Genomic DNA, 111,733 nt, shown 5'->3' on the forward strand with positions numbered 1-111,733 from the left:
GTAGAGTGTCAAACCTGACAAGTTCATAATTTTTTGTTTATATCCTCCAGTTTTAATCAGCTAATACTTGGGAATAATTTAAAAGGTTGAATCATCTGCAGTGCACATGTAGATCATAATCATTGGTCAAAATTGCTGGTTTCCATAAAGTTTACAAAATCAGGAAGTAAAGGACAATTTTTTCATAAAATACTGACATATCATGATTTTCCAAAGTGTTTTGTTTATTTTATCATAATTCTTGAAGATTTGAGGGGTCTACACAGTACATTGGCACAGGCATCACAAATTTGAAAAAAAATTAATGTGTTTTTACATATATCAAAGTTATTTTAATTTACAATAATTGAGTTTTTACTTCATTTGACTTCATATTACTCAACAAGAACTAAAATTCCCTAATGATCATTTGATTTTACTAAATCAGGCAAATCAGTAAATTCTATTACTTTAAATTCAGTCTAATACTGTGAAAGTACTTTAATTTGTGAATACCAATTTTCGTGGTTTAGGGAAGAAACACAAGTTCGTGCATTCTTGAATATGTGGTTTTGAAGTTTTCAGTATACACATCAATGGAAATCTCCTTTTTGTTGGGAACCAAATTTCGTAGTATGGCCTACTCACGAAAACCACGAAAATTGGTACCCCACAAACAATAGTTCTTTCACAGTAAGTGTACCATGACCTTTGTTGCATGGCCTCAACCTATCAACTTCCTGATGTCAGCTTATATTTCTTTGATCTTGAAGACTAAGCTTGTGCATTGAATGGATCCATAAGTTTCTCCTTGTTTGATATTAGTTCAACAGGTAAAGGGACAGTGTATTGAGTGTAATGATTACTATTGGAACTGAAAATGTGTATTGAGCCATATAAATTAAATCAATGATTTAACTGATGCCATAATCTTACCATCTGTAAGACATTTCAGAGTAGTCCAGGACTTTAAAAAAACCCGTAGTAGTAACTGATGACGTTTACAGCTAGTTAAAACAGACCAGTTCTAATTTCAATACAAATTTAGGTATGCTAGTGAGTAATTTTAATAGCTCTCTAGTTAGAAATCTGCCTTACATTATACCAATTTGTCCTACTGAACTACCACAGAGCACCTGTGTGATCTTTTGGACACTTTTTTTATTTTGAATAGCTGTCAATTGTGATTGTGGATGAAAATTTATAGGTTAAGGTCATATTGACAGCTATTCAAAATTAAAAGACACGATTTCAACTAGCTGTAATAATAAAATAGTTGAAGGTCATAGACATGAACAAATTCAAATGGTTTTTTCAATGTGTGTGTGGCCTATCTTCCTTGCTTTTCCAAAATGTATTAGTTATGAAACTCTTTGGAAGATACATAAGTCATAAGGTGTAGCATTGGTTTATTAACTCGCTATACATGTCAGTACCAATATTCAAAGTCACCTAAGAGTCATCCCAAAAGGAGAAAAAAGCCCTTTCTCTAAAGTTCTAAACATCTATACAATGTTTCTATTCGATGAGATATGGATCGATCAGATACAAATATACAGAGTATTTCTTCTTGTTTTGTTAAAACATTAAATTCTGAATAGAACTTCTAAATACGCCGACGAATGTCATTTTATCGACGAAATATTTGTTAACATGCTGCGGACAGTTGATATGCCAATGGGAACAGATTGTGTCCCTCTGTCTGTCGATCTTTATACGACAGAATCCATAACTGGTTCAAAATATAGTTTCCGGTACTTAGATGCCATTCTATCAAATAATAATTCAAGTTTTTGTGGTCTTTTCATTTACATCACTTCAACCAAAAATACTTGTGCTACACTGGGAGGTCAGCCTCATATTTTGATCTACCATTAGAGATCGATGTCTGAGGACGATATACTATAAACGGTACCTCCTTTTTCCATTTGTATGCGCGTGACTACTTTCCTTTAGTATTTTATACTACAGTTTATAAATATTGTAGAAACCTGCAGAAGTTTCACTGATAATATACAAATGTTTTTTTTTCTACTGCATAAGACACGAGGAGGTGCGCAACTTCAACTTAATTGCACGTCCTTCATCACCGTTCTTTGGTGGCTTCTGCAGATTAATCACTGTCAGGGGACGCAGCTGCCTATCCGCAAATACGCAGTTGCGTACTTTCGGAAAAAGTAACAAAAATAAAAACACACATTTTAATGATGAAATAAAGGTTTTATGCAATGACAAATCCTTTTTAATACTTAATGATACTCCAATATACACCATAAAGTAATTCGCGATATCAAAACCATCAATTCCTGAAATTTTGTACTTTTCCGCGACCCCCCCCCCCCCGACCCCTTGCCGTAATTTTGCGTACAACTAAAACAGGCCTACCTACGCCCCTGACTGTATGTTATTCAAATAATTCAAAAATGGACTATCCAGTAGTGTCATTTTTTGTCGAATTACTGTAGGTCGATTGCGTACTTGTTAATTTCGTTTAATTTTGTTTTTCTGCATCAGGCAATAGGAGAGGTAATTGTACTTCATCAAGCTCCGTCCCTTAGTGCCTCTGCAAATAAACAACTAAATAGTATCAAAAGAATGAATTACAATATGGATTATTTCATAAGGTCCTCCAGTGCAGGAAAACAATGCAGCCGGTCTCACTGTCTGATAAAGTACACTGTCATGCGACTGATTATTTGTTATTGTTTTAATGATAAGATTGTACAAAAAACTTGAATCGTGTATCTTTATACGTGTATCTTTGCATTTAATCATAACTATTGTTTTTTTTTTTATTGTCCCTGTGGGTCCATGATTTGTAATATAAAAAAAAATACTTTGGAACTTTGAACTCCGATTTTTGTTGTGGTGAGTGTGCTAACCTTATAGAAAATAAGCTTATATTTAATGGTACAAAACAATTTTATTCATAAAGATTTATCGTTGACATCGTGAAGTCATATGTACACTCACCATATCCATTTTCCTTATATGTATATATAGCGTAATCATCGTCGCCATGAGAACAGATTTCTTAGTTTAGTATGTTCTTTCGTTCATGTAATATATGAGTAAAGGGAGAGTAGACAGGAGACGGAGATACGGGGTTTCGTGAGAGGGTGGGGAATCCGTGGTTTAAGGGGTGGAGACAGGGAAAATGTGCTTGAAGGGACGGTGAGTGGATAGTGAAAAATACTAGGAGGGATTATAGCAGGAAGCAATAACCGAGGGTAAAATGAAAAGGATCGTGAAGGCCGGCGTTAGTCAGGTGGGGGGCGGTGGTCTAGGGGGAAGCGAGTAGGGAAGTGCGGGAATGAAGTACCCCCTTCTGTCCACCCCTTCAGTAACGTCAACTCAATGGATGTTTCTAGAAGGATGCTTGACCCAATGCATCTATTCTACTCCCAGTTTTCGGCTGAGCCTTTGTTTAGTCTTTACACATACCTGTAATTAATTACAAGTCTGTGGTCTCAGTGTATATTCACTTAGTAATTGTGTGTTATTTATGGTAGTTTATCTGTTTTCTTGGTGTATACTACATTCGTTGTTCTTAGATTATGGTTATCCTGTTCCCCGAACTAGATTAATTTGCTTTCAATATTTAAGACTTTTTAATCCACAGTTTTAAATTTCATATGTATGTCTACATGGGCATATCCTACTAACAATTATGCAGCCAGGTTTGTGTTTATCATAGACCTGTAATTAGTTTGACCTCCGTCTGTGGGAAAATTTTGATAATTTCGTGCAAAACTGGACAAAAATACCGGAGCCATTAATAGTCCAAAGAGCAATTGGTAACATAAAGCCCCCTCCGGAACCTTCCCATTATCAAACTAATCTGAATCCATCACTGGATCCACTAAATTCATTTACCTTTTATTTGAAAATGTATAGGCCAATAGCGGATTCGGGGAGGGTTCAAGGGGTTGGACCCACAGATCAAGAACTTTTAAATAACCTAGTTTAAGTCTGGTGCTACCCCATTTGGGATTTTTTAAAATGAATTTGCAAACTTTGGCAAGAATGGGCAAATGATATAGCCTTAAAGCCCCTCTATATAAAAATATGGATACGCTTCGGCAGTGCTATTTCAGTCAGGTACATTTGTATCTGATATTCCTTCACATGTAACTACACTTACGTACCATGGTAATAGAATTTTAAAAAATATTCATAAGAAATCTCCACTGTATCTCCACGATGTTATTTCATTAAAAAAATTCTAATTATTCTTTTAGAAAAGACAATATAGCAGAAGTCCCAAGGGTAAGAACAACCAGTTATGGATTGTATTCAGTAAGGTATGCTGGAATGAGTTGCCTAACGAGAATTGTGCGCAGTCCGGCATAAGCCAGTTCAAAAGTCTAACTGAAATGGTAACTCATGCAGATAGGGCTCCTGCAGATCTCAAACTTTTTTTCTTTAATTTTCTTTATTTATTTACTTCGATCAGTTCAGTTATGGTCAATTAAGCTCTTATTATTATTGGTATTTTTTGTTTGGCTTATTTAACATTTTGGCTAATGCGTTTGTTAATTTAGTACTTAGTGTTTGAATGTGTCTTGATCCAATTTTGATGTAAGTATGCTAGCTTAGGGCTATATTTACTGTCTTATTTGCGTTTTTGTTTTTGTGTGTGTGTGTCCTATTGCATGCACATACATGTAGTGAATCTTATGTTTTATGTGTATAATATGTGTTGTTTTATTTCATTTATGTCGGTTAAAAGCACTACACAGCTTATTTTTGAATTTACTAAAATCCGACATGAAATAAAGTTTCTTAATCTTAGTCTTAGCAGGGACTTTATACACACTCCCTGGTCTTAGCATGATTTGCGACGTTTTCACTTCGAATTTTGGCGGGGGAAAACTTTTCCGCCACTCTGCCTTCCGGGTTTCGTTAGGAGAAAATGGCGTCTTTCCGTGTTGTGACACGACTTGCTGAAATAGTCATTCAATGTTTTATGTGAACATCTTACAGCTTTCTGTAGTGTTTCATCGAAAACCATAAATATATGATGATAATCTTACATTTTGTGGAAATTGTAAGCGAATAATTACAGTATTTATTTCATATAACCTTCGATAATTTCAGTTGCTTTGCGAGAAAATTCTCCCAAACAAAAATATATATTACATCAGCATCATATTTCTTCAAATGAAATTTATTATCTGACTTCTTTATCCTGAAATTCTTTTTTAAACTTACTAAGTTAAGCAGTATTGGTCAAATTGCATTTCCGCCCTCATTTTATCACTACATGGCAATTCTCTCCCTACTGAATGGGCAATATGAGTGGTTCCTGTTTCACAAAAATCTGTGATAGTAGGTAGATATTTTTCATTAACATCTATATTAGAACAGTGACCTTTGACCTACATTTTGTACTGAACACTTAAATTCTTTTTCATCGAAGCTTGCATCAATGCAAGTTTAATTGAAATCTATGAGGACAAACTTAAGTTGAGTGGCCGAAAGGTAAAATGATTTTTTTACTAAAAAAGACATTGAGACCGTGACCTCAACCTTGACCTGATATCCTCTTATGATAGGTGTCCATGTCAAAATCTGCATGATAAACCAACACTTTAATTTTTAAAGCAATTGATAAATAAATCTTATTTTGATGCGATAAATATTGTTTTAACATGTTAAACGTATCTTTAATGCAATGATTGATATAACTTTTTACTTTATTTGCATTTTAAGGCAAAGTGAAATGTGTCATATACATCTATTTCAATTAAAGTTAAAACTTTTAAGGAGCATTCAATACTTTGTTGAAATTGTATTTAATGTTCAAATCATTATTGAATGTTTGCATGGCAGTTATTATGTAAAAGTAGCAGTTTAATTTTATTATATTTAATGCGTTAAAGTTGCATTAATTGCATGAAAATTATTTAAATGTTTGCATACATTTAACACATTGAAATTTCAGTTATCACATTAAAGAAACATTTAATGCATTTAAGTTGCATTTTATGTGCTAAATGCATTTTTATGACACATTTGGTCAATGAATACCCTTATTTTAAAACAAAACTGCTTTCATTTTACCTATGGTTTCGAGGTTTTACTTATTTTGATGCAGTTTAAATGCATTCAAAATTCTTTTTTTCATAGTCATTAAATATCCATATCTTTAGAAGTTGTTAAGATTTGATCAAGGTAGTTTACAATTTCAAAGTTTATTATATGACATGTATCCAAATGCACAACTTACATGAGAATGGGTGATCTACATTTATGTACATACACGTATATAGCAAAGTCTTGTATATTAACAAAAATATACTATTTAACTACAACAGTTATCTGTCTTGTGTTTATTGTAATATTTATTTAAAATTATCTGTTGTAATAGGCCATAACCATGCACTCTGTTTGAGTTTGTGCTAAGAAAGTTTTGTATGTATAATAAGAATTTATATTTCAAATGCAAATAACCTGATATTAAAATCTTATCTCATTTTGTAGATCAACCAACAATAGCCAAAATGAGCAAGAGTAGAAATGCCAAGAAAATGGATGTTACCCCTTCTCAATCTAATCCTGAACCAGTGAGTTGATATGTTGTTTGTCAAACTTTGTTTTTATTTTCTGTCACCAAATTGAGTCCCGATCTTTAAGAATACCAAGGAAAAACTTGCTTCATTTAATGAAATACTGGTATTTCAAAATGCGGTTGTAAATATAACAGCTTTAACCAAGTTACTTTTTGATCAGCAGTAATTTATATTATGCCATTATAATTCATGTAATTTAGGTATCAGAGCAAGTAGCTGAGACTGGTAATACTACTGGTCACCAAGTGGAAAATGAAACTAAAAGTAGACGTACAAAGAGGCCTCGAAAAGTTTTTTCACCTGATGATATTGAGGAAGAGGCGAGGTCAAGAAGAAAACAGAAAAAACCTAAGCGTTTCCCTTTTTCCTCATCAGCACCAAACAGACCACATGATATCCTGCCTAATGGTATATTAAAATCAAGTCCAGCGCTGTTCATTATCAGTTCATATTTCTTGCACATATACTGTTGGAGAAAAAGTTAAGCATAATAAACCAGGGCTTTATTGATGATGCTGCGAAACCGTAACTAACTTCAGTTTGTGTGCTTAGGTCTCCTAAAAAATTGCATAAGGAGTAATAGAGTGAAAATGCATTATTATACCTTCATAGAGACTGAGACTAGCTGGTTTGTTTTTTGGGGGGGGAGGGCTACTTAAAAGAAAAAAAAATTATTGGCCTTTCCAGCCTGTTCCACCTTGTTATCTTTTTTTGGGGGGTGTGCATAAAATATAGCAATAAAAATTAAGTTGGCCTTTAAAGTAGATTTATAGCAGAGCTTGTCAACAACAAAGAATGACAAGATAGTATAAATAAAGACTCCTTATAAAGTCTAGAGTTAGTAAAGATGTTGTATGAAAGTTTTGTATTACGACACTGATTTATTATTTACTTTTGTTATGTTTTTTTTTTTTATTTTAAGGGGAGCCATTCAGCTGTGAATTATGTAAATCCAGATATGTAGTCAACACTAACATGAAGAAAACTCTGAAAAACAAGCGCTCTAAGAACACACCAGTGCCGAAACAGGTGTTTGATCAGAACAGTGGGAAATATCTAGTATTATGCAATGCTTGTGGTAGGTGTATGAAATGATGTTTATAGATCATAGATTATTATACCCTCTGCACACACAATAAGAGTGCAGTGACTTTACATATATCTGATTAATGGATGAAGCTTAGAAGTGAAGAGATATACGAGACTACCCCAAGCACTTTCGTTACTCAAGTCAAATTTTTATATCAAAATTTTGTCAGGGCAGTACACTGATAGACATGTTTTTTGTTCCTTTCGTTATAATCACAACATTAGATATTACATAGAAGTTTTTTTTTAAAGTCATATTGTTAACTTTTTTTGTTGTCTTCTAATTTTCTATATTTTCACGGTGAACAAATAAGCACTGGTTTTTAACGCTATGAGAAACTTAGTCAATCTCAAAAGCGGTAAAATTTTTACCTGCTACTGTGAAAATATTGTTTGTTGGGTACCAATTTTAATGGGTTTGGTTAACAACGAAAAATTTGTTCCGAACGAAAAGGAAGTTTCTCATTCGTTTATTTGATAAAGTTTCAAATCCACAAATTCAAGAATCCTGAACTGATCATTTTTCCCATAACCACGAAAATTGGTACGCATGATTAACAGTACCTTCACAGTAATATATTTATTTGACGAATTGACAAAATCTGTGAATAAGCAAACATGAAAAATAAACATATTTTCAGAATAGATATTGAGAAATTATATTTTCATGAACTGTTATGACAATCTGGGGAGAAAATAAAAGTTAACAAATACTTGCTACAGTAGTAATTTTTCCAACATCAAGAACTAATGTATTTTATAATGATTAAAATATTAAACAGCACAAGCTATGACAAAGCAGTACAGACCTAAAGCAGATAAACCAGGACCATCTGATGAGGAAAAAGAAAAACACATTCAGGAAGCTGCCAAATGGGCCAAGAATATCGCTGAGAAATTTGACTTACCCAATGGTAGGAAATCTTTTAACTCTAATATGTGATAGTTACAGTAAAACCTGTCTAAATTCAACCCTCAATGAACCAAAAACCTTTTCAAAATCAAACTTGAATGGCAATTTTTTTGCTTTTAAGTAGAAGTGTTTGTAAGAATCATGCATGCAAATTCTGTATTATGTGATACACCACCCCCCCCAAAATGGCTTCATATTTTTGTTTTTGTTATTAAGTTGCATTATGGGTGTATATTATGAAATGCATATATACAATATAGGTACATTGTCGAAAATTATTGAAGATATGTGATGAGGCGACGGAACGGGTAGGAAATGCGAGGCTCTGCCGAGCTATTTCCCCCGTTCCAAGCCGAATACACATATCTTCAATAATTTTCGAGAATGTACCTATATTATTTTTATCCTGTTATATTAATAGTTTTGTGCGTGTGTACATTTTTAAAATAAAATTTTAAAATGCATATCCCCTGAGGAGCCCCGATCATTAAACCCAAAGAAAAAAATTAATACGCATGGCGCATGACTCAGTAAACATTCAAATTCAATCCGCACCATCCGTCAAAGCTGTTTGAAGAAAATAAGCAATGTATCAAAATTTATTTAATTCCAAGAGACAAATAAGTAAAATGAACAATAAATACAAATATTTTGGATGTTGTAAAGTCGATTATAAGAACATTAAAGTTTTGAATTTCGCGAGGAAGGTGGAAGCTGACTTGTTTCTGTTTGGTATATGGCAGTAGAGTTCAGGGGTGAAATTTGTGCACTAGTTTCTTTGGGATTTGAAATATTTGTTTGAGATTTTTGAAGAAGAGGAGGCAGTTGTATGGGCAGATCTATAATGTAGTGTTCCTCTGATTCATTATCTTGGGGTTTAGGCAGTATTAAATCCAAGACCATAACAGTTTCCTGGTCATTTGTCTGTTCAAGAGTTTTATCATATTGTAATGCTTCAATTTCTTGAAGTGGGGACCAGTTTATGTTAAATTGTGACGGACTCTCTGGCTCGGAGTCCGACATGACTGAAATGACAGGGGAAGTCGTCTGCAAACTGATAATGAATCAAATCTGAATGAGATTTGGGATTTGCCATATATATGACGGTGAAAAAAATACAAAATACAGAAACTCTTTTATTTCATTCAGATGAAAAGGAAACAAAACAGCAAAAAAAGATTAACCAGATAAGCAATTGCAATTTGTTTATATCGTATCTATGGTGGTGGCCATGATTAATTTACGTATACCAGAAAAAAGTAGTTCCGCCCATCACGTGAGTGGGAGGAGCCAGAAAGTCGATAACCTGCTAATGTACGGATACAGCAAAAAAATAACCGTATACCTTTATTCGTTTAACAAATAACCTCACTGCAGGATAAAATTATTTATTCCAATCTATATTATTTAGGAAATAATTCAATTTTAAAATCCAATAGTTTCTATTTTATTTCAGTCATTTACAGAGTTATCTCCCATAATTTTGAATTCTACAATACATTATATATAATTTTCATCTCCTTAGACCTTAGGTGATATGAAAAGCCACTTGTTACTTTCTGTTTACTGTAACAGTTTAAACAAAATATCAAAAATTAAAATATGCAGGCTTTCCAACCATGCATCACATTTTGCATGATTTTTATCTGGAGTGCTACACAAATACATATACTAAACCAAACACCTGTCTAAACCATACCAATTTTAAAGTCCAAAAGGGGTTCAGTTTAGACAGGTTTCACTGTTTATTGATGGCATATAGAAAATCACAGAAGTAGTTTACTTGAAAAATGATTAATAATTTTCTACGATTAAAATTACAATATGAGATACTGTAAACATTTAAATATAATATACATGTAAATATTAGATAGATTATTTTTTTTATTGATAAATGTCTTTTTCATGATAATATGTATGTATACTGTAAAAGTGTATAGAAACAGGGGTAGATCCAGAAGGGGGCAAGGGAGCACATGCCCCCTGGCTGTTGTCACAAAAAAAACTATTTTGTAGTAAAAGTTTAACTATTAGAGTGACTCTTAATCTATTGATTTTGTCTATTGTCAACTATATCTTTTGACACCTCTAGACTAATTATGACGGCCATTTATGTAGTATAGACTACAATTTGTTTTACGAGACACCCCCTTCAGGTAAAAATGAATCAAATTTTGTGAATGGAATCAAATATATAATATACAAATATGAAATACTACATCTAGTGATCAATCAAAGATCTTTATCTTCAGGTCTACTGCTTCCTCTCCTGAAAATTCACCTGCAAAATGTAGAAAATCACAAGATTGGCCTGATGAAGAAAAAATTTCTAGATACTGCTTTGATATTGGACAATTCATAGCCAAGAAAATTGATCTGCTAACACATGTTTACCAACTAGATGCTTCATTTACATTTCCTTCTTCCAAGTTTAGTGATTGCAACAGGTCCTTTCAATATAGCTGGTTTAGCCCATTATATCTCATATTTATTTAGTATTTAGATATCTCATATTATTTACTGGTATCGAATATCTTAAATAAATCAACATACATGATATCTTTATTCATAGATTTTACATGTATATAAGATATCTGATGTTATTTAAAATATCTTATATATTAAATAAGGTTTCTGATATATTATATGATATATAAAATATGGAATAAATATGAAAAGAGCTTGCTATAGATAATTGATGTTCTTACTATAAATTTGATAAAGAACAACAATAGTTTTATTACTTTCAGCTGTACATTTGTACTGTCCAGTATTTAAGAGAACTATGTGTGGTTGTTTACAGAACTATATTGAAGAAAGCGGTAAGTACATGTACTGGCATTTATCCCCTAAGGCAAAGTGTTACTAACAGTAATGATCATTATTTGAACATTTGTATCAGATTCATTATAATGGTGACTTCTATGTGATGATCTGTCAGTTTTTTTTTTAATTTTATAGGGTATGTTGTCCCATATGTACTTGTTTGTATCACCTTAACTTTTTTATTTGTCAAATTTCCTGGAGTTATGGAACTTAGTTTTTTTCTTGAGTATAACTTGAAAATCTTGTAAGATTAAAAAGGAATCATTTACTTTTGTGGATACTTTGGGTAAATCTTGTCTACATTTAGTACATGTATCACAATTGATTTTTTTATTTATTTGCATGACTTTAATTTATAAAGTAAATAAATGCATGTCTAAAGGGTTATAAAACTAACAGAATATGACTGTGTAATGAAAAAAATAGGTAACACATGAGTTTGGTTTGTCCTATCTCTTCCAATAAATTTTGAACAGATCAGCTCTTAAGGCTTAAACAAATACATGGTACAGGGCCTGGAGCACATTCTAACCAAAATAAATTTCAGTAAGCACAGTGCTAAAATAAAGAATGCTACATGTATATTGGGAGAACACTGTCTAATGTCAGGAATAATGAGGAATGCAATATAAACTATTTATGCATTTTTTATCTCATAGGTGGTGAAGTTGAGAAACAGAAAAGAGTTTCACAATTGAGTGCAATGGCTGCTGAGGCAAGAAGACTAAGTGCACTGAAATGTTACGACTTAAATGATGCAAGTCGAAGTCTGGAGAAAATTAACCAGGACAGTGCTGAAGAAACCCAGGATAGTTCTAATAACTCAGAAGATCAAAGCCCTTCCAAGAAAAAGGTCAAGCAAAGGTAATTGATTTTATTCAAGAAATGTTCCTTCATTTACCTGTTGATGGGATCTATGTACATGAAACATTTAGAATAAATAGATTTATCAGCAATTTTATCTTTGTCCATTTTTCTTTTTGCATTTTCTCAGGCTACTGTCATGATATTGAAAAATATGGACAATTTCCTTTGACATTGACAACGTGGCCTCAAATTGACTGTGAAAGTGCTGATAAACAGAATAATTACAGTTTTGAAACATCTCAACAGAACATCATATCTCATCCTATCTGACTCACTTGTGATAATTATATCTCATCATATCTGACTCACTGGTGATAATTATAAAATTACATCCTATCTGGCTCACTGGTAATAATTAAGATATCTCATCCTATCTGACTCACTGGTGATAATTATAATATCTCATCCTATCTGACTCAATGGGGATAATTATAATATCACATCCTATCTGGCTCACTGTTAATAATTAAGATATCTCATCCTATCTGGCTCACTGGTGATAATTATAATATCACATCCTATCTGACTCACTTGGGATAATTATCATATCACATCCTATCTGGCTCTCTGGTGATAATTTCTGTCCCCTTTGTATTAGTTAAGACACTGTACTCATCAATGTATGATGATACTTTATTGAATTGAATGATTCCACCCTAGTGTGAATAGTTTTTGACAGGACATCTTTGTGATTTGTGCATTGGAACTGCATTATTGTTGCTAGACTATTACCAGATCATACTCAACTGCAATATGATTGGTGCATCTGATGTCACTCCCTATTCATATGGGAGTTCATATAGGGTATGTAAGTCTCGTCACGTGACCCCATTGTTTCACGAGACTAGGTCCTAGTCTACCATTCAAATGCATGGAGATTGGCTATTTGTAAAGCATTGAGTTCATTATCAAAAGCAAAACATCAGTCTGTATGAAAATACTGCTTAAAAATTACACATCATAAAAATGTAAAGAAAAACATAAAATAGGAGATTTTGCATTGTAATACAGCGTTTTGAGAACCTCAAAGTAAACAATAAGATGCAGATCGGTCGTCGGATAACAATAGTTCTACAACGGAAATTACGGAAAGGAAAATGAAACTAGAACGACACGTACAAACCTATTGCTAGTGCTTTAGTTTTTTGTACATTGTGTATGTAGTTCAGTTTTATCTCCTGTGTTTGTGTTCAGGCCATGTTTTAGGATTTTGACGTACAAAATTTATTCAAATTATCCCACTGCTAAAGCTTTGGTATTTTTTTTTTGCTGATATGTGTCTTCTCTAGACACCTTTTTTGGGGATTAAATTTTACCAAATATAAATTTTTTTTTTACAAATTCCATGAAAACTGATCATTTAAATATTAATGAATATTGATTCTCCATCAAATTATGACTACAGGCAATTCATTTATGCCTGTGCAATCATCTTTCCATGTGTATAAAATATCTAACACAAAAAAAACATGTTCTAAAATGTTTTTTTTCTGTTTTAGCAAAGGTGCTGTCATAGGACTTGGTAATGGTCACAAAAAGTCAGAGAAGTTTGCCATGTTTGTTTTAGGGAAAAGGGAATACCTGAAAAAGCAACTAAAGCTGTGTGAGAGAGCAGTGCAGAAAATTCTCTTCTACTCAAATAACTTCTTGCATAAACGCCTTGTGACTGAAGAGGTATGATTAACTTAATTTTATCCATAATTAGTAGAAAAAATGGGGTTCCGTTGTACGGGACATCTTGGAATTACCAGATGAAGATCCAGTAAAGATGAGTGCATGTGAGCTTGTACAATGATTGTCTTAACTTGAAAATGCCTGTTTATAGGAGAATATATTCTCCATTATATAGATGAAGTAGAAAGTTTCCATTTTTTATAGACAATTACATTGTTTTTATACAATAAACATTGTTTTTAAAACACTCTTTAGACAATTGCTTGTGTTAAGGTAGCAAGTTTTAGGAGAGTTATTCTTAAATTGAAAATGGGAAATGTTAGTAGTTCATGTATAAACAACCATTTAATGATATGAATATATTTTTCTTTACCCTCCTAGATCTTTTTATACCGACTTTTCTGACATGTATTTAATGCATGTTTTCTGTTAGTATATTTCTGAGTTTTTGGTACCTGATTTTTAAATGGATCAGTAATTTATGTGCTATCTTTATTACAGAAGCGCTGCCGCGTTAGACCAGTGAAAGGAAAAGCTCGTCTTGGGTTACTTCAGTCATTTAATGACATTGCTAAGAAGAGATGTTGTGTTGACAACTGTGTTATGGTAAATACTCGCCACTATATAGATAAGTATGAGAATTGTTATACCTGCAGGATTTTTTTCATTGAAAGGTTTATTTTGGGCTGTTTCAGTAAAATGTGAGGGACAGGGGAAAGGCTCTTTTATTCTTTGTATTTAGGTGGGTGTTCAGGTCTCCATACAAAATATAAAGTTTAATACAAAACATCAATAGAACTTCTATAGGTGCTTCCTTGGTGAAAAGGTGCCTTCTCCGGATACTTCATATCTTTTAATGGTACAGCCATTATTAAGGACCTTTCTTTTATATCTATAAAAATTCAAAAGACCTCTGATTTGTTTTGACAAATATTAATTGATCTTTTTTTATGTTTCGATTAAAAGGAATATTATATAAAGTTAGTTAGATTTCATGTGACTATTGTTGACATTTCAGATGGCCCTTACCCATAGATCACTGTTAGAGGAGTGGAGGAGAAGGTCACAGGAAGGACAAGCAGAAGCAAGAAAGGTCATCGCTGAAATGTTGACACCCTCAGGTAAACTTCTATGCTCCAGAAGAAAGTTAAACAAAAGAGAATTCTGAAAATGGTGAATGAAGATCAGGGATCTGATATACTATGGGTAAAACAATTAGCAAGATGATGGAAGTGGGATTTGTGGCAAGCAAACTTCCACAATATCATGATACATTGTATTACAACGTAACATGTGAAAGGTCAAACTAAGATTTCATAGTAAAAGTCAAACTAAGATTTCATAGTAAAAGTCATACTAAGATTTGATACCAGACAGCAACAAGACTTAAAAAAGTCAAACTAAGATTTCATAGTAAAAGTCAAACTAAGATTTCATAGTAAAAGTCATACTAAGATTTGATACCAGACAGCAACAAGACTTAAAAAAGTCAAACTAAGATTTCATAGTAAAAGTCAAACTAAGATTTCATAGTAAAAGTCAAACTAAGATTTGATACCAGACAGCAACAAGACTTAAAAAAGTCAAACTAAGATTTCATAGTAAAAGTCAAACTAAGATTTCATAGTAAAAGTCATACTAAGATTTGATACCAGACAGCAACAAGACTTAAAAAAGTCAAACTAAGATTTCATAGTAAAAGTCAAACTAAGATTTGATTGTACCAAGTAGCAAAAAGACTTATTAGAAATGAATTTTTGTTTATTTGGGAGCCATTCAGGTTTCAACTGTCTGATATTATACAAGGTTATTTTCTCCTGTCATAAAAAGAATAGTTTTCTCAGAAATGTTGATATTTGTCAGCTAAATGTTATATTTCTACAGATATAGAAAATTATAATCATGTATCATGCCTGTCTTAACTGTACACAAGGATTATATATACATTTACAGATATTGAAATCCATGGTAAATTGATATCAAAAGTTGTGGTCACAACATTTACATGGAAACATGAATTAAATACCTATAGATTCCTCAGACTTTGTTTTCAATGGCTTTATGACCAAGATTGACCCTATCAAACTTGGACGTACTGGCTAGGTACACTATTTACATTTCCTCGCTAAATGAAGTTTTTTTTTACAGCTAATGCCAGAAAGAACTGTTACACATTTGTGACTGCTGTTACGGGATGTTCACGGACCACAGTGGTTCAGGTTAATCAACAAATGGTCCAATCAGGAGGTTGGATTGAACCTCCAATTCATGGTCTTAAAATGTTACATGCCAAAAAGAAAGTGAAGGAAAAGGATACTTTCCTTAAAGGTATGATGTCCCAGTCATAACTTTGCAATATTGTACATCTGATTGTCTCAGAGTATTTTGAGATCATATAAAACAGATATCCAATCAACCTTTTATTTTAAAAGAGAAATGAAGTTTTAATTTAAATGACCACTTACATGTAAATCAACTTCCATTGTTATACATCTTTTTATTAAGTAGATGATGTTGTACTACATTCAGTTATGATAATACTTTAGATTCTTTCAAATATGAGTGTTCCAACTTTTGGCAGGGGGCTTCTTATACCCCATCATCACTATCTTTTACTGTAAAAACCATTAAAATACACTAAATCTGATAGCATGATCGCTTAATAAGTACTGTTTCATGAGTCCATAAAACACTTCTCTGGCCCATGAAATACCTCATGCCTACAGTATACTTCTCAGCTACTTGTATTGATTAGTGTGTATTGCCAATTTTTTTTATATATTTCTAAAAATGTAATTAAAATAAACAAACCATGTTGAAGTTAGTGCAAATGAGTATGTGCAGCTATAGGAATTTTACAGATACATGTAAATTAAAATCTGAGAAACCTGTCATGTATTTGTAAGAATCTGATGTTTTATTAAAAGAGTTGACAGGACACACATTTATGACATGATGCACTTCATTGAAAATATGATTCAGTTACTACTTTTACTCACCAATAAATCATCTAAAATGAAACAATTCATTCATAAGAAAGTAGACTTGGGGTAAGGGACAAGTCATTGGAACGTTTGTATTCACCATTTACATCTATCTCTTGCAAGCAATGGATGGATTTCATTCTGTTTCAAGGGAAAGCTTGAAAAGCTTTGGTGAAATTGAATATGATACAAACATATCACTGATTTCAAGAGTTATGTCCCTTACCCTAGGTCTTCCTCCTTAAATTCTTATTTATTAAAGTTATATTATATTGTTTTTGATTCTCTGAAAGACCATCAACAAAAGAAGACCAAGAGAAAAGCAACTAAGAGTAGTTCTTCACAAAGTTCCACTACTGATATGGACCCCTCTGAGACTGTGGTAATAAATGATGGAAATAGCTCTTGTACCATTGTGATAACTGATGAAGATAACTCAACTGTAAGTTGAATCTTTCAAGTAGGTCAGACACCTCTATTATAAATAATGGAAACAGAAAATTATCTAAGATTAAGGCTTATTAAATAGGTTTACTAAAAATGTCAGATAAATATTGATTCTTGAACATCATGACTATATACATGTACTTATGCGTTGTATTGAGGTTCACCTGTTGAAGGCAAATAGTAGTCAGTTACTGTCACAATTTAGTTTTTATGCTCCTCCCTTTGTGGAGTTGGGTCAATGGTGATTTTTGTGTCCATCTGACATTAATTTCATTGGTAACAGTTTTCTCTGTAACTAACTTCTTCATCCACACAGTTTTGACGGAAGCTTTATGTAGGTATGCCATATTGTAGGCTGTAATTTCAGGCTGAAGCAACATCAACTTTCTGTTTGATGACTTGTATACATATTTACCATATAATTACTTTGGTGGGGAGTTAAAGAGGTTATACTTTTGTGAGCTTTGCTTACAGTTTACCTCTCTTTTGATGGAACTTTATATTGTATACTGCTATTTATCTTTTTATCTGTCTGCCTGCCTGTCTGTCAGTCTGTACACACATATAACTTATCTTGAAAAAGGCTTGAGGGATTTAAATAAATTGTTCTTGATTTTGCAAGACATTGTTCACTGAAACCTGAAAATTGTTGGATGGTAAACAATACACCTGTATGCATTTTTTTCAGGTGAATAGTCAGAAGAGTAAATTACAAATATTGCAAGAACAACTAAGTCAACAACAGGAACAACTTCATCAACAACAACAATTACAACAACAGTTATTACAGCAAACATTATCCTCCAATAGCCAAACAGATGTTAGTATAATTTAAATTATCATTTTGTTAACTTATTGAGCAATGACTTGGTACACTTTGGGAATTTTGTTATTTTTTGTCATAGAATATTTGTTATAATTAAACAAGACTTCTTTTCATTTTTTACCGAATTCAACTCACCCAAATCAGTTTATATAATGATGAATGTCAGTCAGCCAGGGAGAGTATTTTTGTTATATTTTGGTGGGCAACTTCAGTATGGGATCCCATATCGTGGGATGTGATTTTAGGTCAGTCATATTTCTACTTCTTGTTCACTTACTGTTTTTTTGTTTTTGTTTTTTGTTTTGGTTCTATTTTTAGCTCACCTAGCTTAAGGCTATGTGAGCTATTGCCATCACTTGGCGTCTGTTGTCATTAACAATTTTTCAAAACTCTTCTTCTCTGACACTGCTTGACCTATTGGAATCACACATGGTATAAATGTTTTTTGGGGTATAGAACTGATGTGGGGATTTTTGATCCGTTGAAAAACATGGCCGCCGTTACTAAAAATAGAACATAGGTATCAGACAGTAGTTTCCTTATTATTAGAAATACAAAAGTCTCCAGGGGTAAAAGTTGTCAAGCAACTCCTTGTAATGCCCTGCAAAGGGCAAAAATGACAGGGTTTTTTTTGTTTTTTTTGTACAGTTTTCAGCCAGTATATAGAAAACTTTGATAGATAGAAAGAAACTTTCAATTGCTGAAATGATTCTTATGATAAGTCCTGCCAAAGTCTTCATGAGTCAAAATTGTTAAGTTTTATTTATTACCTTTGAAAGGCAAAACTCAACCAGATGAGTGATTCAGGCTCCTGGGAGCCTCTTGTTTATTTTATAGCTTTCAGTAGTAAAGTGTACTTGATTAGGAACACTGATGAGCATTTTATTCTTCATTTGTAATAAGACGAATTCCTCATGAAAAGGCATTCCATCACTTTTGTCCCCAAAATTCTTATTTAGGTTAAATTATTGTTTTGGTTTTCATTATGTTAATCATTTTTATCAACAAAATAAACAAAAAATATCCTCTTGGTCTATATACATGTACATACATGGTAAAAATATCCTCTTGGTCAGTGTTTATTTTGTAAAAATATTTGTTTGGTCATTTGATGTATGTGTATTGTCTGGAACATAACCACTGTTTTTAATTTCCTATTACCTGTAAAGTATATTTGATTTTAGTGCAGCTGAAGTCTTAAATACTTTTATATTTTCAGAACATTTCTCTTCTACAACAAGTCAACAACCAACTGAACATACAAATTCAGAACACCCAAAGAGGATTACAACAGACACTGCATAGTATGGGCTTGCTAGTGTCTTCAGATACTTCTTCAAATCAAGATAAAACAGCAGGGTCTTCTTCCATTGGAGGAACTAAGAACATACCCCAGGCCAAAACTTTTCCAATTAAAACTTATTTTCAACCTGAAAGTACCATCAGTGGAACAACTTTCCCTGTATCATCTGTAAATGTTTCTAGTTCAATTAATGTTTCACAAGGAAATCAAATGATGGTTAATTCTTCAAATTATCCATGGGAAATAATACAGCAGGTTCCTGTGGTTCAGAATTCATCCCAAATCATTCAACTTCCTCAGCAAGTGTTCACTAGCCAGCAACAGACAGTACAGCCAACTCAGCAAGTTTTTCAGATACCAGCAGGCCAGGTTGTAGGATCACAGCCTTTAGTTCGACCTCAAATTGTTCAGACTCCTCAACAAATAGTTGTAATGCAACAACCAAATTATGGTATTAACTCCACACGGTCAAACTCAAATATTATTCAGCTACAACAAGGTGTTTCTACGACAACACCAAAAGTAGTTGCAGTTGGAAAAGAGGGTGAAAATGTAGTATACACTGTGACTATACCAAATTCACAACCAGAACAGCAAATTGTTCAGTTGCCATTTGTAGGGGAAAACAGAACAGTTGTTTTACCTGAATCACAAAACCAGAATGTTCAAGTCAGTAATCTGCCATCAGGTCAACATGGTAATAGAATGGCAGAAGCTTTGTCTAGAATGGAAGTTGTTGAAATGTGCTTGACTCAAGTTGAACCAAAAAGAAAAAATGCAGACAACCAAATGATGTTACAGAAAGTTCCATTTGTTACGTCTACAACTACTGAAACCCAAAGCATTGTTTCTGACCCAGCAGCAATAGAAAATTTTAACCTGGAACCTGTTACATTGTCAAAGATTGTTCAAGGAAATATAAAGCAGAAGAATAAACAGAAAAGTACTACAAAATCTCAAACCAAAAGACAAACCACTAAAAATAAACAAAATGCAATGACTGTTAAAAGTGTACATCCTTCAAATATGGCAGTCACCAATGATAGAGCAAGTTTTAACAATAAATCATCTATTATTTCTCTTCCTAAGTCAAATTCATTAGAAAACATACAATTTACTGCTGTGGATATTAATAAACCCCAAACAGAATTAAGTTCTGTACCTGTTTCTACACAGCATAGGATAGGTGAGAGAAATGATACTTTAACAAATGGACCAAAGGACAAACAATCTAACAGCTTAGACCAATCTAGTTTGCAAGTAGATTCAACCTTGACCGCAGAACACATGAGGTTTTCTCTACCTCTCAGTGAAGTCATAACAATGTACTCCTCCCAAGGGGATAAAATTTCCTCAGAGGATAACAGCCAGCATCTACAGCTTAGTCTACAAATCAACAAAGTCCCAGGGTCTTCTGGAGATGCTGTGCATGTAAACACTGTTGACCTAGGTTCAATTGTTATCATGGATAATGAACAAAACACTCCTCAAAATATTCCAAAGACTGTCCTTGACCAGTTTGAAAGCTTTACCAAAGGTCAAAGGTCAAGGCGAGAAAGTTTTTCTACAGAACAACAACTTGTCATTGATGAGGATACAATGTCATTGTCAGGTGATGGTCATGTGACTGACACTGATGAGGAAGTACAGGATATTTTACAATCAGGAGATGGACTTAAAAAAAGACCAAGGTCTAGTAAAAATCAGGCTTCTCTTCTGATGAAAAAATCAGACACTCGCCCTTTTCTTCCAAATGTTGAAAGAAGTGACACTGTAATAATTGATGACTCAAGGTTACATGTCTCAACTGAACAAATGCAAATTTCTCATGATATGGAAAGGTCAGACACTATCAGACTACCAGAGGAAAAAGAGCCATCAATGACAATTTCACTTCCAATTAAAAAACAAAAAGTGAGGAATAAAGGAAAGGATAAAAAGCAAACACAACAAACTGTTACAACTGATTCTGGTAACCATTCAGGAAATATGGAAGGAACCAGTCAAAACATGGGAAATCAGATTATTTTGGGTGGAAACATGCCTTCTGTTGATAAAGCATGGCTACATAAGTTAATGAATAGTAATAATTTAAAACTTTCATAAGTTGGATTTTCAGTAAAGGGTAATTACAGAAAACATCAGAAAAATGTAAGAAATTTTAAGGTATTAACTTATAGACAAGTAATAATTTTGTGTATTGGGCAATTTTAGGATCAGCGTTTGATTAAGTCTACATAGTGCCTTTTTACTTAATGTCAACACAAAATTATAGCAAATTAAAATCACAATTTCATAAGGGAGAGCCCTGGTCACTCTGTGGGTCTCACTGGATTTGCCTGTTATATAGTTTACTACTTTTCAATTGCAAAAGTACAATATTTTAGATGTATTGGTTTTTAATTTGTGGTTATAAAGTTTCATTATTTATCGCAAATAATAAGTTTGTGGTGTTTTAGATTTTATCAATTTTGTGAAAACACTCTAATGAAAAACTTGATATCGAAGGCAAAATAATGAAAAACTTGATATCGAAGGCAAAATGATGAAAAACTTGATATCGAAGGCAAAATAATGAAAAACTTGATATCGAAGTTGCCTTAACTGCTGAGGAACTGAGGAACACTATAACTTTACCAGTATAATACAATTAATTGTTTTGTTGAGATTTGTTATCTTGTTTTATTTCTGTTTAATAAAAAATATGAATATCTGTTTTTCATGTTAATTTTACCTATATCTTTTCTGAGATATATGAAGAGAAAAAAATACAATAAGACATTACAAAGACAGTACATTAACAACATCTGTCCTCCAATACTCCGTAGTATTTTAAACAGCTTGGGGTAGCTTAACTAGTTTCTCTTCTGACAGATTTTTTGTTTCTATCATTTGTATTCCTCTGTTATACATACAGATAAGTAAGTGCCTATCAAAGATATTTTCATCAGGTGAATGAATCATTCATAAGAATGATCTCAATTTGGTATGCTGCATCACTATTTGTTTGCAATGACTTTAAACAAATGCAATTGTAAATCACTTCTGATACAGGGCTCAGTGAATTTTGCTGAGTAATAAAATCCACCAGTACAAGGAGATGTTGCCCATATATTTAGGTTGTCATTCTAGAAGTTCTACAGTTGTTGCCATAATGTTCTCAACCAATATGGAGTGTTCATTTCAAATATGAACCAAAAAAGCCATAAATGTTCTACCTCTCTCATTAGACTCAACATTCAATCAGCATCATGATGGGTCACTCATGAGAAGCAGAAAATGCATACCCTTCTGTGGCACCCAAGTTTATATTGGGATTAGTGCTGCTTGTTCAATCTTCTGTGTGTACTTGTTAGATCTCTTGTGAAGTATAATTTGGTTTCTTTATTGTCCTTTAGGAGTTTCTAATGTTTTGTTCAAAAGATCAGAGTTTAGAAAACAGATCTTTATTTTTGTTACTATAATATCAAAACAAAACATGAATTTTAAGCAACAAATTAACAAAGTAAGGGGATGATCACTTGATTTTGAGGGGAAAAGGGAAGGAGGTTTTGAAAAACTTTTTAAATAAATATTTTTGCTCAGACTTTTTTGAAAATACATGTGATTATTTTTATCTAGATGATACGGGAAAAATATTTTGATCTAAACAGCTTTTTACATATATATGAAAATAAATATTTTAATCCTAAGAAATCTCCCAAGCCCTCCCCTCAATATTAATTGGTCATCCCCAAAACCATTTACATTTTCATAACATGCAGTCACATTACTTGTTAACCAAGTCATTCTCACAAGCCATTTTATACAAAATGATGAATAAATCTTGAACGATACATTTATTATTAAGTGGCATTCTTTTTAAGAATCATGCAATGTCTGTAAAACGTGATACACCTAAAAAAAAAAGGCTACATTTTTTTTATTTTTGATATTAATTTGCTTTATAGGTCTATATGATGAAGTGTATAATGAGTCATTCCAATCTGTCTGCTCTGAGGAGATAATCCACATGGAAAATCCAATAGTATCTACTGTATTTTAGTGTCATTCACAGAGATATCTCCCTTAATTTTGAATTCTATAGTACATTCTATATAGTTCTATATAATATGGAGGCTATTCAAACATGAATCACATTTTGCATGATTCTTATGTGGAGTGCTACTTAATATTTTACTGAAGAAGCATGCTGAATCATGTAGTAATCCAGTTGACTTGTATCATTGATAATTTCAGTAATTTTTAATTCATATTTTTTCATATTTGTCTGTCTGCAGTCTGTTTCAACAAAATACAAAAGTGTATCTCCCATTGAGCTATAAAAATTTACAATCATTAGCTTACAGCTTGTTAAATACCACTCTGTAAGAATCCGGCAAGGAGTGAAAATCCATCATTTTGAAAGTTTAATTTGAATATTTGCAACATCAGATTTAAGAAAAAAGACAAGATTTTTCATATCATTTTGTTGATTAAGTTATAGTTTCATTGAAATGCACCGAAAATGAACATTCCAAGGACAGAAAACCCTGTCAAAAACCTCATTTTTCCAACATTCCATTGAAAAATTTCTGAACAAAGCCAATAATGCAGAGATCAAATAATGGTCTTCTCATATAAAGAAATCACCCTTAAGTGAAATCATATTATCAGGTCAGTTTACAGCAAGCTACACAAAAATTTACTGGTACATAAATTACCGGTATATCTTATTCCTCTTACAACAATCTTTTTATTTAAGTAGTACCGATAATACATTTTTCTCCCATTCTAAGCTAGTGATAAAAAATGCATGTGACTTTTTAACCACCAGACAGTGATTAAATTTCTGGGACAGTTTTCCTACCATTTCATATTTCAGAGTTTTCTACAGATTTCATGGGAGAAACAGATTCTCCCTCAATGTTCTCGTGGATTACAAGATTTCACAAGAAAAAAAATTTGTTACAGACCATAGAAATATAAATAGAATAGATGCCAAATCATTGTAAGGAAGATGTAACATCACAAAAATTACACTCCCTGAGGTCTTACAATGACACCAGTAACTATTTAAACATATCTGCAGATCAAACTTCATATTTTTTTCCATTTGAAAGAATTTCACACAGGATACTTTTGGATGAATTAGGAAGTATGTCCACATCACCATCATGAATTATGTATGTTGTACATGAAAGTAATTTTCTTCTAAAATGACTGCAAAAAATATGTTAACAATAGTCTACAACCATGTCTTTTCTGCATTATGAAATGGTTCTTCAATTATCTCCCTTATTCATCTGGTTCCCCATCATTTGAATAAGTTCTTTCACAGTCATGTTGCTGTCTTTGGGAACAGATATTAACATTGGAGTATTACCTTGACCAGGAACACTCCCAACAAAAACATGAGATGTATCATCTTCAGTATTGTTACATGATTTGATTGGTGATACTGAAGAGTTATCTTCTCCTGAAACACAGACAATATCTGGTGAATCGTCACTTTCCTGAATATCAGAGTCTTCAACTAACACTGTGGAGGAAATTTGAACTTGTTCATGAATTTGACTAGGTACACTTGTAGAAGTTCTGACAACTTTCTCATCTTGTGAAGGCAATGTCTCAGTTGATGAAGCTGAAAGAGCAGGTGTGCCATCTTGATTCATGGTTAAGAATGGCATCAGCGACAGGTTTTCTGTAGAGGATGCATGTGCTACAGGCGAAACACCAGGATTACCAAAGGTTGTTGGGGTAATATATGTTGCAGCTGTACTTGCTGGGGATTTCTTTATTTTTCCTAATAATGATGTAATTGAAGCAGTAACAGGTGATTTTGGTGAAATCTTCATTTTGGCAGGAGTTGATGGTTTTGGTGAAAGCTTGTCTGGTATTTTAGTGTAATTTGTGGCAAATGAAACTGAAGATCCAACAGTTGCAGTAATTGAAGCCTCTGATGGAGCTGTAGAAACCATACTAGCAACTGGAGGTGGAATAATTGATACCAATGGTGTTCTGCTTCCTCCAGGTGATGAGAGCAAGGATACTAATGGTGCAGTAGTAGACACAGAACTATTAGTCACAGGTAATTGCGACCCAGAACTGCTGAGGGAGAAAACTGGTAAGAGATTAGAACCCTCTCCTTTCGCTAACATTAATACAGGATATGGCTGGGTAGGTTCTGGGGTTGATGATGTTCCAGGAGAAGCCTGTGGCATTAACATGAGACTCTGTAGAAACTCAGGGGGCAAAGCTTTTGATGGTGATGCACCTGTGGTACTACTGGGTATATTTACTCCAGGAGGTATCACTACAGGGACCATGACATACCCTGGTGGGCATCCTGGAGCCTGGAGCTGTGAAGTAACTGGATCAGTAACACCAGTCACAGTTGCTGATTTCATTCGCTTTAATGTTGAAAATGGTTTCATGTCTGTAAAGTCCTCATTATCAATACATTTATTCATATCTGTCAATTCAGTGTCATCAAGATCAAGCTTCATCTTTTTTTTCTTCATTGAAGCCCTAGCCACAGCCTGTCTGATGTTTGAGCCCTTTTTCTTGTACTGAATGACTCTATCTATCAAATTCAAGCTTTTTACTTTAAGGCTACTCTTAGCAATACCACCAACTGTTTCTTCTTCCCTCTCTGCCTCTACTTTGTCAAATATTCTCTCACTGGAACGACTTCCTACCAGACTACCCCATTTCTGAATTTGTTTACATTTGATTTCCTCAGCTTTGGCTCTTCTTTCTGCTCTTATCCTTTCTGTTATAATGAGAAAATATAGAGACAATTACTTTCAGTACTTAAGCATTTAAAGGATATGTACACTGTTAAACTTTGTAAATCAACATACACGTACTTTAATCAATTTGGAATGCACAATGTGTATGATTCTGCTTACTTAAAAATGTGTAAAAAATGAAATATCATTGCTATTTGTTATCCAAAAAATAAAAAAAAATTAGCTTTTTGAATTTTTCTACAGAAGATAATGTATCTTAATGGATATACACATTCAGTTCTAGAAATAAAAATTTTGAGCACTTATTACATAAACTTTATCAAAATTAGACCTATCAATTGTTCATTACATGAAGGATCTAACAACACTTTATTCAACTGTCTGTTCAGATGACTTTCCTGATAAGCCAATTATGATTTCAACTGTCATGATTGTAAAAGCGTTATTTAAAGAGAAAACCGAGGATTCTTTATATAAAAGAGAAAAACCTTTTTTAAATAAAGAAAAACCTAAGGATTTTGAATAGGTCAAATGAACAAAAAGTAGAAAGGAGTGCTGTTAGATCCTACATGTAGGGACCGAATAGAATAATTAATAGGTCTACTTTTTATTGCCAATGTACACAGATAACAGCCCATGATATTAATTATTAATTTCTTATCTATTGTTTGTTTACGATTTGTCTTCATTCTGTTTCTTAAAACTTGGCCTGAACTGGCAAACAAGATGATAAAATACTTCTCTACTACATGTATTATCTTTCTTGTTAAATGATTTACCTGCTTTATTAATATACATGTACATGTATTACCTCTGCCTTTCTCTTGTATAGCTTTTATCTGCATTTGCTTAGCAATCCGTCTCTTTTCAGATATTATTCTTTTCTTCTGAAAATGTCTCATTCTGTATTGACTTGTTCTTTTTTCTTTCCTGAATAAAATAATTATCCTTCCATTTTTTACTTCAGAAGAAAACGCTTGAATGAAATTTGAAAAAAAAAACTGGAAAGTTGCTGGTATTGAAGCAAACAACTATGTCATTTGAAGTAATACAATTCAGTTGGGCTGCTGCTCAATTTTCACTGATGATACAAAGGTCTATTGATACTGATAGAGCATTTCAATACTGCAAATGTATTAATTTTCACTTTTTACTAATTTCCACTATTTTCACCATAGACAAATATTCATCAAAATAGATACTGCAAAAAAGGTTTTTACCAATATAAAATGCCTAACATTTTAAAAACCACAAAAAGCTGATACCAGCAAATATGTTAACTTGACAGAATCTGTGAAAATAAAATGTTTACATTACCTAAATTTGCCCTTCAGGCAACATTTTATATTTACATTATGCTATTGGTATACTCTTACGAGCCACTCACTGGCTCTTGTGTAGAGAGATAATTGAAACATGGCCAGGCAATGGTAATCCCCTTTTTCTAGTGGGATTTCCTTTGCCAATCAACCTTCCAAATATATTTTCAAATGAGTCTGTGATTTGCTAATATACATTTTCATGGTTTGTTGAAGTTTCATTGGCCAGTAGAGTTTTGAATTTATGGACTTCATGCATAAAAATAACAACAAAAGTTTTATGAAATTTAATGCGGTATTTCCTGAGGAGTTGCACGAACAAAAGAGTTAAGAACAGATGGATGGAAGGATAGGGCAAAAATTAGGGAACATAATTATCAGCATTTTGATAATCAATAGTACTCACTTCTCTTTCTGCTTTTTCTGTTGGTTTGTTTTTTTCTTTGGCATGATAATATCATTATCTGAATCAACCATGAACTCATCAAATGTGACCAATTTCTCTTGTTCAGCCTGTTTGTCAAAAAAGTTCTCACTATCAGGCCGTAATAGAGCCAAGAAGGCTGGCCACAAAAACAATGCATCAAATCGCTTCTTTAACTTGACAAATTCTTCTGTATCCCTGAAATCCTTCAATAAATCTTTACGTGGGTGAGTTGGGGTAACAAATGGACCATAATTACGAGGATGTTTTGCATCTAGGAAGGAATTTATTCTCTTAGCATCAACCTCTTCAAGTCTGTCAAGTTTGGTGTCCAAGTTCAGTCTTGATGTTATATTCCTTGCCTGTATAACAGGCTTCACACGTTTACTAAGAACAGCATCTTTCTCACAATAGAAATATGGATTGTAAAGCTCAGCAGCACGAGATTTGAGCATGTTTTTCTGTATTAGAAGCTCTTCATATCCACGCATAGTTGTAACACATGGGGGCAAGATGGGAAACTTATTTGGTGCTGCTGCTCTTGGCGTCTGTTTCAATACAATCACCTTTGGATTTTTCTGCTGTAATTCCTGACCAGGTTTCAGCACGTTTGCACCAGTCAAGTTAGATTTGACTACTTGTACAATTTGTTGACCTGGTTTTAACTTAACAGTACCAGCATTCACAACTAAGGCTGTAGGAACCGGGCCACCTGGCAAATTCTTTGTGCTTAATGGGACTATTGTCGGTAAGTTTTTGTCTGGTGGTGATATAGGTAATGATAATGGTTGTTTATCTGTAGACTCTAATGTTTTCTGTATTTTGGCAGGAGTTGGTCCTTCAGCATTTCTTATAGTTTGTAAAGTAGATCCTGTATTATTGCTATCAGCAGAGTTTCGTTTTGCAGCAATACTTTTGACTAGTTTTGCCTTGGCTATTTCTGCAGCTTCAGTTTCTGAAAGTGTAAAAGACTTTTTTCTATGTTTTTGAGATGACTCCCTCCTTTCTGAAGAGTACAAATCTGACATAGCAGCTTGTTCTTCATTTCTTGTTACTTCTGTTATGGAAGTTAATACTGTATTATCAACAATGTTATGACCTAGCACAGCCCTATGTTGTCTGCCCTTATCAACAGGATTTTCATTATGACATTTATCTTCATCACCTGATTTGCCATCTGAAGTAGAGAGTTTTGACACTTTCTCAGTGACAACCTCAGTCTGAAAAGGTTCACTTGCCTTCCGTTTTTGTTTTGAAGGAGTCTCATCTTTCTCACTCCCTGCTGAATTTTTCCTGATTCCCAACTCAGCTCCATTAACTCCTGTTAAAGATGTTGTTGAAAGTGGTTCTCCAGAAGTACCAATCACTGTTAAATCTTTAACATGACTGGCTGGATGTGATTTTGACGACCAGGTCTTTCCCTGACCAGAAACTTGTCTTCTTGTTTTCTGTATAATAGTATTGACAATTTCACTCATTTCGTTGTCAGGCCTTTTAGTCTTTGTTTCCTCTAATAGTTCTGCCTTAGTTAATCTTCCCCTTTTCTTTCTTGGCTGTCCCACTGGAATCATCCAGCTTTTTCTTCCCTCCTCATTTTCAACAGAGGTGGAAGCAGATGAAGCATTTAAAGACCTAGAAGAAGAACCAGCTGTAATCATAGGTACAGATTGAGAGCTTGAAGCCCCAACAGAGGGCTCACTTATGACCACAGGGATGGAAGCTAAATGAGGGAAGCATCTGCACAATAGATCATAGAGAGATTTAAGTTGCATTCTACTTTTCTTTGGCAGTTTATTGTAGGCTTCTATCACTTTCTTTCCATCAACTTCCAGTGCCTAAAAAAAACCTCTGAACTTGTAATGCTTGTAATACAAAGTAGAGTGAAGTATCTAGTAGTATTCCAATAGATATAGTTTTACTAAGAGCACTAAATATGCTTAAATCATTGAAAAAAATGTTAAAATTTTCAAAAGTAGACATTTGGACTTTTCTTGACTTTTTTATTACATGTAGCAGTTAACTCTTTTTAATCATTTTGTTGTTAAATTATCACACACCTGACTTACTAGTACTCCATACCAGAACAACTTGCAAAAAAATACAATTTTCTTGCACCTGATCCAAAAGCAGAGTATGCTTACCCTACCAGTGCACCTGGCCGTGCTCACAGTTTTTGGTGCTTTTGCTACTTTGTATGTCTTATTTTGGTCATTTTATGTTCTCTGTTGTGTATGTCTGTTTTACATGACTGGTCTTTGCCCCTGGATTACACTCTTTTGATTTTCACTAAAATCTTGGTTCCCTTGATTACTCCTTTTAGAGAGTTTATTTCCATTTTTTATTGTGATGTTAAGGCTTTATATAAATGCTCCAATCAAAATCACAATCAAAGTGAACACTTTAAAAACATAATAAAATTTATACTCAGTGGATACACCAATTAACATTTATACTCAGTGGATACACCAATTAACATTTATACTCAGTGGATACACCAAATAACATTTATACTCAGTGGATACACCAATTAACATTTAAAGTCACTTTACCATACAGCAGGAAATGGTTGCAAGGTTCTAACTTTCGTTATATTTGTGAGGTTCAAGGAAACACGAAAAAATAACAAGTGGCTCCCAGGAGCCTGAAAAGCTCACCTGGTTGAAATTGTTCAAGGGCAGTAAATTTAACAAGAAGTTGTCCAACAATTTCGACTCAAGAAGACTTTGGTAGGATTATCATAAGGATCATTTCAGCAATTGAAAATTTCTTTCTATCTATCATAGATTTCAAGATATTGGCTGAAAACTGTAAAAAAAAAAAACATCATTTTTCCCCTTTCAAGGGCAGTAACTCTTATAAGGAGTTGTCTGACACCTATGTTCTATTTTTAGTAATGGCAGTTGTGTTTCTTGACGAATCAAAAATTCCCACATCAGTTCTATGCAAGATACCCCTAAGAATATTTGTACCAAGTTTGGTTTTAATTGGTAAAGTAGTGTCAGAGGAGAAGACTTTTGAAAGAAATAACATTAAAAATAGTAAAATACGTTGAAAAGGGCAATAACTCCAACATGGCTTAATGGATTAAAATGAAAATTTGACCACAGCTAGATGTCATCATGCTGAACACTTTTATCCCCATCAGAATTTAGCTAAACCTAACGGTTTTGGAGATATATGCGAAAAACTACTGTCTGACCCTGTGTTCTATTTTTAGTAACGGCGGCCATCTTTTTCGACAATTAAAAAATCCCCATATCAGTTCTATGCAGGCTACCCAAAGGAACATTCATATCAATTTTGGTTCCAACTAGTCAAGTAGTTTCAGAGGAGAAGAGTTTTGTATAATTGTTAACGACGACGACAATAAACTATGACGACGGACGCCAAGTGATGGCAATAGCTCACTTGGCCTTTGGCCAGGTGAACTAAAAACTGGCCAAATTTGGGTCTAGATATTTCACAGTAATCTTCCATAAAACATATCATTGGATGTGAAAATAAAAAAACAGTGAACATTTATTACTATAATTCAAAGGGCAAATGGCAAATTGGGCACCCAGAAAAATTTACATTATTTCATAAAATTACAAACTTATATAATAATATACATTTGTACTTACATTGAAAAGTAAAGTAGATGTTACTGTGCTTAGTTGGACAGGGTTTTCAGCATCAAAATATTTTGGCTTTCTTCCATTGGGATAAACTGAAAAAAATCATACAACATTTAAAGTTATATCAATTTAATTTGCATGATTTGGTTTAGGAAGAAAAATATAATTTGAGGATCAATAAAAGAAAGAATTCAAGACCCTGGTCTAATATTTACAGGATACCTTGAAGAGATTATACTAGACAGAGATAACAACAGGAAAGCAAAAATCGACAAAATCAGTAGTAAATAAACAGTAAAATAACAAAATTGAAACAGCAAAATAAGAATTTATATACATGTAAAACTGCAAATCCAAGGATAAATCACATCTATGACTACAGTAAGCCAGTGGATAATTTTTGTCCTACACAAATTAGCTGTGTTTCCAAATTATAAAATAAGAACCTTTAAAACGACATCAAATTCTTCAAAACTACTCTCATTTTCAACAACCATTCACAATTGATATAAAAGTCCATTAAATAAAGCAACTTTTAGACACTGCATTGAAATAAAAGTGTTAAATAACAGTAAATGGGCAAAGATTAAAATTAATATTAATTCTGACACACTACTTGAGGTTAAGTTCAGGAAATTCCATTCCCAACCTCTATAATAAAATGGTTGCTTCTCTCGCATTAAACACGGATGTCTCCTAGAAAACACAAGTGACTGTCTAGGTAAGTCAGAATGAAGGATATGTCCAGTATTATTTGGCTTGGTCTTATATTTATTTTTTGCAGTTTAGCATGGCATACACCACTAACGCCAGTCAAGTATCAAGTTGGAGCAAATTGTACCTTAGATTTCAAGTTTTTCAAGATTTTATTTCTCAAGACCCTTAACCAAGGTATTTGAACTAATTACAACAGGATATAACTAGGAAAACAAAATAAATTAATGCAATGAACAGAATAGAAACACTGAGATACTATGTTGACATCTGAATACTGTACACTGAAATTTTCGTGACAGTTTTATTTTTGATATTTCAGTGGTAATACCGGTAAAGTGAAAATAAAATTTTCTTGAATATTTGTTTTGAAAAATATCATACTGTAATTTGAGGTAAGATCGCAAAAAATCTAAAGGATATGATGATATATTTGTGTGGGACTTAGTTCAGTTTATACACCAACTCTCAAAAGGTGTTAAATCCTTGTAACATTGCTAAGTTGAGATAAAGTCTCAATTTCACAAAATGTTTTTACTGTTAAAATAGTTGTAAGTAATGATGTTGTAAGAGGAATTAGTATTGTGACGTCATACACTTACAACCAATTTCACACTTATGATTTTTTTGTGTGAAATCAAGACATTAAGTAAGTACCATTCTGTGTAAGAATCAGGCAACGGGTGGCACATCATTTTCCCCCATCTAGTCATTTTTGCCTAAAATATATTCAGTACATCTAGAAAACAACCAAAAGCTATTCAAGTTTATCCTGAAGCAGATCTGTGCAGTAGATATTTTTTGACAGCTTATATAGAGAAAGAGTGCAGGAAAATTTTCACACCATTTTTCCGCAAAGCATTTCAACTAAATTTGACCTATCAATATCTTAAAAAGGCAAATTTTACAAACACTTTGATAGTCATTTCTGGTGGTTATTAGGTATAATTAATTGGTTAATGCAATAAAATCTCTGTGTTTTTTTTTTCTTCATGTGCCACACCTTATATAAATTTTGCCTGATTCTTAGTGGGAGAAGCACTTAACTTTTCATAACCTCTTTCATATATTAATGGTATATTTGTGTCATGCTATATCCTCTCCATCTTGTTTACATTGGTTATGAAGGTAGAAATGTCAATATTGATTATTAATAAAATGAAACACTTCAAGAACAACAGAACACCATATAAACCAATCCTATGAATTGTGGTTTTGGTGGGTAGGCCAAACCACAAAATCTGGTTACTAACGAAAAGGAGATTTCATTGAAGTGTATTCTGCAAACCTCAAAACCACAAATTCAAGAATCCATGAACTCATCCCTTATCCATGAAAATTGGTATCCACGCACAGTAACATTTAACAAACTCACAAATATAGAATTTTTTAGGTCTTCCAGAAGGTTTTCTGAACTTTGTTATGTAGCAATATTTAAACAGCAGTATTTCTTTAATTTTCCCTTCAATTTCTGCAACAACTCTCTTCCTTTTATCTTCCTTAACTTTGACTGTTGTGTAAGTTCTTCTGCTTTTAGTCACATCTATCATATCTCTAACAGAGATTTCTGAAGGTAGTTTGTATTGTAACATTTGTTCAACCTTTGCCATTTGCTTAGGATTCTGAAAGTAAAATAAAATATTTTAAATCTGATTGGTTATTTCACTTCCGGACAAGATACGTGATTTTCCAGCGATTAACTTGGTTCTGGGATGATAATAATGTTAATTAGTTCAGAGTCCAACTAAATAAGACTTTGGTGAAGGACCAAACCTTCAATTTGACTGGAATCAATTACAAATTGAATTATAAGGAATGTTTTTTTATTTTTATTTTTGACCAAGTTATGCTTGCATAACCAACTTTGGGTTCATGAAACGTAAACTGCCCCAAAGTTTTCTTTCTTTCTAATACTTGTCAAAAATTAAAAACAACCTGTAAATAGTTATAAGGCAACTGTAAAATTTCATTTGAGTCCAGGAGCTGCTCTGGCTTCTAAAATTCTTCAATTCTAAGATTAAAAGAAGATGCTTTGTAGGGCAAAACTTGAAATTGCAATTTTTCCTGTGTAGACAACTCACCAAAATAGAGAAAGGACTAAATTGCTCAGCAGTTTTCTCTGGAATAAGTACTCTATCTTCAGCATTGGTTATATTTAACTGAGAGAGATGTTTCTCAAGCAAGGTTTTCAGGTGTTTTTTCCTCGCCCAAATATCAAAAGGAGCCTTTCTTGTAGTTCGATACATCAAAGGAGGTCGAGGTACAACTCTTTTTCCTATAAATCAAGAATAGCATCACAATTATCATAAATATTTTTTTTCTTTGTGTAACAATTTTCCACAGGAAACAAAAACAAATGACAAAGACCTGCTCAAACATCATTTCTCGAAAATTAATACATCTCATTATTATACTGCAATATTGATACTCATTAATATATTTCAGTATGTTCATTAAACATATAGAGACAAAAATACGTAAACAAATCCAAGTTGTTTAACATCCTCTACGGTACAGATTTTTAGCCTTATACCCTCCCTCTTGTCCCTCCATTGTTTAACATCCTCTACAGTACTGATTTTTTAGCCATATATCCACCCTCCCTCTTGTCCCTCAGTTGTTTGACATGCTCTACAGTACAGATTTTTAGCCATATACCTACCCTCTCTCTTGACCCTCAGTTGTTTGACATCCTCTACAGTACAGATTTTAGCCATATACCTACCCTCCCTCTTGTCCCTCAGTTTGACATCCTCTACAGTACAGATTTTTAGCCTTATACCTACCCTCCCTCTTGTCCCTCAGTTGTTTAACATCTTCTACAGTACAGATTTTTTAGCCATATAAACCACCCTCCCTCTTGTCCCTCAGTTGTTTGACATCCTCTACAGTACAGATTTTTAGCCATATACCTACCCTCTCTCTTGACCCTCAGTTGTTTGACATCCTCTACAGTAAAGATTTTTAGCCTTATACCTACCCTCCCTCTTGTCCCTCAGTTGTTTAACATAGTCAAATCTATATTCACACAAAGGTAACTTTCTCAGCTCTTTCTTCAATCTGGCATAATCCTCTTCATTTTTCCTCTGTCTAGCCGACAGATGACTAACCTACAGATAAATAAAGACTTGATTAGTCACATAAACACAAATGTCATTATCCTCAAGTTACAAGATGAGTTATACAATAAAAACTGTTTAATCTAAACTATGATCAAACAGGTAACCAGCCTAAACTAGAAGTCTTCTGAGATACCTTTAGATCAATTTCAAAGCATATTTTTAATCTGTCTACACTAGAAATCTTCTGAGGTACCTTTAGATCAGTTTCAATGCATTTTGAACCATTCTGAACCAACACCTGTCTTAACTTCAAATAAAAAGTGTCGCAGAGAGCAACATGACATGTCTGCCATGGTTGAACCCTGAACAGTTGGAGCAAGTGTTGATACCATATTAAAATTAAGTTTTTGACACACTTAAGCATAGGGACTTACAATTCATTATGGACATAACAACTGGTTTGTACACTATTTTGAATAAAATTTGAAATTCATATAAAAATTACCTGCATAATTCTTACACAAATCTGTATTCAATGCTCATGCATATTTTTCTATTAATAGCTGTCTAATTTTAACAGAAGGTTAATCTAATACAGGTTACAGACCACCAATTCAACCAATGAGCATTTGGAACGTACGCAAAAATAGTCCTACACAGAAATTACCCCTGTTCCTCATAGTGCTGTGAAAAAAGTTCTCATCTTATTTAAAAAAATTAAACAGTTTCTGAAAGGAAAAACATTTCTGTACATTTTATAGGTGCATTTTGCTTCTTGTGATGTGAAGCCTAATCTCCATAATGATTTTTAAATATACCCCTATCTTGTGAAAACACTGGGATTTCCCATGCTATTTATAGACCCTTCACTTCCGGTGACCAGTACTGCACTGCAAGTCTGCTAACCCCACATGTCATTCTGAGGATTGTGAGCTGACATATGTAGAATCATGCTGATATATAGTCCTCTGCAGGTTAAAGTTAAGGTAAAGTCCAGAGAAGCCATTGAATATTGTGAAATTAGCATAGAAGCCTATGGAAAGTGGAATTAGTGGTTTTTAGCCTACACTATAATTATTTGTCTACCAACCTCGTCACCAAGATCGACATTCATCCTTTTGATATTCTTTCTTTTAGATTCAGTAGCTAACTTCTCTATATTTAGGTATCCAAGCTCCTCTTTGGACCTGGTCTATTAAAAAAGATCAACTAATCTTTAAAAAGAATAGGAACCCTTTCTCAACACATGGGGTATATTGATAGTCTTTACACAATACAAGATGAATCTAAAGTTCATTTTCCTATACTGTACTTAAGCCTTTTATAAAAATCAGGCAGAAGGTGATTCATGCATGTCAAAAACCCACCGAACTCAGTTTTATTTCTCGTTCAGAAACCGTTCTAGATCACATAACCAGTCTTCGTTTTTCATTTGGAGTTTGTGCTTTTGAGGTAAAATTTATATAGATTGTACATGAAATTAGCACACAGCAAGTTATCGTTTTTGATTTGGTTTCAATTTGGTTGATTTTAGTGGGAGGTTAAAGTGTAATTTACTGAAAGTACAGATGTAAATACAGAAAGGACTATTGTCACATAAAAATATAGCATATGTAGACCAACAAAAGCATTGTTGGTTCCGCGGGTTATTCTACACCATGAATCACCTTACAATAGCCAGTCTCTAAATTTTATGTGGTACTTTATCTGATGTAGTATTAAATAAACAACCCTAAAACTGTGAAGAGTGTATAGTTTGTCACAAATGAAAAAAGATGAAAGTGGTTGTGAAAATCTATTTTACATGCAAGTTAAGTTTACATTTCTGTTAAATGAAATATACACAAGATAATAGTCGGACAAAAAGGCATATACTTATGTCATTGACAGTGCTAATGTAATGTAATTTGGTCTACACATTACTCATTAAATACTCAATCATATGTTTGTATAAATTTTAAAGACCATTCAATTGAATCAAAAACAAAACAAAAAACATCTGTTTTTGCCATAAGCAAGCTATAAAAGTGTAGTATAATTTAAACTCAGGTATCAGACTAATTAGTGAGGCTTTGAAATTAATGACACAGATTTTTATGCATGTTTACATAGATAGTATTAAATTAGAATAAAACTCTTTTGGGGTTCCTATTCCCTTTAAAAAAAAACTGTTATGGTTTATTTTTTATCAGGACCTATTAATAAAACCTACATAGTACAAATATACTAAAAAAAACTTATGATTTGTAGATTCAAAAGTGCAATTTTATTTTAATTATGAGATTATATTTATATAAATACAAATGTACCATATATGTACTGGTACATGTGCATTCAAGTTTGTAAATGTGAAAAGAAAACCATCACCTAAACTCATGTCTCCTCTTTATTACCCACTGTCACAAAAAGACAGTCAAAAACAAAAAAACAAGACTTGTTTTTAACACATTGGTCTAACATTTTTTAAAGTGATGCAATCTTCTGAGTTTAAGTAATACAATGCAATTCTGTTCAGGCCCAAAACTATTTTCCAAGCCACTTTCATTTGCCAACATAAATAGATTCAGGGTTGTTGAAGGCACTGCATATTGGATTACTGCAACTGAATGTCTTTAAAAAAAAACAAAAAAAAAGAGGCTCCCAGGAGCCTGAATCACTCAACTGGTTAAATGTTTGCCTTTCAAGGGCAATAACTCTAACAAGGAGTTGTTTGACAATTTTGACTAAAAAATACTTTGGGAGGACTTATCATAAGGATCATTTCATCAATTGAAAGTTTCTTTCTATCTATTATAGTTATAAGATATTGGCTGAAAACTGCTAAAAACATTATTTTTCGCCTTTCAAGGACAATAATTTGGATCCCTGCAGACTTTAGTAAGCCTTATCACAAGTATCATTTCAGCAATAAAAATGTCTGTACTCTAACATGGAGTTGTCTGACAACTTTGATCCAAGGCAGACTTTAGTGGGCCTTATAACAATGATCATTTTAGTGATGGAAAATATTTGGCTAAACCTAATGGTTTTGGAGATATATGAGAAAAACTTCTGACTGATCCCTTTTTTCTATTATTAGTAAAAGAGACCATTTTTTTTTGATGGATCAAAAATCCCCATATTAGATCTATGCAGAATACCCTTAGGAACATTTACACCATGTATGGTTCTAATTGGTCTTGAAGTTTCAGAGAGGAAGATTTTTAAATGAAATAACATTAAAAATAGGGGACAAAAATGTTGAACAAAAGGCTCCCAGGAACCTGAGTCGCTAAAATGCTTAAATTTTTGCCTTTCAAGGGCAATAGCTCTAACAAGGAGTTGTCCAACAACTTTGATCTCCAAACATTTTTGTAGGCCTTATCAAAACGATCATTTCACCGGCTGAAAGTTTCTTTCTATCAATCGTAGTTTTCAAGATATTGGTTGAACTGCAAAACAACATTTTTCACCTTTCAAGGGCAATAACTCTAACAAGGCGTCATCGAACAACTTTGACACAATGTAGACTTTAGTAAGTCAAATAATGAAGATCATTTCTGCAATTGACAGAATTCTGCTACACATATCAGTATTGGAGATTTATACAAAAAACGTCTGTCTGACACCCTATGTTCTATTTTTAGTAACAGTGGCCATGTTTGTTGACAGATCAAACATGAGTTCCATGCTGAACACACTAAGAAACATTCCTACCAAGATTGGTTCTGAATGGTCAAGTAGTTTCAGAAGAGTAGATTTTTGAAAGAAATAACATTAAAAATAGGGAAAAAGCGTCAATAAAAGGGCAATAACTCCAACATGGCTTAACAGATGAAAACGAAGGTTTGACCAGAGATAGATCTCATCATGCTGAACACTTTTACCTTATCAAAATTTGGTTAAACCTAACGATTTTGGAGACATATGTGAAAAAATTCTGTCTGACCCCTACATTCTATTTTAAGTAACTGCTGCCATGTTTTTCAACAGATCAAAAATCCCTATATTTGTCTCTTTCAACTGCTTCAAAGCAATAGTTTTCTGCTTCATGGAATATCTTATCTACTTCATAGCATTTTTATATCAATCACATTGCACGGGTACCTACATCTTGTTTGTCCAGCCATTCACATTTCTCTTTCCACTGCATCAGTTTTCTGTGCCTAAACAGAACATTATTGTCTGTTCTTCCGGTCAAATTTTCTGCCACTCTTGCCCAACTTATCTTTCCATCTAAAACATTAAAGATATATGCATAAAAAGTGCCCTTTTGGCATACTAGAAGGAAGAAGTACAGGTTGCAATACCAAAGATTTATTCCATGGATAAAACAATGCGAAGAACACTTAAAGAACAAGTACAACAGACAATTTGCACACACCTCACTAAAACAGGAGGAAAGTAATATTATATAGTGGTGTTCAAATATTCCTTATTTTGAACATTTTTCTAGAATACAAAAACAAGGCTTTAATGGAACATAAAATGATACCCTGCCAAGTAATGGTGAAAAAAGGGAGGTGGCAAAATTCAAAACCACTGAATTCAAAAACTACATTTTGAATTTTGCTGAAAATTGAACTTAATCTGTAATTTCACAAAGTAAGAAAATTCATTAATCAATTCTCAAACTATCATCTGGAAACTATCTGGAATGGACGGACAGACAACAGGCACACAACTTTTCTGAGGGTATCACACCTTGCAACTTTGAGTGGTGGTGTACAAAAACTAATTCAATCAATTAATGTTTCTATACAGAAACCAGGTGGACTTACAAATAAATAAATACAACTGTTTTTCTAGCCAAAGAAGGTTGATATGATGATCACAAATACCCCCAAATTAAACATTTTTGAAGAGTAAATAAGGGCCATAATTTCTGAACAGTAAATGTAATATAAACCATTATGAAACTTGACCTAAAAAATTATAACAGAAAATATTTGACTTAGCTGTTCTTTGTAAACAAAGCAAAAAGTGTGAAAGATGAAAAGGTGAACAGACTGACAAACTACCAGAAGTGTTACTAGTGTAAAAAGAATAAAAGGTAATCACAACCAACTGCTTTAGGATTATTTTTAATATTTGACTAAGTTATGCCAAATAAACAACTTTAGGGCAGTTTATGCTTCATGAACCCTGAAGCAATTTATAAACAAAGCTGCCCCAAAGTTGGTTGTGCTATATATCTATATCATTTAATTAAGGATTGTTTTTAGTTTTTGACCAGTTTATGAGAAATAACCAACTTTAACAGATTTTACGACTCGTGAGCCACAAAGCTCTTCATGAACAAGTGTAAACTCCAAAAGTTGGTTATGTGAGAATAACCTGGTCAAAAATTACAAATTTACAATCCTTATAATTTAATTTCTAATCGATGTAGGTAAAAATCAAAATTTGTCTCTTCATCAAAACCTGATATAGTTTGGTATTATTTGTATTGTGCACTGTGGACCAATCAACATTAATGATGTCATGGTACCAAGTTTGTCCATGGTAAATAACCTATCCTGCCCAGAATAGAAATAACCAATCAAAGGACTGATAACATATCAGATATCTTAGTTTGTGTTGTACAAAACGGTTTCTTGTAAGAACATACACACATAAGTACACATAAGACTTAAAACAAGTTCTGTGGTGAAAATACATATCTTTAACAAGTATGAAAACTTGTTCAATAAAATAAATTTTGATTGGAATATTTTCTTCAAATATCATGTTACTAACTACACCCTAATTTAATTACAAATATTAGTATTCTTAATACATGTTTAGTACATGTTTAGAGTAGGCGGCAAGAAATTGGTGTTTAGTACTTGTATTATAGTGAACCACATCAAATGTACATTTACAAAATGTTGATAGCAAGCAATGATGTTACAATTCAGCTATGTTCCAATAGATTTTTCTTATTCATGGAACATCACATTAAAAGTTCGCTGACTTCACAACAACATGTACAGGTATCTATTTAAAAGAGTAATCAAGAGTACCAAGAAGGGAACCAAGATTCTAGTAGAAATCATAATCCAGGGACAAAAACCAGACATGGAAAACAGACACACACACAACAAACACAATAAAATAAATGTATTACAACTTGATTCTACACCTTTTATATTATAATAGTGACACACCTGGTTTTCTGAATTCATCTGCCAGTTCAAGTAGCTTCTTGTCCTCTTCATATGTCCATTCACTTGGTGCTAATAGTTTAGGGTCTAAGGCTGACCGATATCTCTCACGACACTGTACTGGTGTTCTCCCAGGAACTGCTTCAGACACCTTGTCCCACTTCTCACCATAGATGTAGATAGAGGAAAGTAGTTTCTGAAAATAACAGAAAATTTGTACAAAAAAATTTAATTTCTTTGTCAAAAGTAAAGCACATGTTAAGTCCACCCCCTACTGTTTGGTCCATTAAAGTCCCAAACCAAATGTAGGCCTATTTTTAGGTGAGCTGTACTTACATTTTTTTTTCTATTTTTAATTAAGAAATGGTTACACTACAGCATTGGGGCTAAAAAACTTAGATATATGAGCTTGCCAAGAAATGACTTTTTACCAATAAATTTTGAAAATTTTTCTTATGCATTTGCATTTTGGGAAGAGTGGGCAATAATATAATGGTATATACCATGTCCTCTGCTGTAGTCCATTTGCCGTGCTTGACTAGTGGATTGATTTGTGACCATCGTATGGAGCACTGTGTAGAACTCCGCCCCTCAATGTAATAGGCCACTGAAAATATAATATCACTTTGTATATTATTTATTAATCATCTATTCAAAGTTAATATAGATTCTTCTTCAGTATTGAGTGGTTTATATTGTTTCTCCACTCAAACAAAATTAAGATTTTTAACATAACAGCTTCATCAAGCAAGTTCTAATCTTAATTTTACCATAACAGATGGAGAAACAATTGAAATTAAGAACACTGTGAAAGTACTGTTGTTCATTGGGTACAATTTTTTGTGGGTTTTGTGGGTAGGCCAATCCATGAAATTTGGTTTCCAATGAAAAGGAAATTCCCATTATTGTGTATAGTGAAAACCTTAAAATTACAAATTCAAGAATCCATGAAATCGTGGTTTTTTCCTTATCCATGAAAATTGTTATCCATGAATTAAAGTACTTTCACAGTAGGCTGAAGGAGAATGGGTTTCACCCATGAAATCTGTAGAAACCTGGGAAAATGTAAAATAACATGAAAATTCACAGAAATTTTATCACTATCCAGTGGTTAAAATGTCATATGTACTTTAATCATCAGCATAGAATGGCAGATTTCATAACTGTTTCTAGATTCTGAAAATCCTAAACTTGTTTCTTCTTCAAAATCAAACAAGGTAGTGTAAAAAATGTATATGTAGCCATTCTTTATAAAACATTCTTCAAAGAAATTTTGTTCGCATTCTTCATTTAGTTTTGGTTTTAATCAGATAGATCTGTTCCTTATATATAGATGTACTGGAAAACCAGCATTAGAACTGCTGAACAAACTTTACTTTATTTCACTGACTCTACAAAATAATTTTCTGAGCAAGAATTAACATTCCATTACCATTATTCCAAGATGTAGATTTGCCAATTCTACAACTATCCACAACCTCAAGGAGTGCCTGATCCTCATTTTCTGTCCACTCCCTGAAATTTGAAGATATGAATACTGTATCTTATTTAAGCCTGCTTCCAAATGCTTGATCTGATAATACAGGTACATATTTAACCTCTACTCTTATTTTCTTTCAAAAGTAATAGAAATCTAATTTGCTTTTTTACACAACAGATAAACATTAAGCTACAATATAGTTAAACCTGACAAAAGTGAACCACTGTTGGATTAAAGGTTTCGTTCAGTTTAGAAAAATGCCATGACAGTAAAGCAAAGAACTTAAGAAGAGGTCTTGTTTAGAAATATTTCCATTTGAAAGAGTAATCAAGGGAACCAAGATTTTAGCGAAAATCAAAAGAATGTAATCCAGGGACAAAGACTAGACATGGAAAATAGACAAATGCAACAAAGAACATAAAGTAACTGAAATAATACATACAAAGAAACAAAAGTTGCTCATAAAATGTCAAGTCCAAAGACAAAAGACAAAAAAAAAACTATGACAAGTTGAACAAATCAGGTTAAACAATTTATCACCTGTATTTTCTAAAATGCTCTTATTATAAAAAATACATTGGTATGTAAAGAGTGTGTACAATTTCAAAAGAAAGCTTGCCTTACCTTTTGTTTATAGCATCATTTAAATTTTGCTGGTAATACTGGAAACATTGGAATGGTGTTCTGTTTGTCTATAAAACATGTCAAATAGATGAATTAATATAAATACATGTACATGTTATGATGATGTATGAACTTTTTTATAGTGGGGGGTGGGGGGTGTACTTGAAAAAATTCAGTACCAATGCATTAAAAAAACAAGATATAAAAGAACAATGTTCCAATGTCCCTCATGAAAAAAAAAGGTGAGGAAAATTTTAAATTCACTGAAATTTTCTAAGTCCAAGGGCCATAATTTCCATAAAAATCAATCAACCATAACCAAAGTCTAACTTAATCTGTAACTTCTCATAGTTAGACTATATACAAAATTTAAAATCAATTGGTGAGGGCATTACAAAAAAAAGTGCGGAAAACTGTAAATTCACTGAAATTTTCTAAGTCCAAGGGCTGTAACTCCTGTAAAAATCATTCAACCGTAATCAAAGTCAAACTTAAGCTGTAACTCTTCATAATAACGCCACATACCAAAAACAAACTTATTTGGTAAAAGCATGCCAAAAAAAAGTGTGGAAAACGTGGACGGATGGAGGGACGCCCGGCATTTCCATGATGCACTGGACACAATGAACAAAACTACAAGCAGAAAGCAGAACCCTACAGTCATTTCCACAAAAAAAGTGTAAAATTTGTAAGTCGTAACTTATGACATCATGCATAACTTACGACTAATTTTACTCTCACAATTTTTTGTGAAAAGAGCTGAAGAATCACTATCATGTTAAGCAGATATTGTACCAACTGACCTGAAAGAGTTCTCAACTACCACAGTTAATTGAGTATGATATTCAAATATACCTCTATGAATCCCTGCTGAACTGTTTCACAATGACATAAAACTACAAGTCATTACAATTCCTTGTAAATGGACTTAAGGGAAACTGATGTTATAATGAGTAGCTAATTAGGAAATGATTCATACATATATGCTAAAGGAGCTGTTTAAAAGAAATTTATTGTAAGACCATTAAAAGTACATTTTTAATCAATGATATATTAAATTTTATTTAAGTTACTTTATATTCATACCAGTATACCAAATACCATACAGTACTGTTATACTGTATTTATGATTTCACAGTAACATAATATCATTACCCCAAGTTCTTTAGCTATTTCTGGCCATTTTTTTTTATTATATCATTACCCAAAGTTCTTTAGCTATTGCTGGCCATTTTTATTTATTTCATTACCCAAAGTTCTTAAGCTATTTCAGGCCAGTTTTTTTTTTATTTCATTACCCCAAGTCCTTTAGCTATTTCTGGCCAGTTTTTTTTTTATTTCATTACCCCAAGTTCTTTAGCTATTTCTGGCCAGTTTTTTTGTCCATGTTTCTTAGCTAACGACTGTAATTTCTCCTTCTCTGCTTTTGAAAATTCTCCTCTGTTGATGGCAGGATTCAGAATATTTCTCCAATAAAGTTCACACTCAGTTGGGTCTCGCAAATTGTTCAACTGAAACCAAGAATATGGTATTTAAAATACATGTACTTCACCTTTTTTGACACCTTAGTGTACCTACCTACATGTATAAGTACAGTGAACCAAGTAGTGAAGTCAATTTTTGGAAGTTTTGTAGGAAACAAAGCATCATTCTAATATGACGTCCTTAACAGGCTTTGAGAAAAAACTGTGATCCATTTTTGATTGCTATATGAGCAGCACACAACTTACTGGGCGTGGCTTGTGTGTGTGTAAATTACTGTCCACCTCAATCATGTAAACAAACACACGTAACATTCCGATGTGTATCAGCTATTTTCATTCATTTCAGTAGCGTAAATGAAGATCAAAATCATATTTAATGAAAATATTAAATGTTTTGTTTTAGAAAAGTTATATAAAATTCCATAAAAATCACTTGCACACATACTCGGTTGCTTTCGCCAGGTGCGCCATTATGTATGAAACCAAACAATAACAATCGCCAAAGAATGAAACATCGTACCTGTCCGTGTGTGAACATTGTCACCTTATAATGCCATATCTAACAACTTTCTACTTAATTCGCCCTTTCCTTCATTATAAAAAATACAAAGTTTCACTTGCGACCATTTCAACTGACGTAGCGTAAATTGTACAGCCAAATATGGACAAATATGGCAGGTCTAAGGTTACCGTAATAGGTCAAGAAAATGTAAAAAAGTACCTTTGTTGTCCTATTAGAATCAAAATATATTTGTGACATTTTCCTTTGATGTACACATATTGAAAATGCTTGTTACAGTGTGCTAGCCCTGATACAAAAAATAACAAGTCAGTTTAAAACCACAAAAAAATCGTAGCATCACAGTGGAGTTGAATGCTGTTGCCTAATCCTGACAAAATAGGTCATTTGATAGTATTCTATTCCAAGGTCAAAATTTTGACTTTTGTATTTTTTTAACATACAAAAAAACAAAAATAAAATGTTACCTATAAATTACCAATAAACAGAATATTAGGAAATTAGTTTTTGATACTGGCTTTCTCACAGGAATCTCAGGTACATCCTAACGACTTGGCCTGAGATACCCGTGATAAAGCCAGTACCAAAAACAAATTGCCTAATAGTCAGTATTTATCACATTTTTTTCTGTTCGCTGACAATTTCCTATAACCAATTATCCTATATCCTATCTGCTAAAATGTCATAATTATAGTCTCATCAGGACACAAACCATTTCTTCCCTACCAAGATATAAAATACAAACATTATTACCAGGTAGTGAACTCATCAGTGATGAGGAAAACGAACATATTTTTAAAGTTGTACAAAGATTTATCATAGAAGCAGGGAGATTTGGTTCATAAACAATTATTTTTATGTTGATTTAGATATTGAAACTTTAATTTAATTTACCTTATTTTCAAAACACTTACATATTTCACAGCTACATGTGAGACCACAATTATAAAAAAAATGAGTTGATAACATTTTTCGCTCGAACTGACTTCTGAGTAACGGGCAAATCACAGAAGAAACATGTAACGGGTATTGAAAATTATACTATACCAGCTTCTTATACTATGTTTCTAATTTTGTCATTTTTTTTTAAAGAGAGACGGATTTATATAAGTTCTTCTTCTTTACGAATCCCAGTATTTATATTGTATAATTGTATTATTTGTGCACTTTTGAAAATAAAATATTATTTAAACTAATTATCCTATAATATCTTTAGTAATGTTGATTTTCCACCTTTCACATTGCCAGTTCAAGTAAAAAAGTCTGTTTCATGATTTACAAGGATCAACAATAGTCTACACCTGTCAACCCTCCCACATTATGGGGTAGACTCCCAATAAATCAATGAAAAATTTAGAATCTCCCACATATAAATGTAAGATTTGCGGGAGGTTTTTGGTTAAAATTACTATGTTTTCTGTGGTTGAATTTTTACATAAAAAAGTTACAGGGCCAATAACTCCCATATAAACAGTTCCAATGGTTAACAGGTAGGTAGGTACAACAAAGAATATTTATGCATTATCTGCAATGTAACAGAAGTTCATTGTTTAAAATAGCTGACAGAAATTTTGTTTCTGTTATTCAAGACTAATAGTACATAAATGAGCATGTACACTTAAAAATTAAGAGTTGACTTTCCAATATACCCACCACAGTTTTTGATATCTTCATCCAATCTACCTTGTCCATATCAGCAAGTGCTAACACTTCTTCTTTTGGTAAATTTCTAAAATAATTATATCAAAAAATGTATATCCAAAATTATATTTTACTGTATGATATATCAATATTGAAACAGTAGTATCAATTTTTATTGTTTGGCAAATCAGCTAATTCACTGGTAGACCTATACCATGCATTAATAATGTTACTTGAAAAATAAATGGATGAACTAATTCTCATGATACAGTGTTATTTAATTACCAATGACTCTGAATTAAAATAAAACGACAGGAGAAATAGCAGTCTAGTCATACATTATTATAGAACAATTAGAAATCCTTAAAGTTCTTGATTTACATATCTGCTATCAGACAGGTGAACAGCAGTTTACCATACTAGATCTGTCAAAAAATAGGGCAATAATGGAAGTGATACCCAGCCACATAATGATAAAAAAGGGGATGGCAAAATGTTCAAAATGGATTAAATAACTAGAAAATCACCTTTTTTGGTTTTGCGGAAAATTGAACCAAACCTCTATTTTACAGTAATGTGCAAATTTTAAAAAAAAATTCATTGATCTGTTCTGAAGATATCATCCAGAAAACTAGGGATGGACAGACATTGAACTTTTCAGAGGGTACCACATAATACATTGCCACCAAGCATGGTGGGGTATATAAACAAAATCATCATAAAAAATGAAAAATGTATTAGAAATTTAAGTTCCACCTAAGGATCATGCAGACAATGAAAGATACATATGTATTGTCAACTTTCTTCATAAATAAAGGTTGATTTTGTCTACAAAAAGGTTCATACCTCCTATTCCAGAGTTTAAAGGGGTATAACTCTCATAAATTTCAGTGTATTATCAATTCCAGGTAATATGCACTTAATGATTTGAGAACCAACAAAATAAATGTTGAAAGGGGAAAAAAATTGAGTGGTTACATAGTTATCTGCAGCAAAAAAACTGACGGTATATAGTTTTCAATAGATTTCAACTTTTAAAAAAATTACAAAAAGTCATTACTTTCCTAACCTTAATTATAATTCTTCTTATTTTTTTTAATCATAAATGTGATTCTCTAAAGGACTTTTATTATTTGCATGATTCCTAGATAAGCCTGTACTTAATTCTCAGCCATTGTGTACATCAATCCTGGATAAATTTGGGAATGTGCTACATGTAGTTGTAGTTTTGCTACATGTTTGTGAAATTTTCTAGTTTTGGTATGTCAGATTATCTTTTCTAGCTACAATCAGAAAATGTGGTTATATTTCATTAAATAAACAACAAAAGTTCCAGTTTTGCTATGGTTGAACAAAATGTGTCAACTAACTGAATTCTGTCTACTTCTTTATCAATGTCTTCAATTTTGTCCATCAACTTGGTATACTCTTCACCATTACTCTCCATACTCATAGCTGATAACTTCTCATAATAAATCTCCTTCCTGTAAATGTAAATAATACTGCAGGACCTAATCTAGAGGGAGAAATAAGCAAAAACTTCTTGTTTGCATTCACTTCTCCTATTTGCCATTGACAAGGAGAAGTATTTGTAATAGATTACATACACTAAAATGTCAGTATTGTTATTTTTCAAAAGAATTCACTAAAACTTTTCCATATCATTGATATCTAGATTTGACCCTGATACCAGAATGCCAGAATGACAAAATTAACCCTTGGCATTCTTAAAAAAATATGAGACATATCCCCACATTGTGGGACTAAAACTTGAGGAGAAGTTATTTACCAATCATTTTTTTCGAACTCTGCAAAATAATTATTAGCTTGCCCTAACACAATCAACAATTACATGCAATTGTCCGATATGACAAAAAGTGATGAAGGGGAGAAGATATTAATTTTGTCCTGCCATTTGGTTTACTAATGCATATTCTTGGGCTCACATTTTAACTGTTTCAAATCCATGAAATACACCAACAAACCTGTTAATCAAGTGTCTTGTTTGCTGACCAAGTGAGTCTAAATAAACAGCTTCTTTCAAATCAGTCTTCATTTTATTTCTCCCTTAAATAAAAAAAAAATAAAAAGGAATTATCTGGGTAAACATCATGGTTATATACATGATGACCATATTTCATCATTGAGAGATATTTAAATTCTGAGTTCAAAAAGGGAGGTAACCCAAATCTATTTTGAATTACACGGAGTAGATTCTGTATCAAAAGGTTTGACCATTTGTTTCTTTGTTGGGTGCAAATGTAATGTTTTTTTTTAACCTTGAGAAGAAATTTGTTACCAATATTTGAATGATGTAGTATATCATTCCTTTATCAGATAAACTTACAGTATTCAATAGGTATCCTCTTGGGTATACATCATGTAGAGATCAAATTACAACATTGAGAGATATCTACATTATATTTTAATGGGTTTTTTTTCTTAAAAGAGAGGTAACCAACATTATTTGTCTAACATGAATACATATGTGATAGATTTGGTCCCAAAAAATTGACTATTTGTTACTTTGTGATGCTATTTTTTTACCTTTAGAAGATATTTACCAATATTTGGATGTTGCAGTTTTTGAACAAACTGTAATAACTAAATTGAGCGCCTTAATTATAACCTGCTATATGGTTCCTTTTTTCAGATAAAATTACATTTCAATAATATATACTTATGCTTAAGAAAACATACAGGCAGTCTGCGGTTTCTGAGTTTGATGAATTTCTCCAGTTCTTATCTTGAGCTGAACATCCATATTATTAGGAGCCATCTAGAAGTAAATGATTGCCTATTAAAGTTATACTGTACATGTATATGAAAACCATTTTTTTTTTATTAAAAAAAACAAACATGAAAGCAAACATGAAGCATTATTCAAGCAACAATAATAATAGAAACTGGAAAAAGTGAATAACCAAAATATCATCACAAGTACTGCAGAATGCCTACATTTAACGACTAAGCCAAACTTGTTCCACGAATGAGTGAAATCTTCAAGCGTTTTTGGCACGAGTGATCATATTTTGGTTATTCACAATAACCAACTAATTATCCTATTTATCATATAGATTTTCGTCATATTTTATCGATATTTTCAACAAGAATTTTAAATATTGTGATTGGGGGATTTATATCAAAGTTGTGACATTTTGGCAGGAGAAAGTCCAAGAGTAAAATTACCGAATTTATTTCACAGAGTGAATTATCGAAATTGAGTACACTGGGAACATTTGATAAAACACTACTACTTGTATAGTAACAATAGTTCCATATGCTTTTCTAGTATTGCTTAAAGGTTGCTTTGACTAAAAAAAATCAATTTCAGTTGCTTTAAAAAGAGAACCACTTGTGACTTTATGACTACATACACTATGATTGCAAGACTTCTGATCAAACTAAAGAGAAATTTTGCACTTAGACATACACAAAAACACAAATTACAATTAACTAAGGATACTAACTTCTCCTGAAGTATCCATGAAGAAAGGTTTGTGATAGCTGGTAATGGTTCTCCTGGATCTTCCTTCTCCCGTTTTCTCCTTCTTAGGATCATCTAAACATTCCTGTAACTGGCTCTAAAAGACAAAAAAGAGTGTATTGTTCTATCATTACAACACATTAAAGCATTGGTATCTGTTTAAACTAAGAACTTTCTACACTATAATCAGTGTTTTAGAACAATAGGCATACCTGTTAACTCTCCCGCAATAGACGGGAGACTCCTACTATATCAATGAACAATTCAGAATCTCCTACATATAAATGTAACATTTGAGGGAGGTTTTATGGTTAAAAATACTATATTTTCTCTGAAAATATAAATAATGGATTTTTTACCCAAAAAATCTGCTTTTACATAAAAATCTCCCACATGAGACAGTGTCAATGGGGTAGAATCTCCCAAAATAACTGTTCCAAAGGTTAGCAGGTATGGATTTAAAGGTTTATTTAACTTTATACACATACATAAAAGGAATTTTAGGACATGACTGCTTTATAAACTTTCAAGGTTCAGTATAGACAGGTTGAACTGTGCAATTTAAGTGTATTTAAGTATTTGTAAGAATCAGGCAAAATAGGAAAAATTAGAAACTTGCATGTCCAAAACCCACCGATCTGACAATGTAATATCAATCAAGGATACTTTCTCTATTTGAAAAGACCATTATTTGAACTCTGCATCACTGGCTTTGCTCAGAAATTTTTCAATATGATCTTAGAAAAAGGAGGTTTTTGACAGAGTTATCTGCCCTTGAAATATTCGTTTTCAGTGCATTTCAATGAATCGGTAACTCAATGCTACAGCATGATAGGGAAAATCTTGTCTGTTTTCCTTGATTCTGATGGCACACAAAATGATGTTTTTTTTCATACCATATTTCATCAACTGCCTGATTCTTACAGGGACTGACACTTAATTTATAAATTCAACAAATAACAGAATATATTGTTTATTCATAGATTTTCATCTGAAAAAATACCATAGCTGTATTCTAACAGGAAAACAATGTAGTAATGTATTTGCTTTTCTCCTATTTGCAAATAAGACTTAAAATGTACATAATATAAATGTACATAAAACAACTTTCATGACAATTAAGGAAAAGTGAGCAGGTCAGGGTGATTTGATAACTTTTTCTTACTTTTAATTTTTCTAAGGCAGTTATAACAGTTCACTTTTTACTGTAACATTCTGCATTCCTCATACTAGAAACTAACTGTATTCAGCCAATGTGTTTTTGAAATTCAAAAACCATATTTAAGATACCCCTGCATGAATGTAAAATTAACTTGTATACTGTGAAAGTACTTATATTTGTGGGTATCAGTTTTTGTGGTTAAGGGAAAACGCACAAGATCATGGATTCTTGAATTCGTGGTTTCAATGATGCTGTCATATAATTTAAAGTAAATAATCCTTTCCGTTGGGAATCAAATTTCGTCGTTTACAGTACTACATATAAAGCCATACTATCTCAAGTGCTCATAATACTGCTCTCTCTTGGAAGGTTACACAAAGTAAGTTTGAATGCACACGTATGTCATATGTGTATTTTGTACACATTGTAAAATTCTTGAGAAAACAATAATAATTTACCTGTTTTTCCCTATTTTCTATCAACGCCATTTCAATAGATCTGAGTGTATCAAGAAGGACCTCCTGATAGGCTTTATTTAAGGCAAGACACGTGTCAGGATCAATAGGGACATTCTCATTTAAGTTGATAACAATTTCTTCTGTGTCCCTGTCATCAATTGCTACAACTTCCTAGAAATATAGATTACATTGTAATAAATCATTGTTTTTATTTTTAACAGGACAGTCTTAGTTGAAACGTTATTGTCTTTTTAAACAAAAAGTGCAGTGATTTTTGCTAATAACTTCTGAAATAAAAATCAATTTAACTCTTCTGTGCAATATTATACAAATATGGCAAGTCAATGTATGCAATATTTTGTTTTATGGTACAATGTACTCTGAAAAGATATACTGACCAAGGCTGGCCTATAATAGCTGCAATAATGGTTTTATTGCATAACCAGTTTGCTTTATGTTTTAATAGACAGCCGTGCAATATCATTTGTAATAAAAAGCCTGCAATATATGCATCACAAAATACATGTGTGTCAGAAATACAACTGTTCAAATGATGATTTATAAAGTACAAAATGTAATAATAGACAAATAAACTGTAAATGTCATGATACAAAAAAAAATTATGTCTGTTTTTAAGACTTCACTTTTAACTTACAGGAACAATGGATCCAGCTTGACTTGGTATTCTGCTTGATGAATCTTCATTTCCCAGAAAAAAAAATTACATGTAAGTCAATTTCAAATATTGGCAATGAATGAACATGATATGATTTACAATGATTCTTAAGCCCAGATAAAATCCTTCTGCAATTCAAATTAACTACGAATTTATATATCTATACATAACAAAGGTAGGCCTTCCTGCTACATCATGTGTATTAAAAATTGAGAAAAAGTGTAGCCAGAGACAAATGATTCACCTCATGAAATTATACCTCCCACACCTGAAGATTGAACACTAGACCCCTTGGATGGCAATACTGATTCCACTTGAGAATAAATCATTTGGTTAATTTAATTAACTTGTTACATGTACATGTATAACATTTTTTTTTTATAAAATCTTGAATCGTTGTTTGTTCATGTACATCTGACATATTTATTTAGGCCTAAATTAAAAATATATTTGTTTGCCATTCACCTATCAACCCGGTTTGAAATCATGGTCACCTATACAATAAATACTGTAAACATGTAAATTTTTGAGGATCCTGTCAAGTGAACATATTTGCAGTTTCAAACATATTATTAGTGTTAAATAGTTAAAAACAAATTTAGTGTGTACTATTTTTTGCAGTTTTCTGTCAATTGAGAAAATAGCGAAAATAGTAAGTTTACACTATCTTTAATTTACATTTGTAGATATTGAACCAACTGGAAATATTTGGGTCTCTACCTAGCTCTAAGTAAGTTCGGCAGGACAGCCAACCAGTTATTTGACTTGGTTAAACATTTTACATTTATTTTTTTGTCATCATGACTGACGAGTTGACAGTTTGATCTTCAGTGGCTCAAAGGTTTATTTTATCACTGGATCTCAGTCATTGCTGCTATATAGATGACAAGTAATCATTAAACAATCCTAGCTTCGAGGATTTTATACGTCGCATCTACTACGAAGAACTTGAGATAAAGGACACTACAGACACTGTGATCTTGATCTAGATTTAGAGATTGATGATTTTTCATTCCTTATTATCAATTTTCCTTTCATCTGTGGCAACATCCCTCAAGCACCTGGAGTTTTCATTTCACAACTCATATGCTATGCAAGTGCTTGCTGTGCCTATGCAAACTATTTTTTTCATACCAGACTTCTTACAATTACGGTTCTAGAACAGGAAGTTATCACTTCAGAAGTTTTAGGGTCGTTATCATGAACCCTTATGGTGTATCAATCTGCACCATGAGAATGCTGAGGACGATTACCTTACAGTGCACCTGGTCAATGCTTCCAGTTTTTACTGGAGTCGGAGTTGCTCATTCACTTTTGTTTCTTTGTGTTATTTTGGTTATTTCATATACTTTGTTTTGTGTGTCTCTTTTTCCTGTCTATTCGTTATCCCTGGATTGCATTTCTTATTTTTACTAGAATCTTGGTTTACTTGATAACTCTTTTGAAAAGTAATTCATGCTCTCCTGTTACATATCAATTGTTAAGAACTCTAATTTTAGTTAGGCACTTAAGCAACCTTTTCTCACCCAATACAATAATGAGACATAGTCATAATTTGCCATCCAATACACAGATTGCACTTTAACATTTTACACATAATTTCTGCTGGCAGTAGTAGTACTAGCAACAAAATATTTTTTGGCTCATGTGGAGGCTAAAGAAAAACCTTCCCCCCAGAGAAAATCCTGTTTACATGGCCATTTAAATAAATATACTTTCTCTTTGTAATTCGAATAGAATCAATAAAAAATGACATATTTCTTTCTTGCAATTTATTTGTTTATGTTAGGTTATTTTTACTGGATAAGAATCAACCCCTATTTTCATGATTCTAGAGTGTGAATATATGCCTTAACCTCTAAAAATAAAATTTCATTAAAAAATGACAATTCGGGAAAAGGGAGACAACTCAATTCTAATTGAAAATGTTATCCAAGGGAGATAATTTAAAAAATACTACAATATTTATACAAATGTTAGACATATTTTAAAAGACAATACAACTATTTGATTAAATCAAGTGTAACAATCAAAGCACATGCAACAAAAACGATGTCATAGTCGAAATATAATAAATTTGCAACCTTCCCCGTGTTCTGTTGTGATATCAATCTGCAAGTTATCGTTATCACTATCTTCGTCTGAATTGAAGTCATCGTCACCAATAACATTTTGTAGCCTTTCAATATCTTCCTGCAGCTTTCTTCTTTCCGAATCTTTACTCAATTCGGCGCTCGCATTCATGATTTTTTGCAAAGAAAAAGTTAGTAGGTCACGCTGAAAATTGCCACCATTTTGACATTGTGCATGAACTGGTCCTTGTCACATGACCTAAGAGAAACCAGTGGAAAATCTGGAGTAACCTCCCATGAAAAGGACTTGTTCATTTCAAAAAGGGTATGTTAGGAGTCTATAAGTAAAAATGTTTGTGAATATTAACATAATGATTTTCAAAGTGCACTCAAACTACTAAATTAATTGAAATTCTCATTAGAAAAAAATCGTATATATTGCTGAAGACTTATAACCTAAAAATCCTTTAAACAATGAAATCGGTCAAATTCCTTCCAACCCCTTCAAGTTACACTTGGTCCAGTGAAGAAATCGGTGAGCACTGAATGTCATCTGCTATTTTTCTGTTTTACTTTATTCTATAGATCCAACTGAACAGGATGCATGCCAAACATGTCAGTTTGTCTTCAAGTTTAGGGGGACTGTCATTCCATGAATAATTTTGCACAGGGGCGGTAAAAAAATATCCTCCGTAAATTTAGTTCAGAATTCCAAGCTCTGTGAAATTCCAATAATAAATGTTTCATTGTCACTATCCTGCAAATATATTTTAACTGTACAATGCACAGTGGCATTCGTCATTGAAGTATCTCGGGAATTGAAAAGTGGAGCACCCTATATACTGTGCCGAACAGCATTCCCCATTCCCCTTAGAATTTTTAGCGGAGTACTTGTCTCTCTCTGAGTGATATTATTGTTTGCCTTTAATTACCTCTGAAATTATGGTGAATGAGAGCTTACAGATATGTCCGAAAAGTGGCTAAAAATAATCCCAAATAAGAAATTATTTCCCAATTGGCAGTCGAAGGTAGGATATATTGTTCCAAATTACACTGGTATTTGATAAGATTTAAATAGCTTTCCCTTCTATCCTCTGTGAAGAAAGACTTATACTACAAATTTAATGTTTTGTACAGGAATTCCTAATTTCCCTTTTTTAAAAATAATGATGCATATTTTCCCAATTTAAAAAGGTCGAGGTATTTTTGAAAAAGGCCAACAATATCATTCTGTCTACACTATATTGTGGCAGGACGGCCTACCTGCGTTGTAGTAGGTAGTTAGTGAAATTTAAATGGCCAGTTAATTGACTTGGCTAAATGATTAATTCTTTAGCAGAATCGGTTTGTCACGGGCTTGTCACCGGTCGGTCTAGGGTTCGATCCTCGGTGGCATAGTATAATTTTTGGAGTCAAATCATGCTTTCCCGTTACAATATAGATGACTACAGATACAATGAGTTGCAATAATGAACATTATGTAGCTTTATTTTCTAAGTTGTAAGCTTTTCTTCACACAGCATTTGTGTTTATAAGGTGCAAGACAAACATACATTTTGTTTACTTGAAAACTTTTAAATCAGAAGTTCATAAGTAATTATCAAGATCAAGTTCAGGGATCTGAATAAATTTCCACAGCAGGTTACTGTTTTTGGGGACATTTAATTTGTTTACATATAACGAGAATGGAGACAGTAAATATGTCAAAGAGACAACAACCCCATTGGGATGGAAAATGTCAGCTCAACACCACCCGTGGGTCTTCAGTGAATGATGAGGTAACCCTTGTACCACAGGGCAGGCTGCAGCTGACCCTAAACAACATTATACACAAGTACACGGAAATATATACACAAGTACAGGGAACAAGCTGCCCTATAATTCAGGGATGTCAGTAGAAGTTGTCAACCGGCAAAATTGGATGGCTAATTGCTCAATTTTTTGACGGCTACTCTATTTTAAAAAATAGCTGAACCCTTGCTAAATTTTCATCAGCCTACCTGCTACTTTTTCTTTTTTTTCTGCTATTTAACATACTACTGACATCTCTACGTACACTATAGCAACATGAAAGTAAACTGAAAGTGAAATAAGAAGCAGTATAGGTACATTATTTTGTACAGAGGCCAGACAAACTTGACTTGGGACAGAGTTTAAGTACTGTATTTTAAAAGATACATGTATTTTGTCATTTCAAATTATTCCAACAATAAACACTTGTTAAATCATCTGAAATTGCCAAGGTGTGAATCACAACTTGGATTTGTTCCTTTGTATGTAATGGTGTAATGGGACCTCTTTGTCAGAACACATTGTCAAAAAAAGCTTCATTATTATTATTACTTGCCTAGATTGTTCAATATGTACATACATTTTAATGTTCTTACTGGACAATGAATGCAGGTCTAGTAGATGCTCCTGTCCATCTGTCCAGCATTCTACTTGTTTGTTCATCCATCATCCTTAGGGCAGTGTTCTAGGATACCACTTTCCCGTCACCCTGGGCAATAGCATTTTTAGTGAGGGAAAGTTAAATGTTTAATGTCCGGCCTAACGAGGCTAAATTAATGGTCTGTTTTTGTCAAAATAAACACTTTGAAAATTGTGCTAGTTGTTATAAATACACTTTACAGTTTCCCCCAAAAATTGGGCATGTAGTCTTCACGACTAAGCAGTAGTCTGAGGCCCAAGGCTTGTCAAAATGGAGGTGGGCCAACAGTCACTATATAAAAATTTCAGAAAAATGTATTTCAGGCCGGTGAACTGGAAAGTTAGTTGTGAAGACTGAGCATGGGAAGATGTGTTTGAAGACATTCCAATGATTTTACCCTTGATAAATTAGATGTGTTAAAGTGTCTATCTTAGGACAAATTGCTAATGGTGTAAATTTTCCCAGTAAATTTTAAACCTTACTTTGAAGAGACGATTACAGTGGTTCAAGATTTTGATCAGGAATATGTAATTTTTTAAGTTTTGAGTTACACAAACAATAACCAAAAACCTAGACCTAATGCTTATAATGTTATGATTGTCAACACTGTCATCATTCAATGATAAATGTTTCTAGTCTGACATTGTTGATTTAGTTTGATATTAAATAAACAGTGTGTTCAATGATATTCTATTTTTTTTTTATATTTGCTGGAAATCATTTAATGGCCCTTGCATCAGAAAGAAAGTTATAGTTTCTCAACAAATTGCCCCTTCAAATTATTAATAGCTTTAAAAAAAATCCTGGAAATGGCCCCTTCTCAAAATTTCCTTCCCAAGCACTGGACACTACCATGTTCATACATTTGTCTTGCTTAAATTGTAATTGCCATTGTAAAAATATGTCTATTAAAATCATGTTGCACATTAATTTGATAAATTAACATTATCTAATCAAACGGAATCCACTCAAATAAATCTTCCAAATTAAAAAAAAATGTGATAGCAAATTATTTTTTAGCCAAAATTTAGTTCATCAACTCTCAAGATCATTTTTATTGGTAATATTTGCTTTCATTTACTCAGTGCTGACAAAATTGCAACAACAAAAATGAAAAAACATTTTAGCAAACCATTAACAATTAAAGCTACCATATACACATTTAAATGCTTCATATTCATCCACTATCAACTTTTATTTATATGTTTGAAAGGAACCTTTTTTGGCTTTGAGTTTATTTATCTGACTTTTTCCTTCTAATATTACAATAATGTTTTAGAGGGAGGGAAAACTATAAAGAAATTAATTTTTTTTTATTAAAATTTTTGATTTTCCTCTGTTTTGTCTGCTATTTATGACTATATTGTAAACTCAAAGTACAGAAATTTTTTTTATTATGTACTTTAAGATCTCTGATTCACTATAATGTTTGAAAATGGCTAGTCATGAGGGTAGCCATGGAAACAAAGATGTCGATGTTGATGTTCGGGAGCTATTCAACCTACTAGATTCAGCTAATATTGCAGATGTTACAGAAATAAAGGAATTGGTGCAAGAAAAGCTAGCATCAAGTGGGTGCCTTAGAAAACTTTGAGATCAATAACATTTCATGCAATATTTTAACCAAAAATTCGAATCAGTTTTCATTCAGGAAACAGAAAATAATTGGTTTTTTTTAATGTTTTTTACAAGTGATTATACCATTTTTGTATGCTGTAACTGCCACCTTTTTTCAGAGAATAACCTTTATTCCAGTATTGTTCTTTTCTTGTTTATGGATTAAGTAATTTGATTTCTGTTCAATACTTTTAACACAGTTTTCTGAAGATTGATGATCAGCCATGTTTATGTTTATAGTTATGAATCTTTAATATATTAAAATCAAATTTCAAGTGGTAGATAACTTCTAAATAAGTAAATTATTTTTTTTTTATGTGTCATCAAGTTTCCTAATTAAAGAAAATTTGTAATGTACAAAATGTACTTGTTGTAACTTTGAGAATATTCTCACTTTACAGCTGATGACAAATGGATACTGAACAGTTTAGTAGAATATTATTACATCACATCATCAAAGGAAGCAATTGATATTCTTACCAAAGTCAAGGACCCACATGATAAGGTATATCATATTATATTTAAGTGCAGAAAGCATACGAAAAGTGATTCTTACATTTCTTAATCCCAAATTTCTTTGACTGGAAATCCTACAGTGGGCCTCATGGTAACTGTATTCGAAAATTGAAGTGCAAATGAAAGTTTTCAACTGGAGATATTAACACTTAGAAATTGATAATGTCCTGCATTAGAAAAAGTACAGGAAAATTTCCTGCCATAATTTTACACTATACCCAGTCAAAAAATATTTCATGATATAAAGCAGATCCAAGGACATGAACTTAGGAAGAGTTGTTTTTAGAAACTAATAAATGTATAAAACAGTTTCATTGATTATCTCGAGATATGATGGATCCTCCTTGCCTGTTGCCATACTTAATAAGCAGGGAATGACTAAGTTTTTGTTAATTTTGTCTTTTTGAGTAGCTTGGAATAAAATAATTCTGGGATTAAGTGAGGAATTTTTATAATTTCATGATTTTGAAATGCTTTTGCTAGGAGAAACATCCATACCTGCATAAATGGTATCTAAAAGTAAGATAAAACAAACATCAACTGTAAAGTAGATTATGGTGACACTTGACAGCTTGTCATATAATAAGGAAAAGAGAAATTCACATGTGATTTGTTTATTAAAGCATCTGATAGACAAGCTATCAGAGGGAATTAGAGGCTCTCAGAACAAATTGAAGGCATTACAACTATTACTACATGTAGTCTGTAAACAACCAACATGGATCCACAACATCACTCAGTCAGTATTTGGAGCACTTGTAAAATGCTTAAAGGTAAGATTTAAACAAGGAACTTATCCAATTTCTGTTGGCTACTTGCATGTATTTGAAGCATTTGTTTGTCAGTGCTTGGAGTTCTTGTCAGTGTATGTTGGTGAGATTAATTAAGGAAGTGTTTTACCATGTTTGCTGCATACATTTATTCATTGAAGTTTCATACATTCACCAGGGATTTAGCATTGAAAGCCTACTTGTAAAATATGAATAAAATTTTAAACCCATAAGTTAGAACAATTTTCCTTGAAACTATAAATTTGGACATTTTGTATCTTATTTCTTTAATTTGAAAATCTAATGGATGATACTAATATTACTGAATTACAGCATAACTGACTTTTCTCAATGTCATTCATGTGAAAAAAGTAATTTTATTCTTAATTCTGAAAAGTATTGATAATACATGTAAATACACATACTATTTTCTTAAATTGCAGTAATATTTGGTGTAAGTGTGTTTGGTTTACAGAAACAGAAATATATATTCACATAGAAAATGCTATACTTATGTCATCATTCTTTACATCATATTACAATGTATTTAAACTTCCCTTCCTTTTTGATTTTGTCCATTTCAGAATGAAACTGATGTACCCATATTGATGACAGGAGTTATGACCCTTACTATCCTTTTACCAACCATTCCAACATATTTAGGAAATCATTTACACACCATATTTGAGATCTTCACTCATCTTGTATCCTTCAGCTATAAAAAGCCTGGTAAGTTCAATAGGAGAATTGAGATACATGTCAAATATCAAGAAAGCCAATTCTTCAAAATTTAAAAGGATTTATGTGTTTCTAGGTACAAAACTAAATGAAAACTCAATGGCTACTTATTGTTATCAAAGAAACATGTGCCAAACAACTCAGTGGACACTTTAAGCAACATCAATGCTTATTAATAGGTAGTTTGATTAATAAGAATAAATTAATGTAAAACATTACTGATGGTATGTTATAATTTTTTATTATCTATTTCTGAAAAGACTGTTCTCAAAAACAAATTAGTGTTCTCTTTTTTTTTTCAACTTTAGATGTATAAATATTCTATAAACTTTGGCCTTTTCAGAAATGACAAATGAAGTTTTTCTTTTCAATAAGAAGTTGAAATAAGTTGAAACATGAACATTTTGGGGTATTTTGTCAAGTTACCAGATTAGTAACAACTATACATTGTTTTCGTAGCTGTTAAATTACCCCCTTTTTCTCCTGATCAAAATAATCATAGAATTATGTAGATTGCTAAAAAAAATCTATACTTTAGCCCTGAAACTCACACAGAAAAGAAATAATACCTGTTTTCATATATTTTTAAAACCTATTTTTAGCAGCAATATGTAAATATGTCATTGTGCATATAAAACATGGAAAATATACTTTTTAATATCTTTCAAAAACATCACTCTATTTTAGTAAGAAGTCCAATGGAAAATTTTTATATAATTGTACTTTATTTATTTTAGTTAGGTTTTTTTTTTCATGAATTAATATATGAATCCTACACGTTTTCCATTTTATCCTACACATATGAAAAAAAACACTCATGTAAGTTGTAATGTTTTTTCTGTGTACAGAAGGGGGACCCTTTTGACCAGAAGTAACAAATTCACTGTTGAAACAAAGTCTGTTAGCTCTATACATGTGTATACACTATTTATCAACTCAATTCTTAATTAAGACCATGTGTGTTGAAAAGGAATTTGTTATGTACAAACTCTGTGTTTCTTGCATTTATATGTATGATTGTTATTCAAAGGAAGTCCTGGAATGAAAAGCGCTATGGGTAAGGTCACATGACCATGAAATGTTTTTGTCATAATTGTGTGTTTCTGCATTGTGTGGTGTTATTGTAATGTTATGTGGAGTTAGTGCTGCTTGTTTTGCTAATAACTTTTGAACACACACATTGAAATACCATTTGGTAAAACTTGAGGAATGTTTTATAGTCCTAAAAAACATGAAAGTGAAAAAAGATAGTCATGATATGAAAGACTCATTTTTTTTACTAATATTCGAGGATAGAGGAAGTTTCATGAAGAACTATTTATCAGTCCACAGTGTAAATTGAGATACAAGCATTTGGACAAATTTTCACTCCCTTTGGCCGAGATTTCAGCACTGTTTTGGAACTTTGTCTATTGTTTATTAGTACTGGTTTAAGGTAAATTACTGTGAAAGTATTTATTTTCAGGGTTTCTGGTATATGAATAAGTGTGAAAAATAGTACATGGAATGGATATTTTACATTACGAAATGCTAATCATTTAAAAAAAAAAAAAAAAAAGAAAAATGTACATTTGTATATTTCTTTGTCCTATTAACAGACCTCTTACTTGGCATTAGACCAAGAAGATTGATAAGTCATGTTTCTAGCTACCAGCCAAAAAATAGGGTTGGTAAGGGAATTATTTTATTTTTTAAAAACATATTACATTGAGTTAATGGGGAAACAGTCTAGACTTCAAAGTGTTTGAGCAAAATTGGCCATAAAATGTTTGGTTAGAGTGGAGTAGCAGGAAACAGACATATCTTTTTTGCTTTATGCATCATAACCTTAATTTTGTTTAATAAAAATCTTATACATTGCCTTCTTCAATGAGTTATGTATCATTTCTCATTAATAACTGCTTGCTTTGCTACAGCTTTTGATTAGCAGAATTTTCATTATTATTAATTATGCTAGACACTTATTCAGCATTTATTTTTTGATGAATTGTCTAACAAAATATGTTTTGATTGACCTTGCTTTTGGGATAAGAATTATACATGTAATTTATGTGCATGTTTATACAAAAGCAATTTCACATGAAATTTGAGTGAATTGAACATGAAATTTATGTGATTTTCCATGTGAAAAATGTGATTTGAATGGATTTTACAATAAGTCTGTCACAAAACTAATATTCAGTTCAAAATAATGTGAAAATCATATGAAAATATCTTACCCACTGTGTACATGTACTTGCCTTATTGGATACTCTTATTTGAATTAATTTTTAGCCAAAATATGTGTAAAGAACTGGTAAAGGTAGCGAAGAAATAAAATATGCATTTCAAGTATTGTACATTGTACAGAAATTACATTGTCAAATTGGAGATTTATATTTCCTGACCATGTTTCAAGGACTTTATAAGTTGTTTGAAAATATAATAAATTTTACAGAATATAGATTGAATTTGTGCTAGTATGAATTTCATAAAACCTTTTAGGCAGGAATAACAAATGCATGTGGGCCTTATTTATACATGTCATCTTACATACTCAGCTTATAATTGTGAATCATGTTCTTATGACAATAATTATTCCATATTACATGCACTTAATGCATTTCTAAATGTTAATGAATAGCTTGCATTGCTGTATGTATGCAAAGTTCTTTTAAGGCAGTGATGCATGAAGGAAGTTACCCATAAATGCTTATCATATGAACTGCATGGACAATTTCCCTCTACAGACCTTAAATTCGACAAGATATCAATAGAAGCTTTGAAGCTCTTTAGCTTGGAAATAACTTTAATGCTGATATTTTTGTATTGTAAATAACAGTTATAGTTACATGTATATCAGCAAGAATGTGTATGGCTCATTAATGCCTACTTGCAAAATTACAGATAGCCTCTCAAAATTGCATAATTGCTAGAAATAATAGTTATGCTTTTGTATTTCAGCAATACAAATAAACATGGAATACTTGTCTCTTCAATAACTTTGATTATATCTGTGTAAATTGGCTTTAATTAGTTGTAGCTTAGTTTCCTTATTTTCTTTTGAATTTTCCAGGAAATGTTCCAGATGTCTACCTACTTCATCTACAAGTATCTCTCTATTCCCTCTTTCACAGACTATATGGCATGTTTCCATACAACTTTGTTGGATATCTGAGAAATTTCTACGGTAGTAAAAAAGAAAACATTGCTGTGTATGAGGAATTGGTCAAGGTAGAAATATACTATAATATGTTTTTATTCATATAAGAAAGCCCTCTTGATAAAAACATAATCACCGAGATAGTGTATAGAGATGATTATTTTACTCTGATTACTAGTTTAAAAAAAATGGTGTGAAAAGTATGTAGTGCATTTGAACCAATTTTAAAATGATGAAATCTTTAATACCTGGAACAGTACTGTAAGGCAATCAGAACTACTCAACCATTTCTCCTACACTGAAAAATAATTCTTGGATGCAGAAAGGAATTGTGGTGATACGCTTGTCAAAGTAGTTCCACCTACATGTACCAAATGGTGCTAAAAAATTTAGATAGAAAGTGAGGAGCTAAGGAAAAAAGGTAATGGTACAAATTTCAACCAGTTTAACAATAACTTTAACTATAATTCGGGACAAATTCTTCTGCCTAGTGTCTCAGGGGTTTTCGTTCTTTGTAACAAGAAATGCTGAGGAGTTTTGGTTGCACTATAGGCATGTGTATATGGATGGCATCATAGGTTAATTATGAGTTTAGCCCACCTGAACATTTCATTTCTTTATGACAGCTACTCATTATCTGTTGTTGCCATTATGTATTTTTTTTAACTGTTGGGTGATTTAAATGGTTTCTTGTAATTTTATATTTTTTAAGCTTTCTTCCCTTTCAGCCTTGTCTTGATTTGAATTTTTTTCCAACTCTTGATAGTGAATTTCAGATTTTAACATTATCGCTTTGACCTGCATGTAGAAAAAAATCAAAATTTTTTATTTTGTAGTAGAAAAATGTTTTGAGCCAAATCTTCCTTAGGAATATATATGGTCAAATAGTGCAAAACAGAAGTTATTTTTAAAAAAATGCACTTTTAAGGCGACTGTTTAATTTAATTTAAAATACATTTAAGCCAATGTTGGAAAGAGTTCGCTTGCATCCTGGTTTGATTACTGGTAGTCGAGACACAGAGGTTTCTAGCAGCCGCTGGAGGTCTATGGAAGTACAGGATATAGTGATGGAATGTGCCAAAGTTTCCCTAGATGTAATGGAAGGTATTGATGGAACAAATAAAGATGTATTCCATAGGCCATTAGAACAGGGTGCTAGAAGGAATGGCCATGTGAGAGCCATTAAAGGTAAAAGTTATATGTGATTTTCATACAGTTACTGGACCAGGTTACAGAAATGAAATTATTTCAATGGAATTAAGATTTTCACAAAATTGAAAACAATGTTAGTTTGGTTTCATAATCCATTTCAAAAAGAAAGTTTTCTTCTAAATTTAAATTTTCATTAAATTATTGAATTTCAGTTATCAGATCTTGGATTAGAACATTCTTTATTGAAATAGTACATTTGGTTATACACTCCCAAAGGGAGCGTAAATGCGATTATGGACAACGACAGTTTAGGAAACATAAATTAGCTTCGATGTTTAAATACAAATCGAATCTGAGCTTTTTCTAAGATAGAGATGGTCAAAACATGGCACTCGAATGTTTACGAAAATGACATAATTGATACCATACAAATTGACCCAAAGACAACTCACAGTTCCTTATCAAAGTTGTATGTTTCGGCCCATACATATTTCAGACCATGACAATAGGAGAAGGACAATAAAAAACATATTACCAATTGATAATAACAGGGCTGAGAAAAAAAATGAAAGGACTTAGGTCATTGAATTAGGTCATTTATAAGGTTTCACCTTCCTCATAGTAGTTGTATTAAGAAATTGTTAATTAATGTTGCTTTATGTAAAAAAAACTTTTGTACTTAATAAGTGTGGGAGAATGAAGATAACATCTGTTTGTCATTATCATGTTAGGGGTTATAATAAATCAAGAAACATTAGTAGTGAAGTGAAGCAATTGATTTTTCATCATTTTTTCATGCTTGACGTCTTTTACTTTCAGACTCATCATTTTTAAGGCTGCCAGAGAATGTGTCATCTTCAGGAATTCAGCAAGAGTTTTTCAGCCCTTCTATGGTGATAGGGATGTCGACACCTCCCCCCTCTCAGAGAAATACCCCTGCCACAAGTGTTCTGGAACTTTCTAGTGCAACACATGGTCAGTCAGGTATTTCTTTCTGACTTCTTGGCAGTTATTGATTAACAGCATTTTTTAAAAAAATTTATGTGTAGTTTTACTAAAAACTTGTGGTTGTATACATGTATTGCATTTTTGTCCCTAGATACTTGGTTTTCATACAATAACTTGGGTATTAGTTGGTTGATCTTTGTAAAATTTTATTAAAAAAATTTCAACTAACAAAAGGAAAGGTGGTATTGATTTTGGGAGTTATAGCCCCAATCATTTTAGAATTGGGAGCTGAAAAGGGAAAATAGAATTAATAGAATTCAACTAAAAAACTCAAGTAAAAGCATTGGAATGTCAATGATATTGTTACCTGATGTCAAGACAATAACCTGTTTATTTTTGGTTCGATTTTGGGATTTTTTTTTTTAAATGGATGCCATATGAAGATCCCTGCCTGCATTTTACAATCATATTTCAGGTATCTCTTATGGTTTTTGAGTTAAAAGAGGTCGAAGGGGCCATACCCCCAAAAAATCAACTTTTTTCTATTTTTGGTCTGATATCAAAATTTTTTTATGGATTCCTTATGAAAATCCCTGTCTGCATTTGTCAGTCAGATTTTAAATATCTGTTACTATTTTCACATAATAAGGGGTCAAATAGGCCACACCCAAAAAAAATTCAACATTTTAATTTTTGGTCTGATTTTGTAAATTTTTAATAGAATTTCAAATTTTGTGCTATATTGTTGACAAACTGTGTTCATAATGAAAGTCCCTTGTTTAAGTGTGTCAAAAATTAATACTGTGTCCACACTTGCCCTGTTCAGGGTTTGATCACTGCAGTCATATCATGCTATGCCCAGCGTAGCTCTTTATTTTCATTTTATTGAAACGATGATAAAAATGGTTGAAAGAAAGGAAGGAGGGCCTGATAACAAAAAATATTTCTTGTTGGGCCTTTTTTTTGTATCAGCAACTGTCCTGATTCTAATCAGCTAAGCTTTGCATGTCAGGTATTAAATTAAAGGGACAAAGCAATTTGATTTTCACAGAATTATGATACATGTTAACTAGCTTTTGATTCATGTAAAATATTTATCTATAATACTATTTGGAGGACTGATTTCATTCCTCGAGTATCTTAGATTTTCGTTCAATCTAGAAACCAGTGGTAAAGAGGTATTGGACAAGGGATTTACTAAGTAGTTCAGTCTACTGCAAACTTTTGACTTATTGAAATTAAACAGTAAAACAGTAATCCAAAGTTCACAGTATTTGTTCTCTAAAATCTGACAATCCTTTCTTTTCAGCAAGTACAACTCATGGTAACACACCTGTCCTGACACCCAGAGCTACACCACCCATATCTGATGAGCAAGAGAAGGTAAATTTTTCACGGCATATGTCATGATGATCTGTTTGGCCACTGCTGCTTCTCAAGACATAAGTGATTTTTACCACTACCAGCTTTTGCCAGTTGTCTTTTGGGTTTAATTCACTGGAGAGACCTCTAGATTTCCCCTGCTAATATAAAGCCTATATCATTTTTGCATTTAAAATCTAGGTACACTTTCTTTGGGAAAATTTTTGCATGAAAAGGAAGGAGTCGAACATGATTCAACACAATCATTGAAAATGTGAAACAAAATAGCATATTTACAATAATGACACCAACTTTATCCAAATATATTTTGGTGGATTGGATCATGAAAGTGAATTGGATGGATTTGATTATGACAACATAAATGACAATTGTGTTTTTCTCCTGGAAATTTAATTTGATCAGGCTAGAAATGATGCAGAAATGCCAAAAAACATTGATATTGGGTGGTCTCCTGTTGACAGTCCCTTGTTTTGTACACTATTCACTTTAATGCTTGGATTAAAGATCATTTGACTTGGGTCCTAACGTGCAGTATAAGTCGGAATTAAAGTAAAATTATTATACCTTGCAATTTAAAGATAATTTTTCATACAAAACTTTTTTTATATCCCCCAAAATTAAAAAAGTTATGAAAGCTTAAAATTAGTTTAGCATAAAAATACCAAATGCTGTATTTACTGTGCAGTGTTGAAAGGGTTAAACATGCAGTGTTGACATTTTCAGTGTGACACAAAATACATATACATTATTTTAAGATCAATGAATTCTATAATGTATGTTTCTGCACATTTCATTTCATATGCCTGTCTATTATTCTGATTAAGAAAAATTCTGCAGTTCTGCAGTTCTAGTGGACTTAAATGCATAGAAAAGATCCTTCATATATCTTTTTTTTCTTAACAACTTCATCGGCATCTGTCACAAGGTTTTTTTTTTACTGTTGGTATATAGTTAATTATTGCACCTGTTATAAAGTTGCAGATAGGTATAGTTATAACCTAGTTTTACATACAGATATCTGTAGTATTAGCTTTGATTTTTTATGGGTTGAATTTGCATCTTTCTTGATTCAAACATAAAATTTTATTACTGTAGTCATATGAAACATTTCAGGGGATGAGTAGAAACAGTAGCAGAGGATCTCTTTTTACTAATAAAAGTGTAGATAGACGTTCAATAACCCTCGTAACCAAGTCACAACCAACTAGCGACTCTAAATCTAGTGTACCTCCATCTCCAATGAAAACAGAATTTACAACAGAGCCTCCACTTGGCACCTTTAGATCTCAGCCTGTTCGAACAACAGCTAGAGAACTCAAATTTGATATCATTAACAACCCGGTTCCTGAATCTCCAATGCCGTCATTTAGTGACAGTGTTATGTTATATCCTGGTGCTGAGTCAGCAGAAAAGAATGAAGGGATTGATAATGTGATGAAAACAGAATCTGTTGATAAGGATGAGGTTTCCAAGCAAACTGGTCAAAGAGAGGACAGTCTAGAGAGAAAAGATAGTATTGAGAGGCCAGATTTGATGGAATCTTTTTCAATGGATACACTTCCTAAAATGATGGAGGCTTTGCATGATAGTGATGATGGTAAGTTAGTGAATGTGTATGTTCATTTCTCTACAGTTTATCCTTGATCATGGTCCAGCAATTTAATATGATGGTATTTGGTTTAGAATTGTATGCTTATTGATAACAGTTGCTATAATAATTTGTGTCTGCTAAAACATAGGTCAAGAACATATTTTAGTTGTTTCTCAATACTACACATATTTGTGCCTCTTAATGCAGCTGAATAGAAAAATTTCATATGATCTTTGTTTTTCCATCAAAAAAACTTTGAGGGCACAATTCTTTCAGGATAAGTGATCAGATTTTTTTAATTCTTTGTAAGGTGGTTTAACACTATATGTATTTTATTGCCCCACACTATCGAGTACAGCCTATTTTACAGACACTAAAGGATACGACTTCAAAATTCACTAGATATGCTACAGGTGCATGACACAGTCACACATATCTGTAGCAATCTGGTTTTTTTTATAAACAATCATTTGCTTATCAAAATAAATTAAGGGAATAAGATAAAAGAATTCTGTTTTCTTTCCAGATGATGAAGTATCAGAAATCACACAAAACCATCAAGCAGTAAATTCACATTTAACAGCTGAATCTGTGGCTCAGTTCATGAAAAGTGTGAATAGAATCAGATTTAATAGTTTAACTGCCACTAATACAATGGACCTTTATAAAGATAAAGGAAGCACTAGGTCAAGATCTTGTCCTAAGCTGACCTCAATGGAGGATGAGGAAGAAAGTGTTGGGAGTGAGGGGGAAATGTCCAGGTCAGTTTCAATAGCAACTGAGATCCAAGAACAATCACATTCTAGTCAAAACAGTCAGGTTACAGCTGTACCTGTTGTTACTACTGTTGCCATAGACACTAAAACTGTTACCATGACAACTTCAAACATCAGTATTACTTCATGCCCAGTTTTTATCCAATCAGTCAATTCACAAGACAATCAGCCACCACAGACAAGTTTAATGGATGTGTTGAAAACAACATTGCTTCCAAACTCAATGCATCTTTGTCAAAAGTGTAAATCCTGTATGTTGTCTGGCAAAGATGACGGTGAGTGTAATGTATCTGTATGCTTAAACAGCTGAGTTGAGAGGAGTACTTCAAGTTCTGTATATCAAACATTTTAAGTCATAACTATATATTTTTATAAATTGTTTATATAATAGTTCAGTCATTTTGCAACTGAAGTGGGCAGACATCCCCAAAATCACTAGGCATATGTACATGTCAATTTTTTTTAGAAAATGATCTGAAAGTGCTAAATGAGAAATTATTGCTCTAAATTCTAACTTTCCTTGTTTGCTTAATCTGTTTTGAAGTCATGAAATTCTGTACCTCTATCTCTGTTTTATTTCATTTGACTGTTTTCCATATAATTCTCTTTGGTTTGTAGATAGAGAAGTCCCATTGTATCAGTCCCTTTCACCTCTCGAATTGTTGGACAAACATCTCACCATGGGTAGGGAGATTCATGCTAAAGAACTAAGTAAAATACCAATAACTAGTCAAGAATCTATCAGCTGGACTCATTTTGGTGGTAGGTATTGGTATCCTAATCAGATTTGAATGTAAAATGTGTCTTAAATCGTGTAATTATAAGCATTCCTTTGACATTCCGACAAAGTAATTTTCAAAATGTTTTTTTTTAACTTTTGAATGGAATTTCAGGGATTAAGCATCCTTTGCAGATTTGCCTATAGTAAGAAAAATCTGTCAGACATTTGAAAAGGGAAGTAGTTTGATGTCAGGGTTTTACATGTACATGTTTGACCTGCATGAGTCATCACTCATTGAACTCACATTTTTTTTTTTTTCATTTTCACTGATAATAACATTTAGTAATCTCAGCTTTTGAGTTATTGGTCCTTTTGAGTTGTTTGAATTTAATGTATTAATACAGGATAATGTCTCTTTTCACTGTAATACAAGATAAAACAATATTTGTACCATGTTCATAATAGGTGCCCCTCCTGCTGATGAAATCAACATTTTGAGAGGCCAAATTATAATGATGGAAAATCAGTTGATGTATGAGAGACATAAACGAGAACTACACAACAAGAGAAATAGACGACTTCTCAGAAAGATAGCCAATGCTGAAACTTTAGAGGAAAATAATAATGTTATGGTTAGTATCTACTGTTCAACAATTTAGGTGGAACTGCATTTAAAAATTCTTTTTCATATGCATTAAACTGTTCTTGTGGATATATTTAACTTGCATTTATTATCATTATTTGTGGTATGCTTGTTTTCAAGACCACAATATATGTACTTTGACCTCAGTCTTTGATCCAATTGTAAATTTACTTGTTTTATCTCTCAATCTTAAGGTAGGATATGTACATGTAAGAAAACAACTTCATAAATACACAAACTGTTAATCATTGTCTTCTGTACCATATGTTAATCCTGCATACTAACTTTTTAAAATTTATTGATAAGAACTTTTATGGCCATTCATGGTGTCATATGGAAATTCAAAGACTAATCATAACTTAATGTTATTAAAAATTTTTTTTTAATTTCAAGTAACAATTGACATTATTTCAGGCAGAACAAATACAGATTTTGGAAACAGAGATACAGAACTTTAAGATAACAACAAAATTGTTACAAGATGAAAATAGAAAGTTAAAAGATCTTCAAGAAAGCAATGAATATGAAACTCAAGTAAAATTGAGGTACTTAGGACTAGGGTGTATGATTGATCTGATTAAATTTAAACATAATAATTGTTTCATTCAGTCACTGCATGTAGGATCTAAAACTTTCCATTCTACTGTCTGTTCAGATGACCTTTTTAGAATCCTTGGTTTTTTACCTCGGAATAATGCTTTCACAATCATATTATTGTGCCTATAGTAGGCATTAATGGCTTTTCCCCTGTATTGTATTGTAGTTTCTGTATGCTATATTAAGTTTTTAGCTAATCTACAGAGTGTTTTTATTACTAGACAATGTTCGGAAATCTGTACATTGATGTGGGCCTAAATCTTACATTTAACAAAAGTCATAAGACTAAACAACATGATTTTGTTGTTAACTTCTTAGTCTCCAAAACATAATTACAGGACTGCTTTACAAGAGAACTCGGATCTGAAATCTACTAAAACAGAACTAAACACATTATTAGTCAGACAGAGAGAAGAACAAGATGCTCTCAAAAAGGTAGGAAATGCAACTCAAGGAAATGAAGGCTGAGTGGTAAAATTTTAGATGTTACCATATATACTCGCTTATAAGCTAGATTTTTCGGACTAAATTTTGAATTGCTGGGAAGGGTTCTGATTTCTAGACAAGATCTTTCTTATAAACTTAAATTTTCAGCTTAAAAATGGTAGCTAGACCAGCACTGTTTACCCCAATAGCTAATTGTAAACATCAGTTTTAGGAAGACTGTCTTCATTTTCTACCTTTTACAGCTAAAATATGATGCAGTAAAATAGTATTTGCTGTTAAGTCTTTATTTTGGCCTTTTATGATTTTATTTCCCACTCATCCATTTTGTGTATTGATTTTTATTTGTGTACTCTTATATAGCCAATAACTCAAAAGGTGTAACAATAATGTACTTGTGACAAAAGTAATCAATATTTTAGTTGGTTATGACAATTCTTTTTTACAAATTTCTTTTTCCTTGTTTAAAGTTAGAACCTCTTAATGGAAATATCTTCAAAAATGAATTGTTAGAGTATCATAAACTTTCTGTTTTATTCTTTGTTGTCCCCTATATTTATGATTTTTAATTGGGTTATTGGTTGTACCTCAATTAGAAGGAATGAAAAAATGGCCTTATTAGTACAATTCACATGGCTTGTCAACAGTTTAATTACTTACTACAATAAAAACAACTCTGGCTTGTAATTATTTCAACATTTATTAAAGTTATCAAAACAAACAGTTATACTTATTGTATATATTATAAATTAAGGAATTTTTGTGATGCAGTTGTCAGAGATCAGTCCAACTTACAAGCGGTTCACAGCTAGGTTCCTGAAATTTTCTACTGAAAAGGGGGGTCTGACTTAGAGTTGCATTGACTTTTACTCAAGTATATACAGGACTCACAAATTCTAGGGAATTCACAGGTAACATGTTAAAGTATGTGAATTCTGCATTAGAAAACTATATGTTCGGTCTTGGACTTTTATTTTAAATGTACTTAGGAAAGTAAAAAAGTCATTTATGTCTGCTAGTTTGGTTGACAGCAGTGCAATTTCCTAAATTGATGTGGTATTCGTCTTCACAGAAATTACAAGATGCAGACAGCCAGCTATTCCATGGCAAACAAGAAATTATCCACTTGAAAGAACAAGCAGAACTTGCACAGAAACTGAAAGATCAGGTACTCATAGAATTCATTTTTTTTTTCGTTTTTTGTTTGTTTGTTTGTTTTTTAATCAGAGTTTATACTTTAATATCAGTTCCCACTTTTACCCTATTCTAATACATTAGTAAATCTGATTTGATTCCTCAGGGTCACACTTCTTTACTGACTGTCCTTTTTTGGATTTTCTCTGTGCAAAAATAAGAATGCAATGTCAGACAGATTAATTTTAGATTAGGAAAACAAAGGTTGAAAGTTTTGTTCCCATCGTATTCTGCATCATTAATTCTAATTTTAAAAATAAATATTTATGTGCCTTTAATTTGCTTTAATTAGCCGTCATTATTAAAAGCAGATAGGAGGTGTTTTTATGCTTATCAAAAACCCACTGAATTCACATTCATTTCTAATTTGAAATCAGTCATAGACCCAGATTAGGACAATGCATGGTCTATTTGATTGATCGAATGTATTTGTCCTGAAAGTCATGTGATATCTGCCGTAAGATGTTCAACTACAATCAATCTCTGAACATGGTCTCTTGAAATAACTTAGATATCAGTGTAAATCATTTCTTCTAGGTATATAACATATTAAAAGGAAAGTAAATGTTGCTGTAAACACTGTCAAATAAAAATTATAATTCCTTGAATGTTTCCATCACTTACTATTTTATTATAGATGTTACAAACCCATAAAGAATTAATGTTAATGGGAGAACTACAACAGAAATACCAGGAAAATATAAATATCAATAAATATAGGGATAACAAACAACCGGAACATGAAATGTTGGTGGCTACACTGAAGGCTGAAATTAAAGGTTTGTAATAAATGACAACCTGCCAGAACATGAAATGTTGGTGGCTACACTGAAGGCTGAAATCAAAGGTTTGTAATAAATGACAACCTGCCAGAACCTGAAATGTTGGTGGCTACATTAAAGGCTGAAACTAAAGGTTTGTAATAAATGACAACCTGCCAGAACATGACATGTTGGTGGCTACATTAAAGGCTGAAATTAAAGGTTTGTAATAAATGACAACCTGCCAGATCATGAAATGTTGGTGGCTACACTGAAGGCTGAAATCAAATATTTGTAATAAAGGACAACCTGCCAGAACATGACATGTTGGTGGCTACATTAAAGGCTGAAACTAAAGGTTTGTAATAAATGACAACCTGCCAGATCATGAAATATTGGTGGCTACATTAAAGGCTGAAACTAAAGGTTTGTAATAAATGACAACCTGCCAGAACATGAAATGTTGGTGGCTACACTGAAGACTGAAATTAAAGGTTTGTAATAAATGACAACCTGCCAGATCATGAAATGTTGGTGGCTACACTGAAGGCTGAAACTAAAGGTTTGTAATAAAGGACAACCTGCCAGATCATGAAATGTTGGTGGCTACACTGAAGGCTGAAACTAAAGGTTTGTAATAAATGACAACCTGCCAGATCATGAAATGTTGGTGGCTACATTAAAGGCTGAAACTAAAGGTTTGTAATAAATGACAACCTGCCAGAACATGAAATGTTGGTGGCTACACTGAAGGCTGAAATTAAAGGTTTGTAATAAATGACAACCTGCCAGATCATGAAATGTTGGTGGCTACACTGAAGGCTGAAATCAAATATTTGTAATAATGACAACCTGCCAGAACATGACATGTTGGTGGCTACATTAAAGGCTGAAATTAAAGGTTTGTAATAAATGACAACCTGCCAGATCATGAAATATTGGTGGCTACATTAAAGGCTGAAATTAAAGGTTTGTAATAAATGACAACCTGCCAGAACCTGAAATGTTGGTGGCTGCACTGAATGCTGAAATCAAAGGTTTGTAAGAAAGGACAAACTGCCTGAACGTGGAAAGACTGAAGGCTGAAATCAAAGATTTGAAATTAATGACAAGCTGTCTGAACACAAAATGTTGTTATATTTTAAAGCTGAAATTAAAGGATTTTACATGTATTAATAAAAAAAAAACTGCCTTAACATGACATGTTGGTGGCTGCACTGAAGGCTGAAGTTAATGGTTTTTACATTATTAATTAAAACAACTGCCTTAACAGGAAATACTGTTTGCTACTCAAGTTTGAAGTGCTTCATGCTGAAGGCTGAACAATATTGGATAACTAAAATATAAACTTCAGTGCCGAAGAATGCAAAGATTAATGTTCACTTGATGGTGCATGATTTAAATCATGTGTTCTTAAAAATATGCCACATCAACATGTATATAAATGTACCGTTACTAAATCCAGTTTTTACATTAACAGTTCTACAGGCTCAGTGGGACCGAGATTCTTTACAGCTCACTGCTTGTCAACAGAGGATTATTGAATTGGAAGAAAGCATTAAAAATAAGGTAAATATCAATAATTATGTTTACTCCAAAAATTACATTCTAAAAAAATTAAGTGCTTATGCATCACTTGTTTTTGGAAAGATTCTGGAAAATGTTTATGTTTACAAACTGTAATTTATATTCATGTAGGATATTTAGTACTCATATAAGCAGGTTAGGAACAAATTTACACATGGAAAATTTGTTGGCTTTTACATACTGCTAAATTCAAAATGAAAACTGTAAATTGGGTATTATTGGCTTATTGTGTGCTTAGCACTGTCAGATATTCAACCAACTTTCTCTCAACAAAATCAAATTAGGTTTCCCAAAATTAAATGAAATGTTAAACAAGTTATAAGGTATCCTCCTAAACCATGTTTTACTTTATTTTCTATGAAGGATGGTTGTATTGTTGAACTGAAGAAAAGATTAGAAGATGTTAAAGTTAGCCAAGAAGACGAAATTAAAGTAACATAGTCAAAATATAGAAATGATAAGCTTTTATGTAGATTTTTTTCAGTTGTTCACCTGGTACAAAGGTCTCTGTGAGCTGATGGTATTACTAGCCATCCATCTTTGTTTACTTTGTATAAAATGCTAAATCAGTTTGCTTTTATGTAAAAATCTCTCACTTGAGGCAGTGTCAATGGGGGAGATTATCTCCCTCATGAACTGTTCCAAAGGTTAACAGGTACGGTATACTTCTCTTAAACCATAAATTTGATGGTCTTTTTTTGTCCCATTGATTTTTACTAATGAAGTGTCCAGTTTAAATCTGTCATGTAATTTAAACAAGAAGGTCACATTTGCTATACAAAATGAAAATGTTTTCAATTTTCATCATGTGATCTAAGTGGTAAACAACTCTTTGGAAGAGTTATTGCCCTTTTTTATGTCAAGACTGTTGATCTTCACCTTTTTTGGTGCATATCTTTCTTTCTGTTTTTGATCATAAGACATATTAAAGCAGCAGAATCTACAATTTAAGGTAGACCACAACTATTACACTGAACATTCTTTTCTGTCATCTTGCAAAAATCATAAAGACGTATATATTTTCAATGAACTGATGATGCAGAAAATGATGTAAAAACAGCATGTTTAAGTCATTTTAAAAGAATTTTTAACATATAAATTGTATGGTAAAATTACAAACATTAATTGTATAAAGCCTATTTTAAAGGGTGATAATTGGCAGGAAAAGTAATTGAAATTTTAGTTTTTTAATATTACCAGAAAAAAAGTTTGGTGACTCCCAATTTTTGGTTTTAAATGTGAAAGGATGTCAGTTAAGTGTTCTTGCTATAAATTTAGAAGAAATTCTGTAAACCAGTTTTTTTATAATTTGCAAAATAACAAAATTTCCCACATATAAAAATTGCCTTTATTAAGGCTCAATTATCTGGAAGTCAAGTTCAGATCTTCCTGAAAAACAATGAAAACTTATCTACTAGAAATGAAAGCCAATGTAGATGCCTTGAAGGAATTGTTTCCCTTTTTGTATTAAATATGTCTTCACTGGTCAGTCTACTAACAAAAGATGTATACATGGGATATTGAATTTTGGTGATATATCTATGTACTTTTCACTTTCATGGTCAAAGAGATCTTAATTCAGGAATAATTGTGATGTTTTTAGTTATTTGAAGAATGTTATCAGACTAGAAAACTCAATATTGCAGCATAACCATCATTGAAGCTTAAAAATTTTAATTATATTTTTGACTGAAATAATTAATCCCATTCATCACTGAGCACTTTCTTTAACATCAAAGTTCTACACAGCATGCAAATTAATACATGTTTGTGTTTTTATAGGCTGTTGAAGAAAAGTACAAGACTGTCATTAAGATAAACCAGGGTTTGGAAGGAAACATTCTGAAGTTATACAGCCAAATAGATGAATTAAAACAACAACGACATAGAAGAGGTTAGTATGAAGAATGTATATACTGCAAGTACAATGATTTTCTACGTGTACTCATTTTTGGTATTTTTGCGATGGTCAAATAAGTGCCAGAACTGTATTTTTTTCAAAAACAGTGAAAAATATGATTATATTCATATGAAAGAATCTACAGACAGTTCCACTGAATTCTATTTTAATTGAGTTTGTTCATGGTGACTTCTAAACTATTTAAAAAATCCACAACAGTGTGATCTAAGCAGGATTAAAAAGTTGACAGTACTCTGTTGTAAAAAAAAAAAACAGCTATCAATAGTTACTGCATTCTTCTATTGATTTTTTTTTTATCCCATTCAACCTTGTATTTTTTTTTATCCCACTCAACCTTGTATTTTGTTTTATCCCATTCAACCTTGTATTTTTTTTTATCCCATTCAACCTTGTATATTTTTTTTTATCCCACTCAACCTTGTATTTTTTTAATCCAATTCAACCTTGTATTTTTTTTTATCCCATTCAACCTTGTATTTTTTTGTTATCCCATTCAACCTTGTATTTTTTCCCCACTCAACCTTGTATTTTTCTATCCCATTCAACCTTGTATTTTTTTTTATCCCATTCAACCTTGTATTTTTTTTTTTATCCCACTCAACCTTGTATTTTTTTATCCCATTCAACCTTGTATTTTTTTTTTTTATCCCATTCAACCTTGTATTTTCCTTTTTACTTAGAGAAGTGATTTTTCCATGGCTTTGTGGATTACTGCTTTTACAAGTCTTTATTTTACTACTAAATTTTTGTTAATTCATTGTTTATTTTCCAAATTTACCTATTTCCACTTCTCTGTAGTTCATCATATCTCACCCCAGGTTTCTGAAACTGTAATAAGAATTCTATAAATCTGTATTGTACATGTTTATTATAGCTCATTTCTTGTTTCTGAAACTGTTATTAGAATTTCATAAATCCTCAATTCTATTGTATATGTTTATTACATCTCATCCCAGGTTTCTGAAACTGAATCCACAATTCTATTGTTTTTGTTAATTACATATATTTTAGTTCAAAAAGCAGAGTCTAGTCAATCATCACCAATACAAGCAGTACCAATTCATTCTGATGTCAAAGGTCAAGGACCAGGTCAGATTCCAGATGGAGCCACAGGATCTATGACTTCTAATTCTGTAGAATCAACAGGCAATCCTACATCATGTGTTTCTAATTCATTGGATTATTCCCAACAACCTTTGACCCCATCTCAAACTGATGTCAACCAGTCTGATGCTGTTAGTGAAATGTCAGAACAGACTGTAACTGACATAGATGGAAATTCAATGATGAGTCGGGAGTCTGGAATAGAAACATGATTATGTCAGTCTCCTTTCAATGTGTCTATATATTGAAGATCTGTTGGGGGTAAGGCTTTGAGCATTCCTGTTGAATATTATCTTATTGAACAATATCTGCTAAGTTTGGTTATCCATGATCAGGGGCATTATACAAAAAAAAAACCAGGTTGAAATAATTGAAGTATTATCAGTTTAGAACCTTGAAAATTTCATACTTGTTAACCCTCCCGCATTAGGGGGGACACTCCCACACAATGAAAAATTTAGAATCTCCCTCATTAGAATTAAAGATTTATGAGAGTTTTTTTGTTCAAGTTACTACAGTTGAACACTTGCTCAAAATCTGATGGCCTGAACTCCAGGATTTTTGCAACACAATTCAAAGTACCAAACTTTTCTCCTTTATAAATCAATATAAATAACCTTATTTCTCGAACTTCGATTTCTTGAACACTCACACTGACTAGTCTGCCTGTATGGTAATATCTCTAAGAGAATAACCCCTCATTAATTCAAACTCGTCAGCAATTTTGTCAGCTTGGGTAATAAAAGTTTTCAAAAAACTGAAACCCTTGGCCAAAAAAGAAATCTCTGTTTACGGTCACCCGACCAACCCTCATTTTATCGCGTGACCCTAACTTTTTTATCAGCAATTTTCTAAAATTCTAGAAACTTCTGCTTTTTCTGTTGCTGATACCGGTATTTATCGTATTAAACAACAATGGTGGCCAAAAAAAAAATCTGACCTACCAACCCTATTTTTTTTCATCATGCAACAGTAAACACACATATTTTTTTTTTGGCCCATTCAATAATGAAAGTGTCATTTTAGTTAATTACTGGTAAAATTTAAGTCATCACTTATTTGGTAGTTTTGATCTTAACTAGTACTGATTTAAGGTCAAGAATGTTACGAAGTCAGTATGATTAAAGCATCAAAGAAAATCAGATGAAAACAAATTATTGACAAGGAACAGGAACTTTGCAGGATTTTTAAAAGCAAACACAGCATTTTTAATGTCAAAAAATCAACAATTCGGAAGCATTTGAATAATATCCAAGAACTAACAAACTTCGTAGGAAGTAAGCAAAAAATCAAACTCGGACCAGAAACAAAAAACATCCAGAAATCTAAGAATTTCAATTTCTTCAATTCCTGAAAACTCGAACACATTGCAATGGTTCCTTGGAGTACGAGCTACCATCAGTAGGCTAATGAGGTTTGACAGTATTTTAATTGAGAAATCAAATTTTTACATAAAAATTTGCTTTTACGTAAAAATCGCCCATATGAAACAGTGTCAGTGAGTAAAATTTCTCACATGAACTGTCCCAAAGGTTTACAGGTAAGAAACATGAACCTTTATATGTTCGCAATTATTTTTATGGTGGACAATGAAAAGATGGTAAATGTAACAGTGTATCCTTGTAACACTTAATTCCTAACATAATTTATTTTAAGAATGGAAAAAAATGGGAAGGGGGTGGTATTGTGTGCTTTAGTGCAACTATCTATCCAATACATGATCCAGTTTTACCACCAATTGTATTTAGGTAGTTGTCTTTGTAAGAATCATGCAAATTCTGTAAAATGTTATACACCTTAAAAAAGCTTACATATTTTTATTTTTTGTTATTAAGCTGTTTTATAGGTCTGTTTGGTGAAATATATAATTATTTATTCCAATCTGTCTGCTGTTAGGAGATAATTCACACTGAAAATCCAACAGTTTCTATTGTATTTTAGTGTCATTTACAGAGTTATCTCCCTTGATTTTGAATTCTACAGTGCGTTCTATATAATTTTTATCTCCTATGGACAAGGCTGATATGAAATGCCACATGCTAATTTCTGTTTACTACGATGTTTGAAACAAATATCAAAAATAAAAATATTTAAGCTTTCCAACCATGGATCACATTTTGCATGATTCTTATCTGGAGTACTACTTAAATACAAAATGTACAAAATTCATTTGAAAATGGTTTCAACAGAATAAAATCCTTCAATTTCATTGATCTGACAGTTGGATGTTTTCCAAAGTGTATTTTCAACTTCTTTCAAAAAGTGTATTATTATCCTTACATATAGAATAAGTCAAAATGTTCAGATTTATATTATTATTTCCAAGCTAATGGTGCTCATCTTCAAATATTTTATCTATATAAAAATGGTGTCACTTAAAAATTTGTCCTTGTGTGTCTTTTAATGTATGGATATCTTTATTAAGAATGTGATATTTGATATTTTGGTTAGTGCCATGCAAGTTCATGGAATAATCATGTATTTATAGAAATAAATTCATATTATCATATTAATTTTTTGTATTACTCTATTTATTTGTCCTTCATTGAGGTTTCAAGTCACACAGGTAGCTATATCTACCTACAAATTGTTAATGCTTAATTTTTAACTAACCTGTAATTCTAGGATGCTTACCCTACCATTACATCTGATCAATGCACCCAGTTTTTAGTGGAGTCTGGGTTGCTCCAATACTTTTGTAACTTTCATGTAGGTTTGAGTTTGCTTATTTCTAGGTGTTATAAATGTACAATGTTGTGAAAATTTGTCTTCTGATATTTTTGTAAAAGCTGCAGCTTTGTTGAAATTGTTGAAAAGTAAAATTGTTCTTCACAATCCTTAACATCTTTCTTCACTTTCAAACTGCAATGCTTGACATTCGTTATCTATCTGTTTACAACCAGTAAGACAGGATGATTTAGAGCAACAAGACAATAAATTTTTTTTTTATAAGAATGATAATGAAAATAAAACAAAATTAATTAAATAATTCAAAATTGAAAATTGGGAAAATCTTCATTTTCACAAAATGTGATCAAATGGGTTCTTTTTTTTTCATTACATATCAGATATTTTCTGGATGCATATGCATCTGAATTAGGAAAGGAAAGTGGTGCATTTCTTTTATTGTTGAGTATAGAATAAGGAAGTGGAAATGGGGCAATGTATCAGAATAACAAAATATTTACAAAACAGAGTAAAACAGCCTAAAAAGTCTACAGAGATAAAATAAAATTAGCACCCAAACAAATCATGCTTTATCTGTTTTAAAGTTTTAAGATTTATTTTGCAAACTAAATTTACCCATCAGCATTGTTTGCTTACAAGGTATAAAGGAAAATCAATGTAACTGGAGGCACTAAAGAGCCTGTTCTGCTTACCTGGCTTGTTAAGCTACCTAATTTTTTATAAAAGGGGCCATGTTTTTTCATGGATAAAAAATCACCTTGATCATGCATAAAGGAACAATCATATCAACTTCTATTAAATTCTGTCTTGTTTCGACAGTAATAAAACAAAAAATAACCACAAAGAAGAGTAAAAAAAGGCATTAACTCCAACAAGGCATAACAGATTTTCACGAAATTTTGACCACAGATAGATCTCCTCATGCTGAACATTTTTACCTTCACATCAAAATTTGGCTTAACCTAACGGTTTTGGAGATATATACGAAAAAACTGCCATATGACCCATATTATCTATTTTTGGTAACAGTGGCCATGCTTTCAACATGTCAAAAATCACCACATCATTTCAAGGCAGAATATATACCAAGTTTGGTTCTAATTGGTCCAGCAGTATCAGAAGAGAAGAATTTTGAAAGTAATAACATTAAAAATAGTAAAAAATGTGAAAAAGGGCAGTACCTCCAACATGGCTTAACAAATTTTCACGAAGGTTAGTCTACCGATAAATTTATTCATGCTGAACACTTTTACACGTGTCAGAATTGACTTTTTTTTGTCGATATATGCGAAAAACTGTTGTCTGACCTCTATGTTCTATAATAATGGTGGCCATGTTCGTCGACGGAACACAAATCCCAACATCAGTTCTATGCAGTATACCTTAAGGAATATTTATACCAAGCTTGGTTTTAATTGGTCCAGTAGTGGCAGAGGAGATGTTTTCGAAAGTAATAACGATAAAAATGGCCAAAATTGTCCATAAAGGGCGATAACTCCTACATGGCTTTACAGATTTTCAAGAACATTTGATCGCATAAATCTAATCATGCTGAACACGTTTATCCCGTCATAAATTGGCCAAACCTCGCTGTTCTGCGGATATACGGGATAAAAAATCTCTATACTAGTTCTATGCAGAATAGGGTTTGAAAGTCTTGTTCTAGTTTTATTTCCGATGTAGAACATACTGAAGACCGAAGATCGATCTGTATTTTATTGTTTACGTCCGGGATCTCGAAAAGCTGCATTACGATGCAAAATCTTAAATTTCATGCTTTTCTAAACATTTTTATCATGTAGATCTAGATATTTGTCATTTTTACACTAAAAGATATAGCTTGACGAATCTCATGCATTTGAATGATAGACGAGGATCAATTTTCACCACCTCACGGAGTCACATGACGAGACTTACCCTCATACTAAGTATACCTTAGGGAACATTCATACCAAGTTTGTTTTTTATGGGTCTAGTAGTATCAGAGGCAAAGAGTTTTGAAATATTGTTAACAACGAAGACGATGCCAATTGATGGCAATAGCTCAGATGGTCCTTTGGTCCAGGTGAGCTAAAAATGGATCTACAATATAGCGAAAAATTCCTATTGTCTCCATTGTAAATACCAATCTCAACTTCTCAAATTATGTATAAATTCTTAAAGTCAATCCAGTATTTATTCATATGCAAATAAGTCTTCTTTAAATTCTGAAAAAAAATCCTCCCAGAAGCAAGACAATAATCGATTACACTGAATACTTCTTTCTCAGATACGTTTTGTAAGACATGTTTTAAAAAAAGGGTTGCACAATGGGAAATCCTTTTCAATTAAGAATGAACAAAGTATACATCACAAAATATAAGTTGTGTTTGGTATGAATACAATACAATAGGTCGACGTGCTGCACAATAATAAACCGAGTACTTTAACCTTGCACAATCCATAATCAGTCTCGCCTTGTTTTGTTAGCTCGTCATAATAGTATCCTGTTATTTGGGTATATCTTGTGTACCTGGTCATCAGTACAAAATCGTGTTTGAGTACATAATGTCAACTGTATAAGACGCGTTTGAGCGTTTATTATTATTATGAAACCAGGTCAACCGTAAAAAAAGCCTTTTTGGGTGAGTGTATATTACATTGTTTTATCAAGTTTACATGATCAACAGTGAAAAATGCATATATAATCATCAGTTGTACCAGATCAACAGTTAAACGCGCGTTTGAGTGTACATAATAATCAATTGAATTAGGTCAGATAACAAGTACTAACAAGTACTATCTTTACAAAAAGATAACCGACACGGTAAAATTTTGTTCGTTCTACTTTTTCTTTCGAACGCCACTTAGTTATCAGTATTTGGCCAACGGGAAACAAAATTGCGATTTGGTGACTTGCGTTTCTATGGAAGAGCGTCTTTAGGGTAAAACGCGAAAATATACCAACTGTTTCGGAAAAAAACGAGTTTGAGTGAACTTGGATATCAGGTTTTCCAATACAAAAGCGTACTTGAGGGTACATTATTTTCAAATTTACCTGGTCATCACTTAAAATATGTTTGAATGTACTTTAATATCAACTGTGCCTAGTAAACGGTACAAAAGCTTGGTTTAGTGTACATACTTATCAAGCGAATCTATTGAATGATCCTAGATTTCGATTTATTTTTTTGTTTTTAGTTGAGTTTGGGATGTTTTGTTTTGTTTCTATGATGCCTGTATGTTACTAGTTGTTTTTGAATATTTTTTCTTTACAAAATTCTCATAATTAAGATTCAAAGAATCCGTAATATACAAAGTAAATCAGAACCATGTATATCAGAACGAAGTGCTGCAATAATGATATGTTTTAACCTTTGCTAGGAAGCTGCGTTTTACCCAAAAGGGGATATGTTAACAAAGTAACAGAGGACTGATGAATGTTACAACGCAAATAGGCTTCTGTAGTAGAAAAAGCATGCACTTCACCTCCCCATCTACCCGTGGCTAAGAGTAATCAAGGGAACCAAGGTTATAGCGTTAATCAAAAGAATGTAATCCAGGGACAAAGACCAGACATGGAAAACAGACATACACAACAACGAACATAAGTTAGTAACAAATTTGAGACGAACCTCAGATGCAGATTCAAAAGGCGAAAGTTTTAGGATAGACTGAACCAAACCAGATTCCACTGAGGAATAACTTTTTTTTATGTCTTGGTCTTTCAAGGTCAAAATTTATAAACAAATAATTTATATGATCATTGTGAGAGAAATCAGATGGTCCACCAGATATAATGAGAGTGAGAGTTCTACATATAGAAAATTTGTAACCCTTAATGGTGGACGGGACTTTTGTCCGAAAAGAGAAACAAGAAAATCAACAAACTGATGTACAGAGACATTGATTGTATCTATTTTTGATCACCAATCACTAAAGATTGACCACTTAGTATCATAGACGGTCTTTGTAGACTGTCTTCGTTAGAGCCTAAGAGATGCGTATTGAAGTTCCTTCAGAAAGCCTTTCAGACGGAGGCCTTCCAGCAGAGTAACCATGCGTGAAGATGGTTTTCAGGATGAGGGTGCATAGTTCTTCCTTTGAACCAAGACAACAGATTTGGTTGCAGAGGTGAGAGGGGCGGATTTGCGCAAGACAGTAGCAGACGATATGTGAACCTTTACCGGCCTTGGCCAAGCTGGAGCAATAAGAATGATCCATCAAGACTTTCGACTGATCTTTTGAAGAAACAAGGAAAGAAATCTGACTGGGAAATGTGTAGGCAAACAGTCTTTTCCAAGAGAGATATATCTGCAAAAAATGTGAATCCACAAAAGTCTGTTATTCAAAGAAGTCGCAAATAGGCCCACACGAGGACGACCCCGCTGTAGACAAAGATAATTAAGAGTTCCCACTCGGAGGAACTAACAGGAGCTAATGACCTTGATACATGTAGGCTCTCTGCAAAATACATTGTGATGACCTGAGAATGCATTAAATGACAAGGCGAATCTGAAACTGAGCACGAAGTACAAGAAATTTTTGCATAGAGAAAATAGGTTGTAACTGTGAGTGCCTCCCTGATTCTGGAGATATGAAGATAAGCTACAAATGTTGATTTGTATGAAGCCAGATTCACAAATTTGTGAGCAAGGTCCTCCTTGAAGTGAAATAATGCAAGAAGTATTGCTCTCATCTCTGACAGGTTGATGTGCTCCTTCATTTGATAGGGGTTACAGACAGAGGCGGAGGAGGTTGAAACTGTAGGAGCAACACCCCCCCCCACCCCCGAATTATTGAAAACACTCAAGAATCTTGAATGATTTTTCCCGATTGAGTCTTCCCCCCATTGAAATTGAGGAAGCAGAGGACTTATCACTGGTAGGAGCTGTCTTTTCTATGGAAGAACCGTCAACCTCATAATCTTTATTACTGGATAAACTAGAAAAAATGCGTCACAAAAACCAGGAAAATTTAAGTTATTAGAAATAGGAACGTCAACCAATGATTCATTCAGCTTGTCCTTCACTGTCTGAAATGCTGATAGAACATGCTTAGACTCGAGAAAGCACTAATTAAAAGTTGTGGATTCCTTAGAAAGACCACGAGAAGCATCAAAAGAAAAAGCATTCTTCTTACCTCTAGGTGGAAAAGGTTAATTCATCGGCGTCTTTTCTCTCAAAAAGAAAATAGCACTGTACTTTAAACTATCCTAAGTTTTCATTCCATCGTTTGTCTACCCCGAACTTGACTTTTTTTTAGCAACTCGGCGGGTGTTTCTAGAAAAGCAGAGGACGCTTACCCTATCGGTGCACGTGGTCCATGCTCCCAGTTTTAGTGGAGTCCGAGTTGCTCATTTACTTTTGTTACTTTGTATGTATGATTTTAGTTACTTTATGTTCTTTGTTGTATATGTCTGTTTTCCATGTCTGGTCTTTGTCCCTGGATTATATTCTTTTGATTACCGCTATAACCTTGGTTCCCTTGATTACTCTTAAACTAAGCTGTTCTTCAGACACAAGAGGAGTATGACTCCTCTAAGAAGTAGAAGTAAGAGGAGGCAATTTGTTTATCTTGAGAAAGAGCCTGAAGCAATCGAAAGAGTATCATCCTCCTGGATCTTCATAAGATTCAGAAAAAAGGAGGAACTTAAATCTGTCCTAGAAGATTCAAGCCAAGAAGAAAACTCTAAAATTGAGAAGAAAAAGGCTTCTTAAAATCATTCAGAAACATTTGTAACTGCCACACTGCACCTGGGGATACTACTAGGAACACTGGCAGGTGGTTTTGCACGGGTAGGTTTCATAAAAGGGTCACCTCAATATCCATAAAGAGGATAAAGCATATACCAAGACGTTTTGGCCACCTAGCGAAATCTGAACTGGGAGGAGTACAAACTCGACGTTTACTTTGCGAAGTATTCACCTGTTCAGCGTTCAGCCCAGTTAAATAATTTGGAGTCGTAATTGTAGATATCATAGTGTCTATAGGGCGTGTAATTGTATGAGTAACACTAACAGAGAATGGAACAGGCATATTAGGAACTAAGATCGCGTTTAGGTTATTGCTCTAGCATGGTATCGAAGTTACAGGCATTATTTGAGTGTTAATCTCTAATCCACCAGCGTCGTCTCCAGTAATTGGATTCATATGTTCATCCAAATCCATGTTACAAGTCTTAATGTACAAAGAAAAGACTCTAAAGTAATATAAACTATAAAAGTACAGCGTACTAATAGATGTACAAAACAATAAATACACAAACAAATTATACAAACTAAATAACGTTATCTAAGCTTGGGCTTCTAAGTCTGCAAAAGCATGCAGTCAGCTATGCGACAGAAAATAAAATGGGAGTTAATGGCATTTCCCGTCAAGGATGACTGACCATGTAGGGCTGTCTCAAAGTTTTTTTTTATCTTGTCTTTCTGTCGTTTAGCTGCGCAGATGGACCATCTCAGAATTTAAAGTGGGAGCCTTTGCGGTTAATCTGACTTTCCGTTTTGTCATTTGTTATATTGACCCACTTTTTTACGATCGGCATTCCTTTTGACTATTTCCAATATTTTGCCTACCAGTTTGGGTAATTATGTTATCTAAAATCAACCAAACCGTTTTGACAATTTCACTACCAGCAGTCTCAGATGTAACTCTCATTGATGTTTTTTTCGAGTTTTTTTTATGATAAGATTGTCGACAACATACTCGACTCGTATTTGACTGATTTTAAGGTGAACCAGAGCTTTGAAAATGACATCTTTGATAACTGTTAAGGTCGTGTTGTCTTCCACAACATCTTTAATGTTCTAAAATTTAATCTGTAACATTAGGGAACAAGACCAACTTTAAAACATGTAATAGAAAAAAGTATAGAACGAAATAAACAAGAGATTCAAAAAACTACAATTATTGCTCTTCTAACAATAGATCAGTAAATTAATTTAAATGTAATAACAAGCTCTGATATTTGATTTTGAAGACATGGCTATTAATTAAAGAGAAAGCTGACAGCTAATGAAAAGTTGTAATTTTTGCAAAAAAGTTACTGTAGTGTTTGAAAGATTTCCCTGCACGAAATGAAAACGATTAGGGTTAAAATTGAGATTTTATATCAAAAGTAATTGTAATCAAATAAGGAATTAATTCATGGAACTCATTATAATGCATCCATCCCATCGCATTACCATAAAGGATACTTCAAGGTTCAAGAATAGTTATACATAATCGATCAAAAGTTTTAAGTACAACGAAAGTTACTTTGTCGTTGAGGAATTCAGAGTAATGAAGAGATTGATGGATTAGTAAAGCACTGGACAACAACATATATGGTGCATAGAAATAACAGCTACGAGGACTATATACCAAATCCCTGTATACATGTATTACTATTGAACATTTATAACATTTAGATCAATCTTAGTATACGTATATTTCTGAACATGGTGCTTCTCTTTCAGTTTAGGGCAAAATTGAATATTATATATATGTAGTCTCGGAAATCCACAGAGTTGCTTCTGGGAAATTAACAAGAAACTTTTTAACTGAAATAGGTCATGAACATGTCAACATATCAATTCTTAAAATGATTTGGATATTTAATATGTTGGTTAAAATTGTGCAAGTTTTATTACTTTATCATGTGTGAAATCTGTGATTGTAATAAAGTTGGTAAACGTTCAAGCTTGTAAATAACATGTAGTTGTGAACGACCAATTGAATTTGAGGAGAGGGCTGGAAAGATATCTGCGGATCAAAAATGTTAACGAATTAATTATTCATATTTTACAATATTCAAATGATTAATTTTCATAGATGTAAAAGCACAATGTTCGGATCAGAGGTATTTGAAAGGATAAAATATTTTTAACAATCTTCTAGATCTAACTTTATTTTTCCAAAAAGTCTTGGTCAAAACATTTATTTTGAAATGTTTCCAAGCCCCTTCTGCCAACCCTAAAAATTCTACTGTCGAATCCTTACATAATTTATTTTATAAGTGTTAAAGGCAATGATTGTTATGAACCTCTCGGTGATGGATTCAGATTTCTATTCCGATAGTTTTGGTTTTCATTACTTTTTGTATACAATACTGTTTATATTTAGATTAAACCGTTTCAAGGAGTAACCTATTGTCAATCAAAGATGGTTTAATCCTGGTTTGCCCACTTTCAATTACCCCAATTATTAATAAGTTAATTAAGCACACACAAAAAAAAATAAGAGGTCTCCGACTATGAAGTTGTATAGTCTGTTTCAAAATTATTTATATGTAACGATATTGAAAGTAATATGTAACGCAATTACAAATACTTTTTTTTATTTTATTGAAGCACTATTTAGCATATTTAAAATGTAAGAAGTTCTATTTAATAAACTCCTGTAACCGAACTTTCTCTGTCAAACTTGTTCTGGGATGATTAAGTTGCCGTTTGCCATAGTTGGATTTAATGCTTCAAAACTAACATAATTTTCTTTTCATAATGAAAATTTCAGCTTGGAGAGTTAATATTTTTCACATTAATTTCAGCTTGGAGAGTTAATATTTTTCACATTAATTTCAGCTTGGAGAGTTAATATTATTCACATTAATTTCAGCTTGGAGAGTTAATATTATTCACATTAATTTGATTATTTAACTTAGTAGATTTATATAAATGTACAATGTTTTTTTTTACATGCAATTTATGTTAAGATTATCAATGTTTGTATATTTTCTGTGTAACTCTTTATTATAGTTTATGAGAATAAAGTAAAGAGGTAAACCATTTTGAAAGTATGAAATAGCAGATTGGTATAAATCCCAATTATATCTATAACATATAATGTTTATTATTCAAATTGTTTTAAAACATATACTAAAACTGAAAAAATTAAATTAGCTTTGTCAGTTTTGTATTTATGGGTATAGGAATTTTAAAAAATCACATTCTCCTTAATTTCAATAGTCAGTCATAGAATTCTTAACCTGATTTTTCGGTGTCTTCTGGCTATTACAACATTTTAAAATTTCATATTCTGGCTATTCAAAAATGGAAAGAACAATAGATGTTTTACAATATAAAGTGTTGTTATGATAATTAATCCTTAAATAGATGTACAGGTAAAGGTGAAAAATATATTAACTTAATGTTGGAATTAAAAGTATATTTCTGACTATTGAAGATGTTAGTCATAATGATGATAATTTTACCTGATTTTTAGAAGATAAAAACAATTTTTTTTGGTGTGAAATGTTTCGCTATTTTGTTAAAGTATTTAAATTTGTGTGATTATAATTTTTAACTGTTGAAATTGAAATTCGTTTAAAAACAGATAACCAATGATTTTCCCAAACAAGTTTGATTATAATTATAGAAATGTCAAACTCACTAACTTGATACCCCCACACTTCCCCATTTGATAGCATGCACCTTTCGGCATCCGTATTGATTTGGAAGGGGGTGTACAAAAGAAACATGCAATAAAGATTATGAGATAGTAGAATCCAATTCCATTCAGTTATATATGAGGAGTAACAGATGATAGCAGACTGAATAGTAAAAACAACACAAGCCCTTTTGTTTATTTGAACTTTTAATTAAAAATTGACGAAACATGATAACACCCTTGGAACACGTGTACAGCATATCAAAATTTGCAATAAATATGATCGGTATTTTTGCACTTTATCAACTGTTTATCGGAACTCAATGAACATACGCAGTATTTTATGAGTTCACTCTGCCAATGTTTTACTTTTATAGTAAATACCTTAAATTGTATTTTGGTCCATGGGAGAAATGCAAAATATGTTTTCATGTTTAATTCACAATAAAACGTTTGGTTAAAACGTTTGGTTAAGACAAGTTTTATGCATACAAACGAAGAATATATGTTTTATACTGTATGATTTTTATGAGTTTTTCAGGCCCGCTCATACGTTTTATATGTTTCACAAGTTGATTCGAAACACGTGAAAACATATATAGAACATATGAATTATTTAGATTTTTTTATACCCAAGGTTTTCACAAACATTAAACCAATTGTATTCGAAATATAAATGTTATGCCTGACTTTAATTCAAAACAAAATGATTTTAAGATAAACATGATCTTAAAATTGACGAGTTGAATCACTTACAAACTTTGAAAGGTATCAAAAGAAATATTTTTTTTCGTAAATTGTAAGTTGCAGCAAGTATACGTCATTATATTAATAACACACACATACTGAAAATATAAAAATATATATTTATAAAGCTTTTACATCGTCACTTTTATTCATAAAAACATTAGTGTAAAAAAAATCGTTTCTTTTTATTGTCCACTGTTTTATACTTTCATGCTTTTTCTGTGCATGCCAAATCTAGAAGCGTCAAGACACAAAATTGATAAACAAATGGCTATAATGACACTGGCACCGCTGCAACCCAACACTTTCGCCGATAATCTTTGGTCTTCAGCCGATGTCAAACGTCTTATGTAAGCACTGGTTCTTTTCGTATTTATTTTATATATATACTCGGCTTCGGGCATAGTATAGTTTCTATGATGTGTTGCATATTGAAATGTACAGTTGCATTTCCCTTGACAGGTGGGACTTACGGGACTTGAAGCATTGGTATTTCGAGTAGAATTGTCTGGACTTGTGGGTTTGTCTGTAAAAGGACGGGAATAAAAAAATGTATCAAACTCACATGTATGCAATAGGATAGCATTTGTTAATCAAATTATTAAAGAATCATTTAAAGGTTTTGATTAACTGTAAATTAAATTTAGCACAAATGTAGAGGAAAACCAATAAAGCAGTTTAATTTAAAAAAAAATAAACATTTAACAATTAAATTGCATACTAAATGATAAGAAGGGATGTTTTGCGTATATTAAATGAGAGAACGTATTTTTTATGGTTGATAACCTTATTCAAAGTATCTAAATGTAGAGTTTAGTTAATTTTGATTTTTGTATTAATTCGTAACTGAATCAATCTCCTCAGTATTTAAGTACTTCTCTGTCTGAGAATCAGGCAAAATGTGTATCAGGTGTTGCACATGAAGAAAAAAACGCAAAAATTTTATTGCATTTTCCAGGTTTTTTTATACCTCATAACCTCTAGAAATAACAATGAAAGTACTTGTGAGATTTACTTTTTCATAGGTCAAATTTAGTTGAAATGCACTATGGAAACATGACAGGAAAATTTTCCTGCACTTTTTCCTATATAACCAGTCAAAAAATATCTACGCTACGCATGCTTCAGGATAATTTTCAGTAGCTGTTTGGTTGTTTTCTAGGTGTACTGAATATATTTGAGGCAATAAAAACCAAATTGTTAAAAAAGATGCGCCACCCATTGCCTGATTCTTACACAGAATAGTACTTAATTTAGATTGTTAGGCTGCAAGTACTGAGATTTTGGGAATACTAATATTGAAAGTGTTTTACATGTTAGTATTTGTAGGACTTTTTTGTACTACTAAGTGTTAGGATATGTATGGAAATAAACAAACCAGTGGACTTTGACACATCTCTTGTTTCTATATTTGTCTGTGACTGAGTAGTCCTTTCATGTGCAGTAGACATTTCGTAGTCACGTGAATTTGACGTTTCCATGGAGGGTGAGTGACTTTTGATAAGATAATCTCTTGTTGAGAGTGAATGGAAAATTTCATTCATCGAAGTTTCTGTGCGAGAGGTTCCTTCGTCGGTTGTCGATTTAACATCTATTGCCTGTGAAGTTTGTTGGGTCATAATGCCAAACGAAGACAAATTGTTCATAGTTGGTGTGAAATCTACAAACAAATAACATGATCATTTTTTTACTTATTTACAAAAGTCTGTGATTCAAGCTATAAAAACAAATTGATTTTTTTTTCATTTACGATTTTACAAATTGAAACCCTGTATGTTTTAAGGTTGAACCACTGCAGTCGATCATCTTCCTGTGCATTTAACAGGTGCATATATATTATAATTTAAGTTGATTTTCTAACTTGCTTCCTGATAAGATGTTTCTCTTCAAGCAATGGAACTTGCTATGGTGCTGTGACGTCATTAATATCGATCGGTCCGCACTCCGCATTTCAAATAATCTCAAATAAACGAACCAAAGCTTGATATTTGGATTTGACTCAGTAAGAAATTAAATTATAAGGAATGTTTCTAACATATTAAAATACTCAAAAGAACGAATATGGATATCGTGAATATGTCAAGAAATCCCACAGGATACCAAAAGTCAGGTCGATGCAACCCAATTGCCAGTTATCTTTGTTTATATATAAAATAAGTGTAAACCGCCGCAAACTAGGTTATTTCGTATGACCTGTTCAAACAAGAAACATTTAAGGATTGACTGTTATATTTTTTTCATGAAGAAATAACCTCAATCGCGTGATGCACACAAAATAACCTGCGTTGCAGGTTACTTTGAAGTGTGCACCATGGGCATTTATGTTATATCAGATAATATGAAAGTAATATTGTTCGTGGGGTACCAATTTTCGTGGTATTTGTTTGTGAGCCAGACCACGGTATTTGGTTCCCAACGGAAAGCAGATTCCCAATGATGCGTGTACTGAAAACTCAAAACCACGAGTTCAAACTTACGTGTTTTCCCTAATCCACGAAAATCGGTATCATGAATTAAAGTACTTACAAATTAGACCGAATAAATTCCTTACAATTTAATTTAAGAGGCAAGTGTACTTATCACAATCACGAAAAAATATATCGTAAATTATTTTTTCTATTGTGGACAGTTCTTCAATTGCACATTTAGCAGACAGTGTATTTGTAAAAAAAAGACTAGCATATCAATAAAAAAGACAAATATAAATCGATTTTGATATTACGAGCAGCAGGTGTAACATGTAAGAAGACGAAGTTGAATACATATTGATATTCTTTTAAAAATTAATGCCTTTTGGTTTTAAAATTTTACATCAACTAGGATTTATTTTTCTTCACAACTTAAGAAAACTTAAAGCTGTTAGCTAGACGTGATCACTTACTGTTGTTTAAGATACAAAACTAAAACATCCTTCTTTTGTTACAGGAATTGGATGCAATCCGGAAATGACAACAAATGAAACCAGACTTTTCTGTGTTATAGGATGGTACAGAAGTGCGAAAGTAGGACCGTTGGCATCAGAATATTTTATTTCTAATGCGATGTTACATCTTAGCTAACTTGATATATCTACTTGTAATACCTGTCATAATAACTTATATTGTCATAACAACTTAGATTATCATAACAACTTAGATTGTAATAGCAACTTAGATTGTTATAATAACTTAGATGGTCATAGCAACCTAGATTGTTATAATAACTTAGATTGTCATAGCAACCTAGATTGTTATAATAACTTAGATTGTCATAATGATTAAACTTATTAATAACAAGAATTTAAGTAAGCTATATCAACACATGTTTTGTAGTTAGCTAAGTTTAAAAGTCATCTTACTTGATCATGTTGATATAATAACTTGTTAACCAAATTATTATAATAAATGAAAATAAAACTACCTAGCTTCCATAGAATGGTGTATGTTGTAGTAACACTCACTCCCTTTTTTTCGAGATTTATTCTGATTTTTTTTTATTTTCGGCGTCATCTCGATTTATACTATCGATTTAGATCATACTTACCATACATACATAACACATTGTATGTTTCAGAACACGATCTGGTTCTCCACATACTTTTTGCATCCTCTCTGTAAATAAATATTGAAACACAGTGTTGGTATCCGCCTTCACAACTGAAGTATTCATATAAGCAATTTGGCTCATCCTTTTCCCAATAATTATAGTCCATTTTTGCATCGTCTATCCACATAAAATTATGGTCGAAAGGGTTCCATCTCAGCCCTATCCACACAATTCCTTTAACCGCTTCGTCTCCACTATCACTGTTAACAATAGAAATGTCAGGATAAATGGCAGTATCGTAATTTAATCTCGTTTATGCTGATTGTTTTAAAAAAAAAATGGAGCGCAACTAAAGTATAAGTTCAGATTCCTATAATAAACTTTTAAAAACCGTCATTTAAATCTTAGGATTAGGTTTTCATCATCTTAAAGTTGTTATGATCAATGATTTAATGCTAATGAACTTATTGAAGTTATAACAGTTTTGAAATCTTAAATTTACCTCTGTTGTAGAGAAATCAGAAGAGGGTGTAATTGTTTTCAGTTTGAATAATAATCCGACATAATCAATGACACATGTAGAGAAAGATCATAGATCTTTCTTTAAGCGACAGTTAAGTGTAGCGAATAGCATTGCATTGTCTTATTTTATATACATTTTAGACATCAGCCCAATTAATGGGGCTTTGATAAAATAATGTATATAATGAATTACTTGGAACAAACGTACAGACTTGATAAAGTTGATAAATACTTGATTGCCTCAGCCATTGTAGGGTTGTCCTTGATAATGGCAAATTCCATGTTTCTAGAAGTACAAGCCGTTACGCCTTCTCCCCATTGCTTTGGTGAAATTACTTCAAATACTTTTCTGTAACTGGTAATACCTACAAAAATATTTAATACATATAAACAACTGAATGTTACGATGTTCAGCTATATCAGCATTAATAAACACTATGAGTCTGGTGGAATGATTGCAAAAACGTGTATTATAATAGAAAAAAAACTATGTCGGTATGCCTGGTCTGAATAAATGTCTCTTTTTACACACTTTATGTCGGTATGTCTGTGCTAATGTTTCTTTATACACGCTGCATTTTGGTATGCTAGTGATTATATGCCTTAATACAAATTTTATGTCGGTATGTCTGTGCTAATGTTTTTATGTATACATTGTATGTCGGTATGCCTGCATAAGACTTTATACACTTGGTATGTCGGTATGACTACGATGATGTTTCTTTATACACATTGTATATTTATATGCCTGTGATAATGTTATTTATACACACTGTATGTCGATATGCCTATGCTAAATGTTTCTTTATACATACTTTATGTCGGTATGACAGTGTAAATGTTTCTTAATTTACACTGTATGTCGGTATGCTTGTGTTAATATTTCTTTATACACATTCTATGTTGGTATGCCTGCATACGTGTTTCTTTATACACTTTGAATTTCAGTAGGCCTGCATAAGTGGCATGCTTCTTTATAAAAGTTGTTTGTCAGTTTCCTTACGTAGGTGTTTCTTTATGCAATTTGTATGTTGGTATGTCTGTGTAAATATTTTTTTTCATACACTGTACTTTGGCATGCCTGAGTAAATACTTCTTTATGAACAATGAATATGCGTATACTTGTGCGAATGTTTGTTTATACACTCTGTAAGTCGGTTTCTCTGCATATGTGTTTCTTTATGCACTTTGTATAAAGGTAATCTTGCATTTAAGTGTTTCTGTATACACGCTGTATGTCGGTATATCAATGATAATGTTTCTTTATACACAATGTATGTCCGTATGCCTGGGATAATGTTTCTTTATACACATTGTATGTCGGTATGCCTTTATACACAGTCTATATCGACATGCCTTCTTTTTATTCTTTATAAAAGCTGTCTGTCAGTATGCATGCGTAATTTTTTTTATACTCATCGTATTTAGATATGCCCGAGTAAATATTTTTATTGTAATAAATATGCCCATATCCCGGAATGAATGTCTCTTTATATACTCTGTATGTCGGTGTCTGTTTAGATTTTTCTTCATAGTGACTGTATTAATCCAATGTCATGGGAACATCAATGAGCATGCGCTAGAATGGCAAAACGGTAAACGAGTGGCCCTAAAAATTGGGACTTTTTTGATGGACAACGATCGATAGAATGCTTGCTGATTAAATAAACATTATTGATAAGTGTGAATGATAACAGTTAGCTGATTTTTTAATTAAATAACACGTCAACACCATTATTGTAAATATATCAAACTCGAGTTACACAATTGTAAACAATAGGGCGCCCAAGGGTGATAATGCCCTTGAAGTTGAAGCTGAAGTGATTAAAATCTTCATTGTTTACTGAAACTTTAATATTTATGTGTCGGTATCCTGATAGTCCTGATACACTTACATCAACCCTTCGTCAAGAAACTCACCAGATTCGAAGACCAAATTCTATTTGTGAATTAGGAGAAATAGGTACTACAAAAAGACACCAACTTAGAGAAAATCGATCGCTAACAAGGTTCTGGAGGCCTTGCAAGCCCTGAAGTTCTGAATTCTGTGATTCCAGTATTGTCGAGAAAAATCAAAGAAGTCATTGTCCCAATAATAGAACAAGAGGTCAAAAAATGTGTTAAGGCAAAAATTACACCAGTCCAGACAAAGGTTAGACAACAAGACAGCGTGTAAAGAACAACAGAGACAGAAAATCTGCTAACAATTTATACAAATAAATACTCTTGAAAAAGCAGTCAAAGACAAGATAACTTCAATCAGAGAAAAGGACAAGGACATAGGGTACCTTTATAACAAAATAAGTGAAATAGAAAATAGGAGTGATTGAAAATCAAGAACATTATTTACGCCGCCTCAACAATTTACCAGTGCCAGTAGATAGAAATGGTAAAATTCTCCATCCTGTGAATATTGATGAGATTATCCTAGACATTTGCCATGGCAAACTTGAAACTATCCATCTAGAAGACTTTGGTCGCTGTCATTGCGATCATTGGTAGAGCAAAAAAATGGATAATCCTAAATAATCGTTCGGTTTATCTCCTACAGAACTAGACATCTGGTTTATTCTAATGCAAAAGCCCTCAAAGGAGATCCTGAAGGAATCTTCAGTACAGAGAACCTCACTGAATTAAAAACAACTCTTGTGAAAAGATCAGCAACTATGAAAAACAAAAATCAAAGTCATGCATATTAGACAATCGATGGTCGAATATATGTGAAAGTAACAACAAATAATGATAGGAAATGTTGAGACAAATCCTGGCCCTCAGATGGACAAAATCACAGAAAATGAAATATCAAATGATAGACATGTCTCCATTATAAGCTTGTCTAGTGAATATCCGCAGTATCAGAAATTGATTTTTTTTAAATAATCTCTGTGAGGAATTCGATATACTAACTATTTCCGAATCACACTTAGATTCCAATCTAAAAGATGATGATTTAATACTTGAATCATTTTAAATGAGAAAATTCGTTTGAAGAAACTCTTTATATTGAATTGTGTACGAAAGAGAAAAAATCTTGCTACGTCACATTTAAAGACCACCGAACTCGGGTGATGATCACTACTGGACTCGATTGAATCATGCAGTTGAATTAGGGTTACATACAGATTCTCCTTCAGTCTCGAGGGGATTACAGGATTTCTCCACTCCAGATAGTTAACATCTTAAATTTAACTACAGAGAGTGGAAAAATTCTTTAAACCCCCAGAAAAATGAGGGAGAATCTGTTTCTCCCATGAATAAAACCATAACAAATAAACTAAACAACACCCTTAATTCTCCCAACATCAAATACGTCGTCAAAGATCTCCCCTCCAGTCATTGCATCATCAGTATCACTACCATTATGAATAGTTGATACACTACCAACTAATCTTTTAAAATATGAATAGCATTCGTAAATCAACAAGTATTTAATTGATCAACAATATGAATAACAACTTTAAACATGATAAGCATGGTAAGCGTGGTAAGTGTGGGAGTCTTCACGCGATACTTTAATTTCTCGGCACGTGGCGGGTAAATTACAACTTTTTAATCACTCGCTAGTGCGGTGTGACTGAAGCCTATGAGTGGGAGAAAAAATAATCCAAATTTGGTGATCATGGGAGATTTGAACTCTGATTCATTTAAACAGTCAAACAATAAGTTAATTGACACTATAAATACATTTAATTATATAAATATAAATATATCTAATTTACATAATATTGATAAAACGACACGAGTAACAGAACGAAGCTGCACCCTTCTTGACCTCATTATTATAAGCAATTCCCTCAAATGTTTTTTTTTCTGAAGTTTTACGCATGAAAAAAAAATAGCAAATGAAAAATTCGAACAAAATTAAGAAAATTATCTAGACAATGCGTCCAATCCCCAAACTTACTGTAAAATTATGGAAACGCTACTAAAAGCAAATAAAAGTCCCTCAACTATACCCCTTTAAATGAACTTCATCAATGATGCGATAGCATACGAAGACGAAGCAAAATGTAACGTACTTAACAATTATTTCTCCAAGATCTCATCACTCGACGAGATGTGTGTAGAACCTCCTACTTATGAAACTCGAACAAACGAAAACTATCCGATATAACATCGGACATACAGGAAATCTCTGATATTTAAAAAAATACTTTATCCAAACAAAGCCTCAGGCCCAGACATAATCAGTCATAGAATGTTGAAAATGTTCCCTGAACTTGTTTCTATTCCACTTCCAATATTATTTAACAAATCCCTACTTGAGAACAGGAAAATATCCTTCCAGCTGGAAACTTGGAAACGTTATTCCTGTATTTAAATCAAAGACTGAAGTCTTCAAAGTCGCTCAAATATTCTGTGTCACTGATTTTGGCTAACTTTTAACACCCGAAATGACACGAATGGGATATGCTCTAAAATCGGGTGACTTCCGCTTAAATCGTGGTTCCCTTGATATCATTGCCTACTCGTAACCGTAATGACCCGATTGTTTTCAAGTACCCGTCACCAGATTAAACAGCTGGCAATGACTGTTAATAGATATTGGGATCCTGATAATATATATGACCTATATATAATCAACTGTAAAGAACCCTTGTGTTTGAATCGAAATCTGTAATATTACATAAATGCAATGTTAACCGATCATTTCATCTTTTAATGTTAACGTCCCGTTCTCATACAAGCAAAAACAAAAAAAGAAAGAAACTGGCAACGAATATAGATATTGGGGCCGTGCTATTGTATATGACCTATATAGTCTTGTAACGAGTCCCTTTGCCTGAATCGGGAACTGGGTAATGTTCAATATTAACTGAGCATTTCATGTAAATTTATTTAACTTCTAATTCTCATACAAGCAAGAAACACACGTTGAAGACATTTATATGACAGGAACATTTTTATCTCGTATGAAGCTATAGCGGTAAACATGGCAAGGATCTGCAGCATAACGTAGAGTATAAATTATACATAATTATGAAAATCATATGTGAATATAAAGTACTGAAATTGACAGCTAGTTCTGTTTGGCGAAACTGGAGCTTTATTATTAACAAAACATGAATTACAAATACCACGTATGAGTACTAAACGGGTTTAACAGTATTGAGTATATATGTTAGCATGAAAACAAAAATTAAACCAAGTATAGGAACAGTCAGCTGATCTCATATTGTGTTACGAAAGATTTTGGAGGATTTTAGTGGTTTATATCCACAAAGACAGTCGAATTATCTGTTAGAAGCCAGCTTCATAATGCACAAAATGATGGATGTAACGGATATACGGAACATCCTGTCGTTTTTCAACTTTATTGTTATAGTGTTATTTAATAACACAACATACAAATAATACACAATGTCATGAAAGCACCTAAATCCAACCTACACAGACAACAACTATAAAAACAGCACACAAAAATAGAAGGAAAAAATACACAAGTACGTGGAAGACTGACATCCATGCTTCTATCAAGACATGATTACTATCAATACCGTCTAATGAATAAAGGGAAGTCACTCTCGTTAAACCTACATGTATATCTTAATTATGCACAATTATTGGTATCCGATTGTGCACAATTACGAGTGCAAGAAGTCGCTAACAATATTAGCGACTTATAAGGTGAAAAATCTCTTCCGTCGAACTATAGACCAATTTCATTAATAAGCTGCGTTGACAAAGTTGTGGAAAGATGTTTATAGTTCTTAGTTGAGATTCCTCATACTTTGTAAGAAATAATTCCAATTCATCTTCCAAATATACAGAGGAAGATGTTTACAAAATGCTGGAATTTTTAATCGACAACATATTTGTCCAGTGTGGTGGACGTGTTTTTCAACAACGGTCGGCATTCCAATGGGAACAAATTGTGCTCCTTTACTTGCTGACCTATTTCTTCACTCTTATGAGGCTGACTTTATAGCTGATTTGATCAGAAAGAAAGAATATCGTTTGGTTAGATCCTTCAATCTCAGTTTCCGCTATATAGATGACGCATTATCTTTAAACAATCCAAATTTCGGGGATTTGATACATTGCATCTACTCAAAAGAACTTGAGATAAAGGATACTACAGGCACTGTGAAGTCAGCCTCATATCTTGACCTACACTTAGAAATCGATGGTGAAGGAAAACTATTGACCAAACTTTACGACAAACGTGATGACTTTTCATTCAGAATTGTCAACTTTCCCTTCATCTGTGGCAACATCCCTTCGGCTCCTGCGTATAGAGTGTTCAAATCACAACTCAAACGTTATGCCAGACTTTTTGTATCGCGCCAGAACTCTAACAAATAGGTTTCTGGAACAGGGTTATGTTGCTACACGATTGAAGTCATCACTACAGAAGTTTTATGGTCGTCATCACGAACTCGTGGATCATTAATATGTATCCATCAGCATCATGAAAACTGATTTATTCAACGGGTCATAGTTTACCTTTCCTCGTTTGTCTACCCCGGACTTGACTTTTTATGAGCAACTCGGCGGGTGTTTCTAGAAAAGCAGAGGACGCTTACCGTACCGGTGCACCTGGTCCATGCTCCCAGTTTTTAGTGGAGTCCGAGTTGCTCATTTACTTTTGTTACTTTGTATGTATGATTTTAGTTACTTTATGTTCTTTGTTGTGTGTGTCTGTTTTCCATGTCTGGTCTTTGTCCTGGATTATAATCTTTTGATTACCGCTATAACCTTGGTTCCCTTGATTACTCTTATTTAAACTTGTACATAACCATTTCCATAGAAATAATTTAATTTACAAATATCAACCAGGGTTTCTTCCAAAATTTTCTACGGTTTATCGATGATTTGAAATTTATTACTGTATTTTGAGCTCCCTAGAGAAAAGAGAATTCGACTGTTTTATATTCTGTGATTTCTCGAAAGCATGTCATAATGTATGGCACAGAGGACTGACATGCAAAATGAAATCCTATGGTATTGACGGAAGCTTACTCACCTGGTTTAAAGACTGTCTATATGCAAGAAAACAAGGAGTGGTATTAAATGAATTATCATCATCCCTTTGGAATGTTTAGCTAGTGTCCCCTAATGGTCTGTTTTGAGCCTTTACCTTTTATTATTTATATGGACGATATTGCTGACAAACTCATTTCCCTATGTAGATTATTTGCCGATGACACCTCTTTTAATATTTCTAGTCAAAGCATAGAACACATTAAAAATGTAGTTGATCAAAATTGACAGGATTGAATAACAGGTCTTCTAAATGGATCTTTCAATCCCGAGAAGACAAATAATTATGTTCTCGATTATATCCAGTTCCAGATATCAAATTTACAATGACTAATACAAACATATCTTTGTCCAAAATTCATACGCCTCTTGGTGTCACTTTTAGTGATGACGCTAAGGCACCGACCATTTTTATATTGAGGGGTTGGGGGGGGGGGGCTGGAATATCTTTGAAAAAAAATTAATTTCACTTTGAAGAAAAATAAAAAAAATATGTTTGCTGTGGCAAGAAAAAAATAAATGGAGTTGCTTAATGATGGAAAAATAATGCTATATTCTATTGTCCATAAAAAAAAGTTGGTAGAAAAATGATATAAAAAAGAAAAGGAGAGGAGAGGAGTCTCCTGTACATATAGTGAATGTACCATAAACTGCCATTCAACATGGATAATGGGGTCGACAAATTTTGATTGCCACAAGATAAAAGGAAGGGATGGGTAGGGCTGGGCAATTTAGAATCTTGTGGCGGAGCGCAAAGGTTCCTACTCCTATCAAATACCACAGCAGGGTTCTTTAACGTGTGAGGGACGTGGCATCTTTCCCAACACGGTGCACCACTATGGTTTGCGGTCGGGTTTTCCGTATTATAGCCTGACAACCCCAGGATGTAACACGCCAGGGGTACCCCATTTCACCACCTGGGGCACACATCACAGTTGCTCTGTGGGCAGAGCGCCTAGCCCCCGGCTAGGTTTCTGAGCACTATTTAGTCGCCCTTTACGACAAGTTTAGCGCTGTGCAGGCCTTTTCTGTTGACACCCGGACCTGCACGGGGCTAAAATATGTATGAAGAGGTATGTAACAAATGTCTTTAATATCAACATATTAAGGTTTATAGTCGAAAAATTCATAATGTTATAATGAGCAACTAAATGGATATCAATATCCAGAGACTTTTGTGTTATATTAATCCAGTTTGTTAAACAAACTATTGGAAAGATGCAAAAAAAACACACAAACTACCACTAAACATTATAACAATTTAGATTTTATCTCCAATAGAGAAAAGACCAGAATACCATGTCGTCCGATTATTCCCCAAAGTGGAAATTGCGAAGACTTATTGACTATTTTTATTACCTATAGTTAAAGACCAAAGAACTTCTGTACGCATGTATACAAGCATGTTCAGTAATGAACTAATTATGACGGCTGAAAACGTTCACTTTGAAATGAAAAAAGAAGGCTATGCTATACTTTTGAGCAATGAGAACTTACTTCTAATATTATAATTTGTTCTATTAGAATTAGTTCTTAATGCGATGTGCAATAAGGACAGTCCCTAGCCCTGACATATGCGACATACAAGCGTAAGAACTTATAAACTTCCCAAAGTTCCCAAACAAACACAACATAATAAGATCTGAGATGATGGCTTTATTGTTTAATGGGTCTTTTGATCAACTTCAAATGTCATTTAACATTGCTAATAAGAACCTGAACTACTCAAATATATTTACACTTTATCTAAGTCCTCAGTAAGAGAAAGTGCAATTAAATCCAAATGGAATAGGGTGACACCTTACGAAACTTAAGACTTATTGGTAGTCCAATGTGCCTAATGCACAATCTCAAAAGTTTTTATTCATTAAAAAGTTACTCGACTGCAAAATATACAGCTTGTGCTGCCACTAGCAGAGCGTGTGCTCTCAGACTTAAGTTAATAAAAGAAATAAAAAGTTATTAACATTTGTAACAATATACTATCCAACATTACACACAATCTCGTATTTGTTACGAAAGCACTGGTCTTATATAATTAATGACGCTGAATGCTCTCAACTATTAGAACCACCACTAAAGCAGACCCTGGTCAAACCTTTATAATGCACGTCTTTCATGAACAATTAAACTGTAAATATTACTCCATAGCACTTTTTTATTGTTGAAGATAAAATCATCACATGTATATACCGTTCTTTATATATGCATCTTTTACATAATACATTTACCCGTAATCACGAAACTAGTTAATAGTTTCACTATATGTGTATGATCTGAAGCCAATGTAACATTCCTGAAATATACTTGTGATATGTGTATATGTCAAAGATGCAAAAAGTAACAGTCAATCAATGCTACGCTCCTACCAACGTAGCAGAGGAAGAAGACAAAGAAGAGTTTTACAACCAGCTCCATGCTACCCAAGATTGAACAACATTTGGGGCATCTTGATTGTAATAGGTTACATGAATGCCAAAGTTTGAAAAGATAACACAGGGAGGCGAACTCATCACGGGGAAGGAATGAATTGGTAACATCAACGAAAATGAAGAACTCTTAATGCAGATTTTTGCTCCCAGAACAATCTAGTCATAGGAGGTATGACATTCCAACTCCCTCACAAGGATATACACAAAACACAAAACAACCCGGGTGTCTCCAGAAATGACAACTAGAAACCAGATAGATCACATTACAGTTGCCAGGAGATGGAGAAATAACATGACAGCCGTTAGAGCTTATCGAGTTGCTGATATAGCATCCGATCATCAACTTGTGGCGGCTAAATTGAAGATTAAGATAGCCATGCCAACCAGACAAGATCAGATTAGAAGGCAAAAGTATAACATAAGGAAGGGGCGCGGTAGACAAACAATTGGAAAGAGTAAAATCCACATATAACACCACATGCCAAGAAGAACTTGGATTCTCAAAGAAGGAATACAAGCCATGGTTACCTGACGATAAAATCGAGACAACTGAGAAGCATAGGTGTGTTAAGATATAACTTGACCAGGTCAAGACAATATTGCTGAAAGAATGGTTGACGAACTAACATATAAGCAATAGGAAAGAGGTAAGGAGAAAGGAACAGACAGGATAAAAGAACCTACATCAACAAGCTCCCTTCAAAAGCAAAGAATGCAATGGGCAGAAATATCGCAAAAACTGAGTACAACATCACACGCCAACTGACAGATAGAAAGACCAACACATCCAAACCAGTGAAAGACAATAATGGCAATGTGATAACAAACCCAGATCGACCACTTTTAAATGGAGAATATATATCAGATGCTCCTGATCTACCTCCTGGAGAAGACCTTGATGTTGATACTGGCCCAATCTCGAAGAATGACATCATAAAAGCCCTACGAATAAGGACTGGAAAAGCCCCAGGACCGAACCAAATTTCCACCTGAGGTCTTGAAGATCACCCCGGAAAAAGCCGACAACATATCGATTAATTGATTGATTGGGATGTAACCCTATTAATTAATTTTATTTGGTCTTAATAAGAATACAATATCTGATTATCTGAGGACTCTTTACTTTCATATGTCCTCCCTTGATATTTATATAATATTTTACATTTATTGTTTACCGTAAATTTGACTAGCAAAAAATAAAAAAAATCTGCCATATCCCCGAAAAAAAAATATTATTCAATTGCATTGAAAAAAAAATAAATAATTTCAAGAAGAGCAGAAAAAAATATTTAGCAACATTGAAAATCCCAGGCCCCCTCCCCCCTCGGTATAAAAATGGTCGGTGCCTAAGTGGTGCTGCCATGTCGAAACAGTTATTAAAAGTGTCAAAAAACACCTTATTGTTCTACGTCAACTCAAATTCAAAATTTCCAGACATAATCTAGAGAAACTGTATCTTGTTTTTATACGACCCTTATTTGAATATGCATGTGAAGTTTTGGGTACTTGTGGTACTGGCTATATCAATAAATTAAAAGCTTACAACTTGAAGCGGCTAGAATTGTAACTGGTCTACCGACATTCACAAGTAAAGAGATTTTGTATAGAGAGGTTGGATGGGAAGCCTTGCATGAAAGACGAAGAAAATAGCAATTGCAACTGTTTTATAATATTCAGCATAACAATGTCCCTGAATGTCTTACCAAACTGCCCCCCCCTCTTTTCAATCTAAAGCATTAGTCAATATCCTTTACGAAACGGTGACGATATCATTGTTGCGTTTTGTCGTCTTTCATTGACCTCAGAGTCATTCATTCCCTCCACCATTTGCGAGTGAAACAAACTTAATATCACAATTAGACATGTAGATGCAATATCAAAATTTAAAATGCAATTAAAAATATGAATTTTAATATTAAAATCAGACCACCTAAAACCTTACATTATGGCCCAAGGAAACTGAATATATGTTCCACGTCATTTATAAATTATGATCTTTTCAGATGTAATATTATTTCTGATCCATCTTGTTGTTGTGGATCAGCAGTGGAAAATGTCCACCACTTTCTTCTCGAGTGCCCATTTTATTTTGAAGAAAGACGAATTTTGATGAATAAAATTAACCAGATGTAATATCATTTTTGATTCATCTTGTCGTTGTGGATCTGCAGTGGAAAATGTCCACCACTTTCTTCTCGAGTGCCCATTTTATTTTGAACAAAGACGAATTTTGATGAATACAATTAGTTGGCTTCCAGAAGGACAGTGATTAGATGTAAGACTACTTATTTACGGATGTTCTGAACTGTCTGATGACGAAATTTTTAAGACATTCAAAAATGTCATTAACTCCTGACAGATTTCTAACCGTTTAAGTGGTAGAATTACAGTGTTCTACGTTTCATCGCAATCTTTCTTTTCCTTCCTTCATATACATACTCTCCTTTTATTTAAACCTTTATCTTTGTTTTATATATTTTTTTTGCCTCACATGCACATACTATAATATCGAATTATGTATATTATGAAATCATGCTCTACCAGTTGTCAATTGTATCTGTAGAGGACTTCATAAGTGGATTTCATTGTGTCCAATCCTACTGCTTTATTTGCAATAAAATATAAATAAACTATATGTCGGTATGCCTGTGCTCAGTGTTTCTTTATATATACTGTATGTTGGTATGACTGTATAAATGTTTCTTTTATACACATTTTATGTCGGTATGCATGTGGTATTGTTTCTTTGTACACACTGTATGTCGGTATGCCTATGCTCAATGTTTCTTTATACACATTGCATGTCGGTGTGCATGTGATAATGTTACTTAAACATAGTATATGTTTTATACACACTGTGTGTCGGTATACCTAAGTAAATATTTCTCTACAAACATTGAATATACGTATGCCTGTGTAAATGTTTGTTTATACACACTGTATGTCGGTATGCCTGCATAAGTATTTCTTTATACACTTTGTATGTCGGTATGTCCGTCATAATGTTTCTTTATACACACTGTATGTCACTGTCCCTGATTAAATGTTTCTTTGTAAAAACTGTTTGTCAGTGTGCATGATTTAATGTTTCTTTGTAAAAACTGTTTGTCGGTATGCCTGTGTAAATGTTTTAATACGTACCTGGGTATACCTGGGTACATGTTATATGTAGGATAGCCTGCGTGTATGTTTCTTTATAAAAACTAAAAAAAAGACATGGTAAATATTTCCAATTACATTTACTGCATGTAAGTATGTCGGCATGTCTGTGTCCAATTATTTTTGTAAGAAAATGTCGTGGTTACAACAATCCAACAAAAATGTATCTTTGTTTATAATGTATCTTTATCTTTATGTTACTTTTATAAATCCTGCTTGTAAGTATGTCGGCGTATCTGTGTAAATGTTTCTTTTACAAACACTACATATAAGTATGTCGGCGTGTCTGTGTAAATGTTTCTTTTACAAACACTATATGCAAGTATGTCGGCGTATCTGTGTAAATGTTTCTTTTACAAACACTACATATAAGTATGTCGGCGTGTCTGTGTAAATGTTTCTTTTTATAAGCACTACGTGTAAGTATGTCGGTGTATCTGTGTAAATGTTACTATTATAAATCAATCATGCGTGTCAGTATGTCGGTGTTTGTGTAAATGTTTCTTTCATAAACACTTCACATAAGTATGTCGGCTTGTCTGTGTAAATGTTTCTTTTATAAACACTACGTGTAAATATATCGGCGTGTCTGTGTAAATGTTTCTTTTGGAAGCACTACATGTAAGTCTGTCGGTTTGTCTGTGTAATATTTCTTTTATAAACATTACATGTGAATATGTCGGTGTGTCTGTGTAAATATTTCTTTCATAACCATTACTTGTATGTTTGTCGGTGTGTCTGTGTAAATGTTTCTTCTATAAATCCTGCGTGTAAGTATGTCGGCGTGTCTGTGTATTAAATGTTTCTTTTATAAACCCTGTTTGTAATTAAATGTATGTAGGTTTGTCTATGTGAATATTTCTTTTATAAGCACTGCATGTATAAAGCTGTCGGTGAATGCATATGTTCTTGATAAACACTACACGTAAGCCTGTCTGTATGATCTTTAATAACTCTGCATGTAAATCTGCAGGTAAATCTTTCTAAATGCTCTCTCCAATAAACACCACATGTAAGTTTGTCCGTAGTAGGTTTGTTTTAATGTTTTTCTTAATAAATAACGTATGTCGGCATTGTTTAAATTGCGTAAATGTTTTATTTATAAATACTGTATGTCGGAATGTCTGTGTAAATGTTTCTTCTATAAACACTGCATACAAGTATGTCAGAATATCTGTGGAAATGTTTCTTCTTTTAACACGGCATGCAAGTATGTCGGAATATCTATGGAAATGTTTCCTCCATTAACACGGCATGCACGTATGTCGGAATGTTTGTGTAGATGTTTCTTCTATGAACACGGCATACAAGTATGTCAGAATATCTGTGTAAATGTTTCTTCTATTAACACGGCATGCAAGTATGTCGGAATGTCTATATGAAATATTTTGTTAAATCATCGTAAGTATGTCGGTATGCCTTTGTAAATGTTTTTTCGTTTTATTTTTGTAGCGGGAAAAATATGTTTTTTATGTTTTTTATGATACAAGGTCGATGTGAAATATTAATGTTTTCTTACTATTTTCGCAATTTGCTCTTATTTTTAATTCAATTTTATATTTTGAAAACTCGGCTATGCATGACAGACAAAATACAAAAATTCGAATTAAAACATTGACAGATCTGAAAGTATTTACCTTGACTTAGTTGAAACAAATATAACAGTGTCCCAGCTGAAAAATACCGAAGGACCTCTCTCGTTACCATTTCACTCCACAAATTTGTGACAAACGCTTTTACACAACAAGCGCAATTTATTTATATTCCCTTGCTCATTATTGATTCGCTTTTTACAATAATAGTCTAACAACGCAGTTTTACATCAATCGTAACTACTCGGCCATATCCGCTACATTAAAAGACATTGAGATTTGATTAATCAATAAAATTAAACGTGCGAATACCTTCATCGTCATTTTCAAATTTAAAATAAAAAAAAAAAGATTTATAACTGGACATGCTCCAAAATGTTGAACGTACCCCGTTCCCCTGATGTTACAATTAAAGCTAACATGGTTTGTATGTTCATTAACCCACACTGTAATTAATATATTGCGAATCTAAAGCAAAAATATATGGATAATTCTTTCAAGTTAGCAGATTGTTTTCATTTCACAAAATTCAAAAGTAACTCCATAAGACGTATTTTAGTGAACTACCATTTGATTTTTATTGGAGTTATGGGCTAAGATCAAATTTGAAATAAAAGGCAGGATTGAAATTTTCAAGAAATAAAAAAGCCAGGACATGTCATAAGACAAAAAAATAAAAGGCAGGGTTTATTAATTTATTGCCCAAATATTTTTTTCATATTAAAGAAAAATAGACAGGACCTTAATTTTCTCAAAATAAAAAGGCATGCAGGATAGAAAATTTGATCCTAGCTCCCTATAGAAATCAAATTGCCGCTCCATTAAGAGCTCTTTTTGGGGAGGCTTTAAAAGAACATACGTTTATGTTTAAAACGGTGTATTAAAATCAAATATTGCTTCGATTGTATGTTTATCGTAGCTTCACGCGACTTTCCTGATTTTTTTCATGGAATGTTTTTTAAACTTTTAATTACATTTCTATTTCCAAAGCCTCTTTCAGTATCATGGCTAGAAAAAAAGTGTATTGTTGATCAAAAATAGCTTTACTATCTACATACAATGTGCGATGTATTATGGCTGAGTAGTGTGGATTGTGGTCGTCTACGCTTCAGTGTCTTGTTTTCGGATGACGCACTGAACACAATTAAGACTCGTTTTATAAGAAAAAATCAATTTAAATGATATTGCATTTGCAGTATTTCTCCGTCTTTTTTCAAAAGCACTTTGACATTTCTTGTCAATGGGATATTTATTAAAGAATGCTTAAAAACGTCACAGTTGTTGTAAGGACTTCTGCTTTGCTTTCTTTTATTTTGAAAACAAATCTATTAAATACATGTATCAACCTCTGTAAGAATCAGACTGTGGGTAAATATGGAATGAAATAACCCACTTTCACACTGTAATCTTCAGAATAAAAGAATAAAGAGTAATCAAGGGAACCAAGGTTATAACAGTCATCAAAAGAATGCAATCCAAGGACAAAGACCAGACATAAAAAACGGACATACACAAAAAAGAACATAAAGTAACTCAATTAATACATACAAACTAACAAAAGCAAGTGAGCAACTCGGACTCCACTAAAAACTGGGAGCGTGGATCAGGTGCACGGGTA

General features: G+C 32.6%; 4 protein-coding genes across 12 annotated transcripts; 2 read left to right on the plus strand and 2 right to left on the minus strand.

Annotated features, from left to right (window-relative positions):
- The first annotated feature begins 4,883 nt into the window (after positions 1–4,883).
- On the plus strand, positions 4,884–22,196 carry LOC148612962 (uncharacterized). The gene is made up of 14 exons (XM_088594894.1): positions 4,884–5,029; positions 6,466–6,548; positions 6,755–6,962; positions 7,477–7,632; positions 8,426–8,557; positions 11,307–11,378; positions 12,042–12,246; positions 13,749–13,923; positions 14,425–14,529; positions 14,942–15,044; positions 16,072–16,251; positions 17,201–17,349; positions 18,043–18,174; positions 19,400–22,196. The coding sequence occupies exons 2-14, from the start codon at positions 6,486–6,488 to the stop codon at positions 21,587–21,589; spliced, it is 3,870 nt and encodes a 1,289-aa protein (XP_088451020.1). The 5' UTR covers positions 4,884–5,029; positions 6,466–6,485; the 3' UTR covers positions 21,590–22,196.
- Positions 22,197–24,603: 2,407 nt separating this feature from the next.
- LOC148612963 (uncharacterized) lies at positions 24,604–55,340 on the minus strand. The gene is made up of 22 exons (XM_088594895.1): positions 55,095–55,340; positions 52,990–53,033; positions 52,335–52,505; positions 50,698–50,811; positions 49,928–50,006; positions 49,213–49,294; positions 48,598–48,711; positions 47,240–47,315; positions 44,929–45,093; positions 43,583–43,650; positions 42,911–42,993; positions 41,982–42,085; positions 41,482–41,674; positions 39,444–39,568; positions 36,444–36,545; positions 35,272–35,401; positions 34,373–34,566; positions 33,667–33,913; positions 31,584–31,669; positions 27,943–29,795; positions 27,029–27,147; positions 24,604–26,237 (listed from the first exon to the last, which is right to left on the minus strand). The coding sequence occupies exons 1-22, from the start codon at positions 55,252–55,254 to the stop codon at positions 24,748–24,750; spliced, it is 5,799 nt and encodes a 1,932-aa protein (XP_088451021.1). The 5' UTR covers positions 55,255–55,340; the 3' UTR covers positions 24,604–24,747.
- Positions 55,341–55,586: 246 nt separating this feature from the next.
- On the plus strand, positions 55,587–81,631 carry LOC148612964 (hamartin-like). 6 transcript variants are annotated; one of them, XM_088594897.1, is made up of 22 exons: positions 55,587–55,617; positions 58,922–59,084; positions 59,532–59,635; positions 60,270–60,419; positions 61,001–61,145; positions 62,185–62,211; positions 64,210–64,367; positions 65,259–65,484; positions 66,268–66,432; positions 67,706–67,779; positions 68,893–69,376; positions 69,897–70,421; positions 70,765–70,908; positions 71,333–71,499; positions 71,925–72,055; positions 72,446–72,542; positions 73,624–73,719; positions 74,383–74,524; positions 75,987–76,075; positions 76,457–76,525; positions 77,876–77,987; positions 79,026–81,631. In XM_088594897.1, the coding sequence occupies exons 2-22, from the start codon at positions 58,949–58,951 to the stop codon at positions 79,328–79,330; spliced, it is 3,546 nt and encodes a 1,181-aa protein (XP_088451023.1). In that variant the 5' UTR covers positions 55,587–55,617; positions 58,922–58,948; the 3' UTR covers positions 79,331–81,631. The 6 variants fall into 6 exon arrangements, with proteins under 6 accessions (XP_088451023.1, XP_088451027.1, XP_088451029.1 ...); XM_088594901.1 differs by having other exon boundaries at positions 66,268–66,423; XM_088594896.1 differs by having other exon boundaries at positions 55,605–55,697.
- A 10,369-nt stretch (positions 81,632–92,000) lies between these two features.
- LOC148612965 (uncharacterized) lies at positions 92,001–110,555 on the minus strand. Of its 4 annotated transcripts, none has more exons than XM_088594905.1 (5): positions 110,161–110,555; positions 96,181–96,313; positions 95,424–95,686; positions 93,280–93,561; positions 92,001–92,427 (listed from the first exon to the last, which is right to left on the minus strand). In XM_088594905.1, exons 1-5 carry the CDS (start codon positions 110,228–110,230, stop codon positions 92,102–92,104), a joined length of 1,074 nt encoding a protein of 357 aa, XP_088451031.1. In that variant the 5' UTR covers positions 110,231–110,555; the 3' UTR covers positions 92,001–92,101. The 4 variants fall into 4 exon arrangements, with proteins under 4 accessions (XP_088451031.1, XP_088451030.1, XP_088451032.1 ...); XM_088594904.1 differs by having other exon boundaries at positions 96,157–96,313; XM_088594906.1 differs by lacking the exon at positions 110,161–110,555 and adding an exon at positions 100,211–100,426 and having other exon boundaries at positions 96,157–96,313.
- Positions 110,556–111,733: the final 1,178 nt, after the last annotated feature.

Source organism: Perna viridis, chromosome 7 (assembly GCF_037379345.1).
Source record: "Perna viridis isolate PV_CMFRI_1.1 ecotype Kerala chromosome 7, ASM3737934v1, whole genome shotgun sequence".
NCBI classification, from domain to species: domain Eukaryota; kingdom Metazoa; phylum Mollusca; class Bivalvia; order Mytilida; family Mytilidae; genus Perna; species Perna viridis.

What these genes read in the sequence shown, in the direction of transcription:
- LOC148612962 (XM_088594894.1), top strand. Translation starts at nt 6,486, where the DNA reads ATGAGCAAGAGTAGAAATGCCAAGAAAATGGATGTTACCCCTTCTCAA. An exon ending in GAAATTTGACTTACCCAATG is followed by an intron (nt 8,558 to 11,306) that starts GTAGGAAATCTT and finishes TATTACTTTCAG; the next exon opens with CTGTACATTTGTACTGTCCA. An exon ending in CCTCCAATAGCCAAACAGAT is followed by an intron (nt 18,175 to 19,399) that starts GTTAGTATAATT and finishes TTATATTTTCAG; the next exon opens with AACATTTCTCTTCTACAACA.
- LOC148612963 (XM_088594895.1), bottom strand. Translation starts at nt 55,254, where the DNA reads ATGAATGCGAGCGCCGAATTGAGTAAAGATTCGGAAAGAAGAAAGCTG. An exon ending in CACAACAGAACACGGGGAAG is followed by an intron (nt 53,034 to 55,094) that starts GTTGCAAATTTA and finishes TGGGAAATGAAG; the next exon opens with ATTCATCAAGCAGAATACCA. An exon ending in TCATGGATACTTCAGGAGAA is followed by an intron (nt 50,007 to 50,697) that starts GTTAGTATCCTT and finishes ATTTACTTCTAG; the next exon opens with ATGGCTCCTAATAATATGGA.
- LOC148612964 (XM_088594897.1), top strand. Translation starts at nt 58,949, where the DNA reads ATGGCTAGTCATGAGGGTAGCCATGGAAACAAAGATGTCGATGTTGAT. An exon ending in CACAGAAACTGAAAGATCAG is followed by an intron (nt 73,720 to 74,382) that starts GTACTCATAGAA and finishes ATTTTATTATAG; the next exon opens with ATGTTACAAACCCATAAAGA. An exon ending in ACAACAACGACATAGAAGAG is followed by an intron (nt 77,988 to 79,025) that starts GTTAGTATGAAG and finishes CATATATTTTAG; the next exon opens with TTCAAAAAGCAGAGTCTAGT.
- LOC148612965 (XM_088594904.1), bottom strand. Translation starts at nt 110,230, where the DNA reads ATGGTAACGAGAGAGGTCCTTCGGTATTTTTCAGCTGGGACACTGTTA. An exon ending in TTTGTTTCAACTAAGTCAAG is followed by an intron (nt 96,314 to 110,160) that starts GTAAATACTTTC and finishes ATATTTTTGTAG; the next exon opens with GTATTACCAGTTACAGAAAA. An exon ending in AGATGTGTCAAAGTCCACTG is followed by an intron (nt 92,428 to 93,279) that starts GTTTGTTTATTT and finishes GTCCTTTTACAG; the next exon opens with ACAAACCCACAAGTCCAGAC.